This window comes from Hyaena hyaena, unplaced genomic scaffold, assembly GCF_003009895.1.
Source record: "Hyaena hyaena isolate Hyena2069 unplaced genomic scaffold, ASM300989v1 scaffold_61, whole genome shotgun sequence".
Classification (NCBI taxonomy): Eukaryota; Metazoa; Chordata; class Mammalia; order Carnivora; family Hyaenidae; genus Hyaena; species Hyaena hyaena.
The window spans coordinates 4,263,462-4,407,640 of record NW_024080693.1 but is presented as its reverse complement, the minus strand read 5'-3'; the positions used below and the strand labels follow the sequence as shown (position 1 = coordinate 4,407,640).

Below are 144,179 nucleotides of genomic sequence, written 5' to 3'. Positions count from 1 at the left end.
TTCCCTGGAGCTCCCAGGTGCCAGGCCACCCTTCTCTCAGACAAAGACTTCTATCCCATCCCTTTCCAGACAGTGTCTTTGTCCTCATTTGTGCTGGTTCTATTTCGCAGATGGCTCCAGCTACCTGCTGGCAGCAATTTCAGCCAAGGAATTTACCCAATATAATAAAACAGCCATCACCCCAAGAAAGTAGTAATAGAGTAAATGCCTATGCGCCCTTTAGATCTCAGGAGTTACTCAATTACTTTGCCAACCCCAGAGAGGCAGCTGCCTGAGGACTGAGAACATGTCAGAAAATCTTGCCTTGTCCTACACATAGCACGGGGCTTTGGGATCCTCTGGCAGAGGTTCTTGTATACCATTAGTACCATTCAGTCCGCTTGTGGAATGAATGGATTAACTAATCTCAGATCCATTCATTCATTCAGTTTCAATTAAACAAGCATTATGGAGCAACTCCCATTTCCACTAAATGTATGTGAGCAGACCTAAAGAGCTCTTTTGCAAAACACAAAGTCACCTCCTTACAATGGGACAGATGGGGTATGATTTGGCAGAGCTGTTCACTAGCCCAAACTCCTCTTCTCAGGGTCCCGTGGGCTTAGAAACCATAGCCATGATAAGTTTTCCTATTTGCCTGATCTCTACCCACCTTGTTTTGGCTTAATTGAACTCATTTCCTGAATCTGTACTCTGAACATAACAGCCTGGTACATCCCTCAGCTCTAGATTCCACCTCTGTCAATAGCACCTTCTCCCTCAGGCTCAAGGAATGGACCTGTCTCAGGAGCAGTTAACCTGGGAAAGAAGGAGCCATAAGGACCCAGGCTTGGCCCAGGAGGGAAGATGGACAGATTCCCATATATACCCAGCTCTCCACTGTGCAGAGAGACCAGAGATAGGCAAGTAGGCCTTCTCAGTAGCCTCCTCAGTGGTTCCCTCCTTTCTCTCCATCTCTCTCTCTTTCTCTCTCTTGCTCCCTATCTCAGCCTCCCAGCCTCAGGCCTGGGTTAAGTAGGTGGCTGAGTGTTATATATTTGGTGCAGCTGATCCTCCCTGGCTTCCATGCTCTGGGCTGGGAGTTCCATCTTCAAGGTGGTGTTTCAGAACCCCCAGTGACCAAAGACAGGTCTTGTCCTGGAAATCAAGAACAATGCTTGTATTGATCATCTTCTGAGACACTACAGGAATTCTTTCAGTGGAACACTCAACCAAAGACAGCCCCAAACCAACTTTTTTGTACCAATTCTGATGGAAACTGGGCTTCCCCTATGGACACTGGACTGTAGTTGGACTCAAGTCTCCAAGGATCTGGCCACCCCTGGGCATCTAAGAACAGATTTCACAGAGCTCCCTGGTAGAGCTGGACAGCTTCTTCAGCAAGCATAGCTGGCCAGTTCCTCTCCAACCCTCTCAATACCCCAAGCCCTCCAAACAAAAACCTGCTAGTGTGGTGGCAGTGGCCAGAGGAGACAAGATGGAGACATCCATCGTCTCTTGATCCAGAGGTACAATATGTCTTCTGGCAGAAGCCCAGCAGCTCTGTAGACTCTCTGACACAACAAATATGGCTGAAATACACAAGTGGCCTATGACCCAATCCTGAAAATGTGATCATTACCAAGACCCAACTCAGTTTCTTGATGGAGTCTTCACACAAGAAACTGCATCTGACCTTCCACTTGGCCAAAGGATGGCCCATTATCTGACTTAGTACCAGGCATCCATGCTCAAATCTGTCATCTGTTGGTGTCAGAGTCAAGCCCCAGATGAGCAGGCTCATTATATATAGTCAGAACTCCCTGCCACAGACTATTGACCAGAGGCTGGCTATTTCCTCTGCCACCCTGCCTCTCCAACTTCTGAAGCCTTTTATTTGCCATGCTTGCCCACTTATGACCCCTGAGAAAATCTGCCTGACCCCCACCATGTCTGTTCCCTGTGTGATCTTTTAAATGACATAGTCATTGCTACACACAGTCATGGACACAAAGCATTACAGGGCAGGAGCACACAGCCACTTGTTAATGATTTGCCAACACTTCTCAGCATATGCCTCCTTTAAGCATCTTATAATGTCAACTAATAAGAAAAAAATGGCTTCCACAAATAATACAAGTAGTCAGCATGCCAGAGGGGTAAGCGCTTATTCAGAGAGCTTTGCTCCCTGACAGTGGGAAGGAAATTGGCCAAACCAATGGAGACTCACCAAGGTGCAGTTTTAAGAGTCATTCTCTCCTCATAAGTCCTCAGCAAAAAGATGGTAGGTTCCATAGAAAGACAATGCCCCCTCTCGGGCAAATAAGAGGAAAGATGTGATAGTCATTTCATGATACAAAAACCTCACAGAAGCCAACAATGACACCAACCACTGGTATTTATTGGGAACTTCCTCTGTGCTGGACATGAGGTTTAGAATTTCAATTTCACATTTATCTTCTCAGTTAATCCTTGGAGTTATATCATGAGATGATCACTATTATTGCTTCCATTTTACAGTGAAGAGATTGGGAGTCTGGGGGGTTAAGGAACTTGCCCAAAGTCACAGAGCTAGTAAGTGGCAGAAGTAGGTTTATGCCCATGCCTGTCTGATTTTAAAATTCATTCAGCCCACTGTCTGTCCATGCCATGACTCTGCCGCATGACTGCTATATTAGGACTGGCCCCAAAGTAGTCAAACTTGGTGCAGACCTTCCCATACAGGGCTGAGGCAGGACATCCACCAGCAAAGCCATCTTTGAACAAGCCTTGAAGGCTTCCACCTGGACCTTGAGTAGAGCTGGAGCACTGGATCCCCAAGGCTACCTTGACCTCCTGAGGTATGAATACCTGGACATCAGCAAAAGCACCATCTTTGCCACCTGCCCAAAGGGAAAGTTTCCATTTAACTGAGAAATCTTCTTTCCTCTCTTTGGTTGATAACAATGATCACACTTCTGTTAACCTCAAAACTTGCCTTGGCCCACCCTCTATTCCAGAAGCCAAAGATGGACATTGCATCTCTAGTCCTCCCCTGAAGACAACCAGCCTGCGCACAGGTCCTGACAGCCCTCCTACCTGTCTCACTCTCTACAGAGTTCTGGGGATTCTGGAGTCTAGTTGTAGCCCAATGTTGCCCTGGCCCACCCCAGAATCCTGGCCTCTCCCTGAAGCCAGCTTGGCCCCCAGGCTGAGAATCCCCTCATGTCCAAGCTGTCTGCTCAGGACAGTCAGAAATGCCACTGGCCACTGATCAGTGACAAGGATGCAAGGATTGGCTGGGCAGCACCTGACTCCATGACTTTGGGTAAAGCTTACATCATTGCTGAGCCTTGGTTTCCTTTTGTGTACAGTGTGTAAAGGGTGTGTAAAGAGTGCTTCCAGCCTGTCTCCCACCCCCAGGTAATGACGTAAGGTGCTTGGTGAACACTCACTTGACAGACAATGGCAGGGAAAGATCTCCCTGCCATGGGGGAGAAATCCTACCACTGTGCCAGGTGCTCCATCAGCAACAGCTTCAGGTAAACCATCATGAGTCTCACTTGAGAAACTGTGTATACAAATCCCATTATTAGTGATGTAGCCTCCTTTAATTTCACTCTGAGAGCTCTCTGTGGGACCTTAGTCAATATTTGCTAAAAATCAAATATAGACCTTGTTATGATTCAGTGCAAACACTGCACTAAACTCCACCAAAGCATGACCCAGGCTCAAGAGAGGGAACATTAAATTAATTTGCACAAGAGTCCATGGGATGAAAGGCATCTCCTGACCCCTCTTCCAATTTAGGGGACCGAGGCTCTGGTCAGACATCCTCACCAACTCAAGGACTCCACCAGCCCCACAGCAAATCAGCACCAACACTTCTGAAAATACAAGGCACAGAGGCTAGAACACTTCTGGGATTCAGTGAGCAAGTGAGTAAATGAAAGGAAAAACTGTGGGGTGTCAAGAACATCAGACCTGGAGTCATCGAGTCTGGGGCTGATCTTGCCCTTCCACTCCCTGTATGTTATTCTCTGGCTTACCCTCTGAGTCTCCACTTTCTTAACTGGAAAATAAAGTGAAGATTATATGTGGGAAGGATTAAATGAAATAATCTTGGTAAAAGGCATATCACAATGCCTGACACATAGTAGACTCCCAAAAACTATTATAATAAATCAACCACTACATAATAATAACAAAACCACATATCAAAAAAGCACAGGTCAGATGTATGCACTTAGAGACATCAACTATTTAAAAATGTAGACACAGAAGGGGCACCTGGATGGCTCAGTCGGCTGAGCCTCCAACTCTTGATTTCAGCTCAGGTCATGATCCCAGGGTTAGAATTCTTTCTCTCTCTGCCCCTCTCTCCACCTCTCTAAAATTAAAAAAAAAAAAAAATTAAATAAAGAAAAATGTAGACATAGGAAAAGACTGGCTGGGATTCCAGTCAAGATTGGGTCATAAATTCCTGTTTAGAGCCTGCCCTGCTTCAAACTCATGCCACTGTAATAGGTAGAATATAATTCAAAAAAATTGTAAAACACAAAGCTGTCTCAAAAACAAGATAAGCATCACAAAGATGAGTGATGAATATTAGAAACACAAAGTGGCGGTCAACTGCCACATACAAACACAAAATGCCCTGAAGTGCACCATGCAGGGGCAGTGGGGACTGAGATTACTCCCACAGTGAGGCAGGGGCATATGGTAAGCCATTGCATGAGCCTGCAGGCTGGAGCTAATTTATGAGGAGTGTGACCACCGCTGTCAGGTGAGAGGGGGGTGAGCTAGATGATTGACAGATCTAGAATTAGAGATAATTGGAGGAGGTCTCAGTGATAAGATCTGTAGAATTGGTTGGGTGCTGCTAAATGCTATTTATGCACTGCAGGGTCAGACAGATTTGGGTCAGCCCATTAATGACCAACTTAAAGTATGATATGACACCCGGAAGGCCTCTGTGATGGTGTTTGAAAAGATCACCCTTCCTACAATCAGAGAACAGACCAGGTATAAAAGGCACCCTAGGATCAGACTACAAGAGCCACAAATCTTCAAAAGCACTGACAGTTCCTATGCCCAAGTCAAGGCTTTGATGGAAAAAAATGGGCACCCTCAGATTCACGATAACAGCATCTGAGTGCATGCTTGAGAACATTGAATCCCCAGATTTCCCAGACACTCTCTGCCTTCAGAAGTGATCCCCTATCCCTTTCGAGAAGACAGCAGATCTCCTTGCCTGAAATATATTCAGAGTTCCCATGGTGGTGAATCCCTTGCAAGACATTGTCTTCCTTCCTCAAGGTCTGCCCCTACCTCCCCTACTGGCTACTAGAATGATGACCAGGGTCAACTCTCACAGAGCCCACCTGGGGAGATGCTGGCCCTGCTAAAGAAAAAGAAGGATTATTCACCAAGTCTGTGGAAGGATCTGACCAATAGGAACTCACGGGAACCCAAAAAACTTGCATGGAAGTGGATCTTGGGGGTGTCAAACCGAGGGTAAGTGGGAAAGGGGGACAGAATATAAGGCTGTAAAGAGATTGATCTTGGGGGTGTCAAACCAAGGGTAAGTGGGAAAGGGGGACAGAATATAAGGCTGTAAAGAGATTTACACTTTGTCAGGTTCTGGGAGCCAGTCCTAATAACTTCTGGAATGGCTCCTAGAATCTAAGAAAAAAATGTCTCACCTAAAATAATATATGAAAATATGAGATCAGCCTCATTAAAGTGTTAAATAAGGGATTCAGATCTTTTGATCTCAGAATACTTGGCATGTTAGAATAGATCTATATTATATAAGACCCAAGTTCTCACCATATGACCATGTTGCTAGAGGGAATCCATAGGAAGCATCTTTAACTAAGGAACAGGGAGATGGGTGGGGCAGTGGAGGAAGCATGGGCATCACTGACAAGCTCAGGGGTCACCATCTGTTGTAAGCTGTGCTGACTATAGATTTTGTTGTAGAGCTGGCTCCCCAGAGTCACTAAAGACAGAAAGGTTCTGAAATAGCAGAGGCCATGTGGTAGCACTCAATCATCAGAGGCTAGGTAGTAAGCAAGATCAGGATGGGAACCAGGGAACTTTGATCTATAGGGATATGTGGTGATTCCATGGTGATAGGCCATGGCATATCTATGCAGCAAGATAAATGGATGACTGGCAAAAGTATTGATCAAGAATGTATGAAAATGAGCAGAAACTGGAGATAAACCTCACCAATGGGCAGTCACAGTGCTGTGTCACTTCTCAGACCCAGAGCCCATCAATTGAAGAAAGACCCTGCAGTGCTACTGGAAGCATCAGCAATTACTCCAGTTCTTAGTCAACAGTGCATTGGGGCAAGGGGAAATTCCCCATCTCTAGTATTGAGCATCTGAGCTGATATTGACACTAGAAAACTCAAAGCACAATCATCCCCTACCCCTCATTATAGTAAAGGTGCATAGATGCAAAGAATGAATGGAATCTTTCCCACAATGGGCCCAGTAGGTCCATCAATCGGTCATTTCCTCTGTTTCTGAATACATAATCAGGATGGACATACTTAGCAACTAGCATGGTAGGAAAGGCCAAATGCCAGTCTCTGAAATTGCCCTTAACCCACTGATCCAACCAATCAAAATCAATATAACATCCTGAGGGTAAAGGCAGAAATTAGTGCTATTTTCAAAGACTTAGAGAATGTAGTAGCAAGGGGCCCCTGTTATGTCCCCCATTTAATTCACAAGTCTGAAACTTGCAAAATCCACAGAGAATCACAGTGAATGATAGTGAATCTCCTCAGACTTAACAGAACTATGCCCCAATAACAACAGCTCCTGTGCCAGAAAGGATGCCTAGAACAGGTCAAGAGCTTCTGCTACCTACAATGCAGCTAGTGATCTAATGAATGTTTAAAATTTTTCTCACCAAGAAAAAGAAGCAGAAGCAGTTTTCATTCACATGGGATGGACAATAATACATATTTCTGATCTTTCCTTAGAGCTGTGTTAACTCTCCTGTTCTGTGTCACAGAGCAGCCTGAGGTGATCTTGAACACCTGGAAATTTCACAGAACATCACACTAGTCCACGATTGTCCTGTATAAGTTGGAGGAAAAACTGCAAAGATCCCAAAGCTGTCACATTGACCCAGTGGACTCAGGCACATTTGTGCACCTCCAACCACCGAGGAAAAGCATGATGCAGGTCCAGAGTAAGAGAAAGCTTGCATTCTGTCCAGAATGCAGTGAAAGTAGATCTGACACTTGGGTCATATGATCCAGCATAAGTGGTGCTGGCAATATCTGTGGTTAATAAGGGTACAGAGGGGAGCCACTCCAGTAGGAGAGTTGCAACACTGAGTTCTAAGATTTTGGAGCAAGCCATGCTGTCTGCTGCAGGCAAATGCACCTTATTTAAAAATCAGCTCTTGGAATATGAATGTCATGTAGATACTGGGCTTCTGGCCAGGGCACATCAAGTGACCACAACTAGAGCTATCAATACAAGCTGTCAATACAAGCAGTGTGTCATTCTGTAGGAGTTATACACCCATAATCAGGCACAAGCAGGCCCAGAAACACAAGGAGCTATACAAACCAGGGACCCAGGACTTCCTATCACTAATGTATATTGTGCCAACTCACACCTATGGCTTTATTGGGGATGGGGAATGATCCCTATAACCAGCCAGCAAAGGAGGGGAGACCTGGGTCTGGTTCATGGTTTGGATCCACTCAGCATGGTGATGCAGATGAAGGTCCACTTCCATATACAATTGCTCTTAGGGGTGGCCCTGTGAGCTCAATCTGTGCATCTGTCATCTACTTGGATACAGGAATGGTCCAAGTTAAAGATATATGTAGATTCCAGAGCAGTGTGAATTGTTTGGTTGATTGTTCAGGATCAAGAAAGAGAAAGAGTCAAAGACTGGGAATAAGAGGATTTTGTATCCTATACTGTTGCTCACAGGGAGCATCCACTGCAGGGGAGGCATTTAACATCCAAGTGGACAGGTGCTCTTACACAGGAGGTATCAACTAGCATCATCAGCCACCATATTACCTGTGTAGGACAAGTTCAGCTACTCAGCAGAAGCCTTCCATACAGTGTCATCCTCAAGGAAATCAGCAAAACACCAGTGGCAAGTTAATTATATCCAACTTCTATATCCTGTAAAGGATTAAAACATATTTCTGGTATGGGTTTGCCTTCTGTGCCCATAGCATCACTATCCAAAGCAAACAGTGCATGATTTATTGTCACTGAATCCCACAGAACATCGCCTTGCAGCAAGAGATGCACTTTATGAGAAAGGAGGTCGGAAACACACAAGGCTCATTGGGTCTGCCACATATTGTATCACCCCATAGCTACCAGCCTGGAGCACTCGCTTGAAGATGACACTCTACAAGGTTGGCATATAGTCCTCAAGATGCAGAATATACCTTCTCTTCTAAGAACCAAGAGAAGAGGGCATGGCTCTGCTATCCATCACTCCCAATGACCTCCTCTGTTCCTCCTGGACCCTTGAAATAGAAGTTTCACCAGGAGACACAGTAGAGTCCCACTAACCATGAAAGTAAAGTAAAGCTACCTCCTTGTCTTTTGGGGCTCCTCATACCAGTAGACCAGCAGGAAAAGAAAGGAATTGTCACACTGTCAGAATTACCAGAGAAGAGAGGGTTAGTGATACATATAGAAGAAAGAAAAGTATGTTTGGGACACAGAGGACCTGATGGGGCATCTCTTGGTGCTAAGGTATGGTCATTATGAATGGTAATTGTAGCAATAATAACATGAAAGGATATAGTTCTGACCCCTCAGGGAATGAAAGTCAGGCCCACCAACTACATAAGCCACCTAGACCAGTAGAGAGTAGTCTAAAATGGGTGGTTGAGGAAAGATCCACTGAGTATTAGTTATGGCCTCAGAAACAACTGGAGCCATGAAGGTCATAGCTTATCCTACTTTACTCTCTTTGTTTGTTACATTTCCCCAGAAATCATACCCATCACTCACCCAAGGAAGCTATGACTGGATGGAGTGAAACTGAGACATGAGAGGCAGTATTCCACCCAAATCCCTTTTACTATCTTTGGGCACACCTCACCTATCTCCTGGACCCAAGTCTGGGTAACTCTGAAGCATAACTTCCACTCCAGAGCTCCTTGTGTGACCCACAGGATGGGGAAATGTCCGAATGCCCTAAGTTATCTCCCTCAGGAATAGCAACACTCTCATGCAGGTGCAGTAAGCCCCAGAACATTTAATAACATCTCAAAGAGGTTGCAGAGCCCAGTTATTCCTACAGAGCCTGCATACCACCCAACATGCTCTTGTTCCCCCACCCAACACCATCACTTCAGACAGTGGATAGAAGGCAGGTGTGAGCCTGCACAACACCCCAACATGCTCTTGTTCCTTTGGCCCATACCATCAGTTCATACAGTGGATAGAAGGCAGGTATGGAGCCACCACCCCCAGCTAAGAGGGGAGAAAACCCGTGGGGCTCAGGTACAGTGATCAAAGCAGAAAAGATGCCTAGGAAGATATTAGCATAAACAAGACAAAATGTGTCAGTGTGAAGACACACAACCACCAAACGGAAAGATGGGAACACAGCACAACGAAGACAAGATCACCATACAACTAGACAAGCTAGACAAATACATCACTCCAGGGCCAGAAGTAAAAGGCTCACCATTGCTTGAAGTTAGAGAAGAATCTAATAGAAACATGAATTTAATAAAATTAAAATTCAAAGATGAGATGATAGAACTACAGAAATAAGATGGAAAAAGAGATTGAGAACCTTGGAAAACAAAATTAGAGCCCAAAAGCCATCATTATAGAGGAATAGAATGGACACTGTTGATCATCTAATTAGTGACATAGAGGAAAGACTTAGGATGATAAAAATGAATGCAAAAGAAGGGAAGGAAGGAAGGATGGATGGAAGGAAGGATGGAAGGAAGGAACAAAGAAAAAAAAAACTAACAAAATAAAAACTTACAGACACAGACACTAACTATAAAAAAGGACAGATTATCTTAGGAATAGTTGGTGTTCCTGAAGAAAAATATCCAATAAATGAAATATATATATATAATATGTATGTATATATATATACATATATAAAGATATAATACAAGAAATTTTCCCTATATTAAAAACAATAACTGAACCTGCCAAAAACAAAATAAAACAAACAAAACAAAAGAGCACATGTATTTCAGAAAAATTTTGATACAGAAATCTCTAAACAAAAACACATCCAATCATAATTAAGTTAGTAAACTTCAAAGTTGAAAGAAAATCTCACATATCTGAGCAGAAGGAGCAAAATCATACACAATAGGAAAATCAGGCCAGAATCTGGCTTCTCTGCAGTAACATTCAGCCAGAAGAAAAGGTATTCATATCTCAAGAGTTCCAAAAGAAAGAAAAAGTGAGCCAAAAATGCCACCCAGCCAAAGTCATTCTTGTATAAAGGCAAGAAGCAGCCATTTCAAAATATTAAATTATTCAAGAAATATAGAGCACATGGATCCTTTTTTTTGAAAAAAGAAGAAAAAAGAACTACTCACAATTAAAAGCAACCAACTAATAGATCAATAATAATAGTAACAATAAAATAAACTCGGGAATTTTGACACAAGGTAAAAGACCTAGAGATGATCAGAGAATTTATCTAAATATAGAACAAATACTGAGCAACTAAGAGAATGAGGATTACAGAACACAGTACATTAACCTGAGTAAGGTAAAAGTCATACCTAAACTAACTGAAAACATTCAGCAGGTGGAGAGAAGCTGATCAAAGTCTCATCTTTTAAAGAAGGGAGTCCATTGAGTAAACTTAAAACTTTGAAATAAACTCGAAACTTGAAACATACTTTTAAAAAATAATGACCATAAACTCCTGATGCTTTTTAAAATCTTTTTTATTTTTTAAGGACTTTATAGAAATTAATTTTGTTTACATGTTTAAAAAATATTTAATGTTAATAATTCCCTTAATTTCACTTCAGTTACTTTTTTTAAGTTCTAAGAAAATTAAATATAATACTTTATATTTTTAAAAAACATCTAGAGATGGTCATAATTTTATAAAACTAAAAGTAAAAGTCACTGTACCCATGTTGCCTTCTATCACATATATACATAGATAAGTGTCTGGAATTATGGAATTATGTTTTCCCAGAGTAGTGGTACTTTTTTTAAGCTAGCATGAATTTTTTTTCTTTTTTTCATTGTGCAGTTCTGTCTTGTTTAAAGTCTTTGTAATAAGCATATTTCATTTTTATAAAAGTAATAGAATGATTTCCTGGAACAAATATGCCAAGATAAGTGATTAATTTCTAGCAGTGGTAATACTGATGATTGATTTGTTTTGTGCTTTGTAACTTTAACCAACTTAAACTTTAAAAATGTGTTTAAGAAAAATAAGGATAATCATTTAAAAATAGAAATAAAATCTATAATTTCCAAATTGACAGAGGAAAATGATAAAAGCTTTAGTAATCAAATGTGAAGTAAAAAGAGGATTGGAGAGAAGCAAAGAATAGACATGGCAAAGAAAACATACAGAATAGATGGTAAAAATAAATCCAGATGGATCATTTCAATATTTGTAATGAATTCATAAACAGATTTAAGTTACTCACTAGAAGACAGTCTAACAGACTACAATTTTCTTTATCTAGTGATATGGTGCTTTCTACAAAAGATACACTAATACAAATAATCCAGAACAAACAAAAATAGAGGAATGGAAAAGAATATTCCTGGCAAAACAATAAAACAAGAGTAGCAATATTAGTAGCAGATAAAATCAAACTTAAGACAATAGTCCTTTATAGAGATAAAATAAAATATGTAATTGTAAAAGGAAAGGAGTCACCAAGCAGATATAGCAATCATGAGTACTCATACCTTTCAGCTCATAGCCCTCAAAATACATAAAACAAAACAGATAGAATTACAAAAAGAAGCTGACAAATCCATAATCAGAGTGGGAGACTCTAACTCACTGTATCAGAACCTGATCCTGCTGACAAAAATTACTTTGAATATAGAAAATTTGTACAACACTGCAAGCTTGATCTAATAGATATATAAAGAACAAGGCAGTCAACAAATAGCAAGTATGCATTATTTTACATAAAATCACGAATATTTACAAGTAACTACCCTTGCAGTAGAAGCAGAAGCCTCAATCAATTTCAGAGAATCAAACATCAACAAATATCATTCTCAGACCCTAACGCAATTAAATTAGAAATTGCCAATTAAAAGAACTTTAAGACAAAATCATAGAATATTTTAATGATATTCCTGAACTACTTATGTATTAAAAATGTAAATCCCAATCCCAAATTAAAATATTTAGGGCTAAATGAAACAAGAGTTCTACATGACATAAGTTGTGGGATAAATTCAATATAGTTCTGATAAACTCATTTACATAAAAATAAAAAAGAGTGAAAATAAATGAGTTAGTCATACAACTCGAAGAAGCATAAACTCAAAAAAGTAAGTGGAAGATCATGTGAGATAAGGATTGGAATATGAGTGGACTATAAAGGAAATACTCCCAGAAGAAAAGAGTAAGGAAGGAAGGAAGGAAGAAAGTGGGAAAGCATAATCGAAAAAGAAAAGATTTATTCAGTCTCCCAGCAAAGAAGTTGAGTCAGTCTTTGGCTAAAAGTTGCATGAGAGTGAGAGGGATATAAACTGCAGAGACTTCTAGTTCTCCATGCCAGCAGGTGGCTCCAGTGCCCAACAGCACTCCTTTGAAGACTTCAAGTACAAATCTTCAACAGCAAAGCATATAGAAGCTGGGAGATGGGCATGCTGAGCTGGTAAATAGGATGCAAGGGCATTTGGTAAGGGCACCAACAGAGCCTTCTACAGAATTTCACTTAGGAGAAAAGCAAACAGCTCTACTAAGAGAGATGCTTAATACAACAACATAAAACCCAGTCATTGTAAAAGAAAAACAGAGTAAATAAGTGTCTAGAATAACAGATGAAGAAAAATAGCAAACTGTCCTTTTGAAAAGGCAATATTTGGGTAGCCAAAATTGACTAAACCCAATATAACCTATCTTTCCTATCAAACACAATTAAAATTCTGGACAAAGTAGAGAAAACAACTACCTGAAGATGTTGAGAAGTTAAAAATTCCAGAGACACTACTAAAAACAAAAGAACAAACAGATTAATAAAAATGAAGTGTAACCATGGGGCGCCTTGCGTGGCTCAGTTGTTTGAGCATCCGACTTCAGGTCAGGTCATGATCTCATGGTTCATGGGTTCAAGCCCTGTGTCAGACTCTGTGCTGACAGCTAGCTCAGAGCCTGGAGCCTGTCTTTGGATTCTGTGTCTCCCTCTCTCTCTGACCCTCCCTGGCTCATGATGTCTCTCTCTCTCTCTCAAAAACAAATAAAACATTAAAAAAAATTTAAAAATGAAGTGTAAACAAAAAATCCAAATAATCTAAAAGCATACAGGAAAGAAAGGAGAACAAAGAATAGACAGGACACACAGAAAACAAACAATAAAAAGCTTGACCTAAATCCAAATGCACCAATAATTGTATTAAGTATAAATGATTTAAACATACTAAATAAAAGACAGAGATTGAATTTAAAAGGAAAAACATCCAACTAAATGATTTGCAAACACTTAAGGGAGAAATAATAATGACTCTACCCAATTTATTCCAGAACACAGAAAGTGAATTAATATTTCCCAATTCATTTTATGAGTCCCACAGTTCCTTATTCCAAATCTGACAAAAGATATTATAAGAGACATATCTTATATATACAAACAAACTACAAGTATGCAAAATATATAAAGAATTTATACAATTCAACACCAGAAAAAAATCCCCCACCAAAAAAGGGCAGAATATATGAACACACATTCCTCCACAGAAGACATATACATGGGTAATAGATACATGAAAAGACGTGCAAATCAAAACCACAATGAAATATTCATTGTTAAATGAATCTTCATACCTGTTAAAATGGCTAATATCAACATCCCAAGAAATAACAAGTGTTGGCAAGGATGTGGAGAAAAAGGAACGTTTGTGTACTGTTGGTGGCAATGCAAACTGTTGCAACCACCATGGAAAACAGTATAGAGGTTTCTCAAAAAATTAAAAACAGAATTACCATATGATCCAGTAATTCCACTACAGGGTATTTACCCAAAGGAAAGGAAAACACTAATTTGAAAAGATGTATGCTCCCCACTACATTTATTGCAGCATCTACAATAGCCAAAGTATGGAAATAGCCCAAGTGTCCATCAACTGATAAATGGATAAAGAAGATGTGATATCTCTATATGATGGTGTAAAAAAAAAAGAATGAAATCTTGCCATTTGCAACAACATGGATGGACCTAGAGGGTATAATGTTAAGTGAAATAAATCAGTCAGAGAAAAAAAATACCATAGGATTTCACACATATGTGAAATTTAAGAAACAAAACAAATGAACAAAGAAAAAAGGAGATAAACAAACAAAAAAGACTCTTAAATAAAGAACAAACTAATGGTTACCATAAGGTGAGGGGATGGGTATAATAGGTCAAGGGTTTAAGAGTACACCGAGTAATGTATAGAATTGTTGAATCACTATGTTATACACCTGAAACTAATATAACACTGTATGTTAGTATACTGGAATATAAACAAACAAATAAACAAACTACATACTAATATCTTTCATGAGTGTAAATGCAAAAATTCTCAAGAAAAATGTCAGCAAATCAATTCCAATAATATTTTGAAAGAATAATACATCATGATCTTGTGAAGTTTATCCTGAGAATACAAGGTTAGTTCAGCTTTGTAATAAATGTAAGTCACCATATTAACAGAATGAAAAATAAATAACTTGTGATCATCTTCATGGGTGTAAAAGAAGCGTTCAATGAAATTCAACCATTTTTTATTTTTTTAAGTTCTCAGCAAACCTGGAATTTAAAGAAACTTCCTTAATCTGATAAAAGGCATCTACAAAAAACAAAAACAAAAAACAAAACAAAAACAAAAAACCCTACAGCTAATATCAAATTTGGTGATGAAAGATGGAATGCTTTCTCTCTAATGTCAGAAGCAAATGTCTATCCTCATTACTTTTATTCAACATTATACTGGAAGTCCCAACTAATATAATAAGGCAATAAAAGGAAATAAAATGTATATATATTGCAAAGGAAGAAATAAATATACCTTTTTTTCATAGGCCACATAAAGGCCTAAGCAGAATACCTAATGGAATCAATAAAAAATAAGTCCTCCATCTAATAAATGAGTTTTCCAGGCCATGAGATACAAGACAAAATTCAATCGTATTTATATATACTAGCAATGAACATAGGGAATTAAAAATTTTTTAAACAGTACCATTTTGTATTTACACCACTTATTAAAAAATGAAACACTTAGGTATAAATTTAATAAAACATGTGTAGGACCTGTACACTGAAAACTATAAAATGCTGAGAAAAGAAAAGAAGACCTAAATAAATGGAGTGATAAGTTTGTATTCAAGGATTGGTGTTTCAGTATTGAAATGATCTGTAGATTCAATGCAATTCCAGCCAAAATCTCAGGAAGAAATTTTATAGATATTGACAAACTATCTCCAAAATTTATCTGGAAAGGCAAAGAAAATAAAGTAGTCAAAAAATTTGTGAAATGTAAAAACAAAGCCGGAAGTCTTCCACTACCTGATTTTAATACTTGTCATAAAGCTACAATAAGCAAGACACTATGATTGTGTAAAGATAATGTGAAAGTATAAAAATAGACATATAGATCTATGGACCAGAATGGAGTCCAGAAATGGGTCTAGAGAAATGTAGTCAATGGATTTTTTTTAATGGAAGGGTGAATGCAATTAAATGGAGAAAAAACCAGTTTTCAACAAATGATCAAATGATAAACAATTGGGTAGATATAACCAAAATAAAAAAGACAGGAAAAAAGAAAATAAAGAAAGAAAGAAATGAAAAAGAAAATAAAAACCTCAACTTATATTGCACACCTTATACAAACATTAACTCAAAACGTATTGTAGATACAAATGTAAAACTATAGAATTTCTAGAAAGAGAAAGGATAAAATCTGTATGATCTTGGGTTAGGGAAAGAGTTCTTAGAGATGTCCTCAAATATGACCTACAATCAGAAACAAAAGCAAATTGAATTTCATCAAAATAAAAAACTTTGCTTTGTGAAAGATAATAGAATGACAAGCCACAGAGAGGGAGAAAATATTTACAAATCACATATTAGACCAAAAAAAAAAAAACAAAAAAACAAAAAACAAAAACCAAAAAACAAAAAACTTGTATCCAGAATAAACAAAGAATTTCAAAACTCAACAACAGGAAAATACAAAGTGGGTAAAAAGCTTGAAAAGACATTTTGCCAAAGAAAATATACAGATAGCAGGTAAACACATTAAAAGGTTCTCATCATCATGAGTCATTTTAGGAAAATGCAGATTGAAACTACAGTAAGACAGTATTACCTACTTATTAAAATGGTTAATTTTTAAAAAATGTCAATACCACCAAGTGCTGTCTAAGATACAAAGTAATGGGAACTTTCAAACATTGCTGGTAGGAATGTAAATTGGTGTAGCCACAATGGAAAACTGTTTGTCAGCTTCTTCTAAAATTAAACGTGCACTTACTATTTCATACAGCAATCCCAGGCTTGTGTATTTCACCAAAAGTAATGAAAACTTATGTTCACATAAATTCCTGTACATAAATGTTTATAGTGACTCTATTCATAATCATCCAAAAAATTGGAAAAAATGCAAATGTCTTCAACTGGTGAATGAATAAACAAACTGGTATGGACAGACAATGGAATGCTCTTTTTTATGGAGCTTAGCAATTCGATCTTAAAATTCAAATTAAGAAGTGGAAAAAGGGTAGACAACACAATTTGAAAAAGAAAATGTAAAGAGGGAAAATGTGCCAAGTAATAGATTTGTTATAGAGTTAACCTCATTGAGTCAATGTGGTATTATGCAGAAAGAGACAAATAGACCCAGGCTAATATGGAAACACAAGTGGACATACTATTTAGTGGGGAAAGGTCAATGGTTCAACAAATAGTGCTGGGACAATGGTATATCTATCTATACATACATACATACCTATGTAAGTCTATATGAATATCCGTATATAATAAAGAGGGGGCTATAGAAATATTTATAAGGATCTTTCTGTGGGTATATATGTATGTGAGAACATTTACATATATACTGACATATAAATATATATTCCTACATTTTACTATTTACAAAACTGCAATCTGGGACTCATAAAATTATAAATGTGAAAATGTAAAGGGGCTAGAGATGAATCTCTTAAACACAATACCAAGAGCATACACCACCAAAAAGAATACAATAATATGTGTGATTACATTAAAATTTAAAATGTCTGTGTGTCAAAGACACTATTAACAAATTTGAAAAGTAAGTCATAATTGAAGACTATATATCCCAACAAATATAATCAACATCATAGTATTAAGAATATATAAAGTACTCCTACAAGGCAATTAGAAACAAATCATTTAATGGTCAAATTCATAAGAGATGAAACCCTAATGGCCCATAAGCATATGAAGTGCTGCTTAATTTCACTAATATTCAGAAAGAATTCAAATCAAAACAATGAGATTCAACATCCCACATCAGAGCATGTCACCAGATTGGCTGAAATGTTAGGATCCAGCAATATCAAGTGATGCTTGAGACTGAGGGGAAATAAAAACATTCACAAGTTGTTGTTGGGAATTAAAATTGTTGTAACTACTTTCAGAAACAATTTGGCAAAATTGAATCAAGTTGAAAGTGCACACATACCCAATGGCTCAGGAACTGCACTGCCCGGTGTGTGCTGAAAAGAAAGTTGATCTAGGTGCTCAAGAAGATGCACTCTCAGGAATGCCTCTTGCTGCAACATCAAGTCCACTAGCAGGAGAATGGATAAATCACTGAGGTACATTCATACCATATATATATACATAACCCTCCCATTAAAATGAATGAACTGAATGTGAACATGTCAGCAGGGATAAATCTCAAAAGCATAATGTGGAGTCGGAAAAAACAAAGTGGCAGATGTGTATGAATTGCATAACACTGTTCCCAAAAAATGTGGGATCACATACAACCATCGTTCATGGATGCCTGTATATGAGGCAAAAATGGAAAACCTGATAAGGAAGGATGCACCCCACTTCAGTGACTAGCCCTGGGTGGGATGTATAAAAACGGTCTTCAGCTCCATCTGTAACCATTTTCCTGAAGAAAGAAAGGAGAAGAGAGGGGAGAGGAAAGGAAAAGAGAGGGATGAATGGATGACACATTTATATATAGATGGGCTGTTGCTCATTTCCTCCTGTATTTTGTTTCTTTCTGTTTGAATTATTCTATAACAAAAAATAAGAAGGAGGAAGAGATGAGGGGGAAAGGAAGGAAAAGGCTACATAGAAATTCACCAAAGTGCTTAGAGCAACCATCTCTTTAGAGCATTATGGGGAACTGATTCTCTTTACACTTTGTCATGTTTTCTAAATTATCCCCAGTAAGCATGTATGATGACTTTCATAATCTGAACAGAAACAATACATGCTGTGTTTAAAAGCACCTTGCTAAGCTGTTTTGATTTGAAAGTCTGGATTCTGGGAGAAACACTAGTACTTGGACTTCCAAGCTGGCTCCCAGAGCAACTTGTCCAAGTCAGCTTTCTGGGGGAACTGATAAAGCCACAACTGAATTTAAATTTCACTATCGGTGCCACCCCCTGGGCCTCAGGGGTGAGGGCTCCAGAAGTCTCCATCCCTCTGCCAGCCGCCCTGGGGGACAGGGGCTGCAACAAGAGATAAAAGCCAGCTTTGTTGTTCTCTCTGAAAATCTAAAAATCATTTTTGAAAATCAAAGTCACTGTCCCACGACCACATTATCATTGGGAAGGTCCACTTGATGCCCTTGAAACATGGCTGTGATACCCTAAGCCTCCCAGCATGGGCATGATCCTGTGTGCATCATGTGAGCATTATGCTCAACAACTTAGTTTATCCCCAGTGGCTTTTACATTTATTTGTTAAAACAACTCTGGGAAACCTTTGTCTTGTTTCCATTCCACGATGGGAAAACTGGGACTCAGAGAAGTTAATTAGCTTGGAAAGGGCCACCCAGCTAAGAAGTAAAATAAAGTCAACATCCCAGGAGGCTACCCAGTCCCCTAACGGTGGTATACAAGACACTAGGAATAAGCTGAGGAGTTAAATGGTTTTGGATAGGGGTTGAACATGTCCCCAAATCCTAAACCCATATCAAAATAGGAGCCCCAAGTGCAGAGGCAAGTATGGCCTATTTGGAGATCAGATTCTGAGCATTCCCATCCCAACACCAGGCCTGCCATTCACAGGGGTAAGAGCCCACCCCCACCTTCCTCTTCCCTCCCCACTTTACCCATGCTAAATTATCAGGCACTTAATGTTAATAAATAAGATGCCTTAATACCTTGGACAGAGATAAGTAAATGGGAATGAGGATATTCCCAATGTTTTCTCTCATCAGTCTTTCTGATTGCTCTTAACTCTGTTTTCTGGACAGGATCTGTTGCAGCCAAGCTCCAAACTAGTCATTTTAAACCTCCATCAGGAAAAACACACAGTACTTAAAGGCCAGCAGGGGACCTAGAGAGGTCTAGGCAGGAGGCAACCCACAGGGTGGCTATTCCTCAAAATTGAAACTGGTTCTGGGAAGTCATGCAGGTTTCTACACACCAGCCTAACCACTGAGTTCCCAAAGAGGGAGAGGAGGAGGACTGGAGCCTCCTCTTCGGGATCCTGGACCTGCCAACACCAAGCCTTAGCCTAGCACCCACAGTGGGTGACTTTATCCCCTCTCCCCATAGAGCAAGCTCCCCCTGTATGCCAGGCTATCCTGGGGACTGAGAATGTGCCCATGAAACAGGTCTCACCGACCAGACAGGGGATCATCTAAAAGCAGCAGGAACAATTATTCACCTGCCTGGGAATGGGACCCACCGGGGCAGGATGCACTGCTAAAGGGATCTGGGATTGCTCTCCTTATGCCTTGGGGACACTAGCTGGACACGTTCCCCGTTCTCAGGAGAGGCTGATACCCCTGGGCTGTCACGTCATCATGACCCAAATCCAAGAATATCTTTTCCCTCCAGTCCTCACTCAGTCCTGCAGGGGCCAGGAAGTAACATAAATGTGTGACTCCAACTGGGGGTCCCAGGGAAATGGGGGCAGCAGCCTGGAGAACACTTACTCCTCTAAAAGAGCGGCTCCTACTCCTGTTATAAGTGGGGTAGAGACAACACCCCAGACAGCTACCTGTTACCAGCAACAGGAATCCAGGCTCCAGCAACAGGCCAAAGAAAGAAGCATTCTGGGGAAGGCTTACTGACACTGGACACAGGAATATGAAGGCCCCATCATACCAGAGCTTTCAATTTTTTCAAGAAAAACTGAAATTCCCAATTTTTATATAAAAGTGCTCAAGTTTTTAACAGTGGTAACTAATTTTTAAAAGACTATATATCTCCCTGGACCAAATTAAACAAGTTGTATGTGTTGGATTTGGTCTCCAGTCTACCATTTGGTCTATGAGCTGGCTAGTGGCAGATCCAAGTAATATAATACAGCCATCACCACAAGAATAATAGAAGGCAACTCTCTTTTATCATGCACCTACTACCACGGACAGAAGCTTACACTAAATCAGCCCAATAAGGTAGGGGCACAAGAGTTTTTCATGCCTTGGCACCTTGGGCCGTCTGGGATGTCAGGGGCACTGTGGTAGGTGGGTCCACACATATGGCCATCCCACTACATCTACTCTACTCTCTGCCAAAAAGCTTCCTTCTAGGGGTTGAAGGTGAAGTCTTTCAGTGTGGGAGCTGGGCCAAGGTTAGGGGTCGGCAGCCCAGGAGTGGGGACTTCGGGAGGCAACCCTATGCAGTGGGGCGTGGGAGTCAGTGGACAGATACCTCCATCTGCCGTCTTTGGAAGGACAATTCTGTGGAATGTTCTGTGAGCTACTTCAGAGGAACCCCAACAGGAGTGAGCCACCATTGCACACAGCAGTAGCCAGCTCACTCCCTTGCCTTCCTCCTCCCTCTTATCCCCTTTCTACCCTCTCACTCCTGCCTCCTGGCATCAGCTCCCCAATAAATCATCTACACCCAAGTTCTTCAGCCAGCCTCTGCTTTGGGGGGAACCTAAATTAAGACAGATGGCTTGAAGATAAGGACGCTGAAGCTCGTTATTTAACGGCAACATTAAATAACTTGCCCAGGGCCACTCAGCTCATAAAGGACAGAAGTGGGATTAAATAAGGACTGGCTGACTCTCAAGTCCTGCTCTTAACCACTGCCCACCACCTCCTTGCAGAAAACACCTTTGGCCTCTCAACTACTAAGGTCACATGGCTAGTTTTCACCCTCTGAATTGAGCCCTTCAGTACGCCCAGGGGAAAATGCCAAGAATGTAGCACACCGACCAAAAATGTAGCAGTGTCCACTCTAGAACTGGACAAAACTGGTGCAATACATACCCCAGAGGGTGCCAGTAAGAGTGGGCTCAGGTAGACATTGGGGAAGCTTACCTACCCTGATTCTCCTCAGAAAGAGAAGAGCTGGAGGGACCTTGAGCACCCCCTAGGGGCCAAAAACATCCACTGGTGCCTGAACCATCAAAGCTGAGATGGGCATGGAGGCCCAGAAGCTATAGGTAGGAAGGCTGGGCCCAGAGAAGGGCCACTTTCCCAAGATCCCACTGGGGTCTGTGATATACAGAAGGCAAATAAAGGAAAGTAATGAGTTCCAAGGGCTTTGTCCTCCACTCGGGAAAGATGGGCCTCCAACCTCCCAGGACCTACCACTCTCTCAAGCAGGAGGGAGGAGGCAAGGGTCAGCCACAGCCTAATCTCCCCAGGGACTAGTCAGGGAAGCCAGGCAAAGTTGGAGAGAAAGGGTATCAGGCATGAAGGATTCGAGTGTGTGAGGCTTACCTCCCTGGCAGGCAGTCGGTGCTGGGGGTCAGGGCCTCCTTGTCACCCCTCCCTACAAAATGGACCCAGGCTGGGACTCCAGCCCTGCCTGCAGGGTCAGCTCTGTCACCCTCTCTGGGACCTTTGGGCCCATGGGCTTGCTTCCCTCATCTGTTTCCTATGTACAAAACAACCACCACACAGGGCACCTGGGTGGCTCAGTCAGTTAAGCGTCCAACTTCGGCCCAGGTCATGATCTCGTGGTTCGTGGATTTAAGCCCCGGGTTGAGCTCTGTGCTGACAGCTACCTCAGAGCCTGGAGCCTGCTTCAGATCCTGTATCTCCCTCTCTTTCTGACACTCCCCTGCTGTCTCTCTCTCTCTATCTCTCAGAAATAAATAAAACATTAAAAAAAATTCTAAATAAAAACCAAAAAACAAAACAACCACCACAATATGGATTAAGCTCTCCCTCATACCCAAATTTTGCTGAATCACAGCTGTCCAATGGCTCAGGCTCTGACTGGCAATCCCTATTTTGGAGTTGAGGAAACCCAGAGGTAAAGAGGTGGGTAACTTGCCCAAAGTCACACAGCCTATCTACAATCTTATGGGCCTTTTGATTTCAGAGGCCATGTGGACTCACTAGTGAGGTACTTCCTCTACTACCTTTATTTTTAGAAAAGAATTATTTTAGAAGGAGCCTCAAACCCAACATTTCCAGGATCATTACTCTGCCGGATGTGGAAGAAAGACAGCCTTAGAAGATCCTCTGAGCAGAATGAGCAGAGCCAGACCAAAGAGCAAGTGTGTGGATGGAGCAGTGAGGAGCAGCCCTGGCCCAGGCCCCAGGACACACCGGTGTGGGATCTGGGGGACATCGAAGCTGGAACCCATGGGCATAAGCCCTGGGTTTGCCTGAAGACCCTTCATCAAAGCATTCCCTGAGACCTGACCTGGAAAACCCTACCTATGGGCCTGAGCCAGCACTTAAAGACTCAGGGACCATGTGAGAGCAGGAGAGAAGCCGGCCCTGCCTCAACAGGGGATGAGAGGCACCCAGAGCCCAGGAAGAGGGAGTGAGCAGGGGGGGAAACTGTCTGCTCACACCAACGTCCACAGCCATCCCACTGAGGCCCGGTGGTGATCAGGACAGCTGTGCTATTCCTGTGTTCTTAGTGAGGAACTGAGGCTCAGATAGGACAGCCAGCAAAGTTGGGCCTGGAGCCCAGGCTCCTGACAACCACACCGTTCAACTCTCCATCTTATGTGCTCCAGGTAAGCACTTTGCTCTTTACACGTTCATTCAACAAAGGCTCGAGGAGTACCAAGGCCAGACCCTGTTGGGCACCATGGCCCAATGTGGGTTCTAGCTGGAGCTCTGGGCCAACTGCTCCTACTTCCTGGATGCCCCTCCTGGTACCCAGGAATGCATGCATGGTGGCCTCTAGACTGGAACTCTCTTCCATCAGGCCAGCAAGAAGGCTGGACTATAGACCTAAGAGGCATCTTTAAAAGCACTTGTCAGAGTGCCCAAGTGGCTCAGTGGGTTAAGCGTCTTGATTTCAACTTGGGTCATGACCTTATTGTGGGATGGAGCCCTTCACTAGGCGTGGAGCCTGCTTGGGATTCTCTCCCTGTGTCTCTCCCTCTCCTCTCTATCCCTGCTCCCCTCACCCCAATACAAATAAACTTAAAAAAAAAAAAAAGCACTTGTCACACACATGTGATAAACTCACACAGAACCAAACATGCACATTTTCATTGCCACAGGTTGGATTTCCTGGGTTTGATACTGTGGTATCATTACATAAATGTAACTATGGGAGAAACTGGGGAAAGGCTACACCAGATCCCCACCACAACTGCAACTTCCTGTCAATCTACAATTATTTTAAAATAAAAAGTATTTTCAACAGTTCTTGTAGGGAGCTGAGTATGACAGTGTGTCCCTGCCTCACCATCATGTTTTCCTGTGACGATGAGGTGCCAGGAAGCAGGTGCAGACCTGCAACAAAGCCTTGGCTCTCTCTGCCCTCAGGCCTGGTCTCCCCAAACAGCCCCAGGCCAGAATCAGCTCTAAGTGTTCTCTCCTCCACTTCCAGTTTGCAGAGATGAACCAAAGGAGAACATCAGCTCCTCGATAGAAACTGGAGGAACCCTGATTTATTCCCTGGGCAAGAAGGATCTTGCAGGCACTGCAGGGACTTTCAGGAGGAGAGCAGGGGGAACGATTTCATGTCAGGGTGTTTCATTGACCGGGGCTGCAGCACTCAGATTTACTGTTCCAGGAAGGACTGGAACAAGGACAGTGATAAACTGAGGGCCAGAGGTGACCAGGAAAGGTGTATGGAGAGAGCTTGGTATCAGGAGAGATTTGTGGAAATGACTTGAAAACGAGGGGAAAAAAAGTTGTTAAAAATATACTAAAATAATTCTCACCAACCTACTCATTTCCCACTGTGTGCCCAGGAACATGCCTCCATGGCTTCACGAAACCTGGAGAGAGCACGTCCCGAGAGCTGCCTGCCCTCCCAGGGGCCCTCAGTGCAGTGTGCGGGCCACTGCCTGGGGAAATGCTAAGGATGATTTCCTAGCAGAGCCTTTCTGCTGAGCACTCCCCACACACTTGTCCTCTGATGGAGGCATTGCTCCATTGCCCAAGTGAGGAAACTAAGGCTGAGCGGCTAAAGAACTTACTGGAGATCACAGAGTCAGGTCCATCTGACCCCAAACTGAATCTCTGAAGTGCTGCACCAGTCTGCCCCTAGCAGAGGCTGAGATGGCCCAGGATGAGGGCACTTGCCTCTGAGACTACTCCAGAGAGGCCAAAGGCCAGGGTAGATGCTGAAGTGAGGGGTGTAGACAGCTGGTAAGCACCCTTTCTGCCCCACAGAGTCTCTCAGTGTTGTGCCTGACCCTTCCCAAAGTCTATTCTCAGCCAATGGGGCACTGATCCTGAGGAAGGAAAGAGGGTCTGCCCAGCCTCACTTTGCAGATGATGTAGTAGAAGCCCAGGGAGTGGAATGGCTGCCCAGAGCCTCCCAGCAGGGCTGACACCACCCCAGGCCTCTGGTTCCAGGTCACAGAGAGGAAGGTAGGGGGACTCATGTGAGACTGGCCTGGGAGTGAGTGAGCAGGACCCCAGACCAAAGGAAGCAGAGATGGGGGAGCCTAGTGTGAGCCTAGCAGATGCAGCCTGCAGGCTATGACCTGCCCATTTTGTCAGCTGTGCCTCTGACCTTACTAGGAGCCGCTGACTGACTCTGATTTACGTGGTGCAGCCAGGCCCTCGCCCTCAGATGTCCCAGAGAAATCGGGGCAGTGGAGGAAGCCTCTCCTGGACTCGGCATCCACTGAGCAGTTCACCCTGGCCCCTCTGGGGTCTGGGTACCTTAGGAGGGCAGTGATGCTGAGAGAAGCAGGACATACGGCCCAAGCCCATGGGCCTGGAACTGAGGACCTGCATTCCTGTCCCAGACGCTAGCCGGCTGCATTCCTTGCCCACATCCACAGATCAGAGGTCCTGCCTGGCAGCCTGGTGGTGTGGGACTCCCAGGAGCAGACCATAGGTCTTGGCCCAGTCAGGCTGGCCTGAGCAGGACCCCAAAGTCAGAGACCAAGGGAAAAAACCCCTGCTCGGTGGGATTTGAGAGGCACTCTCAGAAAGGCCCCCCCGCCCCCGCCAACTACTCAAATATGCCTCAAATGCACATCTATGCATCATTTCTTTGAAGTATGCATCAGTTGCCCAGGCCCTCTGGGCAGGATGCTTGTTTCACCTGCAGTGGTCTCTTATCCAGCAGGACAGAGGGGGCGGCACCAAGAGAGGCAAAGGGGAGGGACCAGGCGGACATTGTCTCCTCACCCTCCTCTTACCTGATCCTCCCTGCAGCCTGGCCAAGTTCATGCTTCCATTTCCACTCTACAAATGGCCACACTGGTGAGGAGCAGCTGGAGCCAGAACTCAAATCCAGGTCACCCAATGCCTGAGCTCTTTTTCCACAAAGGAAGAAAGGATGGATAGGCCCATACTCCTGGTCAGTCCAGCACTCCCAGGACCCGCAGCCTGCCTCTCAGCCCACCTCGTCTGCTTTGGACAGAATGTTAGCAAAAAGCAAAATGAGCAAAAAGACTGGAAATCTGACTACAAATTAATAAATTTTATTTCCTCTAGGAGATACACATGGTTTTCTAGGACCCGTGGTAGGTTTATAAAAAATAAATATTTTTGAACACCAAAAACTTTTTCTAAGATTATATAAAATTGTACAGGCTATAATCTTTTTATCACAACACAATAAGACTAGAAGTAAATGATAAATGCATAGTTTAAAAAATCTAATCCTGTGGAGCTTTCAAAACATTTTAAATTTAAAATTGTCCCACAATTTATATATACAGTGGAATACTACTTGGCAATGAAAAAGAATAAAATCATGCCATTTGCAGCAACGTGGATGGAACTGGAGGGCATTATGCTAAGTGAAATAAGTCAGTCAGAGAAAGAATCATATGTGGATCTTGAGAAAATTAACAGAAGACCATGGGGGAAGGGATGGGGGAAAAAGTAGTTACAAACAGAGGGAGGGAAACAAACCATAAGAGACTCTTAAATACAGAGAACAAACTGAGGATTGATGGGAGTGGGGAAGAGGGGAAAGTGGATGATGGGCATTGAAAAGGGCACTTGCTGGGATGGACACTGGGTGTTATATGGAAGCCAATTTGATAATAAATTATATTTAAAAAACTGTCCCACAAAACCCTTGGGTTTGCATGCTATTTAGAAATAGAATTTGCATGCTGTTTAGAAAAGAACAACAAGGCATTCATACTGCCATATCAAAGCTTAGGGGACTCATCCAAAAGTAGGTACAGAGGAAAATTAATAGCCTTGGTTTATTTCATTACTGAACAAGAATAAAAGAAATAAACTGAGCACTCAACTAAATACATTAGGAAAAGGTAGATAAAACGTATCGTAAGGAAATAGGAGAATGGGGGCACCTGGATGGCTCAGTTGTTAAGCATCTGACTTTGGCTCAGGTCCTGATCTCATGGTTGGTGAGTTTGAGTTCCCCATGGGGTGAGCTTGAGCCCCACTTCGGGTGAGCCTGTACCCTGCTTCAGGTGAGCATGAGCCCCCCTTAGAGTGAGTCCATACCCTGCTTCCAGCGAGCCTTGCTTTAGTGAGCCAGTGCCCTCACTTTGGGGCCCCACTCTTTCTCTCTCTCTCCCTCTGCCTCTCTGAAATTCTCTGTCTGTCTCTCTGCCCCTTGCTCACTTGTACCCTCTTTCTCTTGGAAGGAAGGAAGGAAGGAAGGAAGGAAGGAAGGAAGGAAGGAAGGAAGGAAGGAAGGAAGGAAGGAAGGAAAGAAGGAAGGAAGGAAGGAAGGAAGGAAGGAAGGAAGGAAGGATGGAAGGAAGGAAGGGAGGGAGGGAGGAAGGAAGACAGAAATAAAGAAAAAAAAGAAAATAGGAGAAAGGAACAGGCTTCAGTAAGCACTCAGTCTTAACCTAAGAAGAAGAGGCATCTAGGTTCCCATTTCATTTACACAAGGGCTATTCACATATAATAATGCAATATAAATGTTTATTGTAGACCATTTTAATAATAGAGTCTGTTGAAATAAATACTGTGGGATACTTCCCTAGATAAAAACTGTTTTCTATGCTAAACGTGAAATGGGCACCGCACTTCAGTGCAAGGGGCAGATCAGAACTTGTGAGTGGACATCACAGACCTCCATTTGGAAAGAGCCAGCAAGTACATCCAACCTGTGAGGCTCACAAAAACCCGATCCAGCACTTGCTCATCCCCTGCCCCTGCATTTTAACTCCAGCTATCAGATTCAAACACTGAAATGCCATACATATATGGCCACTTATAACCAGCACACATTAATTGAAAAGGTGAATTAATGATGATGATGATAACATTAAGGTGATTTCATACTAGTAATCAATAATGATTGAATATTAAAGTTCTATTTTTTTTCCAAGACACCCTGTGAATGGAAAAAGGCATGATGTGGGCAGAAATTCTGAATCAGGCTGTACAGAAAGTACAACATGAGTGACTTTGGGAGAATACAACGTAAGGCAAGCACTAATTACTAAGGCATGCCTAAAGTAAGTGTACGTCAAAGAACAAACTATGAAACTTTTGGCACAACTGGAAAAACTCCACTTTTCAATGGAACACTTTTCACTGTTCAATGAACAGTTACTTTAAAAAATAAGAAGTGATGAGGGCGGAGGGGAGAAAGCGGGGTGGGGGGGAGGAGGCAAGGGAAGAAACAATTTAGCTCGTTATAGACAAGTGGTTACCAGCATTCACTTAGACACCTCTGCTCATCAAATCTTAGAATCATTCAGTCTCCATCTCTAGACCTTCCCAGGCCATTACAATCTCACATGATCTGCCCTGGGCTCAGAGCGATGATTATCATTTCCGTGTTTGATTATAATTAACTTAGTAACTACTTTATTTTGTAACAGCTTTATTGAGTGTAATTTACATATCATAAAATTCACTGGAAACTACTTTTAAAGAATGCATAATGAGCAGTTAGGAGCTTAGCACAGTTACTGGGAGAACAGGAACTTCTCAGAGTTGTTTGGGGGTCTACAGTTTAGACACGCACTGCATTGGACCATCCCTGAGGAAGGGCCTCTGTGGACTGGACCCTTTCCTCCTCTTCCTAAGAGAGTGAAAGGGTGTGTAGACTCTAGCAGGTGGGTATGACTGTGTACACCCAGGCATCTCAGACTTTCTTGTAGCTTGAAGAGCCCCATTTCATTGCAAAAATTATTTCTCTGAAAGCTGCTGAAAGGGATTGTGGGCTATAATTAGAATAATGCCCTACAGGATTACATTCACAAATGTAATTACATAATCTTTTAGAGATAAATGGCACTGTGAAAGGATGCAGTTTCCTGAGGATTGCGGTGAGGGGAGGTGTAGATGCCTCTTGAGGAACAGGGGTTCTGATGACAACTGAGCCCAGAAATAGTGGAAGATAATCTAAAGATCTCTAATTCCTCAGTAGGCTAGTCTTGGGCATCAGATCAGCACAGACTTCATGGATAATGGGGATACATCCAAATATGACCCAAGCTGGAATTCTCATCTGATTCTCACTAAACATGAGAGAAAAGAGACAGTGGGTTTGGGATTTATCAGCAGCTTTTTATTTGGTTCATAGACATCCTGTCTGTAGCACATATGTGGCTGCAGATGTAGGGCACCCAGCCACACTCAGAAAGTGCCTAGAATCTGTTGTCTTACCCTCCTGAAGCCGGAGGAGCACTCAGCCTTTTGAGTTTCTCAAGCATCACTCAGCTGAAAATACCAGATCATCCTTTTTCATAACTGAGATCAACATGGCAACCACATATCCTGGGCTTCCAGAGAAGACCTGATCTTGTATCATTTCCTTCTATCAGACAGCAGTGATATATTCAATGTGCTGTGCCTCCCATAACTTTATAAGATTTCATATGGTTAAATGCACAACTCAGGAAAAATATCTTTAGTTGGTCCAAGTGTCCTAAATTTTGGTCCAGAAAAAAAAAAAACGTAGCTGTACAAGTAGACCACAGCCTTTGAAAGCCATGACAATAAATCACATTAATTTAGACACCATTAATCTGGAGTATGTGCTAATCCCATAGGCCTAGGAGGAAGCTTAGCTTTAGAGAAAGAGTTTGCTTTCTAAGCAAAGAAGGATGCAAACAAACCACAGTAAGTGTAACCTACTTAGATGCAGATGTTGTTCTTAAAGAAAAAGGTGCATATTAAGCTATGCCTACTGGTGCACCTAATCTCGCAGCTCCCCCTTCACTTTAGCCATCGACCAGCCCACCTGCTGCATGATACAAACTTCAGGACCTCCTGCCCCTCATTTGTCCCCAGCAAGCACGATGCTTCCTACTGGTTTCATAGCCTCCCTGGGGAAACTGAGTCTTAAAGAGTCTTAAAGGAGCCAGCCCAAAGTCTCACATCCAGCAATTCCACCCAATGGTTAGAGCCTCCAGTTTTGTCTCACACAGATCAGTCTTGTAATCTCAGCTCTGTCTCTTAGGGTGAGACTTAGGACAAAGTAACTTGGCCCTGTGGAGTCTCCATCTATGTAATACAGATGAAGGCTAGAGCCTCCCCTTTCTCTTAGGTCTAGATAAGACTGATCCAAACTCCAACTCCACACTCCTGATCCCTCCCCAAGACCTCTGCAGATTCCTGCAGTCGCCTCTGTGTCAGGATTCTGCTCCCCTGTGCAGTCTCTGTTTCTACTGCATTGACTCAGGTGGAGAGCCAGCCCACCCTCACCCTGCACATCCTCGCAGGAATGTGGTAGGCTTTGCTGACAGGTTAGGTTTAGGTTAGGTGTCCCAGCAGCACAGGAAGGGGGCGATGTTTTGTACCCCTGGTGTCACTCAACCAGCTGGTGGCTGTGGGGATCAGGGGATGTAATCAGCTTGAGTCAGTTCCCTCGCAAGGTGGCAGAAGCCTCATAACCAACTCTGGCTGGGGACCCACAACACCCACCACAGGAAAGAGTTGGCAATGGTGCTCCAAGACTTCCATCTGAAAACATAGCTTTGCATCAGCATCAGGGACCCTGTTACTAAAATGTCCCTGGCCCACACCTCAGAGTGCCCCTTGCCCAAACAATGCCACCTGAGCACCTTCCTCCCTCTTCCCATTATTCCCTGCCTCTCTTTCTTTTATCTCCCCTCCCTCTCTGGAATGAAAAAAAAAAAAGAAGTCTCATTTTCTTCTGCAGAACAGCTTAATGGTTCTTTTATTCTTCTGCTGCCCAAGCTGCTGCCCACACCCCTTGTACATGAGGACCACCATCCCAAATTTTGTCAGTTTTAACACTGAAAGTTCCATATCCTGGAACCCTTGCAACCCCAGGCAAACAGGAATTCGGTGGTCACCCTCCGAATTGCTCTTACAGCTGTTGTGACCTATCAAGGCTCCCTCTCAAATGGACAGTAAGTACGATGTTTGCTAAGACGGCTAATCATTTCTTTTTCATCAGAATGGGCATTGCGTTACATCAAATGCTGCTTCAGCCTCTATTAAGAGACTCACATGATTTAATCTGCTAGAGGAGTAATTACATTAGTATATTTCCCAATGTTGAATCGTCCTTTGTTGCTGGAATAAGCCATATTTGAACACACTGTATATTTCTTATGATCTCATGCTTCATTTGATGTACTAATATTTTGTAGTAACTTTTGTTTCTAAATGAGTTTCCTCCACAGTTTTCTTTGGCTTCCTTTGTCTCATATTGATGCCTGACACAGACTCACCTTGCAAAATGGGCTTCGGAACTTTTCTATGTTTTCACCCACTTCCTGAATAGCCTGAGCACAAGGGCAAAAAAATGAAAGAAGAAAGATACTCAACTGGGTGACTCAGCTGAGTGTCTGACTTCAGCTCAGGTCATTATCTGGCAGTTCGTGGGTTTAGACCCTGCGCTGGGCTGCGCTGACAGCTCAGAGCTTGGATCCTGCTTTGGATTCTGTGTCTCCCTCTCTCTCTTCCCCTTCCCACTCACGTTCTGTCTCTTTCTGTCTCTCAAAAAATAAAATAAAACATTAAAAAATTTTAGAAATAACAAAGATTTTTAAAGATTTAATACAGGAAATTTTCCTTAAGATGAAGAACTTCATTTTTACATCCAAAAGGCACAGCATCTTTAGGAATAAATGATTTAAAATGATAGCTATCAAGTAATATAATGGTTAATTAAGAAAATAATTCTTCATGCATTCATAGAGGAAAAAAGAAACGGATTTTGAAGGCAGAAGAAGTTTGGGAAATCATGCTGGGTTTTGCCTTTTCCTTAGCAAGTTTCAAAACAGCAGATAAGAGGGAAACATATGCAAACTTTCAGTATAAATATAAACCTAAAATGTTATGGCCATTCATGTTGTCATTTGAATGAAAAGGCAGCAAGGAAACACTGTCAAACACAAAAGAACACTGGGAACACAGCTCCCAGGAACTTTTCTTTAAAAATCTAACTGATAGTTATGGGGTGCCTAGAAGGCTCAGTTGGTTAAGTGTCCATCTTCAGCTGAGGTCATGATCTCACTGTTTGTGAGTTCAAGCCCCATGTCAGGCTCTGAGCTGTTAGCTGGAGCCTGCTTCAGATTCTGTGTCTCGTTCTCTCTCTCTGTCCCTCCCCCACTCACACTCTGTCTCTCTTTCTCTCTCAAAAGTAAATAAACATAAAAAACAAATAAAAATTTAAAAATCTAATAGTTAAACCCAGGCAAAGTATATCAAAAGGTAAAGAAAATTGGCAAATTGATAGCATTTGGGGAAAAAATAAGAGGTCAGGGTATGGAGTCCTCAAACCTGGAAGTCTCTAAAGCAAAGCCTGGTGAAAGGCAGTTTTTTTAAAGGCAAAACTATGTCGGTCTCCAGTTGTCTTTGAAATCTAAAGATCAGGAGACAAGCATTCTCTAGCGTGAAGAAATCAGGCAACACAGAATTCATGATTCTCAAAAAGAAAAATAGCTATTTCACAATAAAACAGAACATAAAAATAGAAAAAAAAACTTCAAAATGGAAAAGTCATGAAAAAAAATGACAACCACTGAATGTAATAAAACACAGAAAAAAGAAACCCTGTAGAAGAGGATCCAAGCATTATAAACTTAGACAAGGTAAAAGAATAAACTGGTGAACAAAAATAGACAAAGAATCATTCAAATAAAAGAAGGAAGCCCTGCTAATTTCCTCATCTTTCAGAGTACAGAGCCAGTTGAAATTGTCTGGAATTGAAATATCCTTAAAATGACTCTCAGTTCACATTGTTTTTCATAATCTTTTTTCTTAATCTTAGGGACTCTTTAAGAATGACATTTTTCTGGGGCACCCGGGTGGCTCAGTCAGTTGAGTGTCTGACTCTTGAGAGCCAACTCACATCATGATCCCAGGGTCATGAGATAGAGCTCTGCATCAAGCTGAGCTTGGAGCCTGCTTAAGATTCTCTCTCCTTTGTACCCCCCCACCCCCAAGCTTCAGGCATGCTCATGTGTGCATGCAATTTCTCTCTCTGTTTAAAAAAAGAAGAAGAGCGTTTTTCTGCAGTGAAGACATATCGTTCTGCTGCTGTTAAATTCAAGCAAAACTTGACAACTTCATTTTTGAAGAGCTGTCAAAACTGATTCCATTTATGTATCTGTATATATTTTTAACAAGATATTTGGAATGACCACCACCTAATTTTTTTTCTTTTTGTTTCTCTCTTTTGCTTGAATTGTTTATGATAACCCACTTTTAATAAAATCAATAAATTCATTATTCTTAAAGGGAAGAAAGAGAGAGAAAGAGAGTGAGGGAGGGAAGAAGGGAGAAAAGAAGTATTCAGGCACAAAAACATGACTTAGCTTGGTTGATAGCACTCACTCCTAAGACTTTTGCTAGAACCGCTGGGGATGGTGAGGGCTCTCTTTTTGCCTGGGCTGCAAACCTGTACAGATGACAACCTATCAACAGCAAGGGCATCCACATGGGAGAGACTGCGAGGGGATTAATCTCAAAGAAAAGCAGGTACATGGAAATAGAGAGAGCCCTGGAGCAAGCCATGCCTGAAGCCTGCATTTTAGTGCTGAGTCAACAAACTGCCCTCTTTGTTTAATCCAGGTATGTAATGATCTTCTATCACCTGCAACTACAAGCATTCCAAAAAAGTACCCTCCAAAAGCCCTTCTAGTTGCAATTTGGGATTTCCTTTGTCCTGTAAATGTTTACCTGTTAAGCTCCTGCCAAGACTACTGATTAAGTCTCAGTTGCACATCCTATTCCCAAGGCTAACTGCCAAGTTAAGTGGTTGACAAGTGGCAGAGCCCACAGAGCCAACGCAGAGGTAGAACCACATGCTGCACGCGACAGTTCCCACGTGACCAAGACACATGTCCATCCATTTAGCAGCCTTGTGCTTTGGAGAATCTGCCCCAGTTGCTCTCATCACCCAGACCTATATCTGCTTCAAAAGATGTACATGGGAGGCTGCCGCTCTCCCACTAATTTCCAGGAAGGAAAATTCTTGGGTAGAGAGCAGAAGAAGTTTAGATCAAGCGTCAGCTTAAAGGTAACTTTGATTAAAAATAGAACTACCCTATATTTCAGCAACTGCACTATAGGTATTTACCCGAAGGATACAAAAATACTGATTCAAAAGGGCACATGCAACCCAATGTTTACAGCAGCATTATGAAGAGTAGCTGAACTATGGAAAACGCCCAAGTGTCCATCGACTTTTGATGGATAAAGAAGATATTACATATAATAAAGCATTATTCAGCCATCAAAAAGAATGAAATCTTGCCATTTGCAATGACATGGATGAAGCCAGAGCGTATTTTGCTAAGTGAAATAAGTCAGTCAGAGAAAGACGAATACCATATGATTTCACTCATATGTGGAATTTAACAAACAAAACAGATGAACATATGGGAAGGGGGGAAAAAGCAGAGAGAGGGAAATAAAGCATGAGAGGCTCTTAAGAGAACAAACTGAGGGTTGATGGAGGGAGGTGTGTGTGGGATGGGTTAAATGGGTGATGGGTTTCAAGGAGGGCACTTGTTATGATGAGCGCTGGGTATTATACGTAAGTGATGAATCACTGAATTCTACTCCTGAAACTAATATTGTACTGTATGTTAGCTAACTAGAATTTAAGTAAAAATTTAAAACAAAAAAAATAAATATGGGAACTTTGATAAAAATCCAGGCTGACTTGGACCACAGGAAGGTGGTCCTGTAGAAGAGGTGTGTATGGGCAGCCCCAAAGGCTGCTACTGATGAGGACAATGAGTTAGGAGCTCGAGGTTTCCAAGGGCCCCAGAAAACAAGGTAGGGTGCAGGTGAGAGGCACCAGCCAGCACCTCCCCCAGTGAGCCTGACAGGAGCCTACACTGGAATTCTTGCCTCACTCCCAGCTTCCCTTGGCTTGTCATGGGGGCCTACCTCTCCCCAGCCAACCATGACCTCAGAGTGAGGAGCTGAATGTAGCCCATCTCTGATGGGCCCCAGTTCCAGCCTGGCCCAGTGTTCAGAACTGAATGAACGAATGAATGAGTGACTGAAAGAAGCAGTGTATGTGCCTGGCACTATTCTTGGCTCTGGGGGTTCTAGGAACTTAAGGCAGGCAGGGACCCTGCTCTGTGGAGCTCACAGTCTTTGAGATCATGCCTCTAAACTGGAGAAAGAAGAGGCCATCTGGGCAGGAGTTGGGCATTCAGGACATCAGACCACCTTGTGCAATCTCTGTCAGTTAGAATTGCCTGACCTTATAACTGGTGCTAAATGTCTCCTGTCCAAGCCAATTTCTTCAAGTGTCTCCACCAGGCATGGCATTTTCAGATTTCCCTGAGCAGAAGAACTAACATAGGATAGCACAGCGAAGAGCTTGGGGACAGGAACCTAGGGGAGGAAGTCTCCCTCTCCTCTCCTGAGTTCCTGAAGTGACTGGATTCAAGCTGGTCTCTAACTGTCAACTTCTAAAATGGGCTTTCCCATAGAGTCCTCCTGTGGAGACGAATGTCACAATCCATTTTATTGGAATCTAGAACTCATTGCTACAGCCAAGACCTGGGTATGACACTCCAGAGGACTAGGAACTGGGGGGGGGGGTCTATGCAATTAAGCCCCATCTTCCCCAGCAACCAGCCCTGGGGCTCTGAGAGGACAAAGCAGGAGGTCTTAGGGGAGCCCTTCTGCAGCACCATGGGAACTCCCTCATTCTCTGTTTGCATGATAAGGAGGGCCACTCAGATGCTCACATAAGTCCAGGAACTTGATGTCCAACAGAGAGACAGAGAGCAAGCAAGCTGGCTATTTCTCCCTTCAAAAAACAGTATGTCAATACCTCTAGGCACCTGGGATGTAGAAGGAAAGGGATCATGCTCTCTGTGTCAGCAATGGAGCTACTGAGGTCCAAGAGGGGAAGTGACTTGCCCAAAGTCACAGAGACCTCCCCTGTGGACCCCTGGCCCAGAATCCCTCCATGTGCTGCTGCACAGAAGCTGGTCAGTCTCTGCCTCTTACAATGAAGTTACTGAAACACAGACCAATCGTCAAAATATCAGGTGCAAGAAGAGACAAAAGGATTATATGTGAAAAAGAGCAACAATTTGGGTATTCTCCAAAATTCTCCAATTGCTTGAAAAATAGTGCCTTCTCTGAAACCTCCCCTATGTCTAACATGTTACTAGTATTTTATAAAGTCACAGATCAAGTTGTTTCTGATGTTTCCAGGAGCTCCATGTCAAAAGCTTATGTTAATATTTTGTGAGAGACAGGCATGGTGGAACAAATGCAAAATCAATGCCATCTGTCTCCAGGAAACTGCTCGAGATTCCGGGCATCAGAGAGCCCTGACACAAGCAGATTTAGGAGCCAGAGCCCCCACCCAAGGCAGAGTAAGATGGGAAGTAAAACGATTCCTTTTTGGTCAAGGAAAAAACTTTGGCTGTTAAAAGACAAAGTTAATGAGATGGGCCATTTCTGAATGATTCTTCCTTCTTTAAAAACCCTCAACCCCAATATAAGTTTATAACACAATCATCACACTTTGTAGCAGGATGGTATGTGGTCGGATAGCAAGAGGGACTTCCTCAGTAAGCGATGAGGAACTCGGGAACAAGTCAACTAGGGAGGCCAATCATTGTGAGTGTCCATTAGCCCAGAAGCATTTCACCTGTCCAAAGACAGGGGACTGATAAAATGGCTTGCAAAGGTGCTTAGAAACCAAAGGCTGAGAAGGCTTCAGCAGGCACACGATTGGATGCTGGCTCTGGGAATTCAGGAAGATGGCGTGGTTGGGGAGAAGGTTTTGGAGACTCACCAGGCAGACTTCCAAACAAGTGGGCTTGAGAAATGGGCCAAGGTGGCTCCGGAAGTCCAGGCTGCAGGACACACTGTGACACTGAGTCAGCCATCAGTTGGCCATGTAGCAGAACCTTACAGTGTCCTTCCATGTGGGCATTTGTGATTCCTTGCGAATGTGGCCATACCAGCCCTGGAGTCCCTGAAGACTTGAGAGCCTTTCAAGTAGCTTCCCTTCCCATCTGGCACCACAGCGACTATGTACATCGTGCCTCCATGGTGGCCCCATGCCCATGACATAAGGTCTGATGCCCAGATGTGTGAGGATGGGGAGAAATGGACAGGCTTGAAATCTGGAGAAGTCTGGCCCAAGGCTTGTCCTTGTCACTGCCTGTCACTGCCATGGACCATCGTAGCAGGCCACGCCGCACACAGCCCTGTACTCTCCAGCTGTCCTGGGCATCAGTAATGTTTGCTGGCCCAGCGCACAGGGCACTCACCCCACAGTCCCACCTCCTCCCTCTGCTCAGATCAGGGTCTCTTCTCCAGGATGGTGCCACATGGGTTAGCCGAGGGCTCCCCATGACACCATTTCCTCTAACCCTGTGCCCCAAGGTGACTGAAGGCCACACCTCATGTCCCGTTCATTTTCTCTGCAGCCTCTTTCTTGGCTGGCTTGGGGACCACTACAGTCAGAGAAATTTGGTGGTAAGTGACTTTCACTGGACGGTGGAATCAGAGCAGATCTGCCAGAGGACGAAGTGCATGGCTGCTGTAGTCAGTCATTAAGTTTACAACAAGCAAGGGGCCCCTGTGTTTGGACAAACATGATCTAATGTGTGTGTGACAGTCAGAACACTTGGTGACAAGTGGCAGAAACAACCCAAGACGGATTGGGCAGGGGCTGGGGGAGTTTATGTACTCAACAGCCAAACCCCAGGAAGGGTGGAGTCCAGGGGCTCAGCAGACAACTGGGGTCATCAGGACTCTCTCTCCTTCTCTTTTCTCCAGCTCCTTGTTACTCGAGCAGCGTCCTGTCAGACATGCTTCCTCACAATGGCTGGATGCTGACAGCCACAGCGCCAGGGCTACAAGTCCCCGCTTCCTGGGGAAGGAAGCGGACGTAGGAAGTGGGGCTACTCCCTTGGTTCCACTGATTTGCTGGCCTGGATCACACACTCCCCTACTGGCAGCAGCCTTACCCTCCCTTGGAGTCATATGGTTGAGCAAGGGACAACATCCCCCAAAGAGGAAGGATGCTGAGGTTACAGAAGAGGCAAAGGTACCATTCCAGCAGAGTGAGGATGTCCCGGCCAGGAACACACCTGGGGGTCCTGTACTGAGGGTTATATACCTTCTATTATCTGTATGGAGCCTTTTTCTGGCTTCGCCCCAAACTTCAGGGAAGCTAGCAGGCAGGGGAGATGGGGTGGTGGGGCAGAGGCTCCCCTCTCCAAAGTCCTCAAAGCTTTGGCCTCAGAGAAACACACAGTCGTCCCAATGCTTGTGTGTACTTGTCCACTAAGGTTGCCATAACAAAATACCGTAGATCTGGTGACTTAGACAACAGACATTCATTTTCAGACAGTTCTGGAGGCCAGGTGTCCAAGATTAAGGTAGGTTCCAGGTTGAGGCCTCTTTTCTAGGCTTGCAGGTGGCCACCTTCTCTGTGTGCTCACATGACCTTCATTCCGTGCATGGGGATGGGGGTGGGGAAGATTGCTCTTCCTCTTCTTGTAAGGAACCAGTTTCATCACATTAGGACTCTACTCTTATGATCTCAGTTAACCTTATTACCTCTTAAGGACTCCATCTCCTTAAGATAGGGCTTCAGCTTATGAAAGTGGTGCCAGGCACCATGATGAGTTGGGACAGCAGAAGTAGCCTGCAGGCTGTGAGTCAGTCAGCAGACACTGCCCAGCCCTGGCAGTGCCCAGCCCTGGTGCACAGTCAAGCAGAGGCAGGGTGTGCTGCAGACAGGCCCTAGTCTGGCCCCCTGACCTTTCCCTTTGAGCTTTCCTCCATCCTCTCTGCTACTCTGACCACCCCAGGGAGGAAACCCTGAAGTAGACTTTAAGCTCTAGGAGTTCTGTTAGGGGACTTGGAAGGAACAGTGCAGGGTGTGGGAGTAAGCAGGTTACTGTTAGAAGTGACCCGCCAGGCACCCCTGGGACACCACTGACCTCAGAGTTGCCCCACCCAAAAGGTGTAGAAGGTGGGGTCCCATTCAGCACCACTGAAAGCTGCCCCTGGTGTCAGCTCCCAGGCTTATACAGGCACGTGCTCCATGGCCAGAGGGGCATGCAGGCGGAGTTGCAGTTACAAACGGTAAGATGCTGCTGGTATGGGGACTCACAGTGAGTGACTTGGGAACACAGGCACACCAATGGCAGTTGCTACACTCTCCAAGCAGGTACTTCCATGGGGTGGTGAGCAGCCCCAAGTGACCAGAGAAAGAGGACCCCCAGCAGGGCTTAGTCCCAATGGATAAGCGCGGGCCTCACTCAGAAATGACCAGAAGCCACCAAGGGGTGGTAGGTGTCTCCTGCCAGGCTCCTGCCTGCCTCCTGTGAGCACATGAAGCTACATGCCCAAGAGGTAGCACTGCCCCAGAGTAGAATCCTCTGCAGCAGAACCGGGACACAGACTCAATCTGCTGTGTTAAATCAAGTCAGATAATTCTACTGTCTGCATCATAATTAACTTTACTTTCTTCAGAGGAATACATTACAGCAAAATATTAAGGAATTTTTTTAAAAAGAAAAGCCATTTTCCTCACTAGTATTATTTTTAATGAGCTAAGTGATGTTAGTTTTGAAATTGCAATCGGGAGAGAAAGCACACACACACACAGAGTAATGGACAATTTTAATTTTCAACAATTGTGATTGTGAATAATGCCACTAATAGCTTCCACAGTGGTTTATATTCATTTGCTTAAAAGCCAAACCCCAGACTTCTATACTGAAGAATAAAAAGATGACTCAAGCCAACCAGCGCTCATCTTATGCCTCCCACCCCCCTCCTCTGAAAGATCATTCTGTGTTGTACCCATTTATCAGAATCATGGAGTGTTCTTGGCCTTTACTGGGGAGTAGAACAGTTCCCTGCAAGTTTGGGGAAGAAGTTAAATTTAGACCCTCTAGCTCATGACCTGAATCGAACATCAAGGGGCGGAGGTCAGGGGGAAGCTCGGTCGTTCCCTTTAAGTAACTCTCCACTGTCTCAATTATGAATCGCTCCAACACAAAACATTCAAATGGACAGCAGCAACCGGCATGCTGTGGGCTCCTTTAAAAATAAGCCCTATTGTTCCCCAACAGCCTATTAATAGCTAGAAAAGACATCTGTTCCTAATTTGGTCTTCTCAAATCAAGAAATCTTCACTTCCCTCCGGGGCCAGGAGGAAATCAATCAAGTGACAAAATTTATCAAGCACCAGGCACATTCCAGCCCAGAGCTCAGAGCCAGGTCTGCAGTCTGACCCAAACTACCCGAAGGCCCATGGCCGGAGGGAGTGTGTACCCTCTCTCCAGTATCAACCTCCTCCCACACTCAGCAGAGTAGAGACCTCTACGGAAGACCCCTGTATGGGCTAGTCATACCCCCTCGGTACTCAAGACCCCAGCTCCATCACCAAGGTTTGGCTGTTTCACCAGATTCCAACTCCAAGCATAGCTTCCCTTAGACTCCACCAGTCACAGTCAGCTCATTACCTATCAGGGTGACTCTTCTCACCTCTGAACAGCTGTGACTGCTAAACACACCTAAATCCCTTCTCCCACAGTAGGACAGATTCTGCTTTCAGGGGTCACGTACTTCATGTCAGTTCTTCCTACATCAGTCCTTCAACTACTTGAGTAGAGATGTCTATCTACTATCGGGACTCATCTCCCACTTTGATACCTGGATAGCAGGGGCTTGTTATGGACCCAATGCCCAGAAAGGACAATGGAGTCTAGTGACACGAACCACACAGTGGCTCTCCCTCATTCATGGGAGTGTTCGTGTGCCACCTTCCACACCCGCTCCTGCAGCTCTGGACCCGTAGCACACACGCTATTCCTCTGGCTCTCCACACCCTCCCCCTCCCCAGGGCCTTTGCCAGCTCTTCTCCCTGACCAGCATGATTTCCTCTGGCTTCTACATGGCTTGTCCCCATCTTGTCCTCCAAATCCATGGTCCTCAGAGCAGCCTTCACCTACTACTTTGCTAAAGAGCACACCCCGTCATGCCCAGGTATACCCCTTTTCTTAAATTATTGGCAGAGAAGTGAGCACTATTTGCTTTATTTCTCTTCTTTCTTAGTAACATGTTTATTATTTAACTCCTCTTCTGAACGTAAGACCATGAATAAGTACAGAGTAAGAACTCAATAAATGGTTGTCATCTGAAGAAAGAACAGTTTTCCAAGCAAAAGAAACAGCAGCCAGAGCCAAAGCACCAGAGGAACCATGTAGCTATTGGTTCTGAGCATAGGCTTTGGATGGAGAAAGATCTAGGTTGGCCAGCTGTGTGGCCTTGGGCAAGTTACCTGACCACCCTGAGTCTTGGCTTCTGTACCTGCAAAAGCAGGACAATATAGCACATGTGTCTCCTTGATGTGAGTGAGGTGGCGCTTGCAGAGCACTTGGTATAAGACCAGGCTCGGGACAAACCCTGCATCAATGACGAAGCTGTGGTCGGAGCTGGGGCCACCCAAGGAGCCCTGCATTACCGAGGGAGATGATGCAGGCAGGATGGCAGGAAATATGAAAGCTTCTGCCCTTGACTACAACACAGTGTGAGGAGCTGCCCAGCCCCTTGGAGCTGAGGGTGGAATGGCCAGAAATAAATGCCACCCGTGAGGCCCAGGCTGGGAACCTGCCCCTGACCCAGCTGTTTCTCACTGTTCCCCTCCTTTCTTCCCTGCGGATGAGCTCCCAGCCCACTGGGAGCCTTAGGCTCAGAGGAGGGGACAGAAAGGAGAGTGAATCCATAGCTGCTTTCATCTGCTGCTCACATCCCCTGAGAGCAAGGAGGCCAGTGAGAAAGGAACAGGCCTCCAACATCCCTTTCAGGAGGCTCAGAGCCTTCCCCTCTGCCCATGTGTGTCCCGTAGGCGGGGCTGTGGGAGAAAGCAGATGCCCTGGAGGTACAGGCCCCCTGGGGCCTGCCTCTAGCCTCACAGACCCAGGGCCCCTGCAGCTCCCGGCACGGGGCCAAGACGCTTCCGTTGGCCCCTGGTTCCCCAGGACACAGCCGGGATTGTGCAGCCCAAGGCAGGCGTTGAGCCACAGCTGAGGGGACAAGGCCCAGCTGTTCCTGGAGACAAGTGGGCAGCTTTCTTCCCAAATGAAAAGGGAACCTGTGTCCCCTGGAGGAGGGGAAGGAGGAGGAGGAAAGGGGCCAGGGAATGCCTGGGCAGGGCTGTAAACACCCCTCCTCAGGGTCCCCACTGTGCCCCAGGGTGAGCCAGGCGGAGCCAGGAAAGGGAACGCAGTATCGGGTCCTAAACCAGCTTCCTAGGCTTGGCTGTGGCTGGAGCCCGAGGACTGACCTGTGCTCCTGACCCCTGTGTGGCCGTGGGCCTGCCTGTTGCCACTCTGGCCCCAACTTTTTCACCGTGAAGGGGGAATTGGAATGTTTTCCCCATGATCCTTGCGAAAGAGCAGCTTCGAGGAAGGGCGTGGACAGTTTCCTAGGAAGGCTCGTCTCCCTGCTTGGAGAAGCAGCAGGACAAAGGACACATGAAGGTCTGAATGGCTCTGCCACAGGACCCTGCATTTGCTTGGCAGATAGACCAGCGTGGTCCAGGGAATGTTGTGGGCAACCCCTCACATGTGCAAAACCCAAGACCCCGGGAAAGCACCCAAAAGGTGCTAATAGCAAGATTAAGACAGACCATGCTCCCAGAGCCCAAATGTGCCATCACAGAGCATGAGGGCCTTCAGAGCCCTCATTCTGAAAACTCACTAAAAATATCCAAAGAGAGGTCTCTTTTTTTCCTCTTCCCTGGTTCTTATTAATCAAACACTTCATTCTTTAGGAATAAGAAATCCACCCATTTCTACACCAGTCTACACACACACACACACACACACACACACACACACCCTCCAGGGAAGCCCAGAGGGGCCTGTCTCTCTGGATTTCACTGAAGGTTGCAGGTCTGGGTGAAGATAGTCTTGATGACCTTCGTGAGTGCCAGGCTCTTCAAGGCTTAGCAGCAGAGCACCAGGACCCACCCTCCCGGAGGGCACAGTCCTTGCCACAGAAGAGGGACACACAACGTGCCAACAGGGTTGGAAGAAGAAACCATGAGCACATCAGGGGGAGCTTCTAGAAGGGGCTGAGCCTTATAAAAACCAGCTATGGGCCACTATTCATGAAGTGATTTTTAGTCAGGAATAAAGATAGGGACGGATACTGCCAGGACTCTTCCAGCCTTAACTGACAGAAACTGGGCTCCTGGAGCACAAAAACAAAATGGGAAGGTACTGGCTAGGGAATTGAGGAGTATGGGGGTGCACCTCTCTCCAGGCATGGCTGAACCAGGGACGTCAATAACATCATGAGATGATCTTTCTATAGGTCAGCTCTGGCTTCTCCCCCAAGGGTGCAAGGGTGGCTCTGGCCATCCTCACAGCCCAGCACGGTGGGGACAAGGGAGGGCTGCCTTCCTGATGGCTGTGACCAGACTCCTCATTATGACATGGTCATTATATCCAGCCAGGGCCCTGTGGGTCCCTGAGCCTATTACCATGGACAGGGGTCAGAGTGTTCCCACTGGCAAGGTCTGGGGCACATTTACATCTCTGAAGCCGGGAATGTGTCCACCCCACCCACTCTGTAAGAATAGGCTGAGGGGGGAGGGGTTATCTCCATTTGGACAGAGTTGCAGGCTTTTCCCTTAAAAATCAGCTATTCATGGGATGCCCAGGTGGCTCAGTAGGTTGAGTTCCAGCCCCGCATCTGGCTTTGCACAGTGCAGAGCCTGCTTTGGATTCTCTCTTTCCCTCTCTATCTTCCCCTCTGCTGCTTTCTCTCTCTCTCTCAAAATAAATAAATATACTTTTAGAAAAAATTAACTATAAATGTGAGCAGCAAGCCAGTATCACCTTTCTCCACAATGTGGGGACTGAGGGGTGCAACCTTAAAGAGTAGAGAGAATGAGGCTAACGTGCAGAGAAAGAGCCTAGGGAGAGAAATGGAACAAGAGTCCCTGGATCAAGCTCTGCCTGAAATCTATACCAGTTCTGTGAATCGATAGACTTTTTGTTTGTTTGTTTCAGGTAGTGTGAATTGTTTTTCTGTCACTTGCAACCAAAATGAAGACATATTTAAATTCCCAGCTAAATGGTGAGCTCCAAAAGATCAGAAATCATAGCTTCTCCAACTCTGTATACCCAACACCAGGCACAGGCTCTGGTATGGGTAATGGATGCTTGCTTAATGAGTACTTGTTGAATGGATGAAAAAGTATTGATGATGATGATGAGGAGGAGATCTTCTTTTCTTGCTGCCCTCTGCAAGCTCTTAGCATTTGTAGAGTGCATGCCTGCACCTCACTGTGCCTGCACACAGCATCTTCCCCACCGCTCACAACAGCCTCGCCTCAGACTCCTGGTACTGCAGGGGGACTGGGCCCCCATTCTACAAGAAGAATGAGGGCTGAGGAATTTGTCATCCGGCCTTCTCTCCTCAGGGATTGTCATTTGTTGCATGTTGATTAAAATGTTTTTGAAAGGCCCGTTCATGATACTAGGGAGCCACCTTTTGGACAGGTGGTGTCCTTGCCTCCTTAGAGGGCGTCCCCTCTCCAGAGTCTCCCTAAAGCTGTCATGGACCCAGGCCCCCACTGATAGAAGGCTTGTGCAAAGCAAGGCGACAAAGCCTCGGACATGTTTTAAGAGTGAGATGGAAATCGTTAGCTCCCATTTTAATTTAACAAGCCCAATTTTATAAATAAGAGTGAATTTTCCCAGGCTATTATATCTAATTATGCATTTACATCAATTCACATTATGCGGTTCTTGAAATGTTAATACCAAAGGCAATTTTCTGCTGACGGGTGGCATGGAGAAGAGCTTGCTTCACATTACAAGTCAATATTTTTGGAAATAATTACCCAGTTGCTCACTAGAGTCTGCACTGACTAACCCAATAGCTGTGTCTACACAGCCCCCAATTTGAGATGCTACGAGGGGAAATCCCCTGACAGGGAAGATGGAAGAGACCAAGGACCCCTGAATGAGAAGTCCTGGCAGCCTCTGCTGGCTGGTGGAACAGGTTCACCCTGGCTCCACCCAGTACCAGGACCCTGTCCTCTGAGGGTGTTATCAAACTGCTCCAGAGCTTTCAGACTTTCATCTGCAAGATGGGAATAACACTAGTAACTCTCTCCTGGGGCATAAACACATTTATGTCTTCACTCATTTGTTTGTTCAAGAAATGCTTACTTCAGGTTACTCTCTGCTGGGCACTCTGTGGATACACAATGCATGGTCATGAAGATTATGCAAAGAGTAAAGCACACTGGACATCACTCCTATTCCTGAGTGATGACACACCTGATGGAGGCCAGCAGCCACAGACCCCTGAGGGGAAACCAGAAGGACCACCCTTCAGCACAAAGCGCCAGTAACTCTTCACAGGGCTTCTCCCAAGTGGGAGGTAAGTGTGAGGCCCTGGGGCTGTGGGATAACTCAGCATCATCCAGGAAGAGGTGGCAGGGACCAGGATAGGATAGTGGCTCACAAAGTGAAGAGAAATGGGTACATCTGAGAGACATCCCAAAGGGCAAATCACAAGCCACTCCAGTCCTGGAAGCAAGGGAGAGAAAGGCGTTGAAACCCCTCCTGCCAGGCTATAGGGAGGGTCAGGCCAGTTACTAAGCTAGTTACTAGTGGACAGGCTTTGGAGAGGGCCAGGCTGGTCAGATTCCCTTGTGACATCTATGTGGATGTGCACACAGACAGAGGACCACCCCCGTCTGTGGAGATAAAGAAGAGAGCCTGGGCCCAAGCTGCCAAAGCTCCAATGCCCAGTGGTTCGGCAAAGACAGCCAGCCCCCTATGAGGCAGGTAACACAGATAACACAGCCAGTGCAGGAGGGAAGCCAAGAGGTGCAGTCACAAAAGCCAAGGCTAGGGCCTCAGGAAGAAGAGAATGTGTAGAAGATCAAGGTAAGGACTAAAAAGTGCCCCTGACACTCGAGAACTTTGAGGCACTGAGGTATCTCACTGGGAGCCATTGGGGTGCTGGCTAGGCTGAGGAGAGCTGGACAGTGAGGACACACACACAGATCTGCCCCAGAAGAAGGGGAGAGAAAGGCAGGTGGTGGTCTCAGTCAGCCTCTGCAAGAAGGGCTGCAGTGAGACAAATGCTCATCCTGCCCAGCCTGGGACTCTTAAGCCCAGAAGGGAGGGACAAAGCAGGCAGTGCAGCACGTATGGCACAGCTCCTTCTTCCCGTGTGTGACCCCAGCCTCCTCACCTGTAAAAGGGAGAGGAATTCCAGACACAGGGTGGCTGTGAGGGTGACAGGGCGTGGAGCCTGGCTGGCACCAGCACCAGGCCCCATCCCTCCATAGCCAGGGCAGGTGAGAGATCTAGGACGGGAGGGGGAGCCAGATTCAGGAACAACATCCTCACCCAAACATGAAACAGAGGAACTCAGGCGAGTCTGAAAACTCCACAGCGCCATATCTCATAGGAAGCTCTAGTCTCGCAAGTGTCCTAGTCTCGCACAAGGGCGCTGCCCAATCCTCTCTCCGTGTCTCCACGGGGTTCAGATAAGACTTGGTGGGGAGAGGGCGAGGGCTCCACCAGACTCTTGCAGACTCTTGCCAGGATGCTGTGGCTGGGCTGGGGCTGGTAAGAGGTGAGCCCCGGAGCCCCAGCATGCTAAACCCACGAGGCAAACAGGACCCCTGGGCCAAGATGTAGCCTGCAGACCCCAGAGGTTTATTTCTGTAGTGGAATCAACATTTAACAATTAGATCCTGCATAGAAACCTGGATTTCCAGCCTCACTAGAAACACTGGAGCATAGGGCCGCAGGGGGCCTGCACTGAGCAGTGCCCACCTCTAGGTGGGGCGTGAGAGCACCAGTTGCCCCAGTCCTCACCCCTCCCCTGTGTATCCCCATCAGCTCCTTTCCTCTTTGCGGTTCTGCCTGCCCCCCCAATAGCCTCAGGTGTCGCACGTTGAAGAGAGGTATTAGGACTGCAGAGTCCCCATCCACTTGCCCACCAAGAGCAGCCAGGCAGGAAAAGGAGGGAACTGGCTAAAGGGAACAAGTCAGGGAGGAGAGTCAGCTCAGGGACCTATGCCATTAAAAGGTGGGAGTAGAGAGAAAGGAGCAGCAGGAGTAGAAGGAGGGATGGAGGAGAGGAGGAGGAGAGGAAGTGATGGGGAGAGGGAGGAGGAGAGGGAGGAAGGAGGGAGGGATGAGGAGAGGGGAGAGGAGGGGGGAGGAAGGGGGAGAAGGAGGCATTGAAGAGGGTGGGAAAAGTATGGTCTCCTGCTTTCCGTTTCATGCCCACAGGAGGCAAGCGGGAGGGTCAGCCACCTGGCTGCACTCGCCACCCAGCCATTGTGCATGGCACACCAGCTTGCCCGCACATGCTCCATATGTCTACACCATTTGTGCACACACTATCTGGGCATATGCACACCATTACACACATCTATGCTGTCTGTCACACCAGTTGTCCCTGCAAACAAATGCTATCTCTGCATACACACACACACACACACACACACACACACACACACACCCTCCCTGCAAATGTGCTATCAGTGCACATAAACATTTCAGGTGCCCATGTCCTGCATCCTTAGGGAACACCTCTGGGACCCCAGGCCCTGGGAAAATGGGTTGGGTAGAAGGCTGGGTGAATTTGGAGAATGTGCCTGCACCAGATAGGCTTTGAGGGGACAGGCTGCAGGATGTGTGTGCGAAGCACACACTGACAGAGGTTGTCAATGCCTGACAGTGGGCACTATGGGTGGCCTGCCTCCCAGCCCCTCCCCTGTCCAGAGATGGGGATGCAAGCATGGGGAGAGCTGTGTCCCCTTGGTTTACTTCAGGTGCACTATGCACTCTCACCATGAAGCACCCCTGCTGTCACCCTAAGCTCTGTCACCTTGCATAAATGTACCACCCCTGGCCCCCCTCCCCCTAAACTTGGCCACCATGGTCTCCTCCACACCATCCCCAGCTGGGGGTTACAGGAGCCCTGCCTGGGCACAGACAGCTGTGCTGCCATCCTGTGGGGGCAGTGCTCTCGAGGGCCCCCACTGGGAGCTCCACAAGCAGGAAGCCCACCAGAGCTTGCTCCTCCTTGTCCAGGCTTGCCTTTCCTGACCCACCTGCCGAGCCCACTCTGATTCACACAGCCACCAGGTGCTCTCGAAAGGTGTGCCAGGCTAGGTTGAAACTGAATACCACCTCTCTAAAGTGCCACGGAGCAAGATCAAAACTAGACAAAAATTCACACCTATTCTGCACCCTTGCCAACTCTCTGCCCTGAAATGCGCAGGACTGGTGTCCTATTCTCTGGGGACAGCAGGGAGGTTAGCAGAGAGAGGAGGAAAGGGGCATAGGCCCGTGTGGCTGGGGGCCCAGTCTCTCCCCAACCTCATACCTCTTCCCAAACAGAGAACCTTATTCAACAGCATTTTCCCCCTTGCAAAGGAAAAAAAAATGACATTTTGAAACATTATTGTGAAAAGTTAATTTAGGTCTGAAGCATCAAAGATATTTTGCAAACACAACGAGGGCATTTTTGTGGCTGGCTACTGCCCGAGTTTAAATCCCCAGGTGCCTGGGCCCCGTCAACAGGCCTGGGGGGTCAGGGCAGGGACTGCACCCACCTGAAACTGCTCTCCTGGAGGAAAGCATGGTGGACTCCAGAGCCCAGGGACGGGAGAGTAATCACACACGTGCAAAGCCAAGGCAGCCCCCAGCTTCCCAGGCAGGGTGACCTTTTGTCAACTTTGGATGGGAACACAAATCTGCCGTCACTCTGGATCGGTCTTGATTGGATCAAAATCCCACTGGAAAACCGGGGGGGAAAGGCAATAAAATCTCCAGAATTGATATTAAACCACTGACATTTCACAAACCGAGCGGCTCTGGCAGCTGCCAGTCTACGGGCAGGAGGAACTCTAAGGGGGCAAGTCAGGCGTGAAGGTCATGGCAGTGTGGAGGAAACGTTCCCAGACCGGGGCATCAGCACCGAGGGGGCCAGGAGCCTAGAGGGCTGGGGTCCAGTATACTCAGGCCAGGGTGGAGGCCCCTGCCTGGTGGTCCCGTCCCTTCTGGAACCATGCATTTTCCCAGGTGCACCCCAGCAAGGGGGAGCTGACCTCCAGGGCCATCTGGACCAGATGCTCTGTGGCTCTGAAGCCAAAGATGATGTTAAACTCAGAGCCTGTGCCTGTCCCTCTGACCCTGATGCTGTACAGTGAGGAGGAGTCACCATCCAGGATGCAACCATGAAAAACAGACATTCCTTTGAGAAATCCGCCTCATCTCCTTGCCATCCAGCACACATTGAGCACCTGCCACACACCAGGCACAGTCCAGGCAGATATAGGCCAGTGCCCTTTTCCTGCAGGCAACCCGACTGGGCAGGAGCAGGGAGGCAGGCAGAAACAAGGCACTACCAGAAGCAGGCACCTGTCCCTGCCACTATATGTGGACAAGGAGGGGGGACCCAAGGGTTCTCATGTTTGTTCCCAAACTCTGCCAACTCCCAGCACAGACCTACGTGTGCTGGCCTCACAGGGAAAGCGGGACAATGAGGTCCTGTCCAGAGCTCAGGGAGTCCAAGAAGCCACTCACAGAGGTGGCAAATCCTGCCGCCTCTCCCTTCCCCACCCATGGCAATGGCAGATGTCACTTATCCACAACAGCATGCTTTCCTGATGAGCCCAGACATGGCCTCAGAGTACTTCAGTAACCGCCAGTGCCTCACGGGAGTCGGCCTGTGGGGTGACAGCAGGGCTGAGCTTTCCTGTAGTGAGAGCTTAACCCGGGCATGGGGGGTGCCCTGCATGTGGGTGGGAGAAGGACATCATGAGGAATGCTTCCTGGAGGAAAAGTCTGGCAGCTGGAGTCAGTCAGAAGAGCAGGTGGACAGGCAAATGGGCAGACCCTGGGCTGGAATAGGGCTGGTGTGGCAAGACCACAGGGCTCCAAAACAGGACTGCAGGAAGCAGCCTCAGTCCGGCCCTGGGGCTCCTAGATGGGGCGGGAAGTGAGCTTTCCCCAGACCTGAAGGTCCCACTGAAGCTCAAGAGGGTGGCGGGGACAGAGCTCCCATTCCATTTCCTCACTCTTCAGGGCCACCCACAAGTAGTGGCACCAAGCGTGCCACCACCTGGGCACAGGGGTAGCCGCCTGCAGACTGCAGTACCTGATGGCCCCAGATCCCCCAGGGGGATGCTTTGCTCAGAAGCTTCTAGGTGTTAGCCTGGAAAGATGCCAAAACCTTAGGGCCCTGGAAAAAGAGCCGTCGGTCAGCCTGACAGGCATTTCCTGAGCTGCTCCTGGGGCCCAGAAATGCAGGGGACACATGGGGACATAGGACCATAACCATCAGCATGAGTGTTCCCCATGACAACTCACAAAGCTACTTTGTGGACATCAGCTCTTTTGAACCCCACAAGAGCTCTGGGAAGTAAGGATCCCAGTGCCCTCGAATGGGGAGCTGAGGCTCAGCTCAGCGTGGCACAGAGACTCAGCCAAGACCTGCCAGGCTTCAACCACCCCAGCGCTGCCCCGACAGCACCACCCCGGGCCTTCATTCTCTGGCCATGCGGCCAGCTCTTCAGAAGGCTGGTCAATCAGACACAGGGACGCTCTCATAGACACCTCTGGCCCCCAAAAGCATCTCCAATGGAACCATCAAACAACATCTTGCCACAGGGGACACCTCACCGTGGATCTGGAGAAAGCATTGGAGCCAGAGCCCTGACCCTCTGGCTGACCCCTGGCCATTATTAGCCAGCTCTGTGTTTTCTAATCAACATCCTCACCATTAAAGTGAAGAAAGCACATAGGGAAATAACAGAGTTTTATCTCAAACAGATCGATCTGCTCAGATCCGTCTGGCCCGGGCCTCTTAATTCTCCATAATGTCAAAGCAATTTTTGGTTAAGTATACAGCCTGTCCTCTACTAAATTAAACTAATAGATCTGGTGGGAAATAAAATCCCAAGTGTATTGAGAATATTAAAAATTAAAAAAAATAAACTCTTCATGGGTCTGTAAGATTTACTTTGGCAAATGATTAAATAAATAACACACAGACAGGCTGTAATAAGATCCATTAGTGGACACTTGGCTCCCCTGGTCACCTCCCCCCACCCACCCCGTCTGCACCATTTTGCCCAAACACCCAGGCTCAAGGATGGTCAGGCAGTTCCCTGAAGTCCCCCACCTTACATTCCTCACGACACAAAGGCCAGCAAAGCATGCACTTATGTGTGTGGGTCACTGCTGGTGGTGCTACGACTCAGGTGCTAAACCGGCTGCTGCAAACAGTTTACCACAGAAATCAGTGCTCCTGTTCCCTGCTGCCATCAACATGGCTGGGGTACCCTCTTTACAGATAACAAAAGTGAAGCTCCAAGAGGCCAAGGCAAGACCAGGATCTGAACCGGAGTCCATCTGCTTCCATAACCCTGGACCCCACAGAGCCTGCCTACCTGCTGTTCTTGCCAACCCTGGCCCAGCACCCTTGGGCATGTTCATGGGAGGTGCAAAAGAGAGAGAAGGTAGAGTGGGAATTAAAATCCCATTTTGCAGTTGGGGAAACTGAGGCTTGGGGGCTTTCCCAACCAAATGCCCATATCCAAGACACCTCACATGGGCCAGGGAGGGTGGGGCAAGGCATTTTGCCCCTGGGACTCAGACACTGTGGGGCTTACCCTGAAACTATCATGCCTTCCTCATGCCAAGTGTGCTGTCTATCAGAGCCAGGTCTCAAGTGCAAAGAGAGTGGGGAAACAACAATGGTGAGGGAGGTGAGGTCTCATCACAAGGCCCCTCCTTGGAGCTAGATCCAAATGAGGAGAGGTCTGTGACAATGCCTAACTCCTGCCTCTGAGCCCCATCCTATCCCTCCACGGACTACCAGCGCCCCTGCCCCCACCACTACCTCACACTGCCATCAGTCAGACCTCCTACTTGCTACCTTCAACACTAATCGATGGTCTCGTCACACTGGACTCTTCTCTTTGTCCCAGCCAAGCCCCCAGATCGTCTACCTCCACACCCCTGCAGAGACTGCTACCCATCTGGGATGCTGACACACCCTACCCTACCCACACCCCAGTCAAATTCCTCTCTGCACACAGTCCTGAGCAAAAAGGCCACACGTTCATGAAAGCTTACCAGAGGGGACCCAGCTCCCACTATTTGCTTCCCCGTTAGGCTCCAATCCCACTGACCAGAGCCAAGTCCTGTTCATCTCTGAGCCCCATTGTTCTAGGCACAGAAATCCTTACTGTGGCTGGAAGGCCACCTGTGCCCTGGCCTGCCTCCTTGTCCCCACTGCGCACCCTTCATTTACGAGGCTCTGCCACCTTCTACCCTCCAACTCCCCACCTTTCCCTGCCCTTGACCTTTCCACTTGCCATGTCATCTGCCCATAGCATTCTGCTTCTCCCAGGTCTCTGCCTGGCTGACCGCTTCAGGTCTTCCTATGTCCACAGAGGCCCCCACCAGGTATGCCTGTGTGTGTGTGCGTGAGTGGGCTGCGGGTTACGTGTCACACACAGCTGAGATGATCTGCTTCAGTTTTGTTTCTTCTTCGAAGGGTGTGTGTCTCTGCCCCCTTCTGTGCTAAAATGCAGGTTCCGTGCAGGCAGGATGCCATGGGGTCCCCAGCACCCTGCACACTGTAAAGTCCATGCCCACAGGTATGTGCTGGATAAATGAATTCTGGGCTCTCAGGAAATGCTGGTTGGATAAATGTTTGAGGTGAATCAGGCAGGCTCTGCCCAGAGTTTCTCCCCTCATTCCTTCTCTCCAGGCAGTCCACAAGCCAAATCAATCCTGTTTCTGTCAAGCAAACAAATAGCCCCAGGCACAGGGGACCCTGAGCAGTGACACGGACACAGCAATGACAGCCCAGACCTAGGACTGCAAGCCAGGCCTGCTTCTCAGAGCACACAAGGGCAAGGACGGGGCAAGGGCGGGCCCACCTTCCAGACGGCCCTGTGGCCTGATGCGAGCAGATGACCCTCTCTTGTCTCCATGTGGGGGTAGAAGAGAAACCCAGGCTGTGAGCTTCTCCGCTAGCTTTCCCCCATGTCATAGAGGCACTCAGTCATCGGTTCCTCCCCATCGTCCAGGCAGAGAGGGCCATTTTCCACCATCTGGAGATGTCAGGTCTGCAGACCTGACACTTGTCCTTCCAAGGCAGTATTCCCGGGGCTGGACTTCAGGCCTTTATCCCCTGACAGTGAGGGCCAGTGAATGACTAAACTGGCCAAAAATAAAAGCCCCCATAAATCCCGCATTTTCCTTTAAGCTGTCGAGTACACAGAGTGTGGCAGGGTTATTGATAGAAAAGTTTATGGATGGCCTGCATCTTAAAATCAAAACACATTACCCAAAATCAATGTTGCTGTACGAGGTATGGGGAGGACAGGAAAGGTCAACCGAGACAAGAATATCGAAACCAAAACTCCAAGAGGACCTGAGCATTAAAATAAATAAATTTTGAAAGTGAGTTCCAGGAAACACACTCACTTAAGAGCTGTAATTTAAGGGTACTTTCACGAAAGGCTGGGCAGTCTTTTTAAATAGCACTTTTTGAAGTGCCTTTGAGAGTCTAGTGAATCCATCCACAAAATGGTACAGACACGCGCAGCATACCCCAGCTGGCAGCCCATCACAGCTGTGCGAAGTGACAACGGGCAGGACAGAACTAGGGTAGACATGGGCAAGCACCCGTGCACAACCCCACGATTGCGTCAGGTAGACTGAGGGCCTGCTGGCCATGTTCCGGGAGGGTTCACCTCCAGACCCTTGCACACAATGATCCTGCAGGCATTTTGGAGCCTGTGGAGGAAGAAAGGGGTAGAAGAACCTTGTAGTCCAAGGGGTGCCCGTCACTTCCTACTGATGCATTCAGTAGACAGCGACAGTTTCAGGGACGCACGGTTCTGAAAGGCTCTCAAAAGTCCATCAGTGGGAAACAAGCCTCCCTTCACATGACCGACACTTCCTCCCAACCGGGCATCTCTGTGGGAACCCAAGGGACTGACCATTGGCGGGGGTGAGTGGGGTGAGTGACTGTGTCCCCAGAGAGAAGTTTCCTTTTGAGAAGAGAACAAGAGGAGCAACACATATACTCCATCACAGATGCCTTCTTTAGAGCCTCCAGCTGAGACCGCATCCCACAGGTCAATGCGGATGTGGCGAGAAGGAACAGGGGGAGAGAGGCAAGGCTCCCCTTCCCACCACAATGACCAGCACGCTGCAACTTTTACTGAGCCTAAGCAAGGGATGGCCCCACTGGGAGTTAGACCCCAGAGAGGAAGGGCACACTGCTGCCCTGGCAGTCCACGAGCAGGGACAGGAGAGCAAACAGACTCTTCAGACACGGGACTGCTGCACACCTTGTAACAAGCAGGGATGAAGCTGTGAGACAAGTTCAGGCTGCCATTAATCAAAGGCAGAGGGTCCTGCTCTCCGTACCAACCCCAGGTACTGAGAGACCAGAGTCTCACCTGGAATAGGGAAAATTGAGTGTTTTGATTAAGAATTAGGACCCCAGACTAAGACAGATCTGAGCTGAAGCTTTACTCTGCCACTTACCAGCTGTGTGACCTGGAGCTAGTTCCTTAAGCTCTCTGAGCTTCAGCTACAATATCTCTAAAATGTAGTGAAATCCCAGTGTCTACCTCACAGGGTTGTTACAGGGGCCAAGTGAGCTCATCCATTCACTCCACAAATATCCACTGAGTTTCTACTCTATGCCAGACCATAGGCGCCACAGATATGTCAATGAACAAAGCAGTCAAAGAGCCCCCATCCTAGTAGAGGCTACAGGCCACAAACAAGAAATACAGTAAATAAGGATACTGTGCCATATACTAGAAGGCAATTAGTACTAAGGAAAGGAGAAAAAGGACAGCAGGGTAAGCAGAGTGCTGGGGAAGGGGGCATGCAGATTACACTTAAATGTGGTGGTCCCAGAGAGCCTCACTAAGTAGGCAACTTCTTAACAAAAACCAGAAGAACATGACAGAGTCTGTGAACCAGGTGTCTGGGAAGGGAACATCCCAGTCAAATGATACAGCTAGTGCAAAGGCCCTGGGGTAGAAGCACAAGTGTGTCGCACTGTAGGAAGGAAGCCAGGGTGGCTAGAGAGCATCATTAGGGAAAGGACAGAAAACATAAGATGCGGACATCGTGGGGGGTGGGGGGTGGAAGAGGAAGGCAGATGGTTTGACCTTGTCAGCCGTTATAAGGCCACTGGTGTTTATCCTGAGTGAAAAAGGAGCCACTGTAGGGTTTTGAGCAGAGCGAAAGAGCGATCTGATTTCTGTTTGCGGAGGATAGCTTGACTGTCACATTGAGAACTAATGCATGGAAAGTATATACCCAGTGCCCAATACATGAAAAGCATATGAAGGAATATAGCTATTATTCTTGTAATATATAACTTGTAATATATTGTAATATATTATTACAATATATTCTTGTAGTAATAACACCAACTAACACAATAGGCAAGATACACCTTACCTCATGTTGTGGTACAGGTTCGAAAGACTCACAAATCTTACTGGTAACATAGGTGTGACTCCCTCTAGCTGCAGAAATCCTCCCATGTGTATCCTGATCACTGGCCATCCATCTCTGCTTGGACCTGGTACCAGGCCAGGAGATTGCCTCTCAGGCAGGCCACTGCCCATTGGGCTAGCTCTTGCCATCAGAACCCTGCTTGGAATCGGTCCCCAAAAGATTCCACTTTCCTAGAATCCCATCAAGGTCCTGAATCTGTGTAGCACAGTGCAAGTCTGCCCCCTCCCTTCAGACACTGAGGACAGCAGTGGGGTCTTCAGGGTCTCACACTCAGCATCCCAAAGCAGTGTATAAAGGAAGGTGAGATTGCTAAGGGAAAGTTCCTGGTCCTATGGGGATAAAATGAAGAAGGCAGTTGGCAACTGCTTCCTTGGGTTGAGGTCCCCAGAAAGAAACTATAGAAAGAAGAGGAGAACCTAGACATTCCCCCCTTCCCAGCCACAGACCTTGGCAAACAAGGGCTCCATAGCTGAACAGTAGTGGCCTGAGGGTGTGGAAATGACTCCTTGGTCACAGATGAGAATAGTGAAACACAGGCCCAGGAAGGGCAGAGGGCACACTGGCCAGGGGCATCCTACTGGTAAGAACAAATCTCAGAAAGGGCCTGAAGCTTCTACTCTACTGAGGGCGTTTTCTGGGTAGCATGGACCAGCTCTGCTGGTGTGATGTATCTGCTCTCTGGGTTTCCTTCTCCCTGGCTCTCGGAGAACCCTCTGGTGGTGCCTCCAGGAAGCCGGTGAACAGGGAAAACAGCATGAACCCGTGGTGGGTGGGGGAGTGGGGTTGAAGGGACTCTCTCACCTCAACAGCAAGACAGAGCTGAGAGGTTAGGGCCAGGAGAGTAGGGACAGATAAACTGAAATCGACCATTTGGGATTCCCATGGGAAAGGAAGCGAGAGACCGGAGCCAAGCTGCAGGACTTGCCCCTACAACTATGTGCCCAACGGAGCCACAAGCTAGCCCCACGTTTCTCTTTAGGCGCCAGACTGCACTCCCGCAGAGAGCTGGGGAGGGGCAGGCTCCTGGTGAAGGCCGGGAGAGGTACAGAGATGCCAGGGATGCAGGGGCGGGGGATGGGCTCGGGAAAGCGGCGGTGGCCCCGACCTTTGCCTCTAGCTGCCTGGGGATCCCCTCCTTGCACCCTGTAAAGCGAGGGCTGCTACCGGCGAAGAACGAGTGAGGACGCAAGGGCCAACGACTGAGGTGCGGGAACCCCACCCCCGCTTGGAAACCTCCGGGGCCCTGAGTCGTGCTGGGCTCTCCCCACCCCACCCCACCCCCGCCGCCTCTGCCGTCACTCACGGCCGCTGCTCGCTGGCTCGCTCGTGCGCTCTCCGCGCCACAGGCACCTGCTCGCCGGGCGCTCTGCGCTCACTTCTCGCTTGCACACTGCAGACTCCCGGCGTCGCCTCCGTCACCCGGCCTCGTCCCCAGCCCAGCACAGCGCTCCGCCCTTCTCCCTGGCCCCCGGCGCCCACCCACCAGCCATGGCCTGGGCCTGGGACAAAGAGCGGTGCCGCTCTTTGCCCAAACTGGGGTAAGGAGTTGAGGGCGGGGGTCTGCGGAGAGGGCTGCGGGGCACGCAAGATAAGCGGCCGTCTCAGGCGAGGGAGATTGGGAAGAAGCCAGGGAGAGTTTGGGTGGGAGGACCCCCAGCCAAAGCGGGTGCTGGGCGGGGCTGCGCTCCAACCACAGAGACAGTGGTCCCTCCAAGCGACCCCTGCAGAGGGGTCGCTCTGGGGCGGGGGCGGTGCCGGCTGTGGAAGGGGAGCGAAGGGCGGGGGTGATGCAGCGGCAGAGGCGGCTCCGAGCGTAGCCACTGACCGCCCCCTCCCTTTCCCCTTCCCCTCCCCCTCTCCCCGCCTCTCTTCGGCTCTGGGTCCGCCACGCCGGACCGGCTCTCCCCGCGCGGCACTGGGTCGGACGCCAGATCTGCGCGCCGCGGCTGAGCGCCCACTCGCCTTGCGGAAAGAGCCGCGGAGGGACCAGCGGGGGCGGCGGCGGGAGAGCTCGGCGGGAGCCGGAGGAGGTGGCAGTCGGGAGCCAAATCATAAGGAGACTGGGAAGCAGAAGCTCGCAGCTCTGAGGCGCGCACTCCCTTGGCAAAGGATGGGTCCCGGGGCGGCCCAGCCTCTGCCCGGCCCTCCGGGCAGAGACTGAATTGCGGTTCCCCATCGTCCTGTGAAGAGCGGGATAGAAGGAGGCACGGACAGATCACTAGTAGCCTCCCGGCGGGACCTCGCGTCCTGCGCCCCCCGCGCAGCGCCCCCCGCCGGAGCCGCGCCGGGCAAGCGGGCGAGCGAGCTGGGCTGATTGGCGGCCGCCGGCGGCCGGGGGAGGGGGCGCCGCGCGGGGCCATGGCAGGCTCGGAGGCGTCCTAGCCCGAGCCGGAGCCGGATCCGAGCCCACGCTGCTGCCACCGCCGCCTCTCCGCGCCCGGGCCCCCGCCGCCGCCGCGCCCCCCGCGGGAGATGGAACAGCTGAACCGGCTCGGCGCCCTCGGATACCTGCCGCCTCTACTGCTACACGCCCTGCTGCTCTTCGTGGCCGACGGTGAGCGCGGGAACTTTGCTGCTTCGGGGGGCTCGGGGGAATCCCTGCTGGGGCCGCCAGAGCCAGCCCGTCTTGGTCGCCAAGGAGCAGGAGGAAGAAGAGAAGGGGAAGGCTTCACGGTCTCCAGCAATCCCGGTGTTCAGTCTGGGCCCAGAGGGGTAGGGGGAGGAGCGCAGCGAAGGGTCGCTGCAGCTGCGGCGCTCGAGCCAGGGTCATTCGGAGCCGGACAGGTGCTCGGGCTGCGGAGAGGCGGCTTGCGGGGAGCAGGAGTTGGTGCGCCTCAGCCTGGCTCCGGCAGTGCGGCTGGGCGCGGGGTAGAAGCGTAAGCCGCCCCTGCTGCCCCGCAGGATCTGGAGGGAAGCAGCCTGCCGCGGTAGCTGGCCTCTGCTAGGTCCCGGCAGCTGCTCCACCAAACTTCGCTAGCGCCTGGGCCACGCTTGTGGCTTGGGGGTGGCAAGCACCAGGCCAACGAGCCGGGGACGCACCGTCTCGCCGGGTTGCCTCAGGCCCCCGCCCCACAACTGGTCACGCCTCTCTCTTCCCCCGCCCCCAGCTACATTTACCGAAGTCCCCAAAGATGTGACAGTACGGGAGGGAGACGACATCGAAATGCCCTGCGCGTTCCGGGCTAGCGGAGCCACCTCGTACTCGCTGGAAATTCAGTGGTGGTACCTCAAGGAGCCGCCCCGGGAGCTGCTGCATGAGCTGGCGCTCAGCGTGCCCGGCGCCCGGAGCAAGGTAACTCGCCGCCCACGCGGCGCCTGCGCTCACCCGGCTCAGGCCAACGCGGCTGGGGTAATCCTGGCGGAGAAGGCAAGGCGCGCACTGGTGGAACAGCCCATCTCCCACCTTCCCAGTCCCCAGAGCATCTTCAACAGCAGCATTTGTTACCCACAAATCCTGGTAATCCTTCTCCTTTCCCTTAAAACCTCCCGAACTGCAGCCTAGCCGCTAAAAAGCCACCCCTCATCCAGTTCCAGTGCTCTTGCTTGCTGACTGGCTGAGGGCTCCAGAGACAGATGGGTGCTGGGTCCTGAAAGAAGACCACTTGGTTGGGCCAGGCTCTCCCTGCCCTCTGCTACTCCGAGGTCCCAGGGACACAGGGCCAAGGAGTTAAGCTCCTCTTGGCTGGGTTCCAGAGGCCCGCAGTGCACCTCCAGCTCCCACAGGATCAGACGGAAGGCTCCCACTGTCAGTAGGCGTCTTAAACCAGTCTCTTACACACACACACACACACACACACACACACACACACAACTGCCCTCTACCCAAGGTCCCACCCAGAGTTACTGCTCACTTCTCCCTCTGCCTCCGGTCCAGTTACACCGGCCCCTCCACCCAGCTTTCTACGGGGTTTAGAGAAACATTGCAGGGAATGGGGATGCTCCAGGGAGGGAAATGAGCCTTTCTTCCCACCCTGGTGGCAACTCAGCCTTTCCTCTTTGGCCGGCAGGTGTGCTGGGGCAGCTCCTCCTAGGCCAAGCACCATGCTTCCTTCCGGATAAAACTCCAGGAGATCCTTATGTCCTTTGTGCCCTCAGCCCCGGCCACTTCCCGAGCAGTTTCAAATCCTAGCCCGCCCGTGGAGAGTCCCCTTGCCGAAGGCGCATCTGAGTTCCCGGAGCCTGAAGGCCGAGAGCCTAATGTGTCTCTCTCCCTCTTTGCATTTTAGGTAACAAATAAGGATGCAACTAAAATCAGCGTAAGTGTGGAGCCCAGCGCGGGCCGCGGGAGACCCCTTCTGGCCGCTTCGCGCCCCACATCTTCCTCCCTCTTAGAAAGGCTCAGCGGCCGCGCGGTGTAGGGCCGTACTCGCAGCCCTGCATTGTCGGCTGCTTGGCAGGTCGGGGCGCCATCTGTCGCCGCTAGAGGATTCCAGTTCGCTTTTGTGTAAATCAAGGGTCCCAGACCTGAATCCCCTTTCTCCGTTCAGCGCTCACCTGTAAAACCCTCCTTCGGCCGGCGCGTTCAGGCCCCTGCGCATCCACTTGCCTCTGCTCTGCGGGCATGTCTCCCAGCAACTGGAGCGCGCTGCTCCTTGCGCTGGCAGCGACCAGGGCTCCGACGGTGGGCCCACCCCCCTCCGCGCGCGCGCACAGACGCACACACACACACACACACGCACACACACACACACATCCGGCCCCCAGGCGGCGCCCTCCGCCGCAGCCCTCCCCTCTGCCTGGGTTGCGGGTCCGGGTGCCCGGCTCTCGCTCCTTGTGGGGGAAGGTGTGGGGCGGGGGGTGGCGGCGCTGCGAAGGGCTGGGGTCGTGGGGTTCGTAACTCAAGGAAGAGATGCGCCCACGCTTCCCCAGCTGGAGCGTGGAAGTATCAGGGCCTGGAGATCACCAGGGCCTCATCGTGCCCTCGGTTCCGAGGTGAGGGCCCCGGGGTGATTGCTTGTCTCCGACTCCTCCAGGCCGCGGGGGAGGTGAGCTCGGTGGGTCGGGAGCTTGAGGCTGCCCCGCTGGAAAGCAGACTCCAAAGTAGCAGAGCTCTGGGGGCCCAGCACCAGCCTCATTGGTGCCTCCTTGGGAGGGCGGAGGTTTAGCTGTCAAGGGCTGGGGGACAAGGTATATATGTGTACTCAGAGCAGAGTGGCTGTCCTTCCAGCATTACTCAGGCCCTGCGAATTTCAGAGTAAAGGAACGTTGGTTTGAGTGGAGGTGAAGGACTGGGCTTAAGGCCGTGCGGCAGAGAGTGGTTAGCGACAGGAGGCTGAGCCTGAAATTTCTCCAAGGTGCAGGAGGGAGGAAGGAGGGGTAGGCTCTGCAGCTCTGAAGGACAGAACAGTAGTGTGGCAGGAGGAGGCAACGTGATGAATTCGGTTAAGATGATGGGGACACGATGCAATGGGGAGGGCCATCCAAGGTCCAATCAGGGTTGGAAGCCCCATGCCACTAGGGAGCCACGGAATGAAAGGAAAACTGGGCTGTGATCGGCAAACCTGCGTGCAGAGGTGTTGGGGTGCTGTGGCATGGGGGCGCAAAGGCGGAGCTGGGCGCACCGGCACCGCGCGGCGGGAGAGCACGTCGCGGACCCTTCCGTCCCGGTCCTCTGACCCCAGCGCCCGCTCTCTTGCAGACCGTGCGTGTCCAGGGCAATGACATCTCGCACAGGCTGCGGCTGTCGGCCGTGCGGCGGCAGGACGAGGGCGTGTACGAGTGCCGCGTGTCCGACTACAGCGACGACGACACGCAGGAGCACAAGGCCCAGGCGCTGCTGCGCGTGCTCTCGCGCTTCGCGCCGCCCAACATGCAAGCCGCCGAGGCCGTGTCCCACATTCAGAGCAGCGGTCCGCGTCGCCACGGCCCCGCCAGCGCCGCCACCTCCAACAACGTGGGTGCCCCAGGCGCCGCGGGCCGAGCCACCTCCGACCCCGGCCGCGGCGACAAAAGCCCGCCTGCGGGGAGTCCTCCTGCCGCCCCAGGTCCCGGAGTCCCCGAGGCGGCCGCTGCCTCCGCGGCCCACGCAGCCACCACCACTGTCGCGGCTGCGGCCGCTGCTTCGTCGGCGTCACCGCCACTGGGCCAGGCGGTCCTTCTGCGCCAGAGGCAGGGATCAGGTAAGGGCGTGTGCAAAGAGGGGGCTCTCTCGAAAGGAGCTGCGGGAACGCGGTCCTAGGTGGCTCGGTCGGAGAGGCAGCTCTGCTCTGACATTTGCGTTTGCCTCGTGGTTGGTAGCTCACTTGGGTGCGCCCGAGGCAAGTTTTTTGCAGCCTCACCTGGGTTCTCTTCCTGTTGTTTCCTGTTTCTTGCTGGTTGCTTGGAAGCGTTCAAGACGTGTATTTATGAAGGGGGGAGGGGTGGCCTTGCCCGAACTCCGGGTTCCAGTAGGCAAGCGGCTCCCGTGTGGGGAGCCCTCTCATGAGTTTGGAGACCTGGACCCTTTTCTCCTGGAGTCCTTAGAGCCTAGAGGGTGGGACGCTAGCACCCAGAGTGGAAGGAAGTAGTTACCACTCAGGCACTGTGTGTCTGAATGCTGAGCTACTGATGGAACGGACTTCCTCCAAGGCTATGTGGTTGGGGCTGGCTGTGTAGCCTCTGCTCTCTTTGTCTAAGTCCAGAATGGTCCTAAGCACAAGCTGTGCTATAAATAGTGCCTTTTGGGCCCTCTTGAGGGGTGGGGAGGGAGGATAGAGCCTTGTCATTGCCAAGAGGGCACCACAGGTTAAGAACTGCTTTCCTAGGGAGACAAAAGAACTGGGGAAGATAGAGGTGGGCAGGCAGAGGGGAGTCAGAGAGCAGGAAAACAGACTGATTGCCAGGGCAGGCAGCTCTGGGACAGAGTAGGTATCATTCCTGGAAGACTGAGAAAATAGCCACTGAAATCACTTTGGTAAGGGTTAATTCTTTCAGAGAAAAGCTGCTGTAGAGAATGGCAGGGCAGTTTTTAAGGCCCGGGACTAGAAGTGGTATATATTACCTCCACCCTCACCTTTTGGCCAAAACCCAGCCGCTTGGTGCCACACAGATGCAAGGTTAGCTTAGGAGCTGTTTTTCAACCTCCTCTCTTCTGGGTAGAAGGACAGTATAAATCTCTGTTTAGCACACATTAGGTGTTCTGGAAAAGTGGTTATTGACTTGTGATTGGTTTAGTTGGATAATAATAATAAAAAAAAAAACCACCTCTGCTCCACTCTTCTGGGATGTTCTAAGACCATGAGTAGAGTGGCAAAGCAGAGGATTTGGAAGGCAGATGTGTAGTCATGCTTCCACTGCTTACTGGCTGTATGACTTAAGCAAGTGGCTTAACATGTCTGAACATAGTTCTTCATCTGTAAAATAGAATGGTAATCCTTGATCTCAGAGGCAGCTGAGTATGGAAATGTCTATGTAAATGTTCATTGTCATCACCGTGGTCATTACCTGCTCTGGCCAGAGAGGAGGGGATAGGGGAGATACAGCTGAGTGGCTGGCAGTTGGAGGCCAAGCTGCTGAGGGCCCTGAATGTCCAGAGGACCCAATAGAGACCATTAAAGGCTTTGGTCAAAGAAGCATTATATGAAAGAGATCTTTGAGAATGAATTTGGTAGTGCTTGCAAAAGGTATTAATGAGATGAACGCCATGAGCTCATTCTTGCTTGAATCTCCCTCTCTGCCTGGCCAGAACCTTGATACCTTGAGCCAAACAAGGCTGATCTGATGGTGCCTGGCATGGCTAGTCAGATATTCAGTCTCGGGGCTGGCCACAAGGGGGCTCCAGGGCAGCTCATCCCCACAACAGGGAACCTACCTGTGGAGGGTAGCGCAGACAGTACCCTTCTTTCTGGAAGATCTGGGGGTCCTCACATCAGTTCAGTTCTGATGGCACAGTGCCCAGGACCTCCAAGCAGGTGGGGCCTTGGGGGTCTGCCAGTCACAGGATGGTATTTTAATGCCCATATTGATCAGGGCAGCAGTCCACGCTGGGGGTCCTCTGCCCTCCCATGGAGTGGCTTGCAGTGTACATTTACCTCCAGAAAGCACAGCCAGCTGGGCTCCCATCATGGCTGGCAGGGCAGTGCCACCAGGATGGGGGTATGGTGGCCCCTAAGGCCTCTGTGACCCCAAAACTGTTGCCAGCTCCTGAATAGGCCAGGAATCCTGTAGACACATCTCAGAAAGAACCCCAGGTTTCTTTCCAACTCCCAGTCAGAAGGTCAGAAGGTGGGCCTTCTGCCAATAGATCAGAAAGCCTACATCTTCCTGTCTCCAGTTGAAGGTCATGGGAGAGTCATGGTGTTGTGGGCGCCTCTGGAGAAATGGGTTAGCCGACTTCTAACTCACAAACATATCCAAATGGCCTTGATCCTAAGGAGGGACCCATGCTGTCTTAAGTGTCTCATCCTCCCCACCACCCAAGGCCACCCAGCCTTGGGGTTGTTGATGGAGCAAAGTCTGAAGACTGTGTTTTGGGTGGCAGGCATTAATAACCTTTCTGTAGGGCTGTGTTGTTGAGCAGTGTGTGGTCCTGCTGAGCCTCCCTGTGGTGTAGCAGGCCAGCGGATCACCCAGAGCCGCCAGCAGCAGGAGCTGGAGAGAGAGCTTGAGACAGTGACCTCGGGCTTGGCCTCCCCTGCTCAGATTTTAGCAGCCTGGAGAGCAGGAGACCAGGCAGGACCGCTGCCACCTGATTCACAAGCAAGACTGTTGACAGAGTCTATCAGTCAGGGTGCTTGGCAAAGCGAATGGCACATTCAAACAGGGTCATGGGGGAGAGGCAATGAGAGTAGTTTTTGAAGGTGTGGACAGGGTTAGAGCAGCCAGCGAAGGATGAGTGCCAGTCCCCAGGGCTAATGTCAGTGGAAGCCATTAGCACCCTTAATGGCAAAGGGGGAGTGACTAGTATAACCCAGAGGGGCTCACAGGATGGAACAGCCTGCCTGACAGGAGCTGCGACCTTGGTAGAATGGCCCAGCAAGGACCTCACCTTTCTCCTGCCCTCCAGTTCCTGTCAGGGCCTCCCATGGCCAAACCCTCCTCAGAGCTGTGGGCAAGGGTGCTGGCTGATGTACCCTATACAGACCAGTGCCCAGGGACTCAGAACAGAGTGGAGAAAGACGGATGGTGGATCAGGGGGGTGGGGCACAGAGGGAATAACCCGACTCTCAGAGAGAGGAAGATATGTTCCACCCCAGCTCCAGAACAAACCCAAAGGTTTGACCCAGGCCTGGGTCAAGTGGCCACTCCAGGTCTTTCAGAATAGCAGCCTCAAGGGTGGTCCCTGTCCACCTCCCCAGACAGTCACTGGTTAAGTGATTACTCCTGGAAGAAGGTCAGAAGAAGTCCCAGACAATACTGTGTCACTCCATTTTTCAAGCAAGCTGCTTTGGTAATGCCAGGAAAGGGGTGGGGTCTGGAGGGGGTAGGTACTGACCTGAATCCCAGACCCTTCAGTTTCTGCACAGCCAGACCAGGAGACCCTTCCTGTGTCCCGCATGCATCCAACACAGCCAAATACATATTTGTACTAAAAGTTTATGTGCAAAAACATTCATTTCACGTCTCATTTGTCAAGAGACATTTTGATATTTGTGCTTAAAAATAACATGGGCTGGATTAGCACAGCAGAGCTGGCACAGGAGACCAGGCCCCTTCCTAGCCACGTTCTCGTAAATCTGGCTCCTGATTAATCTGAATGCTGACCTATTTTATAGGAACACTTTGTTGCTGATTGCCATTTCTAGAAAAAAGAGGGGGAGAGAGAAAAAGAGAGAGAGAGAACAAAACAGAGTATCTTCCAGACAAACCCTTCTCATCCGGAAAGGCACCACAGTGAAGCCAAGTATGCCTCAGAAGAACACAGTTTGCAACTGAATGGCTTGCTTGTTGGCCAGAGGATCCCTTCTGCAGGGGGCCTGGGGCTGGGATCTGTGGCAAGTGAACCTCTAATTAGCCTCAAGGCTCTGGTTCCAGGGAGAGGTGCCTGGGCCCCCACAGAGAGCCGGCTGATGTGGCAAACTGCTGCCTGGTGCCCACACTGGCTCTCAATATTTCATTTCCTAATGAGAGAAAGACAGCCAAGGCCATGGGTGTGCCGACTTTAGAGAGGCTCTTACTGCTGGGAGCCATCAAGGGGAGCAACCTTGGGTGTCTCCATGGCAACTGTAAACCATGACTGAAGGGTGCTGTGGATAAGGTGAAGACATTCACTCTCAACCCATGCCTCTGTGGACGACAGAGCTGGTGGAAATGGTGCTGCCTGACCGGGGACAATGTCCACAGAGCTGGGACAGTCTCCAACTAGGCCAGCCAGACCGGGCAGCAGTCACCCAGTGTTCCCATCTCCCCGGACCCAAAAGGACCCAAAAACAATTGCCTCAAATAAACAATCCATTCTTCCCTCAAGCTCCGATGTGACACGAGGATCATAATTAAAGAGAAAATAAATCTGGCACGATTTGTCCCAGAGAAGAGAGGGAGAGGCTCCCTGTGCATCCTGAAAGAGAAAATTAAAGGATTTCATAAAGAAAATGGCTGAGCCTCACAGCTGGCAAGAGATGCCTGCGTCATCCCTGACAGCAGCAAACCTGTGTGATTATTGGCTGCATGGCATCCTCTCCCTCATCAGCCGGTCACATGATTGCCATGAGCAGGAACCGGCAAGGCTAGCCATGGCCCCAGCTCAAGAGTGGCAAGGGCGCCCATGTATCTCCTGGACAAAGCTGTCTGTGTTGGGGGGAGTCCCAGGAGGGGGTAGCCCTACAGCTAAGGCAATCAGAGGAGGCTTCCTGTAGACAGTGTGCAATTTCTGACCTGAAGGGACACCTGGGACTTCCTGCTTAGGTAAGTCCTGTGAAAGTTTCTGGAGGCCTCTCCTCCCTCCCTATCCTGTACCACATAAATGGAGAAAGTCACGCCGAATGGAATGGCATTTGTCTGCCAGTGAGTGGTTAGCCAGCTCACTGCGTGGCCATTCTCTCCTCAGAAGGGAGACCCCAAACTGAGGATAAAACAGCTACACTGTGGATTGCAGTGAGGATAAATAACACTTGCCTTTTACTGAGCACTGATTATGTGCCACACGCACATATACCAGGTGTCCCTCCTTTCTGCCATTCTCCATAACTCCTCCTGCCTCATTTCATCACACAGTCCCCTCTCCAGGGCCTAGTCCCTTTTCCCCAGCTGGGGTGTCAGCCCCCACAAGAAAAGCCGAGAGCTGGCCTTTCTAAATGTCACTGGGAGCCAAACCCACCACGGAGCTTCTCATTAAATACGCCAGGTGCACATTTTTAAAGCTCTGAATATTAAGGATTCCCCAAGCATCTGTGGGGATAAATGAGGTCAAGTGCTTTTGTAATACGATATTGATTAGTTCTGCCCCATGTGGACCGAGGCAAGGACTTGGTTATGGTCTAAACCCCTGAGCTTTATGGGAGATGCCGGGTTGGTTTTAACACATCTTTGCAGCACAGGAGGAAAAAAGTATTATCTTTTGTATTCCCCCATGCTTTGCTGCCTGCTAGCAGGCATCTCTCAGAAACTCATATCTGAAGTGTGAGAAGCTTCTCTTTGTCTTATGTAAGGGCTGCAGGAGAGTTTGAGACCAGCAGACAGACCCAGCTCCTGTAACTGCTGATCCCCACCTGTTCTTAAAGTGTGACAAAACTCCTTCCCTGGGCTGGGGCTTCTGGGGAAATTAGCCTGCTTGTCAGTGGCTCTGGTGCTCTTGGGGAAGGTGTGCTGTAAATACCAAGATGACTTACCCAATTTGTCCTACTCTGGGTGATGGGCTGGCTGCTATTATGCAGCGAGTCTTGGAAGTGGTCACCAGAGGGGCTCAGCAGCTGCCCCTCAGTAGCCAGTGAGACCTGTGCCCTCCATGCGATGGCCCTCGAGAGGCAGGCCTTGTGAAGTCCTGTGTCTGAGTTGGCATTCCCAGGGGAGGCTGTTTCTAGAAATTATTGGTTGTTCTGTTCTGCATTACCACTCCCTGGGCTGAAACATCAAAGCTACTTTGGACTGTCTTCTGGTGTTTATGGTTCAAGAGGAATGGTGGGGGTGGCGGGGGTGGGTGGTGTCTTTCTATACAAAATAGAGCCAACGTGGATATTTCAAAAGCTTTCTCCCCACCTATAATCCACCTACTTAGCCACCCCTGGGGGCTTTGCTCTGTCCAGCTCAGAAGGGACCATCTTGCCAGCAGGGCTGCCATGGGGAGCAGACCACTGGCATCTATGGAGGTTAACTGTACACAGGGCGCCTCCTGAGTGCACCCAGCTGGACACCTGGTGCCCATTAAGGGACAAGCCTGGGGGAAGGGGCCTGAATGAAGTCGGCTCTCTCAGGAGCTGCCTGTTATGGTGGAAGAGACAAAGCGTAAACCCAAGAGAGGCTGAGAACAGTTCAGGAGGAAGTTTTCCTCACCACCTTTTCCAGACATTTCTTTCTTCCTCCTGACATTTCAAATGTTCCTCACTGCTCAGCTAGCTGGCTCATAAGCAAGCCAGGGTTGGGTGCCACCACACCCCCCCTACTTCCGGGCCCCATACAGCCCTGACCACCCAAATATCACAGCATGTGCATTATCCTTCTTAACCTTTTTAAGTACTGTGCATGAGTCCAACCACTTGCAATCAAATTCCAATCTACGCACCCCACATGTGATTTCTATATCTGTTCTCATCTCAATGGCGCCCATACTGGTGCCAGGGAAAAAGTGACAGCATCAGAGGAAGTAATCCACAGGAAAAGTTGAGCTTCAGGAGGCCTGGCACCTAGAAAATGTTCCGCAGATGTTGGTTCTTGTTCTCTGCGTTATTTGCGAGAATGGCATTGACGGTCCAGGATCATTTCATGGTGCTCCGATCTGAGACCTCACTCCGAGACATTTCTCCCTCTGCACATTCTGTGAGCATCATAGAGCTAAAGGTGATGGAAAGAAGCTGAGGAACTTCAGAACAGAAAGTGCCTTCAGATTACAAATGGCTCAGCGGGTTGCTATTTTTGTCCTTCTCTCCGTGCCACGTGGAGGGGGAGGGTAGGAAATGTGGAAGATGCCACGTCCTCGTCCTTGCCTGGCTGTGGCTATTTGCAGTGAGTTAGGAGCTTGTTGGTGAGCAGGGACAAGTGCGTCATGGTTTCTCACATACTGCCCCGAAGTTACACCACCACCTTTGCGCACCTGCCTGGAGGCCTCACTGTGCACCTGTGTTACACCTGATCTTGCTTCACTGCTCTCTAGGTTGCTGACAGCAGGGAGGCCATTGTAATGGGAGGAGGAGGGGGCCCTTTGGTGGCTGGAAAGAGAAGTTCTGAAGAGAGGCTGGTGTTTGCAGCCCTGGACAAAAGCCTCTCCACGGGAGAAAGGAACAGAAGGAACAACCCCTTCAGTGACAGTCAACTAGCTGGAGAGGAGGTGCCCCATGTCCCCCTCACTGGGACTCTTACCAGTAGAAGTAGAGTAGATTTTGTGGGAAAACCCGGTGCCCCACAGGGATGAGCCTGTGAAGTGATGGGGCTTGGGACCAGTGTCACAGGCTTGGGCTTGCACTGCCTCTTCCATGTGAGTGCCTGCGTTTGTCTTTCCTGTTCACACGCTACGCAAATGTCCCCACTGTGGCTCATGGTGCCTGCTGGCTGCCAGCAAAGGTGCTGCTTGGCACCCCAAAGACCAGTGGGGGGAAGGTAGGAGAAAGACCACCAGGAGATGGTGCTGGGAGCATAGCAGGCTACTTGCAGAGTCAGAAGACCAGCGCCTCTCCTGCCCTGCCCCACGTGAGCCCACACAGGCTCACCAGAAAGGAGGCCCACTTATTCTTACTGGCTGTCGCTAAAGACAGAGAGCCCCTCACTCTGCTGATCCCTGGTCCCCTGCCCATCAGCTCTTCTCGGGAGGACGTCAGTTTTCTTTAAGCCAGGAAAGCCCAGCTGCAATGTTAGTCCCCTCATAACAACTTTTATTACAATTGATTCTCATACAAATGACACTTGGCCCAGATGAAGGATCTTTAATAAATCCTGGGGGAGGAAGAGCTGACATCATGTCATGGCTCATGCTGAGCTGGGGTGGTGGTTCTTGGCCAACTATATCTGGTCTGGCCAGAGCCAAGGGGCAGGGGTCTGCCCAGAGCATGAGGTAGACCCAGCCCCTGCCTCAGGGATGAGCTCACAGTCTCACCATGGTGGTCAGAATAAGCAAAAAATGCTTTGAGAATGAATTCAGGGCTTAGCTGGGGCACAAGAAGGGCTCAGAAGAGGTGGCACCAGTGGAGATCACTTCATAGAAGGGATGAAGTCTTTCCACTCTGAGCACCCAAAGGGCTCTGCTGCTGTCTCAGGGCCCCCAACGTTTCTTTCCCTGTCATGGAGTCAGTGCCTAGCTGAGTAGCCCATCCAGACTGATGCCCCAGGGAGGCAGGCCCAGTTCCTTCTCATGTCTGTATCCTCCCTACTCCATGTTCATTGGACCTGGCACTAGTTCATACATCCATTCAACAAATGTCCAATTGGGCATCTCTTATGTGCAGGAATTGTGCTAGGTATGGAGGACACAATATGAATAAGACCTACAAGGTCCTCAGAGTCTGATAGAAGGAGAAACAGACATTGGCCAAATAGTTGCACAGTAAGTGGAAATTTATACCCATGGCTGGTTACCCTAAAGGAGAGACCCATGGGCTACAGGCATTAAGAGCAGAGGGAATTGACTCAGTCAAGAAAGGGTCCTTGAGGAAATGACACTTGAGCCATAATCTGAAAGATGGTTAAGGATAAAGAGAAGGGGTAAAGGAAGTATGTAGAGCCTTCAAGGAAGAGGGGGTGGCATGTGCAAAGATCCTGTAGCAGGAGGGGGCAGGAGAGTATAAAAGCCTGACAAACAGTTACTATGGTTGGGGCAGCAAAGGAAGAAAAGGAACAGAGGGAAATTTAAGTGAAGAGTAGTTCAGAGTGCAAACTCCACAAGGCCTATGGTAGAGATGGGAGCTTTGTCTTTGTCCTAAGGCAACAGCATGGGGAGCAAGTGGGTGACAGGGCATGATGTTTCTGGAACTGACACTCTGGCTGCAGTGTGAAGATTAGAGAAGTGGGGACAGAGTGGATGTGAGGAAACCACTTTAGAGGCAGTGATCCAGCTAAGAAATGACAGGTTTTGGACTACTTGTTTGGGTGGATAGGTGAATAAACAAGTAGCTGGTGGCTGAGTGAAGGGAAAGATCTGAATGGATGAGTGAGAGAGGAGGGGATGAGTGGAAGGAAGGATGAGTGGACGTGTGGATGATTGGATTGAAGGGTGGATGGATGTGAGAATGGATAGAAGAAATAGATGGGAACGGATAGAAGGATGAGTGGAAATGTGGATGGATGGAAGGATGCGTAGATGGAAGGATAACTGGATGTGAGAATGGATGGAAGGTGGGTAGATGGAGGGATGAGTAAATGTGAGAATGGATGGAAGGATGGGTGGATGGATGGGTGGGTCAATGGAAGGATGAGTGGTGGTGTGAGTGGATGGAAGGATGGGTGGATGGGTAGGTCAGTGGAAGGATGGAAGAATGGGTGGGTGGGTGGATGAGTGGGTGGATGGGTAGAAGGAAGGGTGAATGAGGTGTGGATGGGTGGAAGGAAGAATGTGAATGGGTGAGTGGGGGATAGAAGGAAGGATGAGTGGTTACATGGATGAAACAGGAATGGGAAGATGGGTACATGTGGGAGACAAGTTGGGTATTGCAGGATTAATGGCCTTGGGCTGCAGACATGCCCAGCATTGGCATTCCCCACATGTTACACTGCATTCTCAGCCCATAATCTTCTAGGAGAGAGGCCACAGTGAGAAAGGTCCCAAGTGGTGGCGTGGCACAAACTGACTAGGCCCAGAATTCCATGCCATTTTGCTTCTCCCTGCAGTCCCCAGGCCACAGTAAGATGGACAGGGTGAGTGGACACAGCCTGCCCCAGCTCCTCCAACACCTCAGCCTTTAGAAGGCACCAGCATCACTCCCAGTGAAGGACATGAGCGGGGGCCTTTCCGTCTGCTGAACACTGGGCACTCTGGCAAATGCAGCCTGACCAGGACTTGCTGATTATTGTCCATGTAAAAGTTAATGTGGATACATATTTTCAAGCATCTAAAAAATCAAATCTCCAGGTGGGCAGATGAATAACTGTATTCGCATTAAAGACTAATGTAACAAAAAATACACAAGGCAATAATTCATAATGCATGCTACTCTACAGAGTCATATTTTAATGCGTGACATATCCTGGGCAGCTCCTCTGTGCTAATTTTATTTAATGAGCACATGTTCTAGAATTTTCAGAGCACTATCCCTGGGCAATTAAAATGTGTTAACCTTTTCAGTTAAATTGTGTTTCTAAAGAAAAGTCCTTAGCGTGAAACAGAAAGAAATATCTAGGCACCGTCGAGGCAGAGCCTAGAGGAAAGGATTGCTATTGTGTCCCACCAATGCTGGACTTGGGGGCCTCCAGGGCTTCCTCCTTGGCCCTCAGGGCTCCTGTCTGTCACTCCTCCTCGTCATGGCCATGCCCAGCTCCACAGAGTGGGGTGAGGAGGCTGAGACTTGGACCCACACATTGAGCAGCCTTCACTGAACCAGCACTTAGTGAGTGCCCAATGTTTGCCTGAGCAAAAGGATCTGGGGCAGACTCTGTGTCAAGGGACATGAAGTTTATGGAGGGGACATGAGGGATTTAAAAAGGCCAGGATGCCCCATAGAGGGGCAGGGTCCACTCATTTGAAGCCCTAATAGATCCTCCATTCCCTATCTGTATAATGGGCACACTAGTACTCCAGCATCCACAGGTCTGTGGGTTTTAGATCTGGAAAGGGTCCTGGAGAGCCTCTCATGAATGACTCCCACACAGTGTTCCTTGGAACTCTCAGCCCCAGCCCTACTCCCAGCTTCAAACAGAGTTATTCTGTTTTTCTAATGGTTTGAAATATCAGGGTTCCATGCAGCAATTAGCTTAAAACAGGGGTTCTACTGCTTTAGAAGATCTAAAAGCAACTGATATAGTCCAAATATTTACATATATATATATAATATTTAAGTATACAAATTATACAGAGTTTACAAATATGTTTATATATGCCACCTTCTTTTTTAAAAAATTTTTAATGTTTTATTTATTTGTGAGAGTCAGAGAGAGACAGACGAGCAGGGGAGGGGCAGAGAAAGAGGGAGACACAGAATCTGAAACAGGCTCCAGGCTCTGAGCTGTCAGCACAGAGCCCGACGTGGGGCTCAAACCCACGAACCATGAGATCATGACTTGAGCCAAAGTTGGACGCTCAACTGACTGAGCCACCCAGGCGCCCCTATATATGCCACCTTCTAAGGAAAGAATTTGAAGTGGCTTTCAAAGCTGCATGTGACATAATAGGACAGAACATTTTTAATGAAGAAATTGGAATAAAGGGAAAATGGTGAAATTACTTTGAGGAAAAGTTGAACAAAGAGATGTGTGCACACAGTCTTGGGCACTTGAAAGGTCAGATCAGTGTGACAGCCATGGGCCTGAAGCACCAGCTTGTATTTGAAGATGAAAAATGAGATTCCAAATGTGAAGCAACTGGTGGATGTCTGGTGCATCGTGGATGCTTACACTAGCGGGGGACACTTAAGAAAGACTTTCATTCATTCTTTCGGCAAATATTTAATGAGCACTGTGGGGTGTGGGCAGGGTGGTGGGAGAGAGGAGTCGAAAGGTAAACCTTCCATGGCCGCCAAACACAACTGGGAAGACTCAGAACTTGCTGTAAAGCCCATAGGGTGCAGGGAGCCTCCAGATGGAGATTGGGGGATGCAGTGTCTGAGGGATGCCTGGGGGTGCAGAGGATGCAAATAGGTAAATAGGCAGGCACGGGGTGAGCAGCACAGATGCTGATGGGGGTGTAAGGGAAAAGTGAAGGTGCAAGGTGGTCTGGGGTGGGGCCAGGTGAGGAGTTAGGTCTTCAGCCTGGGATGGAGCCCCTGGGGGTACTGGGGGTGGGGCATGACGTGTTTATACGTGACATGTTTTTGCGTTTGAAAAGGGTACTGTGGCCTCTCTCTGGGCAGCTAAACTCTGTTCAGAGTTAGTGGATGTGGGTCAAGAACATGGCCCTGTCAAGAGAGAGCTGATGTGGTAGAGGGAGGGCCGAAGGACCAGCAAAGGTGGGCCGGGGAGAGAAGTGGAGAGTGAGAACTGTCTTGGAGGCCACCTTGTAAATGCCTTTGGTCTGGGCTGGGCCGGGAAGGGTGGGTGGGCTGTGGGCAGTCAGAGGAGACAGGATAGGGCTGACTAGGAAGTGGACAGCATGAGTGGCCTCTGTGCAGCGCCCCAGTGTACTGGAGCTGGGGGCACCTGAAGCATCATGGAAGCAGGTGAGACAGAACTATCCCTAGGGTGGGGTCAGGAAGAGCCTCCAGCAGGCTAAGGTACCTAGGTTCGAGTCACAGTTACCAGGGAGTCACTGGAGATTAACTCCTGTATCTGTACTGCCTACCAGCTGCGAAATTTTAGGAAAGCCACTTAACCTCTCTAGGTCTCACCTGTGAGAGGGGAGAGTGGCTTTTACCTCCTAAGACCAGTGAGAGGGTGAAAGAAGAGAATTTTCTTGCACTGAGAACCTGGAATCAATTGCCTGTTAGCATCCTGCAGACTCGGGGCTCAGAGAATCTGGATGGGCAGTGAAGGATCCCCCTGAGACCTGGGCCCATCACTGAGGCAGGCCCTCCCCACCCCCCACCTGGGGAGCACCCTGATGCTCACTGTAGTCTGGGCTACCCCTGGCCCTGCCAACGCCAGCCTCCTGACCACACAGAAAGATCTGTTTACAATTTTCATTAAGTGACACCATTAAAGGATCATTTGAGGCAAGGTCTAATTTCAAAAGAAATAGGAAGCTGGACAGGTGTTCACAACAAAGTTGGCTGCATTAAAAAGCTATCATGAAGGTTAAAATACAGAAAAACATCTCATCCACCATGATGTCTCCCTAGGAAGCAGCCTGGGGATGGGGTCAAGCCGAGGCATCATGGAAAGGATCCTGCTCTTTGGTCCTGAGAGGTGGCATATGTGGTGGGTAGGTATGTGGACGGCAGCCACACTGTCTGGGTGCAAGTCCAGGCTTTGCCATTTCTCTTAGTGTGGCCTTGGTAGGGCTAGGTTTAACAAATAAAAATATAGGACTGCCCCCCCCCATTCAATTTGACCTTCAGATAAACAGGAGATAGCATTTTAGGTTAAGTAGGTCCCATGCAGTAGTTGAGATATACATGTACTTAAAATGATCCATGGTTTACCTGAAATTCAAATTAAACTGGTGTCCTGTATTTTCTCTGGCAACCCTAGGCCTTGAGTACTTCACTTCACATCTCTGGACCTCAGTTTCCTCACCTGTAGAATAGGGATAAAAGAGTTAACTCCTACAGCTATGAGGATTGTATTTAATGTGACATACCTGTGACAATGCCTGTCCTAACAAGAGCTAGCTAGCTTTGCTGTGGTCATTCTGAAGCTGCTTGCCTCTGTCTGCATGGGCCTGGCTGGGTCTGCACCCTGCCATCCACTTCCCATTGCTGGTCATCTGCTCCAACAGCAAATAGCCATTCCCCACTGGGGGTGGGGCTGCTTGCTGGGGGCAGAGGAGAAGAGGAGGTCTGAGACCAACCCTCTGGTGCTTGAGCTTCCAGCAAAGCTGGAGAGATAGGACTTGTTGTAAGAAAGGCATTTATGGGAGCAGGTGAGGTGGGGGGGAGGGGAGAAGACAAAGGGCCGCATGAACAGGACTGACATTTGTCCCAAGCCCTCTGTGCCTGGGTACTCAGGGAGGGCTTCCTGGAGGAGGTAGTGCTTGTTCCAGGCTTGAGGCACAGGTCAGAACTAGACAAAGGAAAAGGAGGTTCTGCAAGGTGAGCCCAGAGTCCGCTGTAGGCGCTTATCAGGAACAGTGGGCTGGCGTGTAGGTCAGTTGGCAGGGAGCAGCAAAGGCAAGATTTGGGGGTGTCACAGAGAAGCCCAAGCCATGGCACTGAGCTGGCAGCTCTTTCTCCTGTGGACAGAGGGGCCCCATCAAGGTTCTGCACCTCAGGAAGGGTTCTTGGGTGTCTCTGAAGAAGGGAGGTGAGCAGTGGGTATTGTGGAGACAGGAAGATGCTTTAGGAGGTTACTCAAGCTGTGGCAGGGAAGAGAAGGCACAACAAGCAATGGCTTACTTGAGTGTCCCACACCTGTCTCTGCCCCGCTTTGCCCCCGGGAGTTCCTAGGCTCCCCCACTGCCTGGACACTGAGGCTGCCAGAGGATAGCTTGTCTTTGAACCCAGGACCTGGGCAGGCCAGGTCAGCAGGGTTGGTCAACATGGGACCAAGGGACCCACATTCCATCTGCGCTCCTGCATCTCTTCATCCAACACTCAGCTCTCCTTCCAAATGTCTCTGTTTCCTTTAAAGCCCAACGGCACTGGTGGCGCCCAGTTTTTGCCCTAGTTACCTGCACACATTAATTTTATGGCAGAAATTAATTCTGTCCAATTCTGTTAGTGCCCGGTTATTCCTTGCTGACTCCCTTTGAATAAATATCCATGAAGAGGCTTTAATTAAAACGTCAACAAGGATAGCAGCCTCCTTGCAAGGCGGCGTCTTCCCGCTCAGCTGTGGCTGGGCTGCCTGGCCCGCTCAGCACAGCGTCTAGGGGAGGCAGAGAGCCGTGGGGAGGTGGATGCAGGCGGCCATGGGGAGGCCAGGTGTGTCAGAGCAGGGAGGGCCAGCTTCACACAGTGCCGTACGAACCAAGACAGGACCCTGGCCAGGCCTCCTGGATGTTGCAAACTCAGGCCCCGCTGAGGGCCAGGCTGGTGGTGGAGATGAGTGAGACTGGCTGGGCAAAGGAAGCTCCAACTGCTTGAGGGCCAGAAAGGGAATTAGCAGCCACCCTGGGTCCCCTGGGGGGTCAGGAGCAAGCAAGGGACAGCAGATTCCTGCCAGAAGAGCAGCCAGCTACTGGTCATGTAGCTTGGAGGAAACCGTGCCCAGGGTTGCTGGGATGCAGGCCCTGGCAGTAGACACCCAAATTTGTATTTTCATATAAAGTCTCTGAGTTTTACATGTTGGATTATAATTTATAATCTTTTACAGTTTTTATTTATTTATTTTGACGGAGAGAGCAAGCAGGGTAGGGGCAGAGAGATAGGGAGAGAAAGAATCCCAAGCAGGCTCCACACTGTCAGCACAGAGCCTGAAGTGGCGCTCAAACTCAAGAACCGTGAGATCATGACCTGAGCCAAAATTAAGAGTCAGACACATAACCCACTGAGCCACCCAGGTGCTCCTATAATTTATAATTTTTATTTTTTTTAATTTTTAATGTTTATTTATTTTGAGAGAGAAACAGAGTATGAGCAGAGGAGGGGCAGAGAGAGAGGGAGACACAGAATACGAAGCAGGCTCCATCCAAGCTGTCAGCACAGAACCCGATGCAGGACTTGAACCCATGAGCTGTGAGATCATGGCTTGAGCCGAAGTCCAACACTTAACTGACTGAGCCACCGAGGCACCCCAATTTCTAATTTTTAAAACTGTGTATACCAAGGCAGACCCCTCTGCAGGCAAAACTGAGACTCCCTCCAGTGACCATCTTCCTTTCCTCTCTTTTTCCTGGCTGTTGCCCCTGGGCTCTGCAGGAGATGGTGATTTATAGCCAGTGAGGTGGGGCTTGAGAAGCAGGTGGGGTGGAGAAGAGGAGAGGCCAGCCCCCAGGAGTGCCCCCGACTCTGCCCTCAGCTCTGGCCTGGTGCTTCCAGATCCTGGGCATCTCCACTGTGGCCAGGGTGACCCCTCATGCCCTCTCTGCTTGACCCCACAAGTGCCTCTAAAGCCAGAGAGAAGCCTCTTGACGCCTGCCCTGGGTTGTTCTAAGAGGGCATCCTCTCCTTCGGCTGGGATTTGGCCATCTGCTGTGGGTCCGGGATGGGCAGGGAAGGACCCAGGCCACTGATGGCAACAGGAGTGAGGGCCAGTCCAGACAGGCCCCCGTCCCATGTCTCAGTGCAGGTCCAAGGCCAGCACATGAAGGATACCCACATGGAGTCTGCTGCCTCTTCTCTGACTTTGAGGCAGAGGAAAAGGGCAGAGGCCCAGCACTGAGCATGGACTCCGAAGGAAGGGCCTCATCCACGGCACTCATTTGGCTTCCTACGTTTTTTAGCCAAGAATCCTGTATTTAAAAGATGTGTTGTGACAGCATAAAATGCAGAACGTTCATGTGGCCTTGCTCTGTGTGACACAGAGGGGACTGTCCTCAAGATCCCCATCACAGCCCTTGTCAGGATACCCATGCTTATTGGTGGAATGGCTCTGTCCATGGAGACTGGACTAGTTCTCTGGTCCTGTGGTCAGCTTGTGAATGTTCTAGTGCAATGCTGGAGGGGGAAAGGCCAAGCATTGTGCTGTGGGCCCTCAGAGGGAACCTCTAACTTAACCCAGGCCGTGAGAGCTGGGACCTGCCTGTTATCTCTTTCTGTAGGTAGAGACAGGCCTCCAATGTATCTGAATTTTATTTACTCTTTACAAAGTTGAACTAAATTGTAGTTTTCAAGCTATAGCACAAACAAACACAAAACAGCCTCTGAGCAGCCGTGTACTCTGAGGGGCACTATTTGCAAAGCCCTGACCCAGGCTGGCCCCGCCACTAGAGCAAGCAGACCGTCAGCAGGCCCGCGGCTCCCTCCTGCCCGTGGCCGGCATGGCAGGAGCTATAGACCACAGCAGGCCAGACATTACCCCTGAAGCATCCATGACCCTGGGAAGGACAGGCAGAGCACGTGGAAGGAGGACAGTGACTTCTCTGGCTAGTGTTCCCACCGGTCAGCTGGGGAGCAGCTTACCATGCTCCTGATGCCCATGGAGCAGGGACGTCCCCTCAGCGCATCCACACCTGTGGGAGTCTGAGACAGAGTGGGGGTGAGCAGCTGCTTCCCCTGCAGGCACTGCCCCACCAGGAGCCAGACTCATGGGCTTAGCCTCCAGCCAGTGCAGGCCAGGGTCCCAGAGGATGACCCACGCATCATTGCTTCACTTTTATCATGAGGCCTCAAAGCTTCTGTGTTGTTCTCTGACAGGGCTTTTGGCATTCTGCCATTGCCGTGTAAATGGAAAAGTGGGATTTCCCAGTCAGAAACAGCTTGGCTGGTGCCTTTGCAGTGCCCATGGGGGCTGAGTGCCCCCACTGTTTTCTTTGGGAGCCTCTTAAATGGCTCCAGCAGGTGTCTTATCCCGTTCACCATCTCAATGATAAAAGCTAATATTCACAGAGCCAAAGCAGCTTTGATTTCTTTAAGAATGATTAGCAAAACGACGATCCTTGTTAAATCAAAGAATGAATCAGCCACTATTCCATCAGAGGGCTTCCCTTACCTCTGATTTTCCAGCCTGATTTCAAGCAGCCTGATTTTCTAGCCTAATCACGATGAATAAACTTCTGCGTGTTCCAGTGCTATTCCTGGTGCTCTTGGGAAGGGAGGAAATAGATACAGAGACGTTAGCATCCAGACACAGCAACCTCATAGGAACATAGCCATCTCCACACTGCATAAGAGGCCAGGATAGGAGCTCCTACCTCAGCTGGGCCAAAGGCATCCTCCTGGCCCTGCCCTGGAGGGTCCAGGCGAGACCCAGACAACAGTGGGAAATCCTGCCTCACTCCAGGAAAGCGGAGACAGAGACTGAGGCAGCAGATGCCGGGGGCGGAGTGGGGTGCCAGCGGACTGGCAGCCACATGCTAAACAATGGTTGATCTTGGAAAATCTTCCTCTTGAGAGAAGAACAACCACCCATATTATATTTTCTCCAATGCTTTTCCGAAAAGTAGTCATGTTACCCTTCTCAGTTAGATCTATTTGCAAAGCAGCTGACTCTGTTTGAGGCACTGTTGTTTACATGATTGTATAACAGAGGACTCTCAAATCCGGTGGCTTTGGTATAACATGAAAACCATTTATTTAGCTCGAGATCCTGTGGGTCAGTTGGGAAGCTCTTCTGCCCGTCTCTTCTGGGCTCATTCCTGCTCCTGTGGACAGCTGCCCTTTCTTTTGAGGGCTGACTGGGCTAGAGGGACCCCAGCTGGGACATGCCATGGCTTTTATCCTGCAACAGGCTGGCCCAGGCTTGTTCACAGGCAGTGGGTTACAAGAGGCACAGCGGAAGGGCAAGCCTCAGTGGACAAGCACTTTTTAAGCCCTTGCTTGCTTCACATTTGATAATATTCATTGGCCAAAGCAAGTCATGTGACCAAGCCCAGCGTCGCAGAGTGGGGGCACTATCACAGGGTGTGGATGCTGGGATAGCAGAGGTGAGGAGGAAGGAGATGGTGGCCATTTTTGCAATCTACCACTGCGATCTTGCTTGATCTGGACCCCAACCTAGAAAGACATGCCAAGCACATGTTAATTTTATGGAGCCATGCATATGCATATCCCCACTCAATGGTGTGTGGGGCACAAGGCCCAGAGAGGTAAAGGGTGTTGCCGCAGGTCACACAGCAGGCTTGCTTGAAAGACTCTCTCCTAGGTGCCAACCCACTGCCCCAGACCATCTCCCTTGGCCCCCTTTGTGGTGACGCTGGGCCAGGGAGTAGATGAGGTGCCAACCCAGGAGCCAAACCCTGGCTGGGGCCCGACAGACATCCACCAACAGAGACACCACAGGCCCTGGTGTTCACCCTCCCCAGGCGCTGGCCTCGGGAGCCACTGTCTCAGCCCCCCAGCACAGAGTGCAAGCTGCCTGTTTCAACCCAGGGTCTTTAGAAAGTCTTGTGCAATTTTAAAACTTTTCAACGTGAGTAGGTGATATTGTGACAGGGGGAAAGGCCAGTCAGCAAGTATCTGGAGGCAAATTAAAATGTCTCCTCACATCTCCTCTGCCCCCGGTTCCACAGACAACACTTCCCTTGTCCGGCTAGAGAGCCCAATTGCCATTCCTCCTGTCCCTGTGTGCCTTGAGGCTCCGTGTTCTACTACACACAGACATCTGCTTTCCGGGGCCTCAAGTGGCTGTTTCTGTCCCGCCTGCACCTGCCTGCATGTTGGGTTTGCAGGTGCGCAGACTTCTGAGCCAGGAGATCTGGAAGCCAATGGGTCTGGTCTGGCCACACAAGCCCTGTGGGCCCAGGAGGCAGCATTCTGCCAGCAGCACCCCGGTTCCCGTGCACCTGAGCCCAGGCACCTGGCCATCCATCAACACACCCGTCAGCACATCCACACTCATTCTTCCCAGCGATCTGTCGCAGTGAAAGCAGCAGAGGAGGATCCGAGTCTTGAGAGTGACCACCACTCCCTGGTCCTTCTCACTGACAGAAGGCGAGAGGCGGAATGTCAGCTCCGGCCAGGCTGCAAGGAGGGCCAGGAGCAACGACCGTGTGGAAAATTAGTGTCTGAAGAAGAAGGTCAGCACATTTGGATTTGTCCTGTCCTTGAGGCCACAGGGCCTCAGACTATGCATGGAAACAAGTAATGGTGGGCAAGATGTGCGCTGCCTACGGCCCTCACCCCCTTTCCATTCAGATGCTTGACCCCAGCCTGTGTTTCCCAAAATGGACACATGGATCTCTGGAGTCTCAGTGTGAATGGCCCCTGGATCATTTATCCAACCCCCTACTTTTACAAAGGGACACGAAGGCCCAGGACACAGTTACTGCCAGAACAAGACAGATTTGGGATTGGGGGAAACACCTGGGATAGAAGATGAATGGCTCTTCCAACTGGAGAGAGGGGGAGGTCATGGGTTCAGGCTCAGCCTGGTCAGGGAAGCCAGAAACCCAGCCTGCCTGGCTGCAGCTCCTGTGGGCAGAGAAGCAGAGGTGGCCACAGCCTCCGTACCATCTGCTTGGCACAGGGAGGAGCCTCCTGCCTCTCTCCATCGAGGCCCAGAGTTCCAGCCCAGTTGGCTGGCTGGAGTGAAGGGGAGAGAGGGGCCTCCAGATGGTACAAGTGAGCAAGGTGGGGCTAGAAACTGTTTACATTAATGCAGTCTGACCCTAAGCAGGTTGGCAGTGACAGTGATGTCATCCCCAAGGTTTGGGTAGCACTTCTTCCCTGGTTCCTCTCAGGACCCCTCGAGCATCCCACCTTCCAGGGAAATGCCTGTGGTTCTGGGGTAGGCTTTCCACCAGTTGCACAAGGGTCTTCCAGTAGATGCAGATCCCAACGACAGATGGGCAGGAAGCCAGGCAGGCAGCGTTAAGCCAGGGGCCCAAGTTAAGCAAATGCAAGTAACCTCCCACTAGAACAGTGCAAGGGTCACTCCTCCAGGAACCTAGCCCCCTTACCTCCATCAACCAATGATTTCTGAGTTCCCCACTTTGATCCCAAGGTAAGCTAGACTGACAGCGCATGAAAAGAAGACTCACAGGAACATCAGGATGCCTAAGACGGCATCTGTGAACACTAAGCTGTGTAGTTCAGGCAGGGGTTGAAAGGTGTGGAGTTGTGTGCAATCATGGAGCCTCCCTAGAGGAGAGGGGAAGCTGGGCTTTTAATGCAGAAGGCACTTTCCAGTACAGTACGGGGCGGGGGGGGGGGGGGGCAAATTGTCTGTTTATTTAGCTAAAATAACAACTCAGACTGCCAGGGATACTTTGTGTCTGACCACAGTAGGTTCCTAAAATGTGCGGTCTGTAAATAACAGATAGCAAAATGCTTCGTCACTGTGGGGAAGGACACCAGGCACCAGCTGAGTGCCAAGGTCAAGATGTCCAGGTTGGAGGAAGTCTCCTTCTCCTGGGTCTGCTGGTGGACACTAGGTTCTCACGAATCTGGCATTAACCATGCCCATTTTCTCCCTCCCCCTCCCCCTCCCCCTTCACAGGCACTGGCCATAGCTCCGCCACAGACCCGCTCTTGTCTCTGCTTCTTTTGGCTCTGCATAAGCTCCTTCGTCTGCTGCTGGGGCACTGACACACGCGGCCATCCTGGGCACCTCGGCTGGCCCACACGGCCTGCCCTGACCCGGCGTGAGGCACGCATCACCAGATGGACACAGAGAGACTGAGAAGCATGACCAAGTCCACATGGAAAAAATAAATCATATTTTTGGGGAAGTTACACAAATGTAGAACACCTAAAATAATGCATCTAGTTTCCAAATAAGATGGAATTTGGACCATGCGGTATGCATGGGATCAGTGATTTCTCTACTTCAATGTATTTTTCTTTTCTAAACTTTTCCTCCAAGTCTTCATTTTGCACGAACTGTTGAGCAGTTATCTTTAGGATACTATGTAAAAATGTTGGGTCAAAGCCTTTCTGACAAAGCAAAATATTTTTAGTAGATTTTTGTGTTTAGGAATTTTTTATTTACTTTTTTCTTTGGGGGCTTTCCTTTTTTTTATTAAAGTAAATTATTTCTTTTGAGACATTTTGATTAAAAAAAGATACATCTTATCATAATTAAAATTCACTGTCAATAATATTTATTTTTAAATAAAGATTGGAAACAAGGTCAGACACTTGTTTTTAAACTGTATTGTATATTGCTGAAAACAGTTGAATAAAAAACAGCTTTGAAATAACCTCTCTGCAGGCATGTATGAATGTTAAGCCCAGATGCCATGACCTCCTGTTCTTTGATGCCAGCTGCACCCTTGGCTGGATGCAGCCCAGCCTGCAGGACAGCCCCAGGCTCCTAGCCAAGGCCACACAGAGCAGACAGGAATCTTTCCCAGCCTCCACTAGGGACAGAAGACCTCATGGAGCCAGAAGTCAGAGGAACCCCCAGGCTGGGTCCTGAAGGAAAGAAGGTCCTTAGGGAGGGGACCACTTTTTCCCTCTTGATTTAAAGCAATTGTGCTATGCATTTGCCCATGGACAGATGACGTGACACAGCCAGGTGTATCCACTGTTACTGGATTTACTGCTAGTTTGAGGAGGAAATTTGGGGAGAAGATGGAACAGCTCTCACCCTCTCTTCATGCATGAAGAGATGGCTTTGAGCCTCTGAAATACATGTGTATAGGCAGGTGAAACATGTCTTAAAGAAACATACATGACTTGGGGCTGTTATTACTTCCATTATAGGATCACATTAGACAGCCAGGACCCATTGGGTTCATTAATCTAGCCAGTTTTTACGCAAATGTATTTGTCCTTGATGTTGCTCATCTTCCTGCATTCTGTGGCAGGCGGGGCCGTGTAACCAGCTCTGGCCAGTGAGTGGTGAGCAGAAGGGGTATGCCTGACTTCCAGACCCAGGCATTTGACTGCTAGTGCAAGACCCTTCAAAGCTTTCTCTCTCCCTCTGATAGGAAGAGAAGCAGTTTTCAAGACTAAATACCAGCCTAGGTCCTGAGCTTCTGCAGTAAGCAGAGCTCCCTCTCCTGGCCAGAACTGGAAATGCAGCACAAAGGCAAATCAACTTGTGCTGTTTCAAGCCACTGAGCTCATTAGGGCAGCATCCTCCAGCCTACCTCGACTGATTTGGCAAGGTACTGCCTATTTACATGAGAGAAAGCAAAAGTGCATTTGGATGACCCCCCAGTGTGGAGCTGAGGCACCGTGATGCACGTGAGGAGACCACCTCGAGCCTGCTGTTTCTGGTAGATACATTAAGTTGTTCACATTTCATTTATATTGATCAGCACCAATCGAGCTGTAAATGTAATCATTTTGTCTGGTGGAGAGTGATTCTGTCCAGAGGATCATCTCTTTTATAGTTAACTCAATACTGCAGCAGGCTAATGTCATGTTAAATACAGGCCCTGTGTGCTTGAAAAGAAAAAGGCACCAACTGGATGCCAGGTTGAATGGAAACGATGCTCCCGTGATGGGCTAACATTGTGCCAGATCACTCCAGGGACCAGCCTTTTCCCACCCCCAGAGCCAGACCCTCTGCATATATGCCAGCAGCCAAGTTTCTTCCCAGAAGCAACTGGCCCTGGCGTGATGCACTTGGGAATCAGGAGTGGATGTGCTCTGGGGAACTGCTCTCCTGGGCTGCCCAGACTCTGCACAGAGAGGCAGCACCTCACACTCAGAGGAACAAGCCCTTAGGTCTCCTCCTCGGGACCAATGATTTCTAGGAAGGAAGTCATGGGTGAGGGTGAGCTTAACACTCCCCAACAGAGGTAAATGGACTGAAGCCAAGGAGGACCTGGGGTCCATGAGAGACAAAAGCAAATCCCTCCGATGGTGGACCCCCCTGGGCCATGTCCCTGCTGGTTCGGTGCCCTGGATTCAAAGGAAGAAGTGGAGTGTGCACCTGGGCACCCACAAAGCAGATTGATAGGGACATTCAAACACACTCCCTGAGATCCCTCATGCCGCACCCCAACACGGGGACAAAGGATGGGCAAGCTGCATTGAGTTTTATGGGATATATACAAGCCAGGAGGAACAAAAATGGAAACTGAAGCAGTGGACTCACTACCCAAGCCACTTTTTCTTTGAGATTTTGGTCTCAGTCCACAGCAGACAGGGGCTCTGGTATGAAGACAAAGATGAATATTTTAATTTGAGAAGAAGGGACTGTGGGTGATTCAGGAACTCTGGCCCCAGGCTGTGAGGACCTCCCCATTGGCTAGAAGGGATTGCAGAAGAGTGGGACATCAGTGCAAATAACACCAAAATGAATGTGAGGAGGCAGAAGAGGAGAGGAGGGAGGTGACGGCAAGGCAAAGCTCCACACCAAAGGGAGGCTGAGTGAGGGGGTGGAGGGGCTGTGAGGAGGCAGATGGGCCATGAGGGGGACGAGGGGAACGGGCCTGTTGGAGAGAGAGGACTACCCCCCAGACCCAGGGGAGTGCCCTCCACTCTACAGCAGAGATAAGGGCAGCCCCTGGCTGGCAGCACCTCATGGTGCTGACCCTTACATGTCCTCCAGGCAGCAGGCAGCATTTCTAGGTGAGGCTTTGGGGGAAGGACAGGAATCCTGTCAGAGAACTGACAGGAGGTGATGTGACCAGAGGCCGTGGCATTCTGAGTTCAGTTCTAGGTCAACCTCACATTCCTAACTACTGCTCTCACCCAGAAAATAGAGCTCTGACTGATCAAGGGGGGCTGTGGTTAGAGTATAACAAAGTGAGCCATGGGTGAGCTGAGCTCGTGGCTAAGGGGATTCTGACACAGGCAGGCAAGGGTATAATCCCAGCTCATCTCTGCACCGCTTCCCCCATGCAGGCTCATCCCCGTGTCGGATAACATCAGACATCCATGTTGCCAGTGGTTCCGAGGGTTCACCCCCCGCTGTTACTGGATGACAAGTGGCAAGAGGCTGGTGCATCTCTTCCATGTGTGCACACGTCTGTTTAGCAGCCTATGCTTCAGAAGGTTTTTAATTTCTTTCCAGTGAATGACAAAGTGGTGGGAGTGGCCCAGCACTTGGGGGAACTTCAGCCAGCCTGGGCGCACAGGGTTGCTGCTGCCCCTCAGAGCTCCCTGCCCTTCATCAGCCCAAAAGAACCCTTACCAGGGGCCCTCAAATGCATCAAAAACCCATGACCTATAGGAAGGACCCGCCCCCTTTTGTGCCTGCAGACACAACATGAGGCAAAGTCTGAAAACAACACCCATCAGTGACCCCCTTAAAATGACAGCACGGAGCACTAAAAATATATATCATCAGAAAACATGACTTCACACGAAGTCTAAAGAACCATCAACTAACAGAAACCGAACAAAAATCATATTTGTTCCCTGCACTTGATTATTTTAAGGGGCAAATGATAAGTAATACTGTTGTCAATAAGTGATCATCTTAGAATATATGAATGGTATCTTTTAGATTTTGAAGTTGAGTATTTCTTAAATAAGCTCCATAAAAGAGATCAGATGGATAATTTTGACCAAGGATAATGAAGAGTACTTGTTTATCAAGTACATAGGGGTGCCTGAGTGGCTCAGAGGGTTAAGTGTCTTATTCAGCTCAGGTCGTGATCTCACGGTCCCTGAGTTCATTGGGCTCTGTGCTGACAGCTCACTTCCTGGAGCCTGCTTCAGATTCTGTGTCTCCCTCCTCTGCCTGCTCATGCCATTCCCTCTCTCTCTCCCTCTCTCTCTTACAAGTAAATAAGCATTAAAAAACATTTTTTTAGCCACCATAAATAAAGTTAAAAGTGGGGCACATGGGTGGCTCAGTCTGTTGAGAATTTGACTCTTGATTTTGGTTCAGGTCATGATCCAAGGGTTGTGGGATCAAGCCTCGTGTTGGGCTCCACGCTGAGCATGGAGTCTGCTTAAGATTCTCTCTCTCTCTCTCTCTCTCTCTTTCTCTCTCCCTCCCTCCCTCTCTTTCCCTCCACCCCTCTCGCCCACTCACACTCTCTCTGTCTAAAAAAAATAATGAAAAGAAACTTAACAAAATGTAACCAATAAAGGATTAATATCAAGCATGTATGAAGAACTCTCAGGAATCAGTAAGAAAATCACAAATGCTATAATGGGAAAATGGACAGAAGACGTGAACCACAAAAAATATGGCCGGTAAGTATATAAAAGGTGTTCAGCCTCAATAGTGGTAACAGAAATGCAAATCAAGTCCACAATAATTATGTCTACTCAATTACCAGAAATTTGAAAGTCTGACAATACCAAGTGTTAGGATGTGGGTCACATGGTTTCTCATACACTGACTGTGGGGGCATAAAGAGGCGCAACTTCAATGGAAACACTTTACCACTGACTCCCAAGATTGAACTCCACATTTCATGTGGCCCAGCAACTCTGCTCCTAAGTGGCAGAAGCCTTGCTTATATGCACTAGGGAACATGTAAACAAAAATTAATGGCAGCCCCATTCACATAACCTAGAAACAAACAAGTTTGAATAGATAGGAGAATAGATGAATATACTGTAGAATATTCTCGGGATGGAATACTACACAAGTCAAAACAAGAGAACTACATTTTAGCCTCTCTTAGTTGAAAACAGTAAGTCCCAAAAGATTACATACAGTGCAATATTCTTTTTATAAAGTTAACACCCAACTAAAACCAATAGATAGAGGATGGATGGATGGATAGATGGATGGATGGATAGATGGACAGACTCTTTCGAAAAGCCTATAGATGAGATAAAACTATCCTAAAAGGAAAGCAAGAGAGCGATGAATATGGATACAGAGCCATGGTGACTTTGGTCAGAGGAGGCAGAGAGAGATGGAGTAAAGGAGGAGCCCACAGGTGGGTATAGTGGATTATCAAGACCTTAGTTTTCAAACTGAGTGGTGAGTTCAGGTACTTACTGCAGTATTTTTAATGAATGAATAGATGATGCCATACTCTAATCAAAGAGAGATTACCATAAACAAGGACAATGATTAATTAATTCAGTGCAAGTGAGGTTAAAAGCAAAAGAAGAAAAGACTGAGTCCCATCAAGTATTTATATTAAAGTCAGAAAAGTAAAATTCAACTTTCTCTTTCTCCACCATTCAAGACAAATTCATATCTAACTCAGTCTCCTACCCAGAGGTTGCAAACTGAACCTAAGCTATATCTGGCTCACAGACATATTTTGTTTGGCCTGCACAAGGATTTTTATTATTACTTTACAGTATCAGGGACTCTCACATAAAAATCCAAATTTCTGGCTTCTCTTGAAAAAAAAATCATAATATGGGGCCCACATTCCTGTGTGGTGACATTGATGGGTGCCAAGCATCTGTCCCCTAAGAAAGAGCACAGTCTCCTCACTTCCCAACAAGTTGTACCACTCTCTGTCACCTTGCCCAGCCTGCCTCATGCAGGTGCCCAATCTGTGAGCATGGAGGGCAAATGAGGTGCCCCCAGGAGGCCCTTTGCCTGTCTCCATCCTTCCTCTGACCTCAGCAGCCTCTGACAGATGTGTTCACTGTCCTGGCCTTGCAGGGCCAGAAGGGACTGCAGCCATTCAGAATGATCCCCAAAGGGGGCTGAAGCAAAAGAAGTTTCAGGGTTAACCAGACTTCCATTCCCAAAGCAGGTAATTGATGTTTTTGTGTAACACGTATCCAGTTTTCGATTTAAGAACACAGTGAAGTTAAATTGGATTGCAGATAACCTGAGTTTTCTTTTCCTTGAAAATGTTGATTTTTCTGTGCTTTTTAATTTTTTAGTAAATTATAGTACACAAAATTTCCCATTTTGCTTGGGAAGGTCTGCAGTATGTCTACAGCACACTATACCAGCATATTCTTATCTACATAACTGACTAATGCCCTGTTTGCAGTTGAACATATTCCTGCTCCCTAGATACCTGAAAGCTTGTTATTGTTGAAGCTTCTCTCCAATGACCCAGCTCTAAGCCCCTCAATGGTAAAAATTTGATCCCACCAATAACCACCTCCTACAGCTTCTCCAAACACAGTCCTAATGAACTGGTGCTTTTAACTAAAGCAGGCCACAGTCACTTTTCAGAACATGAATTCCCATAAAATGGAATGTCAGTTTTACAGGGAAGGCTCTCCTTTATCAGCAAAAACTGATTCCATTTGACTGATTAATTATCCTTAGAACTGTCAAAGGCTTCCAGACTAGCGGTGACGGCTGAGGAGGAGGTAGCCATGCAGTGTTGTGAATATGGGGCACTCCTGGGCTGGGGAAGCCAGATTACAAATGCACAAATAATTAATTCAAATCAATACAGCGAGGATTTCAGGCTGAGAGACATTCAATTATGTTGTTCAAAGAGAAGATGCTGATCTTCAGCTAGTCCGCTCCACGCTGCAAATAATAGAGTATTTTTAATTTGTGCAGCAAGGATGTTAATCTTTCCTGGTGTAATCCAGTCCTTGGGGAACGCCATAAATATGTGGCAATGAGTGTGTTAGTCTCCCTGAGGTGGGCACTCAATCAACCCAGCCCTGGCTTCCCTGCCTGTCTCTTTATGTCAATCTTTCAACACTCAATTAAAAAATATATGATAGGCTAATAGATGATGGATGGGTGGATGGATGGATGGATGGATGGATGGATGGATGGATGGATGGTTGGTTGGATGGATGGATGGATATGAAGGCAGAGACGGAAATAGAAATTTTCAAAGATTGTCAGACATACACACCCCCAACCATAACCAGTTTATGACTTCTAGATTTTACCTGAGCCAGTAGCACCAATAAATCCCAGAGGAATTATTCATGTCCTAAAAGGAATTACTTGGAAATTCCTTCAAATAGCAATCTCCTGCAGCATGTTTAAAATAAGGTTTGAATCCTAATTTTATTACACAGAAAACAGAAATGTGCGCGCATATGCACTCACACACACACACATTTGGAAGGTTATACGCCACGGTGTTAAAAGTTTATGTCTCTATGGTGGGTGGGATTGTGTGTATTTTAATGACTGATAGTAAGGTTCAACTTTTCTGTGATGAACATTACTTCTGTAATAAAATAAAGCAATAAAATATTTTTAATTAAAGACAATTCTCACACTTGAAAAGGAAGATTCAGTGTATAAAAATGCAACTTCCCAATGGTTTTCAATAGAATACTTACTCTATGAAGAGGCTCCCCAGGAATGTGGTGCTTTTCACATGGCTGCTGAGCATGTAACAGGTCACGTAGATGGAAGCTTGAGGTTCCTCTGAGGTGGGTAATCTAACATACTCCACCACCCCAAAAGAGAAATCTGCTTGGTCCAAGCACAGGAGAGGTGGAAGCAGGACTGAAAGGAAGGGTAAGCTAGGGATATGGGGTGTCCTGGGGGCCAGGACCCCATGAGGTCTGCAGAACCTGGACATCAGCTACTGTTATTGGCTCAAACACACAATGGCTATTATTCCATCCACAGCTCTGCATAGGGGAAAGAGCTGCGTATGTGACGATACCCCCACTTCATTAAAAAAGCTGGTGGTCCAGGGGCGCTTGGGTGGCTTAGTCGGTTGAGCGTTCGACTTTCGCTTAGGTCATGATCTTGCGGTTCGTGGGTTCGAGACCCGCGTCGGGCTCTGTGCTGACTGCCAGCTCAGAGCCTGGAGCCTATTTCAGAGTCTGTGTCTCCCTCTCTCTCTGGCCCTCCCCTGCTCACCCTGTCTCTCTCTCTCTCTCTCTCTCTCTCCCCCCTAGAAATAAATAAAACATAAAAAAAAAAAAAAAAAAGCTGGTGGTCCAGCAGGAGGGAGAAACCCATCCAAGGTTAACTAGAATTCCTGTTGGACCCAGATAAGCACAGTAATGGGGTAGAAAGGGACCCAAGGGGAGAAATAATTAATTGGACGGGGTGTGGGGGAAGAAAGCAGAGGCTTATCAAACATTTATGGAATTGAATTGAAGAGGCATTTAAGTTGGGCCTTAAGAGCGGTCCCTCCCTTGCCCTGAGGCTCAGAGACTCAGCAGGATTTCCCCTACAACCGAAGGTGCTGTCATTTGGGCAAAACTCGGCGCTTTTTCACAGCAGCTGTCACCAGAAGTGGAGGCCTCACTGCAACTCTTTCTGAGATGTGTTGAAATGTGGAAACAAGAACTAGTGGGTCTCACGGTGGCTGAGCCAGAGGCAGCCCATAAGGGAGTCTCAGAGCTCACTCACAGCATAGATATATCTCTGGACAGGGCCGTGACACGCAACATATGTGGAGAGTTGAGTCAACTGCAGGGAGTGGTGTGTTCTGAAGCATTCCAGGCAGGCGCTGCCGGGGAGATGGTGCTGTGCTGCGTGCATCAGAGGGCACCTGTCACGATGGAGACAGATGTGAGGGGAATCCAGGCATGCTACAAATCAAAACTAACAAGGAAAACTCAAGTCAAATAAAACTAAAACAAAGCCAGCTCTTCCACTCCTACCTTTACCAGAGTCTGGCCTTCCGTGAGCACAGACTACCTGGCACAACAGAAAATGGGCCCCCTGGAGATTCTGCGAATGAATAGGCAGATCCAGGTTAAAAAGATGTGTTTGTTGATCATGTAGAAAACTAAAATCAGTCAAATAAATGAGAAATTTGCCATTCCTTCTAAATTTTATGAGGCAGGCACTAAGAAAATGATCTATCAAGCAGGAAATATTTCAGCAATTGGTTTTTATTTATTAAAAAGATGTATGGCATTTGGCATAGTACCATATACATTTTCTGTAAAATAGAAATCATAGAAACAAGTCCATAAAACCAGAGAGAAAGATCAGAGATTTTGTCCTTGCCTATAAAGTTCCCAATTTCCCAATTTATGCCACTGATCAAGATTGAAAGAGAAATTTTCACTAGATCATTGACAAATGCTTCTTGAGATAATTATTCCATCATTCCAGTGTTGGGGCATCTAGTAGGTTCTCACAACTTAAACATGACCTGTCAGTGTGTTGTGACTGGAGAAGATGCTTTTTACACCATGCAGGACCATCCCTCACCCTTCTCTGACTTTAGCCAGCTGTGATGGGGGCTTCCAGATGCTGGCCAAGGACCCATTTCAGAGACCTCTGCTTTTCTACCCGGGGCTTCCACTAAACCACTGTTCAGTCTGGAGCACAGAGGAGAGGGGTTGGGTGGTACCCAAAGTATCCCATGCCCAATGCCCTCCTCTCCATTCTCTGGTGGATGGTTTTCCAAGGCATTCTGCCTGCTTCTTAGTGTATAGCCTAGCCTCCATTGACCATGGAAGTGACTTTTATTCCATCCCTTTATTGTCTTTTCCTCCTTCCAGGCTGACTTTCTGCTCCCTCCCTTTCTCTTTCTGGAATCACCCCCAAATAAATTGCTTCCACTCAAGTCCTTGTCCCAGGCTCTGTTTAGGACTCCGAGATTTGCAGTTGGAGGCTGTCCAGCAGCCATTCTTCCTTTATAAGGGCATAAACTGGTATTTCCTTGGGGAATAACTGTGCTCTGGGTGTGTGCAGATCTGTGGGAGGTGGATTCGTGAGGGACTCATGAGAGAGCCAAAGCAGCCAAATCTGCCCCTTCATAACCCCCATGGCAGCCTGAGGGCCACTGGGCCCCCCAGGAGGCAGAGACACAGGATGAGAATAGCTTGGGGCCATTCCCTGGTGACAGTAGCTTATGTTTACTGGACTGTCCTTGCTGTATAGCCCTTACTGTGTTTTCTGCTACCTACCCTCCCAGCTCCTTTGGTGCCACCTGCCTCCCACGAGCTCCTGACAGCATTCACCAACCAAGAGATTCTCTCCAATGGAAGATAGCCAGAGTCAGAGTTCCACTGCTGCCACCATAAATCCCAGCTGACATGGTTAGCCAACTCAAGCCAGGCTAGGCTGACACGGGGAATTTATCAAGATGCAGGGTAGCTTCATGGAGCCCAAGGGTGGAATTTGAGCTTGTGCTTCAGAATGAGTCTGGAAAAAGATCATAAAAGCCATCGTTATCCATTGCCTAACACATCCCCTTGCTCAGAGTCCTGCAGCTGGTAAAAGATGACCTATTCTCAAGTACATAGTTATACATCTGGCTGCTCAAGAAGAAGGTGTGTATTTCTCTCTGTCTCTCTGTCTCTGTCTCAGCCTCTCTGTCTCATACACACACACACACACACACACACACACACACACACACACAAACTAGTCCTAATCCAAATTCCCAGAGAAGGACTGTGATTGGCCCAGCTTGAGTTAGATGATTAGCCCTAATCCAGTCAAATGTGACTAAGAGCTGGAGTTATATTATCCAATATAATTTCCAGCCCCACTACCTCCTGCTGGCAAGGGAAGAGCATGCCACTGTGATCTGGGAAGATACCATAATGGATGTCCATGATATCAGTGCTACTCACACTTCTCTGTGCATACAAAGCCCTGGAAAACCTGTTAAAATGTATGTCTGGGGTAAGGCCTGATAGTCTGTATTTCTAAGAAGGTGGTGCTGACATTTTTGTGCATACTCCATACTTTGAGGAGCAGTAACTACAGTATCAACAAGACTCTTCAGTCTCACTGAAGTAAGTACCCATCCGTCCCCACAACCAACAAGAGAAACCACTTTGCTACACAGCAAAGATTACAAGAAAGGCTTCTTGCTGGTTGAGATATGATAAGGAATGAGTTGTCAATGACATTTTGATGAACTTTTTTTACACAGGGACGTTTAGCACAGCCTACAAACTAAGCCATTAACCTTTCAGCCAAGTAATTACTTTCACCAAGTAATGATCAAATCAGATGAAATCAGACCCCAGCCCTGAACCTCACCCTCCCATCATCTGCCAGGGATTGTGATGGGGACATCATTGATTAATTATAAGCAGTGATTGTACATTTCATCACAGCAATTTTGGCATAGTGGCACTAACTGGCCAAGTCAAAGTGGTCTGCTTCTTCTGCCCCCTTTACTCAGTCCCTAAAGTGTCCCTGGGTGTTCTTCCTCTGGTAAATCTCATTTCTCTACAGCTCTAGTGTCTTCTTCCCTCACTTGGGAGGGCTCCAAGCCCACAGAGTACCACACTTGTGCCTTACGCTCCCACTCCCAACCTCTAGTCTCCATCTATGTCTGTTCTATCCTGCCCTGTCCGTGGCTTTAGCAGTTATCAGTAGCAGGCACTCCTATTTCAGCTGCTCTTCATGACTGTGGCCAAGTTGCCCTTAGAAGCCCCAAGTTCCTACTAGCCAGTCAGGAGATTACCACAGTCTCAAGCAAAAAGCAGCAACTCAATCTTGGTGGAGATCCTACCAACTGGATGCTGCAGAGTCTATCTGAGAGGCTCCAAGAGGACCAGGGAGAGAGTCACATGGCACTGTGATCCAGGGGTGGCACTGCAGGGGCAGCACAGCCTTAATACTTGTTACTCAGTATCTCATATCACCGTGATGCCCTGCCCTTCTGTCCAAATCCTGCACACCTCTCTTCTGGAAAGGGCCACTCAGGGTAGTTTCTCAATACAGACAAACCCATAACTGGGCCCCACAGTGATCTTGCAGACCTGATGGAGTTTACCCTTACTCATGTGCCTGGCCCTGGAACCAGGAGTTCTCTTGTCAATACCCACACTTGAGAAAAGCCCACAGCCTCCATTTGGAAAACAATTTCTGGGAAGGGAACTCCATACACCTCCAAAGAAACCTCCTCTCCAGTTCAGCAGTGTAGCCATGACCATAACAATAGGAAAAATAGCTCATGTGATGAAAAGTGCAAGCATGGCTGGCTCAAGTGTGCAAACATCATTACCAGGCATCAACTCCCTCCATCTCCCAAATCTTCTTTCCTTTGGGCTGACTTGGGTCCTAGGCAGACCCCTCTCTGTGTGGTGACTCCCATGGCTCTTGGTTTATGTCCTCTAGTTTAGCAACCAATGGAAAGAGACCACCTCCCTCTCTAATGCTCCTGGGGTTGCCTTCCAGTGATCTGTCTTGGGATATGTGCCAACCTGAGAACTAGTCACAGTGGCCAGGTGTGGAACTCTCATTCGCCAGGTATGAGTCATAACCTCTCACTGGAGCTAAGGACCAAGGGAGGAACAACTGTGCTCTCCAAGGGGAAGTTGAGGGCTGCTGACAGGAGAAGCAAATTGCAATTTGTCTAAAACAACTAAGTCTCTGGGGACAATGCATAAGGTCTTATCATTTCAAATATTAGATATACTATCACACCAAGCAATTATCCAACATGCCCAAAGAATAACATGTCCTGGATAAGCCTATATTTCAGATCAATATGATGAGATCACTCAAAGACCATACCCAGATCACTGAATGTCATGGGTTGCCCCAGATGCAGACCCTGAGATGAAGATTTGAGAAAAGTAGTTTGTTTGGGTGGTCATGAGATATTTTTGGGAAGGGGGGAAGTGAGATAGCTCATAAAGGGTATGTTACCAGGCTCAGTACCACCATGGGTAATTGAAACCCATCCCACTGTGGAACTCTGGGAGACAGCAAGTCACACCTGAGCTATCTCAACCAGGGGTGAGGGAGCTGGGATATTTATACACAGCTGGTATATATGTCTGCTGATTCCCAGGAGCTTTTTGCTTGCTGTAACCAGTGACAAAGGAGCTCTGAGGCAGAGAGATGCAGGTAATGGCTATTAGAAATGGGACAGGCATACACTAAGATAGGAAGGGTGACCAGATATGGGCAGAGAGTCAACAACATCCACAATTTCCAAAGACTGACAAGGACTCAACTCCATGGTCTTAGAGATCCAAAAACCATTTGAGAATCTTGTGATTCCCCCAGGTCTATAATAGGAATATCATTTACCACTGTATCAAGCCCTTTACAAAAATATAGTTAGTAGAGATTTTTGTAGGTAGAATATTAAATAAAGTCACTTTGTGAGGTATAAGTTAGAAATGTCTTCTTGAAGAATGATACTTTTTTCCTCTTTGATATTATTCTCACTCAGAATTTCAAAATATTTTATAAATAACATGGTCTCTAAGCCACCCTGAGAAAAGAAAACTGAGTTTCAAGGTTTTTTTCCCTTAAAGTCAATTTCTTTTTTCAAAAGATCCAAACTGGTTGCATAACCTCCTAGAGACAAAGTAACTGACAGATTGATTTTTGCACTTTTAACCCAATTGTTCTGTTGATGAGGTGCCACTATGGCACATACAACATTTAGCATTTCACTAATTACCTTTTCTAGTCCCCAGAGCTGGTCCCTAGAAGGAACAGTTTGTTCCCAGAAAGCCAAAGACAAAGGTTTGATCATTATACGTAAGAATCATCCCAACTGCAGGCCATTAACCTGACACACACAGGACACTTTAGCTCTTTAAGAGGGAATTTAATACCCATCATTCCACATGATCCTAGAGACAAGGAGGACATTGACCATAAGATCCCCTTCGCAGATGAGCTGAACTTCATAAAAGTGAAATCAAGTACCAAGTTTGCTGGGAAAGGTAGAAACCGAGGTCAACTCTAGACTCGAGCATGAAAGTCTTTCCACCATACCACTGGGTCCCAGGTGGTTGGTTTCTTGTGAATTAATAAAATTATTAGATTAAGCCATCTGAAATGGCCATTTTTATTGACCAAAATGATCAAATTACAGAAAATGTGCCATTTTTATAGGTCAAAGAGATCAAAACTGAATATTCTCAATTTCATGCAGTTCAACCTAATACAAAATAATTTGGGAACCTAATTCTAGTGAGCAAGAATATCAGGAAAACCATTATTATTACCATCTCAAATAGGAAAGACTATTTTAATCAAAACGGTGGGAAGGTCACCATCTCACCATGTGAGACATTGTGCTTTGCGAAACATTTACTGTGCTGCCTGTACTATGTTCACTGGAGTCACTTTGGGAGCCAGGGAGCCAAGCCATTCTGGTTTCCAAGGCCAATGATCCCCACATTACAAAGAAATGCCAGGGAAACCCATCCTGGGGCTAGTGCCATGGAAATTCTGTGCTCTAAGGGTAGAGCTCAGCTTTGATAGCCCCGCCTCCATTGCTCTGACTCTGCATCCCCAGGAGAGGAAAGAGTGGAAGGTAAGAGGTGACTGTCATCTCATCGGGTCCCCAGGAAACAGCATGGCAAAGCATCAGAGGAGCTGCACAAGTTGCAAGGACGTGATCTGCCTGCAGAGCCACCCCCACTGCATGGCAGAGATGAGCAAAGTGGTTACCACAAGGGAGAGACTCCTCCGATGTATCTCAAGGCAGAAAGCTACAGGCTGAACAGACGTGATGACTCATAAAATCCACAACTGTTTTGAGACCAATTCCTTTTTATGTAAAAAAGAAGAAAAAGAAGAAAAGAAATATGTCTGTTTATTCTTTCTCTGCACTGAGCTCAATATTTAAATGAAGCATTTTTATGAACGGGCCCCACAGATCATCATCTTTGCTGCATTAGTTCTAAATGCATTATTGCTTAATTGCAGAGCAATAGAGTGTGTAATTTGGGAGTTGTAATGCCTGAGTGGGGGGCATGGATGATTTAAACTTTTATGCAAAGCCCAGAGTTCAGAAAACTGGACTGAGAATAGCATCCAGGGTCGAAATTCGCTCTCTATCTGCCTTCTTGGATATCTGAACTCTTCTCATCAGGGAGACAGCAGAGAACAAAGACCCTTGGATGACACCTCATGCTATCCTTGCAGCTGAAGCTCATGATATGTGAAGTTCAGGAAGAGTACATCATCCAGCAGTTGTTGTATGCCTGCTGTCAGGTTGCATGAGCACTGGGGATGCACAGATGAACATGGCTTAGTTTCTGACCACAGGAGAGCCAGTCTAGTGAAGGGAAGCAGACATGTCAATAGAGCCACTCATTGGTGGAGCCAAAAGGAGGAGGTTTCTTCAAAAAAGGAAGCCTAGATCCAAGTCACTAAAAGACAAAGTTTGGTCAATAAGGACCTGTGAGACTAGCTAGATGCTCACCAGCACTTGTTTCTCTTGGGTGCCATTGATTTGTTGAAAAAGTACTCTGAAGAAGCTAGTAAGGGAGTAGCAGGGAAGGAAGACAGAAAAGGGAGAAGGCAAACAAGAGTGTGATTCTCAGTGAAGTTCCAGATTCAACCTGATCCCTTGGGAAGGTCTGAGGCATAAATTACACCTCAGAGTCTGACCTGCCTCAAAGCAAAGACTCTTGGCTTTTCTTCCCTCACAGTAGACAGTCATGTTTATGGGCTGCTCAGAGTGAGAAAACAATTTTCTCTACCTAAAGGGAGGAGGCTTTGGTGCTCAAGAACATCCCACAGAAGGCTGCAAGTATGGTCTGTTAGTCAAAAGCCCACAGATTCTTGTGGAGCAACCCAAGAGGATCAGGGTTGGCTAACATCTAGTCTATAACACAAAGTGACTCAACTTTGGCAATGAGATGTGAGTGGAAGATTTGCCAAACCAGGACTGGCCATAAAACCCCAAGTACAATTAGCCATTTACCTGCTCCCTTTCCAGTTAGTGCAAGTCCTCCAACTTTGTTCTTTTTTTTTTAATTGTTTTAGCTAACCTAGGACATTTGCACTTATATATAATTTTTTAATGTTTATTTATTTTGAGAGAGAGAGCACTCAGATGAGTTGGAGAGGAGCAGAGAGAGAGAGGAAGAGAGAGAGAGTCTCAATGTGCTATCAGTGCATAGCCCAATGCAATGCTTGATGCCATGAACCATGAGATCATGACCTGAACTGAAATCAAGGGTCATATACTTAACTGACTGAGCCACCCAGGTGTCCCTACATATAAATTTTTTAACTGGCATGTCAGTTTCTACAAAAAGCCTCTGGGATTTTGATTGGTATTATGTTACATCTATAAAGAAAGTTGAAGAGAATTGACATCTTAATAATATTGAGTCTTCTTATCCATGAAAATGGAATATGTCTCCTCATTTATGTGAGTCTCTAATTTCTCTCAGCAGTGACTTATCAGTTCTAGTCTACAGGATTCGCACATCTTTTGCCAAATTTATCTGTAGATATTTCAAACTCTTGATGCTATCATAAATTGCATTATTTTAAATTTAAATTTTTCATTATTGCTAGTTTGAAGAAATGCAATGTGATTATTCATATTCACCTTTTTATTGCAACCTTATTAAACTCATTTATAAGTTCTTTAGCTGTTTTTTTGGTAAATTCCTTATAATTTTCTACATAGATAGATGCTGTCAGCAAATTAATATGGTTTAGCTTCTTCCTTTACTAATTGTATGCTGTTTTGCTTTGTTTTCCTTTTCATGCTTTATTGTACTGTCTACCATCTCCAGGATACAAGTGAATGGAAGTGGTAAGAAGGGGTATACCTGTCTTGTTATTTATCTTATAGGCAAAGTACTTTGCCTTGCACCATTAGCACATTTTCCACAGAAACTCTTTATCACGTTGACTGAATTATGTTCTATTTCTAGTTAACCATGTATTTTTACCAGGTTTATGATTTTTATTTTTATCATGCCTGGATGTTGGATTTTGTCAAATCATTTTCTACCTCTATTGAGATGATCATATGATATTCCTTTTTAGTCTGTTAAAAATGAACTACATTGATTTATTTTCAAATGTTAAACTGCTCTTGCATTCCTAGGAAAAACTCCATTTGGTTGTGATTTATTCTTTATGTCTGGTTGGAACCAGTCTGTTAAGGTTTTTTTTTTTTAATTTTTAAAAATGTCTTATTTATTTTTTGAGAGAGAGATAGAGACAGCATGAGCAGGGGAGGGGCAGAGAGAGAGGGAGACACAGAATCTGGAGCAGGCTCCAGGCTCTGAGCTAGCTGTCAGCACAAAGCCCGATGTGGGGCTCGAACCCACAAACTGTGAGATCATTACCTGAACTGAAGTCGGACACTTAGCCGACTGAGTCAACCAGGTGCCCCTGTTAAATTTTTTACAGAATGTTCACATCTATGCTCATGAGATATCTTAATTTCCAGTCCCCTTTTCTTGTAATGTTTTTTTCTGAAGATGTTCCCTCATCTTCAATTTTCTAGAAGGGTTTGAATTGAATTGGTATTATTTCTTCTCTAAATGATTGGTGGAATTCTACACTAAAGCCACCAGGGGAGTTTTTTTATGGAAGTTTTTTCTGCTTTTTTTTTTTTTTTTTAGTAGGCTTCCCACCCAACGTGGGACTTGAACTCATGACCCCAAGATTAGAGTCACATGCTCAATTTATGAACCAACCAGGTGCCCCTGTGGGACTTTTTTTTGGGGGGAGCGGGGAGATAACATGAGTGGGGGAGGGGAAAAAAGAGAAGGAGACACAGAATCCAATGCAGGTTTCAGGCTCAAAGCTGTCAGCACAGAGCCCAACACAGGCTTTGAACCCATGAACCATGAGATCATGATTTGAGCTGAAGTTGGGTACTTTAACAGACTGAGCCACCCAAGTGCCCTGGGAAAGTATTTAACTAGAAATTTAATTTCTTTAATAGATATTGGGCTATTTGGATTATCTATGTTTTTCTTGAGTAAGCCTTAGTAATTTATGTCTTTCAAGAAATTTGTCCATTTCATGTAACTTGTGGAGTACTGATAGTATTTTTCTTGAGGCCCTGTGTATTACAAGATTTTCCCACTTTTGCTATTGGGAACATGATTTATCCCAGCTCTGTGTGAGTTCCATTGATTATTCTACCTATGTCTTTCCCATGGTCCTTTCAGTTGCCTCAAGTGATTTCTTTACATGCATGTGCTGATTGGTACTCAGCTAAAGACTTGAGTGGAACCTGAAGAGCTCCAGAGTGTCCTCCCTTCCTTTCTCCCATCTCTCTCTCTCTCTCTCTCTCTCTCTCTCTCTCTCCTTTTCCCTCCCTCTTTCCTCCTTCCCTCCCTATCCTTTCCTCTTCACCCACCTCCTGGTAGTCTGCCTGAAAATTTTAGTCACTTTGGCCTCCTTGAATCCTCCACTCAGTCTTCTCATCTTAAGAAAATCACTGGGCTCTGTATGGACCTCCCTCTCCCTGGAAACTCACTCAACTCACAGGAGAGATTAGGACCAGAGATAAATATTTAGGTGCAAATACAGAGAGCTAGTAACTAAAACCATAAGTGCAACTAGAGAGAACTTGTAATCAAGTAAGGACAGTATCCTAAATATAAAACCCAAGGGGGTAGGGTACAAACAAAAGAGATAATGATACAGAAATAGAAGAAAAACATAAATACTTGAAGAAAGTTCATCAGACAATGAAGTTGTAAAACCCAGGGCTTGGAGAGTTTCAAGAAACTTCAGGATTCTAAGTGTCCTTGCCCCAGAGACCCTGGACATCAATGTCAGAAGGGCATACACAGGCACAATGCCACCCATGCCATGAGTACACCCTGTGTGGTGGCTTTGCATGTGCTTGTTTTGCTGGTTTTGCCAATATGGAAAATTTGTCCCCTTTACCAGAGAAGACTGAAGTGGGAGTGACTGAATGAGATGGGCAGAAGTGGTACAAGACATACTTTCAAGAAGTTTGGCTGAGAAAGAAGGGAAGGAGATTAGTAGCTAGGAAAGGCAAGACTAAGGTGTTGAGGGTGGAGTGGACACTTTCTGCTCAGTGTCCAAGTCTTCAGTCTGTGTATGGTTTGAAGAAGAAAACGCAGTTGACAGGTAAAGCCTGAGATGTGGAAGGAGAATAATTGATGGAGCAAAATCCCAGGAGATGAGAACTGGGAAGGATTTAGGGGCACTAGGGTGGCTCAGTCAGTTAAGCATCCAACTTCAGCTCAGGTCACGATTTCACGGTTTATGAGTTTGAGTCCTGCATTGGGCTCTGTGCTGACAGCTCAGAGCCAGGAGCTTACTTCAGATTCTGCGTCTCACTCTCTCTCTGCCCCTCACCCACTCACACTGTCTCAGTCTGTGTCTCAAAATAAATAAACATTTAAAAATTTTTTTAATGAAGTGGAAAGGATTTATCCTTACACAGGAGAGAAGAATGGGTGCCAAAGCAGGAAGACTGCAGATTAGAGAGAAAGTCTGCAATCCATGTACTGCTCTCCAGAGATTGACAACACATGGGCAGGTTACATGCCAGCCTATAACAGCCAGAACGCAAGTCTCATATTTGTTTCTACCAGCCCAACCCTGCAACTCTGAGACTTATCTCCCACAGTGATGGCAGAAAGTCCTGTAAGTACAATGAGGTAGTGGGCATCTGTTCATAGTGCTCACAGTTTAGGACTCTCTTGAGTCACCCAAATGGTGTGACATATACCATAAGACACTAAGGAAATCCACTCTCCATAGTATCTGTACTGAAGTATTAAATTCCACATATGAGAGGTACAACCACCTGATTTCTACAAAGCAGAAATATATCATATTGACAGAACATGGCAATCCAAACTGGTTGAAGCCAAAAGAGAATTTATGGGGCTGGATTTGACTTCAGCTCATTCCAGAACACTCTCAGTTTTCCTGATACACAGGCGCATATGGTGGTTAACTAATGGCAGCAAGTTCACCAGCTTGGAAAAAGTTCCAGAGTTGAGTACTGGTTCTGACCCACCTGGCCTGGATCATATGCTCATTTGGAACTAATCTCCAGGGCCAAAGGGACTCAATGTGCTGACTGTTTGAGCCCAGGGTGGCCTCACCTTCACTGAATGCACACAGGCTAAAAGTGAAGAACAATCAAATTATTCGGGGATGGGGGGGAGGGGAGGGACTCATTCCAGTAGACACAAACAACTAGTGTTGCCTACAGGAAATCTGAAGGAGCCCATTCCAAGGCATCAGCTCTGGGGGGTACTGCTCCAGGAATGGAAAAAGGACACAAAAAGCCATGGCCTACATGTGCATTTATGATAGAATTTAGTCCTACAAAGTGTACGTATAAGAAGGAGAAACACACTAAGCCACAAGCTTGGAAAGTGAAAATGTCATTCTGGAAACACTGCATCTTTCTGATGGTGCATCACAATATGCTTAGAAAAACAGTGTTCATTAGCTTTTCCTCGACCTTTGAGCTTGCTGCCTTCTTCAATTTTGCTTCAAATGAACCCATAATTTCATCTCAAGAACTCAACTGGAACTAATTCATTTATTAAATAAACTTCATTTGGGGGCTGACTGCCTTGTGACCTGGGAGAAAATGCATCTTAGTTTTGCTGAGACCAATCTAGGTCAGCAGTACAAAAGCTTCTCTTTGAGAGAGGTAAACCATGGATGAAGGACTGAGGAAGCTTCTGTACTGAAGGTGCAAAGTGGAGAAAAGAGCAATCGCACGGGGACCAGTTCAGAAGGCAGAGAGTGCACAGCCACCTGCTGCTTCCCTCACTGTCCGGCCAGGAAAATACTTTGAAACAAAGGCATCTGTGATCACAGCAGTCACTAGCAACATCTCCAGGGCAGACTCAGAGCTACCACTGCTGCCTGGGGCCTGACGCAGAGGTTCCAAAGGTAGTCCCCACAGAGGCTATCAGTTTGTTCAGGAGTAAGAACAGACACAGAGACATTTGTGCACTTTGCTGTCTACACCTGGGTCCCTTTGCTATCTGAGACAACCCTGGTAGCCAGCCTCCAAAATGGTGCCCTGTCTCCTGGTATTATCTCTCCCCCATTGAGGAGGACTGTCCTGTGAAACCAATAACATATTGAAGACATGATGATGTCTTTGGAAGATAGGTCATAAAAATTACTACAGCTTCTCACTTGCTTTCTCATTGACTCCGGGGAAGTCAGCTGCCATTTTTGAAGATAGTCAAACAGTCTAGCAGAAAGACACACATAGCAAGGAGCTAAGGTAGCCTGCCCACATCCATGTGGATGAGCCATTCTTTGGAGCAGACCCTCCAGCCCAGGTCAGGCCTTCAGATGACTGAAGCTGTGGCTAGCATCTGGGCTGCAAGATGAGTAACCCCAAGCCAGAACTCCTCAGTTAACTCACTCCCAAATTACTGACCCACAGAAACTGAGGTAACAAATATTCTTTTAAGACAATCAGTTTTGGGGTCATTTGTTATACAGTAAAATAAATAATATAGACCCACTTCTAGATGTAGGCAAATAAGCCTTGTCTCCTAGTTATTTGTCTAATATTTGCAAGAGTTGCTCTCATTCAATGCCATGTCCCACCTGCCAGACAGAAACTTCTAGAGGGTATAGACAAGATTGTCATGAATGCCTTCTTCCTATGTTCCTAATTTCCCCACAAACAGTAAATGCTCAATAAACATTTGCCAGATTAACTTGAATTTCTGTTTTCTGTAGGAGAGAAATCTCATGAACAAAGAGATGTTTCCTTCCCCCAGAAACTCTCCTCCACAGTTCAAAATGAGAAAGTGCAGCTTTTTAACCAACAGAAAACATCTAACCCAAACTCAACAAATCTGGTATGATTTAGGGTCTGCTTCTTGCAGAGACTATAGCTACTTGAAAAAGTGTGTGCAGGTCAATACAATTTCAGAGAATTGTGTCCAGCAGGCAACCTCAGTATTCCAAAAAGGGCCTCACTGCAGCACAGATCAACAGCAGGTGTGTTTGAACTGAGTCACAGCTTCAAACACCCCACTTATCAGTGAGGACTTAACGTGTACCCAAAACCTGCCTGCCACTCTCCCGAGGTGTCCAAAAGAGAACTCTGTCCTCAGGAGGCTTGCAGCTCACTAGGGTAGGAAAGATTCACACAGAAAGATGAGCCACACTCACATCTGAATTTGCCTAGGATCCATTAGAGTGGCAATGATTGTATGTAGATGGTCTTAGGAACCCAAGGAAGGGCTCTTCACTCTGGAAAAGTGTGCCACACCCTATACTCCTTGTCAAGGAGTTCATGGTCTTGCATGTAAAGCTTGCAGGGTGGGCCTTCTAACCCAGCCTAGAGACTCTGCACTCATGTCTTAAAGGACAAGCAAGAAGCATCTGGGGAGGAAGAAAGCATCACAAACAAGCATCCCTGTAAACAAACTGCCAGGAGATAAGCAGTTCGTCATGACTGAACATGTAGTGTGAGGCAAGGGTGAGGACAGACATGGGTCATGGAGATGTTGGGAGACAGTTCCTCATGGGTCTCTCACATTTCTGCATACCCTTGTGAGGAGAGGCACTGGTGGCCTTGGCTCTGAACTATCTTTTCAAGGATGTTTATATAGTGAACAGCCTTAAAAGACAGAGATAGATTTGCTCTCCCTCTGGAGTCAGTGATATGCTGACTTCCCATTATAAAAATTCAGACACAACCCACTGAGATGAACCAGCACAGGAAAATGCTGATTATGAGCTACTGTGACTGCTTGTGAGAACGGAGTCCTTGGCCTCTGACCCAGCATCCATGACGCTGGCCGGTCAACTTGTAAACTGACAAATGGGGTACAGCTCCTGACAGGAGGCCCCCGAATTCCAGGTTTTGTCCTGCTTATTCTTGCACAGTAAAATTACATGTTTCTTTAGACATAGAAGAATGCTCCTGGGAGTATAGGAGGGTGTTTTGATAAAGAGTCATTTATTGGGTTGCTTTGCATTTTTTAAACATATACAAAAATCTCTTAAGGAAAAAGTTATACTCCTCTGATCTTGCATGTTTGGCAGGAGTTAAGTAAGAGTCTACAGGGTAGAAAGGGAAAGAAACTGGGAGCATCCCACCCAAATTAGAGAAGAGCCCATGACTGCCAGTCCACTGAAGTCTCCAGGACCACTGCCTGGAGGTGGCAGCCAAACTTCCCACCACCTGGAACAAAGAGTCTACTAATGCATATCATCAGGCCCCTCTGCAGAGTCCGAACCTACTTGGGCAGTGTTTTAGTTTGCTGAGGCTGCCATGACAAAATACCACAGACTGACACAAATGAAATTTATCTTCTCACAGCCTGGAGGCTGAAAGTCCAAAATCAGGTGCCAGCATTGTGGGTTCTGATGAAGACCCTCTTGCTGGCTTGAAAATGGCTGCCTTTTCACTGTGTCATCACATGGTGGAAAGAGAGGGAGCAAGCTCTCTTGTGTCTCTTTTTACAAGGCGCTAATACCATCATGAGAGCCTCACACTTATGATCTCACCCAAACCTGATGACTTCCCAAAAGTGCCATTTCTAAATACCATTACATTGGGGATTATAGCTTCAATATACATATCTGGAGGGGGGTCACAATTTAGCCCATAGCAAGCACTCTGGGTCCCTGACCCTCAACAGCTCCCAGTACACACATGCACCTACTAATTTATCATCCAACACTCATGGACCCCTTAAGCCCTCAAGCCAAGAGAACCTTAAACACCAAAGAGTTCATCCTCTTGCCACTGGGTGTGGAATAGCAACATTGTCTTGAGTAGGTGGTTGGTTATTCCATTTTTTAAGTCTCAAGAAAGCAGGTACCCTCCTTACTCCTCTCAACAACCCAATGTACCCTGATGGTCAAATCGGTCAAATCATCTAAATACATTCTCTTTGTATTTCATTTAAACCTAAGTTCTTGACCTTTTGGTTCCACTAAAAATAGCACTTGGTTATTCTAACAATAATTTGTGCTGAAAACCACCTGAATTGTTTTAAAGTCAAATAGGCAGCTAGAAAAAGGAAATGTTCAGGTGCCCCATACCCAAGTCATAAGACATTTTGCCATTATAATTCAGCATCAGGTAAGTGCCATAAAGGGGTCACAGGTAAAGAGATGTTATAGGTAAGAAACCTCTCCTGCTCAGTGCATAAGAACCCAGACTAGACTAGTGTCTGTGACTCAACTGGGCCTTCCACTGTGGCGGCTCCTCCTCTGCATCACCTCTTCCATCACAGGCCAATACAGAGATTCTGCAGCAAGGGCTCTGACACTCCAGATTCCCAGAACCCTGAAGCCAATGCTTCTCTGATCCACTTCTTGGCCAGCTGTCCAAAAACTCTACACCTTCTCTCACACCATATGCTTTTCTCATGAAGGTGACAATTAATCAGGCCTACCTTCAGAAGACCAAAACACAAAAACACGTCATTTAAAAAAGGCAATTTACAAAAAAAAAAAAAAAAAAAAGGCAATTTACAAAAAGGCACTATGTTGTACTCTGACCCTAGAAGCCTTTGCTGGTAGATGATTTCTGGCTTTCATGTCTTTCATTTGACACGATTGTCAATTGTCATCTCTCAACAGAAAGTTTTCCCACAAGGGTGACAAGATACGGGGTTTAGGGGGAAAAAAATGTATGCTGGAGGGGAAGGAGGAAGAGGCTCAGATATGCAGTATGAGGAGCAGGGGCTGCTCCCAGCTCTGTCATTTTTCCTTTTCAGAAAGGATGCCCAGGGAGCATCAAATAGTATTCATGTTACAGGATTGAAATCTCCATCTACCAAGTGCAATTTCCCATTTTATTACAGGTTGGTAATATCAAATTTTCTGGATCCCCCTCCCCCGCCCCTTTGAGGGTGTGGACATCCTGGGTCACACCCAGTGACACATCACACAGCTTTATCCCTTCCAATTAGTGCCTGGTGCGGGAATTGATGTACTGAAAATTAACTTCATTGATCTTCATCTGTGAATATGGTCAACAAGGCATAATTTTTTTTCTGATCAATGCTAGTGATCAATTACCTAATGAAAGAAAAATAAAGGAAGGTCCTCCTTGGCATCAGAATGAATTTATATGTCTCCAATGCAGCATGCATATACCTCAGGACCGGTTCTGTTTGGGATTCTGCATTAATAACAGATAACCTTTCAAGAACAATGAGAAATTTGTGCTCTGTGCTTTCAAGGAAAGCATGTGTATGTAGCTCTGGGAGGGAGGGGAAATCACCTTGTAAAGCAATCAGCCTCGGGGCAAGCAGAATTTAGTGCCTGCCATAGCTGAGTGAAGCAAAGTGGCCCACTTTACAGAAGAGGTACACAGGAGGGCTCCCCACACCTGCCCCTCTAGTGGCCTTTGCATAGTTTTATCAACATCTTCAGTGGAATGAAGGCTAGAAAATAATAAAGAAGGAAAACATTTCACTTCTCCCCAGTTACACACAACCAAGAGAAGTCAAGCTCTCAGGACTCTGTCCCTGTCAAATGAAATTCTGAGTCTGGGTTTTCATTGCGGAGGCAAAAGGGTGAGATGAGCCAAGTCACTTTTTATCTCCTCCCCTTTCCCCATTCTCCCATCCCTGCCTTGACTCCTTAGTTGTGGCTCAGCAGCCAGGGGAGGGGCTCACACTTTTCACATGGCAGAGTTTATTTATCATCTTCAAATAGTATTTGTATTTCAAAATAAAACTCCAGAGACAGCAACACTCGCCCTGAAAGAATGATTCCCCATTGGAATTCCAAGCGCCATGGTTTCCTGAGCAGGAGCTTGCCTGTTATTTTGTCTTTGGGGGTGAAGGACAGGGGTATTTCAGGGTGCCCCTGGACTTGTACTGCTCAGAAAGCCACCTCTTCTGCCTGAGCATGAGGCAGCCCCTCTCTGTGCTTTTCAGTCCACTGCAGATACTCAGTCACTCGGCCATCCCTTCACAGATGCTCTCTGCACGGCGGCCATGCCCCCGCACTATGGGTGTGCATGATTCCCACACACAGGCTGTAATAACAAGGAGCGGTGCCTGGTTCCACTGCCCTCTCCGCCTCCCGCCTCCCTCAGCAAGCACTTGCTGTCCTTCCATAAGGAGGAGGGAAAACTACCATCAAGAGCTTCCTTACCCAGATGTCATGAATAAATGTCACCAGAGAGTGTCCAACGTCAAAAAAATAAATAAAGCTTAATTGGTAGCAATTTTGCTAAGTAGCTTCGGCTCCCTTTGTCTTGAGGTCTACCTCCATAAACACAGAAAAGGACACTTGTCACATGAAATTCATGAGCTCTTGTCTATACATCACTTCCCAATGTTGTATTATTTACTCTGCGGCTATGAGTGGCTCTCTCTGTGGTAATAACAAGGACACTGGACAGAAAATCATTTCATAGTAAAAGGGGAAAAGGGCTCCTCCAAAAACAAACAAACCCACCGCAGTGGAAATTCCCTCACCTTCCTCCAAGCAGCCCCATCCGGAACCGGCTGCAGTCTAGCCGCAATCCAGCCAGCCGCTCCGCTCCTCGCCTCCTCTCCCTCCACCTCATTGATGCGCCATCAATTTCTGAATGTCAGCCACGACCACGCCTCCTTCCCCAGGGTCTCATCATTTCTCTCTCCTTTTAACCTCTATCTTGTTGAAACCACTTAACTCGGTAACCATCCGTTCTGGCAGGGAAAGTGTTGATCAAGATCAACTTACATTGTTTGGAGAGAAATAACCCCATCTCCTGGATGGTCGTGGTTTTTAGTACCCAGGGCTGCAAGTCTTTGAAGTGGATGGGAAACCGGGTTTTTGACAGGCTGTGAGGAAAATAACTCCAAGAGGCTGGAGGAGGCGGCCAGCCACAGATTCTATTCTTGTGTTAGGCTGCCATCTGGTGACACCTTGGATATCCAGCTGAGGACCGAGGACAGCTTTTATGTCTAACATCTAAAACCTTCCCCCCCACCTCCATTGTAAACCAATAAATAATAAATGTCAATATAACCTGTCATAGCCAGAATGGCTGAATTAATATTATACCCAGTTCTTCTTCAGGCATCAAGGAACCTCATTATATAGGAAAACAGATTTCACAGCTGACTCAACCTTTGTCAAAAAATCTGAAGTATGCCCTGTCACTGGGACCTCAGACAACCTCCCCCTTCTGTCCTCCTACCGCAGAACCCTGTGTCAGGTGGGCTCCGCCCTCCTCTTGGCCTCTGAGTCAGGTGTGAGGGCGTCCCTCACAGCCATCAGTGCTCCAAAAGCAAACAGGCCTCCAGGACTGGTTAGAGGTGGATCTGCCATTGATACCCTCATAGCTCCCGGGTGTCCCTGCTGATTCCAGAGATCTGTGACAAATAGGAGCCCCTCCAATCTCACAAAGAAGGCTACTGTCCCCATCTAGGCCAGTGCTGGGGCTGAGATGGAGTGAGCTCTCCCTGTTCCTTCACTGACATGAGAAATGGATCCTCATTAATGAGGTCTGGCTTTGGCTACTGGGAAGATGGACAATGACTCAGAGTCCAGGCTGGACCTGGAGCCATTCTCCAGCTGGCAAGCTCCACGTCCCAGCTCTCCAGATGCCTGAGACTCTGGGATGTGGCCCTCAGTGCCCAGAGTACACAGAGAACCTGTCTCCTCTCCAGCAGGGCAGCAGGGGCTTCTGGGCAGCGGTTAGAGTCCCCAGGGCATCTTTCATTTAGCAAGCAAGATGCAGGGGCCCAGAGAGCCCTCGGGAGATAGATGTTTATAGGTGATTAAAAATGAAGAGTATGTGTGGTCTGGGGATATATTCTCGATAGTTATGAAAAGATTAAGTTTGCAAGGCAGGCTATTGCCATTTCTCTGCTGAAATTCCTACTCTTTTCGCCCATTTTGGCTCTCTTTTCCTCTAACTTATTTGATACATTTATCATAGTATTTTTTTAAATATATTTTTATTTATTTCTAGGAGAGAGAGAGAGAGAGACAGCGTGAGCAGGGGAGGGTCAGAGAGAGAGGGAGGCACAGACTGAAACAGGCTCCAGGCTCTGAGCTGTCAGTCAGCACAGAGCCCGACGCGGGGCTCGAACCCACGAACGGCGAGATCATGACCTAAGCGAAAGTCGGACGCTTAACCGACTAAGCCACCCAGGTGCCCCTATCATAGTATTTTTTTATTGAAGTATAGTTGACATACAATATGATATTAATTTTGGGTGTACAACGTGTTGATTCATCAATTCTATACATTACAAAATATTCACCATGAGGGGCGGAGTCACTATCTGTAACCATACAAAGTTATTACATTATTGGCTGTATTTCCTACTCTCTACCTTCCATCCTTGTGACTTATTTATTTTATAAATGGAAGTTTGTACCTCTTAATTCCTTCACTATTTTGCTCATCCTCCCAAACCAACCCCTCTGGCAACTACCAGTTTTTTCTCTGCATTAATGAGTCTATTTCTGTTTTTTAAAATTTGTTTGCTTTGTTTTTTAGATTCCACATATAAGTAAAATCATATGGTATTTGTCTTTTTCTGTTCGACTGTTTCACTTATCCTAATAGCTTCTAGGTCCATTCATGTTGTTGAGGATGATAAGATTTCATTATTAGCTGACTACTATTCCGTTGCATACATAGTTGGCCTTGAATAATACAGATTTGAGCTGTGTGGATTCATTTATATTATATATGGGTTTTTTCAATAAATATTAACAGAGTACTGTAAACATATTTTCTATTCCTTACATTTTTAAATGATATTTTCTCTAGCTTACTTTATGATAAGAATACAGTATATAATACATGTAACATAAAATATGTGTTAATTGTTATGTTATCAGTAAGGCTTAAAGTATTAAAGTTTTGGGGTTGTGAATAGTTTTGTACAGTTTTTTTTTTTAGCATCTCTAACCCCTGCTTTGATCAAAGGTCAACTTGTACATCTTTATCTCTTCACCTACTGATGGGCACTTCCATCTCTTAAGGCTGCTTCCATGTCTTAGCTATTGTAAATAATGAGGGGTGTGTATATCTTTTTTTGAATTTGTGTTTTTGTTTTCCTTAGGTAAACACTCAGAAGTGGAATTACTGTGATATATGGTTATCTCTATTTTTAATTTTTTCAGGAAACTCCATAGCGGTTTTCCATAGTGGGTGCAAAAATTTTCATTCCCACCAACAATACATGAGGGTTCCGTTTTCTCCACATCCTTGCTGACACTTGCTTTTCTTGTCCTTTTGATTCTAGCCATTCTACTAGTGTGAGGTGACATCATTGTGGTTTTGATTTGCATTTGCCTGATGATTAATGATGTTGAGAATCTTCTCATCTTTTTGCTACCTTATGTATTCTTTGGGAAAATGCCTATTCAAGTCCTCTTCCCATTTTTAATTGGATTATTTGGGTTTTTGATGTTGAGTTGTATATTTTGGATATTAATCTCTTATCAGATATGTTATTTGCAAACATCTCCTCCCATTCAGTAAGTTGTCTTTCCATTTTGTTGATAGTTTCCTTTGCTATGTAAAAGCTTTTTAGTTTGATGTAGTCCCAATAGTTTATTTTTGTTTTTGTTTCCCTTGCCTGAGGAGACAGATCCAGAAAAATATTGTTATGGCGGATATCCAAAAGATTACAGCCTATGTTTTCTTCTAGGACTTTTAAGGCTCCAGGTCTTACATACAGGTCTTGAATCCGTTTGGAGTTTATTTTTGTTTATGGTATGAGAAAGTGGTCTGGTTTCACCCTTTTTGTATGTAGCTATCCACTTTTTCCAGCATTGTTTATTGACAAGAACTATCTTTCCCCCATTGTATATTCTTGCCTCCTTTGTTGGAGATCAATTGACTATATAAATGTGGATTTATTTCTGTGCTCTCTATTCTGTGCTCTCCATTGACTTATATGTCTATTTTTGTACCAGTATCATATTGTTTTCATTACTGAATATTTGTACTATAGTTTGAAATCTGGGATTGTGATATCTCCAGCTTTGTTATTCTTCCTCAAGATTACCTTCGGTATTCACAGTCTTTTGTGGTTCCATACAAACATTAAGATTATTTGTTTTAGTTCTGTGAAAAATACTATTGGGACTTTCATAGGTATCATATTGAATTTCTAGGTTGTTTTGGATAGTATGGACATTTGAACAATAGTAATTCTTCCAATCCATGAGTGTGGTATATATTTCCATTTGTTTGTGTCATCTTCCATTTCTTTATTCAAAGTCTCTTTTTTAAATATAATTTATTGTCAGATTGACTAACATACAGTGTGTAAAGTGGTTTTTGGGGTAGATTTCCATGGCTCATCGCTTGCATACAACATCCAGTGCTCATCACAAATGCCCTCCTCAATGCCCATCACCCATTTTCTCCTCTCCCCCACTGCCCCATCAACCCACAGATTGTTCTCTATATTTAAGTCTCTTATGGTTTGCCTCCCTCCCTCTCTGTTTGTAACTATTTTTTCCCCTTCCCTTCCCCCATGGTCTTCTGTTAAGTTTCTCAAGATCCACATATGAGTGAAAACATGATATCTGTTTTTATCTGACTGACTTATTTCACTCAGCATAATACCTTCTAGTTTCATCCATGTTGCTGCAAATGGCATGATTTCATTCTTTCTCATTGCCAAGTAGTATTCCATTGTATATATAAACCACATCTTCTTTATCTATTCGCCAGTTGATGGACATTTAGGCTCTTCAAAGTCTTTTTTTTTTAACTTTTAAAAAATGTTTTATTTATTTCTGAGAGAGAGAGAGAGACAGCGTGAGCAGGGGAAGGTCAGAGAGAGAAGGAGACACAGAATCTGAAACAGCCTCCAGGCTCTGAGCTAGCTGTCAGCACAGAGCCTGACGCGGGGCTTGAACCTACAAACCACGAGATCATGACCTGAGCCAAAGCCGGATGCTTAACCGACTGAGCCATCCAGGCGCCCCTAGGCTCTTCAAAGTGTTATAGTTTTCAGAGTAAAGGTATTTCACCTCCTTAGTTAAATTTATTTCTAGGTATTTTATTCTTTTTTATGCAATTATAAATAGGATCTTTAAATTTGATCTTTTTGCTGGTTTATTAGTGTGTAGAAATGCAACAGATTTCTGTTTGTTAATTTTTCATCTATTATATCTAATAGTTTTTTGGTGGAATCTTTAGAGTTTCCTATATATAGTATCATGTCATCTGCAAATAATGATAATTTTACTTCTTCCTTATCAAATTGGATTCCTTTTATTTCTTTTTGTTGTCTGATTGTCATGGCCAAGACTTCCAGTACTATGTTGGATAAAGGTGGCAAGAGTGGACATTCTTGTCTTGTTCCTGATCTTAGATGAAAATCTTTCAGCTTTTCATCATTGAATATATGAGCTGTTAATTTGTCATATATGGCCTTTATTATGTCGAGGTATGTTTCCTCTAAACTTTGTTGAAAGTTTTTATCATTAATGAGTGCTAAATTTTGTCGAATGCTTATTCTTCATCTATTGAGGTGTTCATATGATTTTTATTCGTCATTTTGTTAATGTGGTGCATCACAGTGATTGAGTTGTGAATATCGAACCATTCTTGCATTCCTGGAATAAATCCCACTTACTTGTGATGGATGATCCTTTTAATGTATTATTGAATTCAGTTTGCTAATATTTTGTTAATATATTTTTGCATCTATGTTCATCAGGGATATTGGCCTCTGTGTGTGTGTGTGTGTGTGTGTGTGTGTTGTCTTTATCTGGGTTTGATATCAGTGTAATGCTGGACTCCTAGAATCAATTTGGTAGTTTTCTTTCCTTTTCTACTTTTTGGAATAGTTTGAGAAAAATAGTTATTAACTCTTTAAATACTTGGTGGAATTCACCTATAAAGTCATCTGGTCCTGGACTTTTGTTTGTTGGGAGATATTTTTATTATCAGTTGAATCTTGGTTCTAGTGATCAATTTGTTCAGAATTTCTATTTCATCTTGATTCAGTCTTGGAAGATTGTATGTTTCTAGCTACCCATTACTTCTAGATTGTCCAACCTGTTGACATACAATCTTTCAAAGTAGTGTCATAAGTCTTTGTATTTGTGTGGTTTCAATTGTAACTTTTCCTCTTTTGTTTCTGATTTTATTTCTTTGAGTCCTCTCTCTTTTTTCCTTTATGAGTCTGGCTAAAGGTTTATCAATTTTGTTTTTCTATTCGAAGAACTAACTCTTAGTTTTATTGATCTTTTCTATTAGTTTTTCATTTATTTTCACTCTGATCTTTATTATTGCCTTCCTTCTGCTAACTTCTCGCTTTGTTTGTTCTTCTTTTTCTAGTTCCTTTAGGTGTAAGGTTAGATTGTTTGAGATTTTTCCTGTTTCTTGAGATAAGCCTAAATTGCTATAAACTTCTTAGAATTGCTTTTGCTGTATCCCAAAGATTTTTGAACTATTGTGTTTCCATTTTCATTTGTCTCAGGTATTTTTTTTATTTTCTCTGATTTTTTCTTTGACCCAATCGTTGCATAGTAGCACGCTGCTTAGCCTCCATGTGATTGCGTTCTTCCAGGTTTTTCCCCCTTATAATTGATTTCTAATTTTATACCTCTGTGGTCAGAAAAGATACTTAATATGATTTTAATCTACTCACATTAATTGAGACCTATTAAATTTATTGTGGCCTATAATGTGACCTATCCTACAGAACATTCCATGTGCACTTGAAAAGAATGTGTATCTTGCTGGTTTTGGATGAAATATTCCATATATATATCTGTTAAGTTCATCTGCCTTAAAGCGTTGTTCAAAGTCACTGTTTCCTTCCTTATTGATTTTCAGTCTGGATAATCTATCCATTTATGTAAGTGGGGTGGTATTGAAGTCCTTTACTAGTATTGTCTAACTGTCACTTTTTCTCTTTATATCTATTAAGATTTGCTTTATGTATGCAGATGTTTCCCTGTTGGGTGCATAGATATTTACAATTGTTATATCCTCTTGTGGGATTGAACCCTTTATCATTATGTAATGCTCCTTTGTTTCCTGTTGCAGCCTTTTTATTAATGTCCATTTAGTCTGCTATAAGTATTGCTAACCCAGCTTTTTTTTTTTAATTTCCATTTTCATGGAATATATTTTTCCATCCCTTCACTTTCAATCTGTGTCTTTAGTTCTGAAGTGAGTCTCTTGTAGGCGGCATACAGTTAGATCTTGGTCTTCTTTTCTTTTGTTTTTTTTTTTTAACCATTCAGTCGCCCTATGTCTTTTGATTGGAGCAACTAGTCCAATTAATTATTGATTGACATGTACTCATTACCATTTTGTTAAATGTTTTCTGGTTGTTTTTATAGTTCTTCTTTGTTCCTTACTTCTTTTCTTGCTCTTTTCCCTTGTGGGTTGATGACTTTCTTTAGTGTTAAGTTTGGATGTTTCCTCTTTCTGTTTTGCATATCTATAATAGGTTTTTGGTTTGTGGTTACCATGGGTTCATATATAACATTCTAAGTATACAGCAGCCTATGACAAGCAGATACTCACTTAAGTTCAAACACATTCTAAAAGTACTACATTTTTAATCCCCCCTCCACCATTTAGGTTATGATATCCTATTTTATATCTTTTTATTTTGTGAATCCCTTAGCTAATTTTTTTAGATATTATTGATTTTACTACTTTTGTTTTTTAACCTTCATACTAGCTTTATAAGTGATTGATCTACCTTTACATGTGTTTGCTTTTACCAGTGAAGTTTTTCCTTTCAGAATTTTCTTATTTCTACATATGGACTTTTCTTTTTTTTCTTTTTTAATGTTTATTTATTCTTAAGAAAGAGAGACAGATTGTGAGTGGGGGAGGGGCAGAGAGAGAGAGAGGAAGACACAGATTCCAATGCAGGCTCCAGGCCCTGAACTATCAGCACAGAGCCCAACACAAGGCTTAAATCCACAAACCATGAGATTGTGTCCTGAGCTGAAGTCAGACATTTAACCAACTGAACCACCCAGGCACCCCTGCTCTTTTCCTTTTTTGCATAAAGAATTCCCTTTAACATTTCTGTAAGACTAGTTTAGTGGTGATAAATTCATTTAACTTTTGTTTGTCTGGGAAACTCTGTACCTCTCCTTTAATTCTGAATGATAACTTTACTGGGTAGAGTATTCTTGGTTGCAGGTTTTTTCCTAACAGTGCTTTGAATATATCATGCCACTCCCTTTTGGCCTGCAAAGTTTATGCTGAAAAACCAGCTGATAGCCTTAGGGGCTTCCCTTGTACATAACTGTTTGCTTTCCTCTTGCTGCTTTTAAGATTCTTTCTATATCATTACTTCTTGCCATTTTAATTATTATGTGTCATGGTGAAGCCCTCCTTAAGTTCATTCGGTCTGAAGCTATGATTCCTGGACCTAAATAAGTGTTTTATTCCCCAGGTTAGGGAATTTTCAACTATTAAATCTTCAAATAAGTATTCTGTCCCTTTCTCTATCTCTTCTCCTTTTGGCACCCCTGTAATGTGAATGTTTGTATGCTTGATGTTGTCCCAGAAGTCCCTTAACCTATCCTCATTTCAAAAATTCTTTTTTTTTTTTTTCTGTTCAGTTTGGATACTCTACCCTGTCTTCCAGGTCACTGATCCGTTCTTTGCATCCCCTAATTTACTATTGATTTCCCCTAGTGTATTTTTCATTTCAATTATTGTATTCTTAAACTCTGACTGATTCTTTTTTATATTTTCTATCTCGTAGTTAAACTCCTCATTGAATTCATGCACTCTTCTCCAGTCTGGTAAACATCATTATGACCATCACTTTGAACTCTTCGTCAGGTAGATTGCTTATCTCCGTGCCATTTAGTTCTTTTTCTAAAGTTTTATCTTATTCTTTCATTTGGAGCATATTCCTCTGTCTCCTCATTTTGTTTGACTTTTTGTAATGAAGAGCCTAAGTAACGTCATTTTGGGATTAAGGCCTCCATTAAGAGCAACTTCAGGCTGCATGTAGCCCCAGTTCCAGGAAAAGCCTCAGATTGCTCAAGGCTAAAGCCATCCTCGGACCGCCCTCAGATCGGCTAATCAAAAAAACATTCTTGTGGTCTGAGTCAGGGCTGGGAACTACAGACAGTTATTTTGTACAAACTAGCCAATCACTCACTGCTTGCCTGAACCCAACGTGGGCCCTTTGAATTCACCTCATAATTGGTCATTTTCAAAGGATCCTCAAAGGTCATGATTGGGTCCTACCAAAAGTAATGAACACCTCACAGATACTGAATGGTCAAAGCTGTTACCATGGGTATTGTACAATTGTAATTGGTGCTTATGTGATGATGCTATATGTACAACGTGTGCACTGTAACACCCCCGTCCCTTACCCCATAAATACCCTACTCGCTATTGTTCTGGGCTTCACCCTGTTGCCACTACATCGGTAGACGGTTGAGCCCCGGCTCGAGCTTGTAATAAAGACCCTTTTGTACTTGCATCGGTGTCGGCTCCTTGATGGTCTCTGGGGACTTGCGAATTGGGCACAACAGTGTTTGTTTCTGTGAATTAAGCAAAACAGCTACCTCTCCCAGTTTTGAAGGAGTAACCTTGTGTAGGAATGTCCCCTGTATAGGTTGAATGTGCCTGGCAACTTTGGCTGGCTGGCTGGCTGGCAGGAGCTGGGAGTCCCATGGCACTTTGTGCCAGGGTCACCCTGGTGAGATGGCTGGAGCTGTGGTAGTCATGGGCCTAAAGGTCCCAGAGTGCTCTGCACCAGAGTCACCCTGGCAGGACAGCTGGAGATGGGAGTGGGCATAGGCCAGGTAGTCCTGTGATGCTGCATGGACATCTGGATCTAGTATGAGGACTGGGGAGTTCCAAGGTGCTCCATTCCAGGGCTACCTTGGCAGAACAGCTGAAAGTGAAGGAAGCATGGCCTAGGTGGTCCTGCGGTGCTCCAGGTTGGGGCCACCCTGGCAGTATGCAGAGGGTGCCCGGATGGGCCAGCTGCAGCTGAAGCAGGCATGGGCCAGCGAACCTCAGGATGTTCCATGCCAGAGCCACCCTGGTGGGAAAGCTAGAGCTGGGGAGAGCACAGGCAGGCAGGCCTCTTTGGGGGAATGGTTGCAGTTAGGGTGGGCTAGGGGCCAAGGTTCACTAAGGTGGCAGACCAGTCAGAATGCCTGGTCTCTGCTCCCATCCATGCTATCAAAATGGAAAGGTTATAAAAACAATGGTGCTTGCCAGTGCCTCCAACCCCAGAGAGTTCCAGTTCTCCTCACCACTGGTGGACCCCCTAGTGTTAGTAAATGGGTTTCCTTGCTTATAGTCTAGTTGTCTTTTAAACTATTGGGTTTTTTGCTATGCCCCAGATCAGGCAAATCTGCACGTGGGTCCCTCAGTGCTCTCACTATCATAGTTCATAGCTGCAGGGGTGGGTTTCCCGTTATTTCTGTGTCACCATTTGTTGTGTCATCCTTCATTGTGCAGCAGCTATTCAATTAGCCGTTAGTACTTCTTCAGGAAGAATTCTTCTCAGTGTGCTCATGGAAAAAAGGAGTTCAGGGTCGTCCTATGCTACCACCTCAGACCCCTCCTATAATAGCATGCTAAAGGTTTTAAGTATCATAAAAGTATTTTAAAGAGTTGTCTTCCAAGTCGAACATCTGGTTCATCTATGGCTCTGTTCTGGTGACTGTTCTCTTGATTATGGGTGACAGTTCCTGCTTCTTTGCATGTCAGATAAATTGCTTTTCAAATTTTAAGCTGTACATTGCATATTAAAGAACAGAGGAGACCGAAGAAAACTAAGAGGTGTATTGATGCATCTCTCAGGAAAGTCACACCTTTTCCTGTCAGGCATCTGTGCTGAGGGCCTGACCTCTTCACTAAATCAGATTTTGAAACATTTTCAGGTCCCCCTCTGGCTTCAAATATTTTGAAAGGGAAGTCTGTCCCCTACACCCAGTAAGGCTTTGGAATTCAAATACAACAAAACCCAGGTCTCTTTGCTTTCTAATCTGTCCCAATCCCAGTTTGAGGTGATTTTGTGTCAGCTCTTTTCTCCCACCCACTTTCCCTTACTTTGGACCAGAATGGACTCATGTGTATACACATGTAAACACGTAGCTCTTAGGCTTAGAGCCAATGGCTGTTTCCCAGATACTGACCACAGGTGAGAATAGGGGAGGGGAAGTGCGAGCTGCATACACACATGCTCCATGAAGGCTTGCAGTGATTTCCCCACAAATCCTTCCAATGCCTCAGGAATTACCCCTTAAATCCAGTGAAGGAGATCTCTTAGGACCTCCAAAGAGCCTCCTCTTCACTCAGACTCTCCATCATGAAAACCCAAACCAAGCTTTCCTCAGTGGGTTCAACTGAGAATGGAACTTCTTCAGGGAATTGGGAGAATCTATAATGTTACATCTCAAAGATCTAGGATCAAAATAGCCTTGAAGAATAACTTTTGGATTTTGAAAGACTTGAGAAACCTGGACTTCAGAAACTGTTATTTGACCACACATACTAATTTCATAGTCCCTGCTGCTCAGAATTCTAAATGGTTGGTCTTATATTGACCGAGAGCACAGTTCTATCTCTTGACCAGACGGACTGATAGATCATCCTCCTGTAAGCATCAGCTCTTTGATTCTTAGCCAGAGCACCCAATGCCCAGCAGAAAAGGGCTTGCCTAGCAAGAATGTCCGGTGTTAGCACTGGAACCTTACTGCTTAGTCTCCTGCAGCACTATCGAGCCTGAGGAATGATTGCTGGTGCCACTGTGTCCAGGTCCCCCACCACCAACACTCCCAGCTCCCCTTATCAATCAGTATGCCTCATTTGGGCTAGCATACAGATCAAAGGCAAAGCAGGGCCAGAGAAGTTCTTAAATCTTGAGCCTCAGGGACTATGCCTGCAGATAATGCAGGTTTGTAAGAATGCAGATAATTACAGCTGTCATCTCCAACTGTGTTGTCTGTGCCAGGTGTTGCTTTAACAGGCATCATCTCACTCGATGACATATTTGTGTTTGCTTATAAGGCAGGTCCTAATTTTCATAGACATGCACTTACTTAATGGCAGTTGACGCTTAATCTTTTGAGCTTAAATATGAAACTTTTCTTGAGTACTCAACCTAGCAGTTGAATGTCTTAAAGCACCAATCAAAAGAAGCCTGTATAAATAGAGCAAAATACTAATTGTAGAACTTAAAAGCACATGGGTGTTCACTGTAGAATTCTTTCTTTCTTTCTTTCTTTTTTTTTTTTTTGCATATTTGAAGTCTTTCACAAGTTGTTTCAGGGGGAGGGGGGATGACCATGTGCAATGATGCTCTCAGACTTTGATTTCCTATGGAACTTCCACAAAGCCACTAGCGGAAAAACACATGTGTAGCCATTTTCAAAGGTTTATCATTTATAGCTATAAAAAGAAAAAATTTACGAAGTGTTATTTTCTTTGAATAAAATTTAGAAAACAGACAGGAATCTCTCATAAGCTCACTTATGCAGCCATGAAAAAATTCCTGTATAAGGGCCCCTGGGTGGCTCAGTAGGTTAAGCATCTGACTCTTCATTTCAGCTCAGGTCATGATCTCACGGTTCTTGGGTTCAAGACCCATGTCAGGGTCTGCACTAACAGTGGGGACCTGCTTGGGATTTTCTCTCTCCTCTCTCTCTCTGCCCCTACCCCTGCTTATGCTCTCTCCTCTCCCTAAATAGTTGTTTAAAAACAAATAAACAAACCTTCCTGTATATTTGTATGTCTTTCCAATCCTTTTTGTGCATACATTTAGTTTTGAGTTAATATCTTGTAACCTTTTTAAAATTGGAATTTGTTTAATGGCTGTGTGGTATTCTAATACTTTAAGTTCTATAAGTGTACCATATTTAGTTCCCAAACCTAATTACTCAACAAAATCACCTGGGAATATTTTTTTAAATACAGATTCTTGGACCCATCTACTAAATAAGAATCTCCAGGGGGTGCTAAGGAATCTGAATTTTTTAAGCTTACCTTGTGATTGTAAAGCATTTAATTAACAGACTTAATTAGCGCATACTTCATTTATTTTTTATTTTTATTTATTTATTTTATTTTTTTACAAATAGTTTGTCAAGTTGGTTTCCACATAACACCCAGTGCTCATCCCCACAAGTGCCCCTCTCCGTGCCCATCCCCCCCCACATCCATCAGTCCCCAGTTTTTGTCAGCATTCAAGAGTCTCTCATGGTTTGCCTCTCCCCCTTTCCCCCACTACTTCCCCCCTTCTTCTCCCCCATGGTCCTCCGTTAAGTTCCTCCTAATCCTCCTATACGTGCAAACATATAATATTTGTCCTTCTCTGCTGGACTTATTTCGCTCAGCATTAACACCCTCAAGGTCCATCCATGTTGCTACACAAGGCCAGATTTCATTGCATACTTCATTTATTTAATCCGCTACTGTTGAATACTGAGTTGTTTTCGAGGTTTTGCTATTATAAACAACAATCAAAATAATATCAATATCTGTATGGATAGGTGTCACTCTACATACATAGACAATTATTTCCCGAGAATAATAAAGTTGTTTGTTTGTTTAAAAAAAAGATGTAGTGATCAGGGAATTATGAAGTAACTGTAGTTCTGAGTGTGCTCACCCTACCACAAGCAAAGAATTCCACGGAAGGCTGGCAGTCATCCAAGGATGAATTGACTACTTGAGAAGGGGTCAATTGGGAGTTAAAGAATCCTAACAACCTAAAAAAGAAACTTTGAAAGACAGAAGTCTGCCTTTTCCCTGATCTCCATAATCACAAACGTCCTGCTCAAAAGGGCCCCCTTGAGTCTACAGTACAGAAATTGGCTCTTACTACCTTCTAGTGTCTCATGATGCTATTTTAAAATTTACATTAGTAGTTTACATGGTATGGATCCCCAAGAACAGTTTCTCAAACTTACTCCCATAAACTCCTAACTATTCTCAGGCATCTTCAAGTGCAATACATTTAAATGCTGTGTTTCCATTTTGATGGTAATATACATATATAAGCTTCAGGCTCACCAGGACAAGCCATTGAGTTTCAGGGTCTGCAGTTTTATGTTTAAGATCAAAATGGCACAAGGTAATCCTCCAAAAACAATGAAATCAATGTTTCTCAAACTAGAAACTGTGTACATAAATTCTCAGGGTTCCCTGAGAATTTCTTTTCCTTTAAAAGGACTTTATACCTTACCGGAAGTTGAGATCCAGACTTAGAGTACAGGGATCATATTGCCCTCCTGAACAGCACCTAGCTCAGGCCCAGCACTCAGCAGGAATTCACGCTGCACACCAAGTCACTTCTGGGAGGTCTGCATCAGGCCTTCCAAGCCACAATTCTTGGACCCTTCCCCAGAACAGTAAGAATCCTTCCTTGCCTTTTAACTTCCTGACAGGCACTAACGTCTCAAGAAAACCTACAGACACTCAAGCCCAGCCCACTCACAAGTGATGGGGAAAAGAAAGCCTGGAAATGGGAAGTGACTTAAAGCGAGATCGCACAGCAGGACAAAACTAGAACCTAAGCCTTCAATCCCAACTTCAGCGCCTCGGTTAATCCGTAGAGAACGCTGATTAAAGACTCCAACGCACCTCAGTCCCACCATTGCAGTCCTCCCCTGGTCCCCAAGGTCCCCGTGGTCCCTCTTCAAGCTGGCTCGCCTCGCTCTACTCCAGCTCTTCAAAAGCAGTCTACACGCCCTAAACTCAACCCCACGGCTTCTGGCCTTCCCCGGCCTATCGTACACGCAAGCTGAAAAATCCCCACAAAGGAGAAACCCTCCGAAAAAGAAGCGACTCTCGCGGTAGGGGAGCCGGCTTCCAGGCGCATGCGCCACCCTATGTCGACGCGCACCCGTGACGTCACGGGCGACGCCATCTGCGAGCCCTGCGCGCCAGCGACCCCAGCTGAGAGTTGGAGCGTGTCCGTCTGGGACTTCGCGTGCGTGCGAGCTCGGGTGCAAGAGGTCTCTCCACCACAGACTTTGACGAGAGAAGTTCTGATGGCCTAGGGCTGCTGAAGAAAGTGAAGAGAGTATAGAGTGAGCGACCGCCGCACGAAACGTCATCAGAGTGCACCGGAAGCGGCCCGAGGATGAAAAGTAAGCGGGGTTGAGGGCCTCGGAAACGGGGAGGAGTGGGATATAAGTGGCCGGGGAGTTGGTGGTGGTAGGTGAACAGGGTCGCTGCGGAGTCCAAACGGACTGCTGTAGGAATTGTCCTGCCTTACATAAGTGAAACCGAGGCCCAGAGTCCCGGTTGACCGGGCTCAGTGTCTGAGCCAGGTATTGATGTCAGAGCTGGCGGCAGGTCCCCACGGGGGCATGCTTAATGGTGTGTGGTGCATCTGGGCCACTACCTCTCACTTGGTGACAGTGGTTAAGGCCCTGATGCTCTCTACGACCTGGTTCCCCTTCTGTAAGGCACTGGTAGTGGTATCAGCCCAGGCTGCTGTTCTGTGAACGACTGTTGTCTGGTGGAGAGCGCTGGGAGCATGCTGGAAATTGGTATCGCTAACCCAAGACTTTGGGAGTTGAGCAGAGGATAGCAATGCCAAGGAGGGGGGCAAGCACCCAGGACAGTAATAAGCAGGGGAGTGTAGACACTGTTCAAACTGGTCTTTGGATCAGTATTTTCATTTCCATCTGTGCCACTCCCTATCTCTTATCAAGTTATGTGTCTCAGCCTATCTGAGCTTCAGTTTTCTCATTTGCATAATAGGAATAATAACCACTTTAAAGGATTGTTCAGAAAATATGTGTAACTTTTAACCAGGTACATGGCAAGTAATGAGTGCTTGATAGTCATTATGTGTATTGTTTCAGAAAAGCTTTCAAGTCTAATCTAAGCACCTGTGACAGTGGAGGCAAAGTTATTCCTGGGGTTGCTCTTTAGAAACAGGTTTTACTCCCATTCTTCCATTTGAGGGAGAGCCAGACTGCATATCATATCCTATCATATCCTATCATATCAAACACATTGGTTTGCTTTTTTAGATGTACTCAAGGAAGCACAAGGGAGCTGGGGTGGAATTGATAGAGCATTGTGTGAACCATATTATCTAGCCTTTTGACCCTTAAACCAGGCCGTTGTCTTATTCTTATTCCATTCACACCCATACTCTGTCCCTACAGCCATGTTTTTCTTCTTCAGGCAAATTAAGTAGGAAATAGAAATGTGAAAGTTTTTAGAAGTCAAAACCACATTCATCATTATATATTTTGAGCATAAAGAAAGACCTACTGTATTTTATCAGTTTAGGAACACCATCTATTGTATGATACACCCCAGTTTCATAGATGTTAAAATGTGAAAAATCTTTTTTTTAACATCTTACAGTCAACAAAGTATATTATTTCCTACTATCTGCATCCTGGGAATCTCTATTATATAACTTTTTTAAAAAGTGTATTTATTTTGAGAGAGAGAGCAGAGGAGGAGCAGGGGGGTGGGGCGGGGAGAGAATCCCAAGCAGGCTTTGTGCTGCCATTGCAGAGCCCAACGTGGAGCTCGAACTCATAACTGAGATCATGACCTGAGGTGAAACCAAGACCAAGAGTCAGACACTTAACTAGTGAGCCACACAGGTGCCCTTCTATCGTATAACTTTTAAATGAGTTGCTTAGTTAGACTTCTAGAGCAACTGTTCAAGCTCCTAGTGTGATCTACAGAATTGCAGTAGCATCTGAAACTTGTTACAGATGAAGAATCTGGGGTTGGGGACCACGTGTTTACATTTTAATAAGATCCTGGAGATTCTTACATAAATTAACATTCTAAAGCACATCTTCAGAACTTCTCAGATGGGTGGTCACAGGGGAGAATAACAGGCATCCAAGAAAGCTTTGAAGCTGTGCTCTTTATAGCGCCCAATCTTCTCCTATATCTAAGTAAACATAGTTGTCTTCATAGTTAGAAAAGTCTTTACTTTATACCCATACCCAACAGGAACTGATGATCATTTCTTATCTGTTTGTTTGGTTTAATCCCCCAGGTGTGATCTACCAGGCTTTTTCTCAGAAAGAGGCTAAAGAGTTCGACGTTCAGGTACCGTGCATGGCAGGAAGTCTGGGAACAACAGAGATGATGACAGAATGGCTCGACACTCCAGTGTTGTTTTAGATGTCCTTTCCCACGTCTCACTCCTCATCTTTCTAGTAGACGTGCTAGGCTCAGCCAAGATCTATTGTTGTGACGGCCTGTTTCCATATGCTGGCCTCTTTTTACCTTGTTTGGTTAACGGAGACTTCTTGATCTTGTGTCGTCTTTCACAGTGCAGGGGGCAGTGGGCTATGCCCACCTGAAACCTGGCCTGGTGAGCACTGTCATTTGACTTTGTCACTGTGCCCCATTTACTCTTGAAGAGTAGGCAAGTCACATTTCATAATTGGAATTTATGGATTATATTGGGATGCTGCACACATGCTTTGTCAGTTTGGCAGAAACTCCACTGGTGACTCCTCATAATGGAGTTAACATGAAATCGAGATTTTAAAACATTGATATTCCTTTATTTGGCTTCTCCGTGAAGAGGGACTACTTAGGTATTTAAAAGAAGCAAGTAATCGTCCTCTCGCAGTAATGATGATGATCATGAATCTTAGTATCTAAAGGTGCAAAGCTGAAGCCCACTCCCATCTTTACTGTGAGCTGCCTTGAAGATGAGGTGAATCACACCTTCATGCCCTCCTTACCCCTACATCTCCTCCATAAGGGAGAGCTTATTATTGACACATGAGCTCCAAGGTGTTTGCAGCTGGGTTAGTGCGACAGGGGTTCAGGAGATGGCCCAGCCAAGAGGCAGGTAGCCAGTGCTTCCTGGGGCTATGGCAGACCTAGGACAGAGGCAACTGAATGAGGAGCAGATTGGTGGAACTCCCAACTTGAGAGGCAGGGATGTCTGGAGTTCCTTCAAAATTATGCATAGTTATGACAGTTATTTTGCCCAGGGGTCCTAAGAGCCTGTGCTAAGTTACAGTGAATTGATGTTCTGCTCTATGTAGGAGAAGCTGAGCACAGGAGGCTGAGATGCACAGGCACTTCTTTCCCCAAGTGGTGCGGGAGCAGACTTAGTGAGTAGCCGTGACATGTCCACAGGGCCAAACCCAACTAAAGAGGATTGTGTCGTGGGCACAGTGTCAGAATTCCTACCCCCAAGGTGTGGCCCGTGCTGGAGCAGTAGGTGCTGCCATCTTCCCAAGAGTCAGATCACTTCCTTCCAGGCCATAGCTTGGTTCTTCTCTGAAGTCGCCTTCCTCTGGTCATGACTGATTCAGTGTTGGCATATATTTCCCAAGCTTTTCTCCCTGCCAAGGATCAGAGAAGTCTTTTCTCACACATAGAAAGGGGTTTTGGTTCTTTATCCTCAAAATAACCTCAAAGAAGTAGGGCAGGAAGTCGAGTTTTGAAGTGGCTGTCTTCTGTGGCAGCACAAATTGGCTTTTGGGTGTGACTTTCGCATCTGGACAGCTATGGGAGCACATGAGTGGCTGTGTGAGGCTCCGCGGGCAGATAGATGGGTCAGCGACAGCATCCCATCTGCGGTTGCGGTGCTGTGTAAGAGGGCGTGGGCTCCCGGGCTGCCCCAACCAGAGCAGTGGGCACCATGCCACCTTGTCCCTGTGCAGCTCCCAGGCGCCCGGCAGGCCGAGGCCTTCGTGACGGCCTTCCTGAAGCGCAGCATGCCCCACATGAGCCAGCAAGCCTGCGAGGAGCACCTACAGCGCAAGGCTGTTGTTCTGGAGTACTCTGCTCGCCGGAAACGAAAAGAGAAGAAAAAAAAATCCAAAGGCCTCTCTGCCAGGCAGAGGAGGGAACTGAGGCTCTTTGACATCAAACCAGAGCAGCAGAGGTATGCCGAGTCTTTCCTACCTTTCTATGTAGGGTGCTTAATCTTCCCTGTGTGGGCTGGACTTGGGAAGCCCAGCGCCTTTGGCAGCCCCTTTCCCATTATGCTATAGGAGCTTCTCCCACTTCAGCCACAAGAGGGCAGCGTTCCTTTACCAATTCAGACCATGTTTGGGCTTGGCTTTTACAGCGAACACAGTCAGGCTCTTTCTGTTTTACTTTTTGGCTTCTGTCCTAGCCTTAACTAATGAGACCCGTACCATAAGTGAGTCTGTTGCCCATGGCAAGAGGCTATTTGTCTTTCAGCTTTCCTAGAAAAAGAGGAACTGATATTTCTTAATATATACTCTCTATAGCTTTTAATAGTACTAGACAGAATCATCCACTAGGGTTTTATTGCCAAAGAACGTGCTGCCCACATGTTGTGGAAGCTTCTGAAAGGGCCGCATCACCCTGTGGGAGGATGTATTTTTCCCTTCAGCTGACACAGCAGCCTTCCTCAACCACAGTTCTGCATACACGCGCCTTAGGACTGCCTTTAGACTTTTGCTCCAAGACTCGTAGCCAGATAGCCTCCCACATCCCAAAAGACAAAGTCATTCGCTTTGTCCGGGGCCCCTGTTGCAAGAAGAACTGGCCTTTGGGTAGAGGAAGGGGCCGCTGTTGCCCAGGTTTTCCTCAGTGGCATCTGCACCAGTAGAGCCCACTTTGAGTGTGAGCCTAAGTGTCTCATCTCTCTAACCAACAGTGTCATGTAAACGGACTCCCCATGAGGCACCAGGACCAGTACTGATGACCCCAGAGGACAGCTCTGAGGCCCTCTCTCCTCTCCCCTCCCTTATGTCCCACCACCTGCTCAGTCACCTTCCAGACAGACCTGCTACCTTACATGGGGACATGCATGACAGGCAGCAACTCCTGATTACTCCTAGCTTACAAGGTTCAGCTCTTGTAACAGAAGACCTCAAGTAGCAGTGGCTTACACAAAGTCAGAGTTTGTTTCTCTCATGAAGAGAAGTCTGGATGAGCAGCACTCTGGGCTAGTGTGGTAAGAGTGCAGGCAGTGCCTCCCCAGGTGCATCCCGGCTGCTCTGTCATCTGTGGATGTTGCCTCATGGTCTGAGGTGACAGAGCCCCAGCCGTCAAGGCTGTATCTAGCCAGCAGGAAGGATGGAGGGGCAAAGGAAGGCAACATCTTCTTCTCACTTAGCCTCAAGAGGGTTCTATCAGTGAAGCAACTGAGGTCCAAAAGGTGAAGGTACTTGATTTTAGTCAGGTTATCCGCAGTAGAACTAGGATCTGCACCCAGTCCCCAGTGACCCAGGTCAGGATCCTTGGCATCAGGCCATGCTCTGTGCTCTTTCGATGTTACATTGTCCAGCTCATATCGCCTAACTTTTTACTTCTTTCTGACTTTGGTTCCACAGTTACAATCTTTTTCTCCCTCTACATGAACTCTGGAAACAGTACATCCGGGACCTCTGCGGTGGTCTCAAGCCAGACACGTGAGTTGCATTTCTGAAGCCTTGCCCTTTGGGGCACAACCCAAGTCTTCTGATCACTGTAAATGCAGCCTTTGGAGCCAGTTGGCTGCAGAAGTTTGTAGACCTGTTTGCTCCTTTTAGAACTCTTGACCATGGTGCACATTAAGGGCTTCTGTTTACCTCCTAGGCAGCCACAGATGATTCAGGCCAAGCTGTTAAAGGCAGATCTTCACGGGGCTCTTGTTTCAGGTAAGTTACCTAAGAGCACATGGTCACCTGAATGCACAAGCCATCACTCAGTGGCCCCGTAGCTCTGTGCTACAGGGTAAGACACACTCCTTGCCACGTGGATATTTCCAGATCACCAACACTGAGGGTGGGAGACAACTAGCTACCTGAGCTAGTTATGGCCACATTTTGACACACTCTAAATGGTCTTTGTGTACCTTTCCACCCAAGGAGCCCCCTGCTATCCCAGAGGGCACAGCAGCTGCTGGCACTTGTCCATAGCCTTGAACAGAAAGTCCCTTTCACCCACTTCCCCATGGTTTTATTTTTTTTTTTAATTTTTTAAAATGTTTTATTTATTTCTAGGAGAGAGAGAGAGACAGCGTGAGCAGGGGAGGGTCAGAGAGAGAGGGAGTCACAGACTGAAACAGGCTCCAGGCTCTGAGCTGGCAGTCAGCACAGAGCCCAACGCGGGGCTCGAACCCACGAACCGCGAGATCATGACCTAAGCGAAAGTCGGACACTTAACCGACTAAGCCACCCAGGCGCCCCATACTTCCCCATGGTTTTAAATGTCAGCTATGGACTTACAGCTCCCAGGTTGTCCTCTCCGGTGCAGAACTTCCTCTGAACATCTTTGTTCATCCTGCTGTCCACTGGACATAGCCACCCACATATGCATGGACGTCATAAGCTGCACATATCCAAAACAGCTCCGGGCCTCTCCTTAAATCAGTCCTTCCCCTGGAATTCCCCATCTCTGTTCATGTACAAGCGTTTACCCTGGCTGTTCAGGCCAAAAGCCTAGGAAAGATCACGTTTCTTCTTTCCTAATCCCTTACCTCCATCCATCAGTATATCCTAGTCCCTGAATCTAAGCCTCCACCATCTCACCTGGATTCCTGTAGAAGCTGCTGACATACTTCTTCCCCAACCAGGCAGCCAGAGAAGGTTTTATATGAGAAATCAGACCATGTTTCTCCCCTACTTCTTTGAACACCAGATCTAACCACTCTGGCCTGGTTTCTGCTTCTCACACACCAAGCTTGGCCATGCCTCAGGGCCTTTGTGTTTGTTCCTTCTCCCGGCCCACAATTCTCTGTGTTCACAGACTGACTGCTCATTATTCAGGTCCTACTCAGATGTCACTTCCCCTGAGGATCTACCATCACTAAAACCCTCGTCCCCATTGCCTTGTTCTTTTTTCTTCATAGCAGTTACCACTATCAGAAAATTGAGTTGTGTGGTTTGGTACACATTCCGCTCCTACAGTGGAACATCAGCTCCCTGAGAGTAGAACCTAGAACAGTCTTGTTCACTGCTATGCCCAACATCTACCTCAGACAGTACCAGGCACGTAACAAGTGGCTCAGTCCACTGGCTACACTGGAGCATAGGTCAGGAGAGGTGAGGGGTTGGCTCCCTGTGGTGGCAGTTCATCTCACTCGCTGCTTGATGGCCTGTAGCAAGATTCCATTCTGGCCAGAGTTTGGGAGATCATGGAAAGACATGATGGACAAGGGTTCCTTCAGATTCCATCAGTGACACTTGGCCCCTTCCTAGCAGCCTGTGGGTCTTGGTGGTGCTGGACATACACGTGACCTCTTGGCTCCAGAGTCCTTCCCGAGACCGCCATGGCTGCAGGCCCTCCAAAGGACACCTTGTCAGAGCAACCCAGAGGCTACAAAGCCACAGGCAAGGGATTGGGACTTTGACTTCTCATCCAGCTTGGTCCCTGTCAAGCTGAGGAACTTCCCCCTGCCCAGCTGGTTGTGGCTCCCCTGGCACCAGAGGCCTAGGCCTTGAATGCCCTTTTCTTTTGCAGTCACAAAATCCAAATGCCCCTCCTACGTGGGTGTTACAGGAATCCTCCTACAGGAAACAAAGCACGTTTTCAAAATCATCACTAAAGAAGACCGCCTGAAAGGTACGTAACTGTGTCTCAGGGCATTGTGGTCTGTGGCCTCCCTGGCTTCAGCAGCCCTTTACTAGTGGCTTCAGTGGGTCAGTTTGTTCTCTCACATCAGAACAGATTGCAGATATCTGCTGACCATGCAGTCCACACCTTCAGAGAGCATTCCTGCCCCCGTGGCTCTCCCCGGGGCATCCATGCACCCAGCCAGCAGCCTCGGCCAGACATGGTGGAAGGAAGGGCTGCTTGAGTCTGCCTCCAGACACCTGGGTCTACTTCCATGAATGAGACCCTTCCCTGCCCAAAGGCTGCTTCTCCCCCAGAGGAAGGGGGCTAAGCAGATAATGGGGGGAGCTTTGGTAGTGCCTGTCCCTGGAGTGTTCCAAGATCTTGCCCTTTCTGGTGACCCTTTGGGTCATCCACTCGGTGTGCTAGAGCTCACTGTTATAGCAGAGCTGGGTGTGCACCGCCGGTGTGTCAAGATTTCCTTAGTCCTTGCCTGCAAATTTGAGATTTCAAAACCACAGGGGGAGGTTTTTGTTCCTTTAATTTTGGAGTCTGGTTTTTCTTGTTGCTGCCTTCCATTTCTTTATATTCTTCTCTCATTCTAAACCTCAGAAAATGGTGTGTAGGTGGCCCCAGTGAGCACAGGGCCGTGAGTCCATCTGAAGGTGACCTGGGAAGACCTGTTTGTAGCACTTTTTCTGGGAATTTGGCTTGAGCCTTTGACCCTGAAAAGTGGGTGTTGAGTTATATTTAAAGTCTGAATAAACTGGCCGTATGACCGAATAATGCCCTATAATCCTGGTGCTGCTAAACTCTGTGGGTTTCCCATTTCTTATTAGCTTACTTTCTAATACAGACATTTTAGAAATAGTTTCTGCATAAACATGAACTTACTGTCAGGATTTTTTTCTCATCCTTTTTCCTCCTTTGTTTTTCAGTTATCCCCAAGCTAAACTGTGTGTTCACAGTGGAAATTGATGGCTTTATTTCCTACATTTATGGAAGCAAATTCCAGCTTCGGTCAAGCGAGCGATCTGCAAAGAAATTCAAAGCAAAGGGAACATTTGACCTGTGAGCTCTTTCCTACAAAGACAATTGTTTGTGACCGCAGGGACTGGAACACCTGAGTGCCTGCCTTTCGGTGCAAAGGTGGCCAGGCTGGTTATAGTTATAGACCACCTCCAGCCCGTTAACATTGGCGTTAAGAACAATTCATCAGCCAGGAAAAAACACATGATACTGAATGAAGAAGTCAGGAAACATAGGGATGTTTGTGTCTAGGTGATTTTGAACTTGTATTGCTCCCATGAGAGAAAAGACTGGCAGAAAACACCAGGATTACCATGGGTTGACTTGACTAGTGGCATTATTAGATTTTCTTTTCTTTTTCATACTTTTCTATGTGTCCTGACTATCTGTGATGGATCCATTATTTATGTAATAATAAAATATCAGTAGGCACCAACAGGCCCTTGACAGGAAGGAACAGTTCCTCCAACCCAGCCAGTTTGGAAGGGAAGTGAGCTGGAGGCTCTGCCTGGGTGGTGGCTTCACTTTTGCCCCATAGACAGCTGCCATCAGCCACCCGCTTCCCAGGCTCAGTCGGTGTATCTGATACGTTGCTTTACATCATGCCCACTGTCGAACTCCTTGACCTAATGGGAGTTTCCCTTGCTTTTCCAGGAAAGCAGAAGAGTGAGTGGTGATGTTGCAGAGGGCTTTGGGCTCATACACCCTAGGGATTAGAACTGGGATGGGACACGGAGGCAGCATGCCGTGTCAGGTTGTGCTTCCAATGGCTCTTCAGTACTGGGGGCTCGGACCTGTATACAGAGCATTCTATTCCTGTGGCTCTTGGGCTCCGGGGAAGGTGGGCTGAAGGGAAGTAAGACTGCAGCTCTGTCCAAGTTCTGACCTACCAGGCCAGCCTCAGTCCTCATTAGTGCCACCTCAGCCGAGCCCCTGATCCCAGTTTGCTCCTGGAAGCCTTGGCTCTTCAGTCTGACTAGCCCTGTGTGGCAGTGTGCCTACAGGCCACTAGCTGACATTCTTCTAGGCAGGCATGGGCAAGGATGGGGTGTGGACCAGCTTCCAGTGTTCGGTATTAGGAAAGCCACAGAGCTCAGAAAGACCTGTGGCCCCTTTCCTTTGAGAAGTGAGCCTTTGCTGACCAACCGGAAACATGCCTGGCAACAAACTAGCAGCAAATCCATGAGCTTTCTCTTCCTTTACTCCGAGAGAAGCAGCTTTGTCATATGTCCCCCGCGGCCTCCACACTGGAGGAGAAACACCCTGGGAAGGAAGATGTAAATACCATCATTATGACAAGAGTAGGAAGGACTTGCTCAGTGCCACTGTATCCCCCCAGAGGCCCAGAGTGTTCCTGCTTCTGTGTGGTGTCCTTGCTTGTCAGGATTGCCCTGGGGCGGCAAGGATGCTCTCTTGGTGTGGCCATCTCTGCCTGGGGGCAGGCTTCAGGCCCCAGCACCACCTCGGACAGGGGCAGTGTGGCCTGGGACCTGAGCCCTGTGCACTAAGAGCCTTGTTTTGCCATTAGAGACTCAGACTCCGTGCTCGCCTGCCCAGGGCCTTACCACCTGAAAGAGCAGAGCTGGTATGAATGCCGCGGTCTGGCTGCACAGCATGCTTTTGACCATAAAGACCAGAAGACACTGCTCTGAGTGTGTAGCGTGGTCCCTTTATTGCCCAGGTCCCCACTGAAGAAATGGCTGCTTCCTGTGTGAAGTGGCTCATCCTTCTGATAATCTGAAAGTGCCACTCTGGTCACAGTGTAGGTGCTATAACCCCCTAAAGCACATTGCTCTTGCCTTCCCTCTGTAATGTAAAAGGCGGCCAACGTGTAAACACACAGTTGCTTTCCAGAAAAGTTGTTGGTGCCACTTGCCACGTGAAATCTGTTTTTCATTTGGCGCAGACTCAAGTTCCCATGTGAGTGGCTGTGTAATTTGTAGACTTCTTTCCCCCTCTCCCCAAGGACACTTGACAAGAATCCTCAACTGCCACGAAGCTGCTGCTGTGAATGCCTGTTTCTAGAATACCCTGTTGTCCCCACAGCCCACCTGGGGGACACTAGGACCTATGCCCTAAGGTCCATGCCATCCTAGGCAGAGTGAGGGGCGGCTTGGGTCACAGCCACTGTATTAGCTTGGGCCGTCATAACAAAGTACTGCAGGCAGACAGTTTTGACAACAAAAAATTCTTTTCTCACTGCTCTGGGCTGAAAGTCCAAGCTGCTGTGCAGGTTGACGTCTGGTGAGGCCTCCCTGGCCACCTCCTTGTTGTGTCCTCACATGGCCGGCCTTCTGCACACCTGCAGGGAGAGAGAGATCTGGTGTCTCTTCCTCTTAGAAAGACACCAGTCTTAGAGGTTAAGGCTCCACCTTTATGACCTCATTTCACCTTAACTACCTCTCTAAAGGCTCTATTTCCAAGTACAGTCACATTGGGGGTTAGGGCTTTAACAGGAATTTGTAGGGATGTACTTCAGTCACGGAGTTGTTCGAATCAACAGAAGCCCCAGTTGGAGCCTCTCAGAAAGGCCCCATCCCTACACTGGCCTGGCCTGCCACACCCCTGTTCAGGGCACTTGCACCACTCCAAGCCATCACCCCTGGGTACTGTGACTGGCTCGGGCAGGAACTTAGGTCCAGCTGCCTCTCTGTTTCCAGATTCCCTCACCCTGGAACAGGGCCAGGCACAGTCTGGTGGGTGTGGGGAGGGGGACATTCATGCACAGGTGGCAGGTAGGCAGGATCCCTAGAGGGGGAGGCTTGAGCCAAGTAGCCGTGAGATGTAGAGAGTTGGGAACACAGGCTCGGGGCCAGGCCTGCAGAGTCGGGGAGGACTCAGGAAATCACCTCCCAGTGAGACTCCGGGCTAGCAGGAAGAAAGGCGGGAAGGGGTGGTGGGGCTGTGGCTACCAGTCCCAAACTCTAGGAGGTGCCTCAGGTTCTGCCCAATTCAGTGGAGGAGAGAGGCGCTAGGGAAGTTCTAATCCACAGAGCAAAGTGTGGAATCCCACTGACCCATGTGCCTAGTCCAGAAGTCTCTGGGGCCTCACTGTCAGCACCTGGCAAGTGGGGCTATGGGACTGGATCAGCATTTCCTGAGGTGGGGATCCTAGAACTTCTGCGTGAGGGCAGTACACCTGTTAAAGCATCCAGCCCCTGGGCTGCAGTCAGATGCTTCGTGTTTCTCCCAGACCCCAGCTGGCTCCTCTAGTCATTGAAGTTTGAGGATCGTGGACTCCAGATGGTGTCTAAAGTCCCTTCCAGTTCTGGCGTCTGGACTGTGATTTAAGATTTGGGACTCTCAGGATGGTGTTTTCTGGATGCTGGAAAAGATTGTCGGAAGACTGATCTCTCAGGTTCTGAAGAGTAAACATGAACATTCCCCACAAAAAGCCATAAATTACAGTAAAAAGCTTTCTTTCTGGACAATGGCTTTGTTTTAATTTAGTTTGCATTTCTTAGCTATAATGCCTAATTAAGACATCTGTTAAATGTCTATAATATTAATTTAATGGGGGGGTTCTAATAGAACTGTATTGGAATTGTCCATTTAATTAACCTCATGGGCCTTTAATGGATGTCTTAAATAGACATCATTAACAAGAGTGCTAGACAAATTAAAATTAGAGTCAATAACATTCTTGGTAATTTTTCCTGAGCTGTGAAGGACGAGCATTGCTAAGTAGACAGACGCAGAGATGGGCAGCCCAGAGGAGTGGCGAAGCTGGCATCCCCAGAAGGGACCCACAATGTGTAAGGCCCCAGGTGAGGTTCAACCATTCTGTGTCCCTGGCCTCCCCTTCATGCACCTTCCCCATGCAAAGCTTGCTGGCCTGGTCCTTTAGAGTGAGTGCTGGATGAGGAGAAGTTGGGGCGGGGGAGAAAGATGGACCTAAATGTCAGGTAGCTGCATGGATCATATGAGATGGGATGCACAGACGAGGACAGGGTATGACGGGTGGGGCTGGATGAGTGGAGTGGGGTGAGACAGGGTGAAACAGGGAGCATGCCCATTGTGCACCCCCCACCTCTCCACTGAGCAGTCTCACTCAGGTGAACTACACTGATCCTAAGCCACGGCTCAGTCCGTCTCTCCACATCTCACATGGCCCCTCAGGACACCTGACCGGTTAACTATTCCCTCCCTCCTGAAGCACATTCACACTCCCTGGTCCCCAGCCTCCTGGCCACTCCCTCTCTGCCCTTTCATAGATCCTCCTCCTCTTCCAAACTTCTAAATGTTGGAACGCCCTGAACTCCATCCGTGGACTCCCTCCCACCCTTCCCCTTGGCTGATCTCACCTACATCTCACAACACACTTGGCTTGGAAGATCCTATTAGCAGCCTAGCTTCCCCTAACCCCAGACTGAATCCAGAACTTTATTGTCTGCCTCCCCTAATTTGAATGTGAGCTCCTTTGAGCTCACAATGACCGTTTTGATAGCTGGTGTATCCCCAGTGAACTAGGAGCACTCGCTGACCTGGAACGGGTACTCAGTGAACATTTATTGAGGGAACGGAAGCCACTGCCCATTGACCTGGATATGCAATGGCATCCTGACCTGACATGGCTGCACAAGAATTACCGACTTTCCCCAAGTGCACCCCCTCTTCACTCCCACCTCACTGGACGGGCTCTGTCTCCAGTTACTTAAGCCAGAAACCCAGGAGCTCTCCCTGACCCCTCCCTTGTGTTCATGCCTGCCCCTCTCCGATCTGTCATGAAGTCCTGATGGCTCTCCCTCCACGTCCTCTTGCTCTCAGCCACCCACCCACGACTTCACAGCCACGGCCCCTCTCAGCTTCCCTGCCTCCACGTGAGACCGCACCACAGCCAGGGTGACCTTTTTGAAGCAGGCCTCAGATCATGTCACTCTTCTGCTCAAAACCCTCAAGTGACTTGCCAGTACACTTAGCATTCTAGCTGGGTTCTGACCAGGATCGTCAAGGGCCTCCCAAGACCTAAGCCAGCTTGCCTCCCCACCTCCACAGTGTCCTGCTCCCATGCCTTCTCTACATACCTCTGTCCCACTCACAGCATTGGTACCTCCTGCCTGGGACTCCTCCCCTAGGCCTGCAACCACAAGGCAGCTCAGTCCTCCACATTCAGCTCTTCACAACCAGCTGGCCTCCCTCTCAGAGGCCCCAACATCGGGCCCTTAGAAGTGTGACCTCATCTCCCACTGCATGCAGCACTTCTCAGTAACCTTTCCTACTTGCTTATTGTCATTTTCTTTCACTAGAATGTATGCTCCATGAGCACCAGGACTTGGCCTGCCTTGTACACCATTATATCCATTGTAACCTCTGTGCAATCTAGAATGCTGCCTTCCTCATAATTAGTGTTCAGTTAAATATTTGTTGTCTGACCAAACACACACAGTGAGCCAAGGATGGGGCCCTAATGATGGATAGGGTTGGTGCACACAGCAGCGGTGACCCCCATCTGGCCCAGACAGACACCTCCTCCACTATGGCTTTCCACAGCAGAGCGGCACTGAGTCCTGAGACCCAGAGGCCACCCTACCAGTACACGCCAACAGGCACCCAGACAGCCGTAGTGCCCATGTGCCATGCAGCCCTGCCCTTCCCATCTGCCCAGCCAGGTGAGCTTTCACTCCCTAAATAGCTGTGACATGCACCGTGTGTGGCAGGCACTTCTCTGTCATTTCCAGCTGTGCCCATTGGACCCAAGGTGCAGGTGGAGGCAGGTGTGGCTGGTGCTGGGCGACCTGGTGTAACAGTCAGAAAACCCAAGTTCAAGGCCCATCTTGCTCTTGATCTTCATTTACAAACATAAATGACATAAATAAGGGAGTGTGTTGTTTATGGTAGATTCATTTAATCTATGTGAATTAAACTGTACCCCCTGCCAGAAGAGAGGGAGGGAGGAGGGGATGGAGCTCCTAGTGCCCCACCCCTCTGTTCAGTGGACATTTGCCTTGCAGTGGCTGACATGGAAAAGCGTCATTAGTTGCTTTGTCTCCCCAAAATGTGTGTGACAGTGATGCTGTTCCTAATAACACAGGACCTAAACCACTGGTGTGCTGGAGGGGTCCAGGAGAACCGGTGTGCACATCTCTGCCTCCCTCCACTCGTGTTGGCAGCTCAAAACAGCCCATCGTGGGAGTATTCACACCACGCTATGCATCAGGGCTTGTTCAACATTTACCAGCACACCACCACCCTGAACTCAACCCTCCCTTCCCCTCCCCACCCCCCCCACCCCCATTCAGGAGAGGCCAATGAGCACAAGCTCCAGCCCAGTGAGCAGGGCCTCCAGAGAGGGCAGGGTCTGTCCCCGCAGCTCCCTTCCCATGGGAGGCCAGACACACCACCTGAGCCCAATGCCTTGAGTGCCCATGGGCTGGGAGCTGCTGCACAAATGCAGGGTGGGGTGGGGGAGGGACACAGGGCCCACACCAGGGACACCTGGGAGATCTGGAGGTGGAGCAGGCTTCTCTTGGGACCTGACATTAAGATGAGGCTGAGCTGGCTCCAGGCAGGGACCTGACATTAAGATAAGAGCTGAGCTGGCTCCAGGCAGGAAGAGACCTCCCGCAGAGGAACCAGAGGTGGGAAGTAGGGCCTGGAGGGGAGAGTGGGGATGAGCAGCTAGCTGGGGCAATGGGCAGGGCAGCAGGAAACAAGCCCAGAGAGGGGCCAGAGTGAGGGTTGGAAACCAACAAGGAGGCCGTGGCCTGTGAGGAACATCTGTGGCCTGGACCAGGATGTCGGCCTCAGGGATACATAGGAACAGGTTTGGGAGTACACATTCCACCCCATGAACAAGATCTTGGGTTCACAAGCCACCCCCCCAGGTCTCCAACTGAGCTGACACTCACAGCCATGCGGCCTGTAAGGTTGAGGCCCAGCTAGGTGAGCAGAGGTTGGCCCACCCCTTAAACAGTGGGGCTAGGAGGAAGGCCAACAAGGCCACGGTGGGAGGAACGACAGTTGAGGTCTTCTCAGAGAAAAAATGAGGGGGCAGGTGGGCAAACAGGCAGGTGGGGGAGGAAGAAGGAACCCGGGGTGGTCAGAAATGAGGAGGAAGATGGCAAAGGTAGGCCACGGATGGAGAGTGGTATGATGGGCACATCTCCGATGTCCTCACCTGGCTTGGCTCTGTGACCTTAGGCAAGCCGCCTCTCCGTGCTTCAGTGTCCTCATCTGTAAATAAGTGTCCTGAACAAGGCACAATGAACAAGGTTTACTGCGTGCTATCATTCCAACGATGTATGGTCTCATCTTCCAAACACATGGGACCTGTCACTTGTCAAAGCTGTCCCCTCCATGGCCACACTCTTGGTAGAACCTTGGACTATCCCCGAGAAGTCAGCCCTAGTTTGCTGGCCGAAGACACCGAGATCAACTCACCCAGGATCACACAGCCAGGGCTGGATCTTGTGGCTAGGCCCCTCTCCCCAAATCAGAACCAGAGGGAGGTTCCCTTTCCCCTTGAATTTCAAGCCCCGTTGCCTGCCAGGGTGAGGACAGGTCTTTCCTTTGCAAATCAGGAACTCCTGCCAGCTCCTGGCTCCTAACAGCGTTTGCAGCAGAATTTAAACACTGCAATAACTATTGAACACCCTATTATCCGGCTGCCTAATTAATGTAAATGGTAGTTACCGTCCGCTCACCGCGGCTGATGCTTCTCCGAGGAGACCCTGCCAGCCGCCCGGGCCCCATTCCAGGGGCATTTATGGTGGCAGCCCCATTCTGGCTTAGTTGAGTAACAGGTAAGTGATGGCCTAAATAATGAAGACAGAGTGTTAATGGGCCCCCAGAAGTCAGGCAGCTCAGGCTCCAGTCCCCAAATCAGAGGCATCCTCTTGAAGCTTCTTTCCTCAGACCCAAAGGCTCAACTGCTCCTTGAAACCCAAGTGGGCGACATATCCTAAGCCTTCTCACAGGGAGTCCAAGGAACATTTCTCCCGGCCTTCTGCACATTATAAAATCCTATGAGGCTTGCAGAACCCTCCCTCCAGCCCCACCTCCAAACTCCCTCCTCTCCTAGAGCTCCAGGCAGGGTTTGCCCGGGGCCACCAGGTTTTAGCACAGTCCTAGGTAAACCAGGGCAGTCTCTCTTGTTCAGTTCCCATCTCCTTTTAGCTTCTGCAGAGACAAGGACCAAACCAAATACCACCTTCTCAGAGAGGCCTTCCCAGGCCAAGCTATCTTAGTCCTCTTTCTTGCTGTTCAATCCTGGCCGCATAGTACAACCACGTAGCACACTTCCCAAATAGTACCAAAGCCCAGGCTTCACCCCCTAAAATTGCACCAGAATCCCTTGACATGGGACCCAGGTATCTGTATGTTTTTAGTTAGAGGTAGAAAAATCTGGGTTCAAATCTCAGCTCAGACCCTTCCAAGCTGCATGGCCCTGGACAAGTCAGTTGGCCTCTGGGGGTCAGAGCTTCCTTTTTGTAAAACAGGAATATCTAGAAACTAATTTGACAATAAACTATTTGTAAAACAAAACAAACAAACAAAAAAAAAACAGGAATATCTATCCCATGTTGTTAGAAGTATAGATGGCCAGACACACAGTAAGTCTCATTTAAGATATGCTCTGTCCTAACTCTTTCTGTTACTGAATAGATAGTTCGTGAGCTCCAAGAACCAGTATGAGAGACTGGGCTTTGCCAACACCAGGGCTTTGCCATCCCAAACATGTGGCCCCTGTCCCTAAGGCTGGGCCAGGTGCCCCTCAGCCCAGGGCCAGATACTGGGCACCTAGGTTTGTCACATCCCTTCTATACTGTGCTATAAACACACAACTGTCTCCTTGACCATGAACTCAGAGAAATTCCCTTTAGTCCTAGGCTCAGCACAAAGGCCGGCACAATGTTAAGTGTCTAGAGAATGAGTAAGTGAATCAGTGAATGTGCCATGGCTGATGTGATCATTTCAGGGCCACCTCTGTGGACTGTGCTTCTAAGAAGTTTCTCTTGACACCCCTAGCTGGTCACCCATCTGCAGCCTGGAGCATGTCCCAGCATGTCTTGCCGAAGGTTCATGGGCTATTTCCAAAAAGCCATTTCCAAACAACTTTAAAGAGTCTTGTAGTCAAGATAGCAGGTGGAGATCATCACTCTTTTTTTTTTTTTAATGAAGTCAAATAATCTATAGAATAAAATACCAAAGCAAATCACATATATGTCAGGTCATTTTGTTTCCTCATGTTTTTTTTCAACTATCTGTAAAAATGGGGATGTGCAGATGCATGGAGCACTAGATTGGATCTATGCTAGGGAGCTCTGTACCAACACCTAGCATAAGACATGATGACAGGGAAATAATGCTCAGAGGAGTGAAGGGGAATGCCCAAGTTCAGACTGGGAGCTGGACTCCTGCCTAGGTTTCTTACTCCATTACTCTGCCCCTGATTAATCCACCTTTCTGCAGAAGCCCATGATATTCTCCACCTCAGGAGCACTGTAGTAAGTATTTCTTCTCCACTGTGGTCCCATGTAGACAAGGCACTGAGCTGTCACTCCAAGAGACATTGATTTTGCCTATGGCTATTAAGTATATCAGTTGAAACTATTTTCGTTGTTAAGTTATAGAAAACCCAATGCAAACTGGTTAAAGCAGGGATGGATTTATTGGCCCTCATGATTGAAGGGTCAGAGTAGAAGTGCCTTCGGGAATGGCTTGATCCAGAGGATGAAACAATATCTTGGGTCCTCCTTCAGCTTCTCTGGCCCTGGGCCATGACGAAGAGTGCCAGTCCCTCCTCATGGATGAAATCAGAGGCTGGGAGACAGGGAGAGGCTCACGCAGAGCCAGGAGGTCCTCATGTTCTCCTGTTCACATCCATCTTCCCTTCCCAATCACCTGCCCCTCAGGCTGTGGGTTCCAGGACCAGATACAGAAGCAATGGCTTCATGTAGACTATTTAACCAGCTCTCACAATAGGATAAGGTCAAATCCTTATAACGAATCCTTTATGACATATGATCTCCTAATGACTCTGCTCCCCTGATGGATCCCTGACAGAAACGATCCCTGAGCTGCCTGCTCTGAAGCATCCTAGTGAGCTCAAGCATGACACTTAAGACTAATGCCAAGAGCAGCCTTGAGTCACCTGCCAATGGGGACTCCCACAGTCACCCCAGGTGCCATCAGTGGGTCTACTTAAGCCAGGCACCCAAGTGCATTCTGGAAGTAGCTTTCACTCTTGTAGAAAGCCTGGACTAGACTCACTCCCATCAGGACACTGATCGTATCGACTAAGGCCATCTTCCCCATAGCTCCTTCCCCTGGCTTATGCCAATGAGAATACCCTCAAGATGTGTATCTCACTAGTTATAGCTGCAGTCACAAGTTGTAGAGGCCTTTGTGTTGACTGGTCTGCATCCATGACCCATCTAAACAACTGCTGTAAGCCAACCATGGCCATTCTGCTCCGATGGGAGAGGGAGGGAGGCAAACCATGAGAGACTCTTGAATACTGAGAACAAACTGAGGGCTGATGGGAGTTGGGGAGAGAGGAAGGGGGGAGATGGGCATGAAGGAGGGCACTTGTCGGGATGAGCACTAGGTGTTATATGGAAACCAACTTGACAATAAACTATAAAAGAAAAAAAAGAAATGGGCATGTGGTCTCATCCTAGCCCACAAAAGCAGTTGTTGTGATTATTAGAGCTGTCTGCCCAGTATTTCCAGTTCTCCCTACCTTGGGCAGGGAAATATTTATTTCCTGGTCTCCTTGTCGTCAAGTGAGGCCATGAAACTAACCCGAGCTGATGAGTTATAAGTGGAAGCCATGTGTGTCACTTCTAAGCTAGAGTGTTTAACTACAGGTATGAGACCCTCCAGACCTCCTTCCCTTTGGCACAATCACCTACAACATCCAAGATGGCAGCTAATGCCTCTGCCTGGGTTCCTGAGTAAGTTTAGCAAGAGCCCCTTTACTGACCTGCTATGGCATGTAGCATACATGAAAAATAAACCTTTGTCCTTTAAAGTCACTGAGATATTGAGGTCTTCTTTTTACAGGGGTGTGACCTAATTTATCCTATTATACAATTCTACTGGTGGTAAGAGAGCCGTTTCTTTGTTTCTAGGAAAGAAGCATAGAAAGACAGCCAGTAAATCCCTTTTCTTCCTCTAGATGGTGCTGTCAGAGATGGGAAGCCTGGAACTCAGCTGCCATCTTGAGACTAGAAGCCAATCTGAGGGAAAGCTCCCACACTGAAGACCCCATGGCAGAGGAATGGAGATAACCAGGATCTTTGAAGATATGGCCAACTTCTTGAGTCAAGAACTCTGCAAACTTTTTTTACTTCTTGACTTCCTGTTACATGAGATAAAATTCCTTCTTGTGTAAGCCAGTTTAGGTTCCAGTTTCTGCTACTTAGGGCTGAAAACATCTTAACTGATAAATGTTGTGGACACATTTCTTCCTCAGGCAATCTTTGTAGGGTTTTAAACCAGCTTTGCCCATGAAGAACCTACACCCCAGAGAGAGAAATACACAGTCTCAACCAAGGTGTCACATTCTCTCCTCCCAATCAGAAAACTAAGCAGGACTGAATTAGGTATGATTGACCTTAACCAACATGGGTTTGACCAGCATGGATCCACTTACATGGATTTTTTTCCATAAATATGGTACCATGCTGTAAATGTATTTTCTCTTCCTCATGTTTTCTTAATAATGTGTACATTTCTCTAGCTAACTTTATTGTAAGAATACAGTTATCACACATATACCATACAAAATAGGTGTTAACCAGCTATGTTATCAGTAAGACTTTCAGTCAACAGTAGGCTATTGGTAGTTAAGTACAGAAACCAAACTCAAAATTGGCCTAATAGAAAAATCATGTGTGTGTGGGGGGGGGGAGGGTAGGGGGGGTGGGGGCAGATATTGGCTCATGCCCAATACCCTGGAATATGACTGGAAAGGATGGGGGCAATTGTAACTTCAGACATGGCTGGTTTCAAGGATCTAAAGGCATTGTCAGAAATCTGCCTTTCTCTTCAGTTATATTCTCTTCTATGTCAGCTTTACTGTCACTCAGGCTCCTGCCAACTGATGTTGGGAAGTATTTGGTTCATGTGTGACCAGCCTGGACCTCCCAAGATCTCTTTCCCATTAGCAAAGCAAAAGGCCTGAGTTAGGTTCTCGTTGGGCTAGCCTGGATCATGCATACATCCCCAAACCACTGTGACTAAAGAACATCATGCTCTGACTGGCCTGACTCACATCTCATGTCTATCTTGGAAGCCAAGACTGGG

The 144,179-nt window shown here is 47.2% G+C and overlaps 2 protein-coding genes across 4 annotated transcripts; both read left to right on the top strand.

Annotated features, from left to right (window-relative positions):
* Positions 1–58,088: 58,088 nt before the first annotated feature.
* Positions 58,089–82,815, top strand: VSTM2B (V-set and transmembrane domain containing 2B). Its single transcript, XM_039231943.1, has 5 exons — positions 58,089–58,277; positions 58,831–59,015; positions 59,950–59,979; positions 61,362–61,842; positions 82,565–82,815. Exons 1-5 carry the CDS (start codon positions 58,196–58,198, stop codon positions 82,651–82,653), a joined length of 867 nt encoding a protein of 288 aa, XP_039087874.1. The 5' UTR covers positions 58,089–58,195; the 3' UTR covers positions 82,654–82,815.
* A 40,500-nt stretch (positions 82,816–123,315) lies between these two features.
* On the top strand, positions 123,316–132,292 carry POP4 (POP4 homolog, ribonuclease P/MRP subunit). 3 transcript variants are annotated; one of them, XM_039231959.1, is made up of 7 exons: positions 123,316–123,523; positions 125,416–125,468; positions 127,049–127,272; positions 128,696–128,773; positions 128,940–129,001; positions 130,806–130,907; positions 131,837–132,292. In XM_039231959.1, the coding sequence occupies exons 1-7, from the start codon at positions 123,517–123,519 to the stop codon at positions 131,971–131,973; spliced, it is 663 nt and encodes a 220-aa protein (XP_039087890.1). In that variant the 5' UTR covers positions 123,316–123,516; the 3' UTR covers positions 131,974–132,292. The 3 variants fall into 3 exon arrangements, with proteins under 3 accessions (XP_039087890.1, XP_039087891.1, XP_039087892.1); XM_039231960.1 differs by lacking the exon at positions 125,416–125,468; XM_039231961.1 differs by lacking the exons at positions 123,316–123,523; positions 125,416–125,468 and adding an exon at positions 125,510–125,736.
* The last annotated feature ends 11,887 nt before the right edge of the window (positions 132,293–144,179 follow it).

Coding starts and splice junctions, on each gene's coding strand:
- VSTM2B (XM_039231943.1), top strand. CDS start 58,196: ATGGAACAGCTGAACCGGCTCGGCGCCCTCGGATACCTGCCGCCTCTA. Junction 58,278..58,830: donor GCTGCTCTTCGTGGCCGACG/GTGAGCGCGGGA, acceptor CCCCGCCCCCAG/CTACATTTACCGAAGTCCCC. Junction 59,980..61,361: donor AGGATGCAACTAAAATCAGC/GTAAGTGTGGAG, acceptor GCTCTCTTGCAG/ACCGTGCGTGTCCAGGGCAA.
- POP4 (XM_039231959.1), top strand. Junction 125,469..127,048: donor CTAAAGAGTTCGACGTTCAG/GTACCGTGCATG, acceptor GTCCCTGTGCAG/CTCCCAGGCGCCCGGCAGGC. Junction 129,002..130,805: donor TCACGGGGCTCTTGTTTCAG/GTAAGTTACCTA, acceptor TTTCTTTTGCAG/TCACAAAATCCAAATGCCCC.